Source organism: Cucumis sativus, chromosome 3 (genome assembly GCF_000004075.3).
Source record: "Cucumis sativus cultivar 9930 chromosome 3, Cucumber_9930_V3, whole genome shotgun sequence".
Lineage (NCBI taxonomy): Eukaryota > Viridiplantae > Streptophyta > Magnoliopsida > Cucurbitales > Cucurbitaceae > Cucumis > Cucumis sativus.
In genome coordinates this window covers 21,977,755-22,100,150 of record NC_026657.2, presented here as the reverse complement: position 1 = coordinate 22,100,150, position 122,396 = coordinate 21,977,755, and the positions used below count along the sequence as shown (strand labels likewise).

Here is a 122,396-nt window from a genome sequence, read left to right as displayed (position 1 = left end):
CAACCTATCTACTAACCCTAAAGCGGGTAGGAGTAAATTCCATCTTGTACCCTATGTTCCCAGCTATCCACCCGATCTTACCCCTGAAATGGGAGGCTTATTGGGCCAACGCTGATGAGCTGCCATCACCTATGCAGATCTAAGGATAATCTCGTGTGAGCAGGAGTTCATAGTTAACTCAGGATTAAGACTAAGCTACCTAGGTCATCAATAATTGAGATAGTTAGTTTTAAACATTAAACAGTGTTATAACGTAAAAAAGACTAATTCATGGTTCAGTCTTATGTAAACATTTTACATATGATGCCCCCACTTTCATGTCTCTACATGAACGATTAGGATCACCTCGTTTGTACTACAAAGTGGGCCGCATCCATAGTTTTCCTAAATAAGGCGCCCAACCTTTATTTCATATACTATAGACTATTTAGGCTATATACTCGAACTTGATCCACGTTTATGTTTACACATAAAGTTCAAGTTTATTCAAAAATAGCCTTGGAACTTGATTTATTGGATTTAAGATTATAATATTTAATTTCTCAATAACAACTTTATTGAACAGAATATGATTTACAAACTACGAGTTTTAGGACAAAAAATTCCAACACCCTTAACCCCGAACCCCGTACCTCAAACCCTGAACACGAAACCTGAAACCCCAAAACCACAAACCTCGAAACCTCGAAAAGTCTAAACCTCGAAACCTAAAACCCCTAACCCAACCCCCAAACCCAAAATCCCAAAAACCCCAAAACCCCGAAACCTAAAACTTGAAACCCCAAATGCTCTACCTAGAAACCCGAAATCACGAACCCCAAACTGATCCATGCACCCTAAACCCTGAAACCTAAAACACTAAACCTTAAACCCCTAAAAACCTAAAGTCGTAAACCATAAATCCTAAACTTTAACCCTTAAACCATAAACCCTAAAGTACCCCAAACCACGAACCTTGAACCCAAACCCAAATCCCCAATCTCGAAACCAGAACCCTAAAATCCTAAACACTAAACCCTAAAGTACCCTTAACCCGAACCTCGAACCTCGAACCCTGAACACGAAACCTGAAACCCCAAAACCACAACCCTCGAAACCCAACCCCCAAACCTCCAAACCTCCAAACCCCTAACCATCAACCCTAAAACCCCAAAACCCTGAAACTCGAAATCTGAAACCTGTAATCCTAACTTCAAACTTTGTTGGTGGAGATAACAATTTCTATTAGTTAGAGAATATCTATGCATGTTGTATTATGAATTGATTTGAAATTTTGAGTTTCATATTATGATTCGATTTACATGCATTTTGGGTATCAAACTTTGATTAATATTGGTCATCGTCTCGAAATCTAATAACACACAACCCTATAACTCTAACCTAACTTAGACTATGAAACCCCAAACGCTCCACCCCGAATCTTGAAATCACGAACTCTGAACCGATCCATTCACCCTAAACCCCTAAACCCCTAAAACCGTAAACCATAAATCCTAAACTTTAACCCCTAAACGGTAAACCCCAAAGTACCCCAACCCACAAACCCCAAACCCCAATCCCCAATCCTGAAATCCAAACCCAAAATCCTAAACACTAAACCTTAAAGTACCCTGAACCCTTAACCCCAAACCCTGAACTTTGAACCTCAAACCTCGAACCTCGAAACCTATAACCCCAAAACCACAAACCTCAAAACCTCGAAAAGTTTGAACCACGAAACCAAAACCCAAACCCCAAACCTTCCAACCTCCCATCCCCCAAACCCCAAACCCCCAACTCCCAAAACCCCAAAACGTTGAAACCTCGAAAAATCTAAACCTCGAAACCCAACCCCCAACTCCTCAAACCTTCCAACCCCTAACCCCTAAACCTCCAAAACCCCAACCCCCAACCCCAAAACCCCTAAACCCTGAAACTCGAAATTCGAAACACGTAATCCTAACTTCAAACTTTGCTGGTGGAGATAACAATTTCTATTATTTAAGGAATATCTATTTATTTTGTACTATGGATTGGTTTGAAAAATTGAGCTTCTTATTATGGGTATCGAACTTTGATTAATATTGGTCATTGTCTCAGAATCTAATAACACACAACCCTATAACTCTAACCTAAATCCTAAACCCTAAATCCTGAAATCCCAAACGCTACACCCCGAATCCTGAAATCACGAACCCCGAACCGATCCATGCATCTGAAACCTTAAACCTTAAGCCCTAAAAAAACCGTAAACCATAAATCCTAAACTTTAACCCCTAATCCATAAACCCCAAAGTACCCCAAACCACGAACTCCGAACCCCAAACCCAAAATCCTAAACACTAAACCCTAAAGTACCCTTAACTCCAAATCCCAAATCATGAACCTCGTACCTCGAACCTCGAACCCTGAACTCGAAATCGAAAACCCCAAAACCACAAACCTTGAAACCTCGAAACCCAAAACCCCTAAACCCAACTGCCAAACCTTCCAACCCCAACTCCCAAACCCCCCAACCCCAAACCCCAAAACCTTGAACGAAACCCAAAACCCCTAAACCCAACCCTCAAACCTTCCAACCTCCCAACCTCCAAACCTCTAAACTCCCAACCCCAAAACCCTAAAACCCCAAAACATGAAACTCGAAACCCCAATCTCAAAACCCGAACCCAAAATCCTAAACACTAAACCCTAAAGCACTCCTAACTTCGAACCTCAAACCCCAAATCTCGAACCTCGAACCTCAAACCACGAACCCAGAGCTCGAAACTTGAAACCCCAAAACCACAAACCTCGACACCTCGAAAAGTCTAAACCTTGTACAAGGAGGGGAAATTTTTTAAATAAGAGACCGTTGTACAAGGAGGGTAAAGAAAATTAATCAATTTTCTTTATTTAATAAAATATAAAAAAAATCTTGGAGAATTTTAAAAAATAACAAATTTTACAAAATATTTACAACCTATAGCAAATTCTATCACTGTAACATGTCAATGACTATCAGTGATAAAATCCAAAATTTTGTTATAACTTGTAAATATTTTAATTTATTTTGCTATTTTTAAAAATTCGCAAAAAATCTTCTCGAATAAGTTGGTTTTATTTATATATAAAAAAAATCTTTCTTCAAAATAATTTATTTAGTTAATACTTATTTTATTATAACAAAGAGATGTCAATTTAAATCTTAGTTTTCTTTCCTTTTTGTTTGAAATATAAGAAATTTAAATATTCAAACAAATACTTTTGTATTAATTTTAACCCTAAATTTTGGATTTGAATAATTTTAAAAAAAATTATTAGCTCTATGACTACCAACTCAAACAATTCATATGCTGTAAAAGAAGATCCATTGATGTAAGCGTCTTTTAAATATAAATAAACTGATTATATCATGAATTTTTAATAATCATATGTAATTTAAGCTTTATATTTTAAAAGATAAAATTGTAAGTAATAAATTTTTGGAAAAATGAATAAGGATCAGAAAATAATATTATTAAAACAATAATGAAAGATAAACTTGAAACCAAAATCCAAATCAGCGATATCAATGCAACATTAATTCATTTTTATTTAAAGAAGCGAACCAATTAGATGAATTACATATTAATTTGAATCATGTATCCTAAGGCCCACACTTTATATTAATTAATAAACCAACCAAATCAATGATTGATTAAGAGTCCATATTATATAAATATTACTATTATTGTGCCAAAGAAATCTCAACCGTGCCATGTTGTTTTGTCCCAAGATGAAAACAGATGGCTCAAAATGTTTTATTTATTTATTCAAATAGATAAGGTCAAGATATTATTATTTCATATCAATAGCCATAATTCATTTAACCATACCATAAAGTTTAAATCAAAATGCATAGTTTTATAATACATTTTTATGTTATGAAGTAAGTTTATCAATATTAAAAATAAAAATAAGTTGAATTAAAATTGGGAATTGTTTGGGTTTAATAAATGGAGAAATTTGGATAATCTGGGGATGATGATGGTGATGTTATAGCAGAAGAATGTTTACATTTTGATTGTGCGCATCTTATCTTTCCGTGGGAGTGTTCACACATAACATTTTCCGTCGAAGAATATACGTACATTTATACGAAACTGGCGTACACAATACATTAGTTATTCTCCTACAGATAGAGAGAGAAATTGTGGTATTTCAGAATGGCTCTGTGATGGTTTTTATTTGCCTTTCCTCTCATTTTGATACCTTCGAGAGCACCAAAAATGGCGGATTAAACCTTCTAACTATACCCTTTACTTCAACAACCAACCAGACTTTTCCCAGATTTTGCCTGCTCTTTCTTATCATTTTCATTTCTTGCATTTTTCCCTCCTCTTTCTTCTTATTCTTCTTCTTCTTCTTCTTCTTCTTCTTCTTCTTCCATGGTTTTCACCCAAAATCAGGTGCTCTTTTCTCTGCATTGCTGATCCATCCTTTATTTTTCGCATTCCTCTTCATCTTTTCTGTTTCTTTTCTAATTTTTTTAATACCCTTTTGCTTTAGAGTTCGATTTCTGTTTCCTTTTGTTTTTTTTTTTTTTTCTTTTTCTTTTTTCTGGGAACTGTTTCGATGAAGAAATGTTAATAGGTTTTTGTGTTTGGTTTCTAATTAGGATTGCGTTTTCCTAGCTTTGGAATTCTGTTGTTTATTTGGAGTTGGGAACTACGAATGTTGATTTGAAGCTTGGTTTTTGTGTGTACTATATGTGCTTTGAAATCTTGTGTTTATCTTCGATTATTGATCATTTTGGGAAAGTTTTTAATTATTTGTTTCTTTGCGAATAATTTGTGCGTTGTTTTTGGAAACCTAAAACCGTCCGGGTACTTAGGGATTTCTTCAGAAATTTGATTTTCATTGGAATTTAACAAAACTTTTTTGTGGAATGTATTTAATACTTCTTTTGAGTTTGATTGCAGTTCTTATTTAAACTTCTGTTCTGGTTAATCTTCATAAAAATCTATTTTTGTTAAATTCTTAGGCTTCTATTTCTGGATTTACTGCTACCAATTATATGATATTTGTGGTTTAAAATATAAGTTTTATGTGGTACTACATCAGATTTTTGTTGAATGTATGATTGGGATATGTTGGGCAAAGACGAAAATAAGATTTTTTTATGTGAAGTTGGAGTTTTATAAGTTGAAATGTTGGAAAATGTAAAATCAGATATGTATGAATGTTGAAGACCAAAATAAGATTCGAAAACTTACTTTTGAATTGTTTTGATTTTTAAAGACCAAAGTAAACTTCCCTTCGTTTTTGTTCTTGATATTTCTCATGTTAATCCTTGCTGCTCCAAGAAGATTGTAATTTCTAATTTTTTTGGCAGTTACTTGATGCAGTGAGCAAATCTTGGTTGTTGTTTTAGAGAGAAATAGTAATGGTTCTGGACAAGGCTTAGTAGTTCTTGTAGAAAAGAGAGAGTATTTGATGGTTGTTTGATGGCTCAGTCTGATTCAGACTCCTACTTACAATCTGGCTCATTGGGGAAACATATAAGCAGTTCGTTGTTCAGTATTCCTGGATTTTTTGCCGGGTTAGGGTCAAAAAAGTTCAGTAGACAGTGATTCGCTTAGAAGTCCTACTTCGCCTTTGGATTTCAGGCTATTTTCCAATCTAAGCAACCCTTTTGGTTTTAAATCCATATCATCTGCTGAAACTGAAAGTGGTCGTCAAAATAAGTTTGTTTCTAGTGAAGTCGGTCTTGGCATCATAAATTCTATTGTTGTTGATGACTGTGGAACTACCAGTGAACCTCGGGACTCAAACTGGAGGAAGAATGTAATTTTTGGACCACAAATTAAAACTAAGATCTCTAAATCCTCGAACCATTATATCAAATATTTGGGTTCTTCTTTGAAATCTTATTCTTTGCCTAGCAATTATACAATCTCGTCACTTTCCAAAGCCAAAATTCCAAGCTCCAATTCCGGAGCCATAGATAATATCTGTGGCAATGGAGAATTTTCTGCTTTAGAATCTGAACCACCCTTTGAAAATAATGCATCATTTTTGTCAAATGCTGCCAGCTTTTCCTCCTCTGGTATCGACTTGACTCAAAATTCTGATCCAAGTACTGAAAATTTTCCACTGGAAAGTAATAACACCATCTTTCCAATGATTAACAATAGCCCTCAAAGGGAAAATTCTTTGCCAATCAAATCCTGTTCCTTGCCTATAACTATTGGCTCAAGCAATGCTTATGTAGGCTCACTTACTGCTAGAGAAATAGAACTTTCCGAGGACTATACCTGCATAATTTCTCATGGTCCAAACCCAAAGACAACACACATTTTTGGTGACTGTATTTTGGAATGTCACACAGATGAAAACATTGGTTCCAGTACGATTGAAGAGCCTGGGATCGAATCATCTCCGTTGGGAAGTTGCCCTGAAGGGTTTGATCACGGAGTTGTGGATGCAAATTTGCAAATCTGTTACTCATGCAAGAAAGTTTTGAAAGAAGAGCATGATATTTATTTATGCAGGTTTGTTTGTTTGGCTGATTTGTAAGAATTTCTGTAACTTATGAACTCCAACTCCAAACTTTATCTTTTGCTTATGTGATTGTTCCTTTTACTATATCAGGGATGGAAAAGCTTTTTGTAGTTCACAGTGCAGCTCTGAGGAGATTTTTGGAGAACATAAATTGAACAAAACTTCCAAAGATGATAGTGAAAGCTCTGCAGGGTCGAGCTACCATGAGGAAGATCTCTTCATCATGGGACTCCCATTTGCTTTATGACAGTGAGTTATAGTTTCTTTTCAAACCCTCCCACTTGGCGTGTTTGGTGAGATGACACAACAAGAAGAGGAGAGCTTTTGGTTATAGTTTCTTTTCAAACCCTCCCACTTGGCCATGGATGATCGCGCGGAGTTTACAGTTTTTTTTTTCTTTTTCCGATTTTCTGCTTTCATGGTATTGGTGAGTGTTGGAGTATAAAGATGAGAGCTTTTGGTTTCCCCTCTTCTTTGGGCAGAATATAGATATGATATTATATCTGTTTTTGCTTGTTTATTGAAGATTTTGATCCATCTTTGTTAATGTTGGAGATCATTTTGATGTTGTATCTCAAAGGCTTTTGTTGACTTGAATAAAAAAAAAAAGAAAAAAAAAAGAAGAATTGTGCTTGAAGACTGCTTGTTATTAAACAAGTCCAGGAATTACATTATTATTGTATTATGGTATAGACTTTTGAGGTTTGAATGACTTGGGAAATTCAAAGATTTCAGTTTGAATGGTAAGTAGGAGATGTGTGTTGATTGGAAATATGTTGGAGGTCTCTCTGCTTTATTCTCTCAAATGCTATATTTGCTTTTAGATTGGGAATGAGATTCTACCTCATCTCCATTGCTTTACAAAATTAAATTAAAAATAAGTGCTTTTCTTTATTTCTTTCTTTTTTTTAAAAAACATAATTATATTAAATCCCATAATTTATAAAGCAAAAAATTAAATCGACCACAGTGGGAGTCGAACCCACGACCTTTTGATCCGAAGTCAAACGCGCTAATCCACTGCGCTATGCGGTCATGTTGTAGATGAGTAGAGATTTAAAATTATAATATAAAAATAGCACAATAGGCGCCCACGATACAACTTCAAAATTTGATATTGTTCCAACCAAATGTAACTTTCTGTTCTATTCTTCGAATCATTAGATACACTGAAAATATTCTCAATTAAAATGAGTTAGAATTGTGTAACCTTAAAAGATGCTTCCTAATTATTAATTGCAAGTATTTATTTGACACATTCAAAATAGGTGAGGAAGGGAACTAAGCATATCAATATATTGTATCCTTTATATATAGTCCAATTTCTACCGTTCCTCCCACACACATCCAAAAATCATACACAAAAATTTAGATGCAATTTTGCTATCTTAAAAATTACTAAAAGGGAAGAGAATCGCAAGTCCTTGATTAAGAAGTAGGAGCCGTTTAGGGAAAGGGCTGCGTTATGAAATAGTTAACTAGTGTTATCATGGTATGTCTTTGGAAAAATAATTGTGGTATGTAGTATTATGATAATATGGGTTGGAGGGAAATGTCATGTAGTTAGTGTTATTTTTTTTTATATTTTTTTAATTCGTATTCAAATCTAATACACAAATTTCTTATAATTAATTTACTAAATTATCTTATTTTCGTAAAACAACTTTCATAATTTTTTTAAAATGTGACGCTCATTTTCAACGTTTTCTTACGTAATTGTTATGTACGAATAAATTATTATTTTTCTTTCAAATTCATATTCTATCTCTAATACACAAATTTCGTATATTTAATTTACCAGTTTATCCTAGTTCTCGTAAAATAATTTTTCTTACTTTCTTTAAATACGATGTGAAATTTTCAACTTTTTTAAGTAATCGTTACAGTTGAATAAATTAATATTTTTCGTTTTAAATATATTCTCAATTTCCATTTAAAGTATTGTTCTTTCTTTTAAATATATTCTCAATTATTTACCTAATTGATTCTTACTATTATTTTAAACTAAAACAGTAATTATAATAACAATTTTTTTACTCACTATTTACTATATTATCGGTCATCACTTCAACTAGTATTCATAATCAACTTGAAATGATTTTAGAAAAAATTTAAATCAATTTAAGTTTATGTCAAACTCCGTCATCTCAAGGAAAATAACTTTGACAATTAGAAAAAAAAAGTGTAATTTTAACTATCTCAGAATGATCATTCCCAAGACACTTCATTTAGGTTCCTCCTAAATTGGAGTCAGAGAACTCTTTCTCAACTAATGATGAAATATTATGCTCCCCTCAACACCAAAGAACAATCTTCTCATGAACCTCATACTTCAACAACGATTAAAGTTACAATCTTCTCATAAACCTCATACTTCAACAACGATCACAAGTACAACTTTAAGACCAACAATATTAATGATTCTGAATTATATTCACCAATACACGTTCATTCACCTCAAAATGAAACTCTTCAAACAAAACACTAAAGCCAAAGTCTTCAATTGAAAAAATACACAGCAGAGAAGGTATATATATACTCCATTCATAGTCTTTAAAGCCAAAATCCCTAAAATATATCATAAACTCAAATTTCCTAAACCCTAAACATCTCATAAACCTAAACACATGAACGAGATTTTCAGGACCTTCTACCTTTTTCTCTTACTCTCTTTCAGCTTCAACTCTTAAATATTTTTTTCGATCTAATTTAAGTTAAAGATAAATCAGAACATAAATTGCAAACATAAGTACATCGAACTTTTATTTGATATATATCATCTAGGGGTGTTTGCCCCAGAAAAGCTCAGACGACAATTGCAAATTTCATACCTAGTTTCGCTCATGGAGTTGTGGAAAAGAGTAAGAGAGAACGTCACAGAGAGAGAGAAAGAAAGAAGGAACATAAGACTGAGGTGACGGGCACAGATTGAAGAGGTCGCGGCGGATTGGAGATGACAGTCATGGATTGAAGAGGTTGCAGCAGAGGAGATGTCGTGATCGTCTGGTAGAGGAGGTTGCAGCGGCACTGGAGTGAAGAGACAGGCACGAGGGAGCAGTGGTGGTGACGGGCACAGATTGATGGTCGGATTGGAGATGCCCTTCTTCGCGTGAGGGTTGGAAAAAATGTTGGCTTTAAACATTTTAGAATTGGGGAAAAATCTTTCATACACTTTTCATTTAAAATTAACTTTATTTTAATAAATTAAATAGATTATTTTATGTATACAACAAATAATTGTGGCAAAAGTGTTATCCAACAAAATTTTCTTTTCCTGTTACACGAATTTTAACCTTTTGTGACAATTCTTTTTTCCTCCCTTCAATTTTTAGGATGTAAGCAACTGACGTAGTAGATAGTTTTTTTTATAGTGAAACATTTTTTTCCTCTTAGCGGATAAGTTCCATAGGACAACAAAAATGATTAAAAAATTATAATGAATGAATGAAATTTATAAAAATAAGAAAGAAGAAAGAGAGAAAAAAAAAGTACATTTTGAAAAAGTACCTTACCATAGTTTGGTAAAAATTTTAGATTCAAAATTTAATTCAAATAAATCTTAAAACAAATCTCACTATTAAATTAATTTTTTTTATAAAAAATCTTATACCTTTAGAGTTTAAATAATTTTAAAAATATTTGTTATAACAAATATAAGAATTGAAAAGTTATTTAATTCGATATTAAATCGTGTAATCTGATTTTGTTTTGATATTTTTATAAATTTAATAAAATTCATTTTTTTAAAAATTCATTTAACCTAAATATATCAGAAATAGTTTAGATATAGATAAATTAGTTTTAAAATAAAATATTTGAAAATGTGAAAAATGAATAAAGAAAGAAAAACGACATGAAATAATAAGATTTTAAAAGAATTGTTAAATACAATAACTAAATGAGTAAACTAGTCATAATTAATATTTAATTAAAATTAAGTTTGTAAATAAAATAAATGAAATTTGATAATTAAAAATGTAAAATTTAATAAATAAATAAAATTATAAAATTATAAAAATAGTTGAAGAGGTGGGGATTATGAGAGAGTTGAAGAGGAATTGAGAAAGAAAAGAAAAGAAAAAAAAAGATTATGATAAGTCTAAAACAAGAGCTACGATAATTATTTCCCAAACAAGGGTTGGGTTACTATAGTGATAACCCTTGAATTAAACATCTTCGATATATTTTGGGGTACAGTAATCGTATACGACACAAATTGTAGCTATTTTATTTGATTTTTGGTTACGTATGTTTTTCTCTTTTTTGTTTTTTTCCTCTAACTAAATAAACATTTGTAAAGATGTCACTTTCTTTCCAACTTTGTAAATACAACTATTTTTTATAGTTGTCCTATATGGTTTCTATAATATATATATATATATATATATATATTTAATTTTAAATGTATTTATTGATATAATAGAAAACATTGTGATTCATTTGCTATTTTTAAAAATATATATTAAAAATGGATATTTTTAAATTGAAATCTTATTATCTTCCAAACCTTAAGTTTACTACGAGTTTCAATCCATGATGGCATGACAATTTACTTGAAAAATTAATTTTTTACGAGTTTGTTTGACACCAAATGTTGTAGCTAAGGTCAAACGAGTTGTTTTTTAGATTAGTTGAGGTGCGTGTAAATTTGTTCAGAGACTCATGCACACCAAAACACAAAACATTCAAAATATTATTCTTAGTCCTCAAATTTTTAATTTGTTATATTTTAATTAATTAATGTTTAAAATATCTATTTTAGTCTCTAATTGGTTGTCCTTGCTCTATGTTACTTCTTAATGGTAAAACTATTTTGCCCTTTGTTTCTAACTTATTTAGCATAAAATTATCATGTTTATTTTATGACATGTTTGAAAAGTGATTATGAAATGATTATAATCAATAATCACTTTTCTCATCATCAATTTAAGATATATTTTTAATAATTCTAAACTAATTTTGATTATAAAAGAAGATGATTTTTTTAAAATAATAAATAAAAAAAACAAACTATTGACCTTTAAAAAAGCTTACAAAATTTTATTACATTTCATTTTTGTAATTAAAAAAATGGATCTAAAATTGAACTCTAAATGATAAAGATGTTTATAGAGTTCTTTTTAATCTACAAAAGTTATTTCACATATTACAATATTAATATTCGTTAAATTTAAGATAGAATAAATATTTGTTAAAACAATGTTATATAAAATAAATATTTCTTAAATTATTTTATGGAATTTAAGAAATCACGTAATAAAAAAAATTTACATAAATTGAAGAAAATTGAAACTATTTATATCCCAGGCAAAAAAAAAAAAAGGAAAAATACCCCTGCATTGTTACTCAAATATTCGTGCTCCTTCATTTTTTATCGGCGACATATTCTTTCGACTTATTCTCCCATTATTTTTTATCTGATCTTTGTTTGTTTTTTTCAAATCGTCTTCATCGTCTTCTTCGAGTTAACTTGAAAAGTTTTCAAATCGTCTTCTGACTAACCTCTCTTTTCAAGTTAAGTCAACCTCCGTGTCTCTTTTCAAGTCAAACTTTGATACGTGTGATATATAAACTTTGATACAAATAGATATTAGTTTGTATCATTGATAAAACTGATAGAAAGATATAAATTTCTACGACTGATAGAAAGATATCAATTTCCATCACTGATAGAAATATATCAATTTCTATTCTTGATAAAATGATATCAATTTCCATTCCTGATAGAAAGATATTAATTTCCATCCTCGATAGAAAGATATCAATTGCCTTCAGAATTTACAAAATTATGTAGCATATTACAAAAACTGTCGTTATACAACAACACTCATATTCACTGCATACAATAATGTAACATAAACAAAATTTACAAGTATAAAAGCAAGTTTCAAAATGCATCATTCACAAAAATATGTAGTTCATTGTGAAGGATCGGCTTGAGATGAAGATGTCAGTATTAAGCTGAAGCTTGGAGCAAAGTCCATTAATGATGATGTTGTTTTTTTTTTTTTTTTTGAGTCTTACCTTGTTTGCATCTTTTTTTTGGAGAAGCCATCTTCATTGCTTTTGTTTGTTTATTTAATTTTCTTTTTGGAAAGGTCATCTTCATTGCTTTGTTTGCATCTTTTTTGGAGAGGCCATCGTGTTCTACCTGTTAAAAAGATGTATTAAAATATGTTAGCTAGTAAATAAATTGTTATATATTTTTTAAAATGATAGAAGACTATCATCACTGATGGAAAGACTATCATATATCATTATAGGCAATATTTCAATCAACATGCAAAATCTAAAACATGCCGCAAATACTAAATTATAGGCAGAAAGATAGCACAACATAACTAGTATTTCAATCCACATGCAAAATCTAAAATATAGGCCTAAAAATAGCATAACTACTCTATATTTCAATCAACGTCCAAAATCTAAAACATAGGCAGAAAGGTAGTATAACCACTCTATCACTGTCTATCAGTGATAAAATACAATAATTTAGGTCGTATTTCAATCTACATGTAAAATCTAAAACATGTTGCAAATGCTAAGTTATAGGCAGAAATGTAGCATAACTATTTTATTTAAAGGAAACAAAACCAAATTTTGTACCTCTTTTCCCTTTGATGTTTCTGTTTTTGTTTTAGTACTTGACATCTATTGAAAAGATAAATCTAATTAGTATGTATACAAACAAAAGAAGAAGAATGAGGAATGAAACATTACTTACTAGAATGCTAAAGATGAAGAATCGAAGTAGAAAAAGTTTAATGGAAGTAGAAAAAAAAAATCTTGAATTGCATGTAGAAAAAAGAAGAAGAATTGAAAAATTGGAAAGACGCCGGTCTCCTCATCCATTTAGTCACAACATGATTACGTTCTTAATACCAATGCAACATTTGTAGAAAATACACCCCCAATGCCCAACAAAGGGTATGTGAATCAGCACAGCCTATCCAGTTAGTGGTTCACACACAAGATTTAGACATCAAAGAAGGAAAAAATTACAAAGATCTCAACTTCAAAACTAAGTAAACCTGATGAAATTCAATCATTGGAGAATGAATTATCATTTAAAGGAATAGAAAAAAGAAAGAAGAACGTTAGAGTTTGTGAGACTATTTGAAAGAAAAAAATCGCATTTTGGATGCCGATTAAGAAAAAACGTCACATCGTTGATTTTATGAAAAAAAAAACTTCAATTTCGTAACCACATTCTTTATACTAAACGATCAGTCACATCTATCTAGATAGATAAAAATAGACCACTATCACTATATATCTTTGTCTATATATCCTAGGTAGATAAGCGATAGATCTAATATAATCATTTACTAAGATCATCTAAATGATCGTGTGTCTAAACGATCTTGGTACAATATCGTATACTAAGATAATTTAGATTTGGTACGGATCGTTTAGATGTGGATACACAATCGTTTCATTTACATTTGGTACAATATTATCATGTACCAAGATCGTTTTAGCAAGATCTGAACAATCGCGTGTAACAACATTTGAACAGCTTTTCGTGTGTGTGGCCAATTAATCACAGAGTATTTTTGTTATTTTACGTTGTGGGCCTATGAGATTTTTTCATTTTTAAAATTGTTCTATATTTTGTAAATATTTTTTTAGTTTTGGCTTATTTTTAAAAAATCCTTCTATAATATATATATATTTGAACTTAATAAAAAAAACAATAATTTAGTTTATAATATAAAATATTTTTTGATCGTGCATTTCAAAAGTTTCAAATTCAAAATATAGATACAATAAACTAAAAAATATAATATTTATTATCGTTATAATTGTTATTATTTTGAAAACAAAATAGTTTTTCAAAGAATATAACGTGTTTGGAAAATTTGGTAGTTGCAAATATATGCGTTTTGAAATCCTAATTCCATTCTAACAAGCAATGGATTAAAAGAATTTTTGTTTTATAAGTTTCCCACTTCTCTCATTCATATATTTTATCATTTATAATAAATGAAATTTAATCAAAACATTACAAATTTTGGTCATCATAGCACAATTTATAAGCCATTTCACACCCAAACACTAATACAAGTTACATTTAACCAAAATAAATGTTACTTATTAGTCACACAAACATGTTTTTTTAAAAAAATAAACCAATTTGTCAACAAAAGTTTAGTTCAATTGATGTCAACTAATACTGGTAAAATATTAAAGTTGCAGTTGACTAACACTGGAGAGGTTCAAAAAAATGATGAGCTTCACACACTATGTGAAACTCGCATTGTGAGAACAAGGGTTGCAAGGTAAGAGGATTCTAAAAACAAGGGTTGTGAGGTAAGAGGCTGTAGATATTAAGTTTAAAGTTTAAGTGTTTCGAAGAAAACAAGTTTATTATCTAAATGACACGAGGAAGGTGTAGTTGTGCATTCTGGCTAGGCTACTTGAGGAAAAGCTAAGTTTTGGGCTAAGCGAGGAAGAAAGTTAATTAAGAAAATTTAAGAGGATTCAATAAGTTGGACTAATCAGTAGGTTACGTAAGATTAAAGTTAAGCATGATTAGATGAAATATTAAACCTACACATGTAAGTCATAAAGAAGGAGCTGGCAAGTTAAGGACAATTTAAGGATGCCTAATCTGATTTAGATTAGTATAAATAGGCTTTGCAAGTTCAAGAAAAAAGTTACAAAGAAATGTTAAGCAAATCTCTGTCAAAAGAAAGACGAGGGGAGAAGATGAGACTCTAGTTAGGTATTAAGAGGGGAGTAGAAGGGAACGTGATTCTTCTAAAAGTAACAAAATTTTACAAGTATTTCTTTCAAAATCGTGTTATGTTATTATGTAAAATGTACTACTTGAAGTAATCTAATCTATGATTCATGTGGAAAGCATGATTGCTTGAAAGTAATTCTATGAGCCTAAAAGTATTCCTTATAATGCTTGTATATGAGTAAATCATTAGCTTAATTGCTATCAAGAGCTAGCTATTACGTGCACATAAGAGTAAATCATTAGCTTAATTGCTATCAAGAGCTAGGTATTATGTGCACATAAGAGTAGAGGTTGCCTTGTTTTGAGTGGTCCGCTTTGTAGAAGGATGGATGAACACGATGAGTGGTCCATGTTTAAGTCTACCTCTCTTCTTAAAGTTGAAGATATAATAAACTTGGAAAAATAAACTTAATTCAACCATAATTGACATGATTTTTTTTAATGGTGGAAAGTTTGATCACTCACCTTATAATTATTGTGCTAAAAAATAAAACATATAATTAAAGTAAACCGAAAGAGTTACCCAACAAAATTAAATTTTAAATTTACTTAAAATACTATTTTGGTGTTATATGTTAAATTTTAGTCCACATATCTTGAATAGCATTTTAATCACAAAACTTTCCATAAATGTTAAATGCAGTCCATTAAAATTAATTTACCAAAATGGATTAAATGATAATAATAACTTTCATGCAAAAAGATACAATACTTCAATATATTTTCATGTTTTTTAGTAAATTAAAATTAAAATATAGTAGAAAATACAGCTGTTGAAATTAGACAATTAAAAATATAAAAAATAAAACAAAACAAAAAGTTAAAAAATATTAAATTTACTGAAATTAAAATTCAAACAGCTCAAGTGAACATGTTACTCTTAATCCCAATTTCAAAAACACAAACATTTAGATAATAAAATTGTAATTTCAATTTTAAGACTAAATGAGAGAATTGATGGTTGAAATATGTTTGTTAAATTTGAGTACTTCACATGTATCTATAGTTTAAATCATAAATTAGATGGATTTGAAAAGTTATAAGAAAAGGTAAAATAGAAATGAGTAAAATATGAAAGGAGAAAATAGAGATGTAAAGAGAATCAAGCAGCAATGAATATAAACATAAATGATAAATACAGAGATAACTTGAGGAGGGGAGGAGATTGGGGGCGTGACGTGAAGTAACGGCGTTTGGATTTGGATTAGAATGAAAGATAAAAGGGAAGGGGTGGTGGGGGCCCCCCGCCTGCGTAATCATTTCTTCTTCGCCCGCTTATTTCCATACTTTTAATTATTATTTTTAGACCTTTTCTTTTCTTTTTTGTCACTTTTCTCAAACCTAAACCCAATTATTATTAAACTAAATTAATGTCCTCCACCTAACCTTTTCTACGTGGCTTTGTCAAGATAATATATATATATTAATATTAATATTTTAAACCTCTACTAAAACATAAAATTCTATCACACCTTCCAATTTTTCAAAATACAAAATTCAAACAATAATTATTAAAAATAATTATACTAATAAATTTATCCAATTATCGTATTAGCTAATAAACGAATACATTTTTTTATTTGACAATTAACTATATTATAATTAGACAATAATTATTTAGATAGATGTTTATTAGTCTTTTGTTAATAGTCAAATAAATCTAAAATTATGGTTGGTAAGAAAATAGTATGAAATTTAGATAAATAAGAGTATGTTAAGTATTTATTGAACTTTTTTTATATATAGTTTAGGGATATTTTTAAATAAAAAGATACTCTTTCTAAAGTTTAAGGATATTTTAAAAATAATTTCGTTTAAGTATACTTTTACCTAAACTACAAAGTTCATTGCTTCTTTTTTTTTTTTTTTTTTTTGTAATTTAACTTTATTATTATTATGTCTACATGGTATAAAACCATACAAAATAACTTCTAAAGTGTAGTAACATTCTAAGTAGATATTTTGCTCTCATTGTTAAAATTGAAATAGAAAATTTTCAATTTCAATTTTGTTTAAGAAATTACTATAGAAGTTTACTGAAGTATGATTTAGATAGTAGTTTTATTTGGTAGATTTTAAGCTTTGTTTCAACCTGGCTTTGTATTTTTCAATTTGACTCCCACCTACTTTTAAAAATTGATTATTTTATGTTTACAAAACTTCAACCTAAAATTTAGAAAGGAAAAAAGAGCTAAAAATGGAACCCAGAACCAAAATTGTCCATTTTTAAATCACAATCACATGAGCAAAAGTGGATATTTTGAGAGTAAGTACAAAAACTAAATTAAATAATTATTTAGTTGATAATCGAAACTAAAAAAAAATATAGCATTATTTAAAGCTATATATTCTTTTTCTCTTTAGAAACTAAGGAATAAACTCTTTTCTTCATGCGAGATTGGTAGGACAAAGGTCTCATGGTAGATGATTTTTTTTTGTCTTTAAAATAAAAAATAAACTAATAACTGTTTATATTTAAGATTTATTGAAAATACGATTACAATAACTTAAAAGAAAGGTATATAGAATGAAACTCAAAGAAAAGGGACCAAAACGATATCTTAACCAAAATTGTTGGGTGGGATCCACGGTCAATGTCGCTTGTTAACCCAAGATTAAGATTTGATGGAACCCTCCCAAGGCACTTAACCTTTATGAATGGTTGTAACCTCCATCTAGCTCGCTGCTAGCCATGGTTAAAAGAAACATGACCTCACTGATGGCATTACTAAAAAGAGAAAGCCTTTGTGCTGTTAAGATGTTTGTCGATGTTGATTATCGAATTGCTGATAAGAAGTACATGGGGTACTTCAAAATATTATGTTAATCTATAAACCTTAAGAGAAAGCTTAAGAGAAACTAGCATATGATCTTTACAATTAAGCAGTTGGACTGCAATCTTCATCAACTTTACCAACTGCTTCAAGGATTGACGAGTAAGTGATGGAATCGTACTCGAAACCTTTCAACTTCATCTCTCTCATTAACTTTGCAGCCATCTCAAACATACCAGCTCGACTGAGACAACTAAGTATGGTATTATACGAAACTGCATCTGGCATGATCTCTGATTCTTTCATCTTTGTAAACATTTCAATTGCTCGCTTCGGGCCACCAGTCTTAGCTAAGCCATTTAATATAATATTGTGCGATTTTATGTCTGGCGTGCAACCATTTTCTCTCATGTTCCTCATCAAGGAATGAGCCTCGTCAATCATTCCAGCCCTTATCATCCCTGACATGAGTGCATTATAAGTATAAACATCAGGGCTACATCCAAGTTTTTTCATTTCACAAAAAAGATCAACAGCATCACTTAGACGTCCACAGTTGCCAAAATGTTTTATCATCACAGCATATACCCGTGCACTAGAGCGTCCACAGTTCTCTTTTAGTTCTTGAAATAGCTCATTTGCAGCTTCATATCTTTTTGCCCGTCCAAGACTATCGATCAGGCTGCAATAAGCAGCTGGACATGGAGGAAACCCCTTTTCATCCATTTCTTCAAGAAGCAATAAAGCCTTCTCAACTCTATTTGTCTTGCAGAAACCATCAATAAGAATTGCATACGTGAACGAACTGGGAGCAATGCCGTTTGCCTTCATCTTTTCAAACCACAAAGCAGCCTCAGAAGCTGGAGCTTTTGATTCAAAGATAGCTTTTATTACAGTGTTGTATGTAACCACATTGGGTGCACACTGCAAAGAATCCATTTTACCAAAAAGCTTTAAAGCATCTTCCAAACGACCCGCCCTGCCCAATATATTGATCAAATTGTTTATAAGTACAACATCAGGCTTGCAACCGTCTTTCAACATATTAAAAAACAAACTATAAGCATCATCTACCCTTCCAACTTTCCCAAGCCCCTTTATTAATTCAGTGTAAGTAAAAACAGTTGGAGCACAACCCTTTCCTTTCATCTCCTCAACCAAACGCAAAGCTGCCTCAACCTTATTCAACTTAAAATACATTGCCAATATGGTAGTATAAATCTTTTCAGTCGGGTGTAAGCCATTCTCCTTCATCTCGTCAAATAGTCGAAATGCGAAATCATAACGTTCTAGTTTTCCAAACGCCGAGATAAGTGCACTGTAAGTGATTGTATCAGGGGAACAGTTACCCTCACTGCATATCTCATTGTAGAGCTCATGAATCTTTTCATGGTGACCTTCATGCATAAGCATCAAGATCAAAGTATTGTAAACTGTTGCTGTTGGGTTGCATTTACGACCTTTAATCTGATAAAACACAGACAATGCCTTGTTCACCATTTTTGCCTTTCCTAAGATTTTAAGAATTTCAGACCATTCAGCTGGACCAACAGAACATGGACTACGAATCATATCTTGGATTGTCCTCCACATTTCATCAACAAGTCCAGATTCCTCTAAACAACGAATTAAAGCCATATACGTAGTGGAATCATGCTGGAAATGCTGTCTCTTTCCAGCCCATTTGAAGAATTGAATTTTAGCCCTAATTTCTACATCAATGTCCAAAACTTGATGAACTAACCTGTGATCAACTTTGAGCTTCAGTACTTCAATCGCCTTCTCTGCATCAGAACCCCATTTGAAAATTTTCAAAATCCTTATGAATCTCTCGTCTAGAGTACGAACAGAAGGATCCCTCCGCAGCACCTTCCGATTGAAAGAGAAGTTGGAGGCTTCGGGACTTGGAGTGGACACTCGAAACATTTGAACAATTTCATTTTCTACAAAAAGAAGTAAAACATAAAGAGTTGATTAAGTGAAAATGGGGATTTGTTAATATGAAAAAGAGGAATTTTTGAAGATTATGTGAGCCGGCATTGAAGTTAGTGAAAATGAAGCTAACCTGTTTGCTTTATTCTGGTAGAGAGAGGGTGGAGAGACGAGATGGAACGCTTTGAAGCGAGTGATGTGAAATTCATTATTGTTAGAATGCCATTGGAGAAAATCGATGAACACTGAATCAAGTACTCATAAATTGGAGCGATTGAGGAAGAAGAAGAGATGGGAAGGGAAAACTGGCGAACTATTTTTCTCAATGTTTCGTTCAGGAATGCTCCAATTTGGCTGCCGGTTTCTTTATTGTAAACCGAACCAACTGGCTACCGATAGCTAATAATTCTTTTTTTCATGGCTTTTCTCGGAACAAATTCTTTCTTATTTCTAAACATTTTTAATTATTTTTTTTTGATGTGGGGATGATAAAGGAAAGCAACTAAGTAATAAATTTAATCCTAAAAAGTTAAAATATGTTTGATAGAAAATTTGGAAACAAAAAAAATTAAATTTCAATTTGAGTCATCATACATATAGAAGAATTAGAACCTTCCAACCTCCCACATCTAGGATGGAAGACTATTATCACGTGGTTAGAATTTGAAGCTAACCAATCGTGCAACATTTGGCTTGACTATGTCGTCTCCGTTAGCCAAGTAAGCCTCAACAAGAGGTTAGTGCACCAAGCACTATGAATAACCTCAACAATATGCAGCGGAAGATGATTAGTGCACCTAAGGCACTTAGAAATCACAATGGGTTGGCAAGAGAGTGAGTGAGAAGTTGAGAGAGCTTAAGAGAACACTTTCTCTTATTGGTTTACTTCTTGGTTTACAAATGAGGGCCCTTACAAGTATTGATAGCCTTGCCAAACTGACCTAGGGCCTCATAAGGTCGGCCAAGGGACTTTCTAGATGATACAAGATTGTTTAATACATTACAAGGAAGCCTAGAACATTCTAGAGAGGACTAGACCTTTCATGACACTTTCCGATGAGTAGCCTTCTAGCACGTTCTAGCCTTGTCCAGCACGTTCCAGCATGTTCCAGGGCCTTCTCGGGTGTGTCCAGACCATTCTGGCACATTCTGGCACTGTCTCGGGCATTCTAGAAGCTTCTGGGGTTGTCTAGGCCGAGCATGGGTGGGGCAGCACGCACATGGGCGTGTCTGAGGCCTTATGGAAGCATCTAGGGTTGTCTGGCGCGCGCGCGGGCCTTCCAGAGCCTTCCGCGCACGCGCGCGTTGGGCGCGCGCCGTGTGTCACGGACATATTTTTCCAAAGTGTATTTTGTTGGAATTTTTTGTCCTAAAACTCGTAGTTTGTAAATCATATTCTGTTCAATAAAGTTGTTATTGAGAAATTAAATATTATAATCTTAAATCCAATAAATCAAGTTCCAAGGCTATTTTTGAATAAACTTGAACTTTATGTGTAAACATAAACGTGGATCAAGTTCGAGAGTATATAGCCTAAATAGTCTATAGTATATGAAATAAAGGTTGGGCGCCTTATTTAGAGAAACTATGGATGCGGCCCACTTTAGTAGTACAAACGAAGTGATCCTAATCGTTCATGTAGAGACATGAAAGTGGGGGCATCCTATGTAAAATGTTTTACATAAGACTGAACCATGAATTAGTCTTTTTTACGTTATAACACCGTTTACTGTTTAAAACTGACTATTTCAATTATTGATGACCTAGGTAACTTAGTCTTAATCCTGAGTTAACTATGAACTCCTGTTCACACGAGATTATCCTTAGATCTGCATAGGTGAGGGCAGCTCATCAGCGTTGGCCAATAAGCCTCCCATTTCAGGGGTAACATCAGGTGGATAGCTGGGAACATAGGGTACAAGATGGAATTCACTCCTACCCGCTTTAGGGTTAGTAGATAGGTTGCTCTCTTAAGCACTGAATCCAAGTCTTGAACAAGGGGCCCCACCCTCTCATTGGCCCGAGAGGGATTAAGTTTATAGGTTGAACCTTAAACCAATTGTTCAATAGTGGATTAGTGGGACTTAAGGAGCAAGATGTAATCTTGGGGGTAAAACGGTATTTTGACCCAGCCAAGGTTACGAGCAACCTGTGAAGGATTAACTTACTGATTATGGTTTTATCAAATGGACACAAATATATCTATAGTGAGGGGAGTGCAACAACGGGACTTTAGTGGAATGACCCGTTAGTTAACGAATGTTGATTAACTCGGTTTAAAAGAGTTTAGCTAGTTAATCTTGAATCGTTGGAGCCCATGATCTATAGGTCCAATTAGGTTCCTCTGCTAGCTCATATGGATTAAACTTAGAACAGTGTGATGAAATAAGTCGAATTGTTCGAATAGGGAGAAGAAAGGAAAACCGACATATACAGTGATATAAATCGTCGGTCTTCTAATTAGAAATAGAGATTTATGTTTTACATACTATAAGTATGAATGCGGATTCATACTAAGAAGCTCGGAATTGGTCAAAAATAGTAAAAAGTCAAAATGTTGACTTTTGACTTTGAAAAGTCAAACTTTGACCGGCCTTATATTCAAATGTGATTTGAATTTTGGAAAAATGAATGCGGATTCATGCTCGGGAGGTTGGAATTAGTCAAGACGGACAAAATGGTAAAAAGTCAAAATATTGACTTTTGACTAAGAAAAGTCAAAGTTTGACTTTTGACTAGAAATATCTAATGACCATTTTACCCTTGGACTAAGTTAGTGGGAAAATCCAACATTTTGTGTGGATAATCCCACTAACTCTTAGTGGGATATGTGGCTATATGAGATATAGACACCTAGCCCACTAAGTTCCACTAATTGTTAGTGGAACATTAGGTGTTGAGATTTGGCAAATGAATTGCATGCATTTTTGCATGTAATTAGGCTATAAATAGAGGTGTTTTCAAAATGTTAAAAAACTTTTGCCTCTTTTATCATTTTCATCATCTCAACAAAAGAAAAAAAGAAAGCTTCCAATCTCATTTTATCTCCATTACTTTCTACACCAAAATTGGGTCCCACAACCCGGTTCTTTGTCTAGAGGATAGCAGTTGAGTACTAGTGGTGGTCTCGGTTAGAATTTGGTAAGAAGATATCAAACCTTTTGAAAGCTTCAAAGGTAATATTTCTTAAAACCCTAATTTGATTAGTTTATAGTTATATGTTAATTGTGGCAATTAGGGTAGAAATTCGATTCTTTTTCCGCTGTGCATGACTTAGTTCCATCATATTTACCTTTGGTTATATGCTCCAATTACCCCAAGTTTATCTCATCTTTAGTTTCCATAACTAGTTTAGGTGTTTGCTTTTCATTCTAGGTCATAAAGCTTGGGTGTGACGTTTCTGCATTTTCATATGCAAGCCTGCCAGAGAGGAAAATGTTCAAAATGTACTATAGGGGAGGCATACCAGTTGAATCCCCGCCCAAGCATTAGTTGTACTCTTTGCAAGCAACTCTTTTTCCTTGCAATTGATAGTCTTTAATGCTTATTGTAACTTCTATTTCAATGTATTTATTTCTTTCTCGCGTTCTATAAATAAAATTTCCCTAAAACGCAAAGGAAGGTTACGACATACGTCGACGTTACCCACAACTCTTGGGTTTTGATCGGCTGACTTGTTCACCGAGTTAGAACAAGTGCCGCACAATCGTCCTTCTCGAGGTTGAAACGCTACGATTGTGACAAGTGGTATCAGAGCCAAAGTTGGCTGAGTGACAGTTTGGGACAAAAATAAAATATCGACTGCAAAACGAGCGAGCAAGACCCATGAAGAACGGTTGGTGGGGATCGAAGAGCAGATACTCCACCTGATGGAAGTTCCTGATTCCATCTGATTGATGGAAGAACGTCTTGAGGAAGTTTCCGAGAGAACTGATGATGTTGACGTGGTGTCCGGTCGCCTAGACAGATTACCCATACAAGATTTGTTGGCTAGAGTTGACACGCTAGAGTCACAAATCCAAAGAATTGAAAATGTTCCCTACGAGCGTGGGGACAGTTCATCGGGTTGTGTTGCCCGGATGGAGGAGCGAGTTATGGAGCTAGATAACTCTCAGAAGGATATAATGGAAATGATAAATGGCATGTCCGAGGACTTTCGAGCCACCTTGGATGTCGTTAGAAACGAAATCGTAGAGGTGAACACGAAGGTGAACCTTACTATGCGAACGTTGGTCAATCAAGCTCCGACTGGAGGAGCGATTACAGTTGGCAAGATAAAGTTTCTGGAACCCATGCCCTTCTGTGGGGCAAGGGATGCGAAGGCATTGGAAAACTTTATCTTTGATATTGAGCAGTACTTTAAAGCCACAAACACCGTAACGGAGGAAGCCAAAGTGACGTTGGCGACCATGCATCTATCTGAGGATGCAAAGTTGTGGTGGAGGACCCGATATATTGACATTCAGGAAAGGCGTTGCGTAATAGACACGTGGGACAATTTGAAGAGAGAACTCCGTTCACAGTTTTTTCCAGAGAATGTCGAGATTCTAGCTCGACGGAAACTACGGGAGTTAAAGCATACTGGAACCATTCGAGAGTATGTGAAGCAGTTTGCGGGGCTGATGTTGGACATATCTGACATGACTGAAAAGGACAAGATCTTTAGTTTTGTTGAAGGACTGAAGCCGTGGGCAAGGACTAAGCTATAGGAGCAGAAGGTCAAAGACCTCGTATCAGCCTATGCGACAGCTAAACGCTTGTTTGATCTGTCTAGTGACATTCAAGAGACGAGACGCGTCAACAAAGCTCTTCACCTGGAAGAGATAGAAACAGTCGACCGAATTCTCCCGAAGTTGTCAGTTGAAATAGAAGTCCCGGTAGAGACCGCAAGCCTTTCCAGTCAAATACGGGGAACAATGGGCAGAGGCCCAATAATCAGAGGACATCCCACACTTCTATCAGTTGCTACATTTGTAACGAACCACATCGGGCAAGGGAATGTCTGGATAAAGCTACCTTCTATGTCTTTCAGGCCTCGTTAGCTACAGACTCAGATGACACGTCGGGTCAACCAGAGGAGGAAGTTGGGCAAGAAGAAAGAGTTCAAAATGTTAGAGTGGGTGCCATAAGACTCTTGTAGTCCTTTCAGAAGAAAGCGGGGGAGACAAGTGGCCGTACCAAAGGGGGCCTAATATATGTTGACACCTGGATCAACCGGAACCATGCAAGAAGCACTATGGTTGACTCTGGTACAATCCATAATTTCATAACGATGGCAGAAGCCAGACGACTAAACCTTCATTGGAAGAAGGATACGGGAAAAATGAAGGCCGTGAATTCTACAACTTTACCCGTCGTTTGAGTAGTAAAACGAGCGGTGATACAGTTGAGAGGATGGAGCGGTTTCGTTGACTTCGTGGTTGTAGGCATGGATGACTTTGATGTCGTACTCGAAATGGAATTCCTCCTCGAACATCAAGTAGTCATAATGCCTGCAGCTAAGTGTCTGGTGATCACGAGCTCTAAACCCACCCTTGTGCAGACGGTCCTTCGGCAACCTAAAGGATTGAGAGTAATCTCAGCATGCAACTAAGAGGGGACCGTATTCAGAAAGACACAAGGTGTGTCGTGGAGAGATGTGGTGATGGGAAACATGACAATTTGCCCATGTCAGAATCGCCTACGAAGAGTGATTGTCGTATGGCGCAGCCAGAGTCGTCTGGACTCCGGAGACAGTCAAGGAGATTGTCTGGTGCAGGATTCACTAGACCTGTAAAAGCTCCGTATGAAGCACAAGACTTTTTATGTGAAGAAGAGAAATGACGGTTGGGTGTCGACAACCGTGTCCTGAAGCAAGCCCCGAGGAGAGGGCCAACTCTTGGGTCCGTAAGCGTGACCCGACCTGTTGAAACTTACGCTGAGGCGTGTAGTCATGTGTTGAGTGGTGTACTACTGCAGAATAGACACCCTATCGCATCTGAGAGTCAGAAGAAGAGTGCCACGGAGGGCAATCATACAGTGTTTGACGAAGAAACGTTGGCCATAGCACACAGTCTGAGGGATGGGAGATTGGGTTCCCATAGATCAACGTTTGCAGAGAGATGAACAACGACGTTGCCCGCCATTTTGATACTCGGTCGAATCTGACTTTGAATCTAGCAAGGAGACGAAGAGTCGTGCTCAAACTTGATTTTGGGTCAGAACGCAAGAAAAGCAATCGTGGGGTTCCACATGTGTCGGCTCGTGCACCGGCCTGTCAAGCTGATGGCCCAATGCGAGACGCGTCAATAGAATCCATGAAGGGAAACTCTATCATGAGTTCGACGAAGGTCGGTAAGTTAGTGCAAAAGAACGGGGGTCGTTCTTTGGAGGCAACCCTACTTGGTGTTACAGCTATGAAGAAATCATCAACTGACGAAAGTCCAACAATGAGTGTTAGTGACGGACAACATGCAATGTCACGTCCTGTTGATTTTCCCTGCATGAAGGAGCCTCAGACTCGTAACATTGCAGAGAAGTGGAAGCGAAGATCAAACACTGTTCGAGCCAATCTAGAGAGAGTCTCGAAGCGGCCGAAAAGATGGGCAGATGGGAAGCATCGCCTCGTGGACCTTCATGTGGAAGGTCAGGATATCGTGACGCTGCGACCTGAACAGATGCAGTTTCTAAAGATGCAAAGATCTCCACCTCGTGAGAAGACACGAGGGACAAGCAGAAGTTGAAGAAGTCCTCGCTAAGGAAGTGAGGACAATTAGAAGACCCATGGGGAAGATACGCAAGTTCGTGGTGAAGCAGAAGAGCCTCCTCATGGAAGAAGCCTGTGGAAGACGTACCAAAGACTGTGAAGCGTGGAGGCAGAAGATCGAAGGATTCCAGCTTTGCCAGTCGACGGGGACGTCAACTGTTTAAGTGGGGGAGTGTGTCACGGACAAATTATTCCAAAGTGTGTTTACCTTTGGTTATATGCTCCGATTACCCCCAGTTTATCTCATCTTTAATTTCCATAACTAGTTTAGGTGTTTGCTTTTCATTCTAGGTGATAAAGCTAGGGTGTGACGTTTCGACATTTTCATATGCAAGTCTGCCAGAGAGGAAAATGTTCAAAATGTACTATAGGGGAGGCATACCAGTTGAATCCCTGCCCAAGCATTAGTTGTACTCTTTGCAAGCAACCCTTTTTCCTTGCAATTGACAGTCTTTAATGCTTATTGTAACGTCTATTTCAATGTATTTCTTTCTTTCCCGAATTTTATAAATAAAATTTCCCTAAAACGCAAAAGAAGGTTACGACATACGTCGACATTACCCACAACTCTTGGATTTTGATCGACAGACTTGTTCATCGAGTTAGAACAAATGTCTCACAATCATTCATCTCGAGGTTGAAACGCTACGATTGTGACACCGTGCGTGCCTTCCTGATTCTTCTAAAAGCTTCTCGGAGGTTCTGGGGTCGTCTAGACGTTGGGCGGCCACGGGCGCACGTGCTGGGGCCGCCCGCGCCTGTCGCGGCCGTTGGCTGCGCACACAATGCTGCGTGCAGCGTCAGCATGGGCGCGTGCACGCGGGGGCCGTGCGCGTCATGCATGGGTGAGCATGGGCGGCCGACTGGGGCGCGCGCGGGGCTGCGCGCACGGTTGCTTGGCTTGCTGCCTGGCCATGCGCATGTGCACATGCGCATGGGCCCAATGGTGGGCGCTGGTGCCGGGCGCCTATGGCCGTGTCAACGGGCATCTGGGCGTGCCATGGGGCTGTGTTGTGGGCTGACACTCGGGCTGTCGTGGGCACTTGTCGTGGCACGCGTGCGAGGCTTGTGAGTCGTCCTCGAGAGGTACCTGCCAATGTCATGGGCATATGTCGTGGTCACCCTTGGGCTATCTTGGGACCACGTTGGGCTACTCCTGGGCCTTGCTGAAGGAGTCGTGGCACGTATTGGCGCAATTTTGGGGGTGATTTTTGGGATCAAAATTTAACACGTGACACCCTCCCCCACTCAATCTTCGCAACGCCCTCGTTGTGACGCTGAAGAGTTAGCACGTTCCGGAGTGCTTCCCGTTAGTATGCGTAAGACGACGCGCATGCCGGTCCAAGATTATGCGCAAGGCGGTGCGCATTCTGAGCCTTGGTTGTTGCGCCATCATCATCGAGGAGTCTTTGTCGTTGGCACCATTTTTGCGTGGAGCTCGCCATCCACGGTTAACCTTGCATTTCGCAATCCAACTTCGATCGTCTCTTCTCGTCTTGACAACCTTATCACGTCACTTAGGTGTACCTAGGTCCTCACACCATTGCTCTGATACATCCTAAGGAGATTCAAGACTTAGGGCTCTTGATACCCAATTCCAGACTTCGGGCTCTGGATGCCCTCCTCCTTTCGGGAGCATCACACTCTTGTCGAAAGTTCCCATTGAAGCTGCACAGTCGAACGACTTCAATACCAACTCCGTTGGTGCCGCAGAATCGAACTGCTCTAATACCAAATCCGTTGGTGCCGCAGAATCGAACCGCTCTGATACCAAATGTCACGTGGTTAGAGTCTGAAGCTAACCATACGTGCGGCACTTGGCTAACTACAATGCCCACGTAGCCAAGTAAGCCTTTCCCGGAAGGGGTAGTGCACCAAGCACTACGTCAACGTGTTGCAGCGAAAGTACTTAGGTTGGTTGCAAGACACGAGAGAGGTTGAAATGATAAGGGAGTTTGGATGGATACGTCTTGGGAATGATACATTACATTCCAAGAATAGATGAATACATATTTGGGTACAAATATGTTGTCTCTTGCCATGAGGGTGCCATGGGCAAGGAGACTTAGTGTGGCAAGGTGACCTTGCTTGGCTAAGACATGCCAAGATGCAAGGTTGCAAGGCTTGATCCAAATGAGGCCCTCCCCAAGTATTTATAGACCATCCCCACCGACCTTGGGCCTTAGAAGGTCGGCCAAGGGAGTTTCTAGAGATTACAAGCTCATTTGGTACATAACAAGGAAGCCTAGAACATTCTAGACAGGACTAGACCTTTCATGACACTTTCTGACCGTCATTGTAGCCTTCTAGCAAGTTCTAGCCTTGTCCAACACGTTCCAGCATGTTCCAGGGCCTTCTCGAGTGTGTCCAGAGCATTCTGGCACATTCTGGCACTGTCTCGGGTGTTTTAGAAGCTTCTAGGGCTGTCTAGGCCGAGCATTTGCGGGGCAACACGCACATGGGCGTGTCTAGGGCCTTCTGGAAGCATCTGGGGTTGTCTGATGTCACGGACATATTTTTCCAAAGTGTGTTTACCTTTGGTTATATGCTCTGATTACCCCCAGTTTATCTCATCTTTAGTTTCCATAACTAGTTTAGGTGTTTGCTTTTCATTCTAGGTCATAAAGCTTGGGTGTGACGTTTCGGCATTTTCATATGCAAGCCTGCCAAAGAGGAAAATGTTCAAAATGTACTATAGGGGAGGCATACCAGTTGAATCCCCGCCCAAGCATTAGTTGTACTCTTTGCAAGCAACCCTTTTCCTTGCAATTGACAGTCTTTAATGCTTATTGTAACGTCTATTTCAATGTATTTCTTTCTTTCCCGCGTTTTATAAATAAATTTTCCCTAAAACGCAAACGAAGGTTACGACATACATCGACGTTACCCATAACTCTTGGATTTTGATCAGCTGACTTGTTCATCGAGTTAGAACAAGTGCCGCACAATCGTCCGTCTCGAGGTTGAAACGCTACGATTGTGACAAGTGGTATCAAAGCCAAAGTTGGCTGAGTGACAGTTTGGACAGAAAAATGTCGACTGCAAAACGAGCGGGTAAGACCAATGAGGAACGATTGGTGGGGATCGAAGAGCAGATGCTCCACCTGATGGAAGTTCCTAATTCCATCTGATTTATTGAGGAACGGCTTGTGGAAGTTGCCAAGAGAGCCGATGCTGTTGATGCGGTGTCCGCTCGTTTAGACGGATTACCCATACATGATTTGTTGGCTAGAGTTGACACGTTAGAGTCACAAATCAGGAGAACTGGAAATGTTACCTACGAGCGTGGGGACAGTTCGTCGGGCTCTGTTGCCCGGATGGAGGAGCGAGTTATGAAGCTAGATAACTCACATAAAGACATAATGGAAATGATAAATGGCATGTCAGAGGACTTTCGAGCCATCCTGGATGTCGTTAGAAACGAAATCGTAGAGGTAAACACGAAGGTGAACCTTACGATGCGAGCGTTGGCCAATCAAGCTCCAGCTGGAGGAGCAATTACAGTTGGCAAGATAAAGATTCCAGAACCCAAGCCTTTCTGTAGGGCAAGAGATGCAAAGGCACTGGAAAACTTTATCTTCGACATTGAGCAGTACTTCAAAGCCACGAGTACTAATATGGAAGAAGCCAAAGTGACACTAGCGACCATGCATCTATCTGAAGATGCCAAGTTGTGGTGGAGATCCCGGTATGTGGACATTCAGAAGGGGCGTTGCACAACAGATACGTGGGACAGTTTAAAGAGAGAACTTCGCTTGCCGTTTTTCCCCGAAAATGTCGACATTCTGGCTCGACGGAAGCTGCGAGAATTAAAACACACTGGAACCATTCGGGAGTATGTGAAGGAATTTGCGGGGCCGATGTTAGATGTATCCGACATGACCGAAAAGGATAAAATCTTCAGCTTTGTTGAAGGGTTGAAGCCGTGGGTAAGGACTAAGTTATACGAACAGAAAGTTCAGGACCTCGCATCAGCCTATGCAATAGCGGAGCGTTTGTTCGATCTATCTGATGACACTCAAGAGACGAGACGTCGTCAAAGCTCTTCACCTAGAAGAGACAGGAACGGCCGACTGAATTCCCCCAAGACTACTGGAGAAAATGGAAGTCCCAGTAGAGATCGCAAGCCTTCTCAATCCAATACGGGGGACACCTGAAGAAGACGTGATAATCCAAACACGTCGAATCGTCCTATCAGTTGCTACATATGTAATGGACCACATCAGGCAAGGGAATGTCCAGATAAAGCTGCCTTCTATGCCTTTCAGGCCTCGTTAGCTGCAGACTCAGATGACACATCGGGTCAACCAGATGAGGAAGTTGGGCAAGAAGAAAGAGTTCAGAATATTAGAGTGGGAGCCATAAGACTCTTGTCGTCCCTTCAAAAGAGAGCGAGGGAGACAGGTGGTCGTATTAAAGGGGGCCTAATATATGTTGACACATGGATCAACCGAAAACATGCAAAGAGCATTATAGTTGACTCCAGTGCCACTCATAATTTTATAACGGTGGCCGAAGCCAGATGACTAAACCTTCATTAAAGAAGGATACGGGAAAAATGAAGGTCGTGAATTCTACAGCTCTACCTGTCGTTGGGATGGTGAAACTGGCAGTGATACAGTTGGGAGGATAGAGCGGCTTCGTTGATTTCGTGGTTATAGGCATGGATGACTTTGATGTAGTTCTCGGAATGGAATTCTTTCTCGAACATCAAGTGATCATAATGCCTGCAGCCAAGTGTCTGGTGATCACGAGCTCTAAACCCACCGTTGTGTAGACGAACCTTAGGCAACCCAAAGGACTGAGAACGATCTCAGCCATGCAACTGAGAGAGGGCCGTATTCGAGAAGACACAAGGTGTGTCGTGGAGAAATATGGGGATGGGAAATGTGATAGTTTGCCCACGTCAGGGTCGCCTATGAAGAATAGTCATCATATGGCGCAGTCAAAGTCACCTGGACTCCGGAGACAGTAAAGGAGACTGTCAGGTGCAGGATTCACTAGACCTGCAAAAGACCCGTATCAAGAACAAGATTTCTTACGGAAGGAAGAGAATGGACGGTTGGGTGTCGACAACCGTGTCCTGAAGCAAGCCCCGAGGCGAGGGCCAACTCTTGGGTCCGCGAGCCTGACCCAACCTATTGAAGCTTACACTGAGGCGTGTAGTCATGCATTGAGTGGTGTCCTACTGCAAAATAGACACCTTATCGCATCTGAGAGTCAGAAGAAGAGTGCCACCGAGGGCAATCATACAGTGTTTGAAGAAGAAACGTTGGCCATAGCACACGGTCTGAGGGATGGGAGACAGGGTTCCCATAGATCAACGTTTGTCAGAGAGATGAACAACGACGTTGCCTGCCATTTCGGTACTCAGCTGAATCTGAGTTCGAATCAAGCAAGGAGACGAAGAGTCATGCTCAAACTTGATTTCGAGTCAGAACACAAGAAGAGTAATCGTGGGGTTCCACATGTGCCGGCTCGTACACAAGCCTGTCAAGCTGATGGCCCAATGCGAGACGCGTCAACAGAATCCATGAAGGAAAACTCTGTCGCTCACAATGGCATGAGTTGGACGAAGGCCGGCAAGTTAGTGCAAAAGAATGGGGGTCGTTCGTTGGAGGCAACACAACTGGGTCTTACAGCTATGAAGAAATCATCAACTTACGGAAGTCCAACAATGAGTATTGGTGATGGACAATATGTATTGTTGTGTCCTATTGATTTTTCCTGTATGAAGAAGGAACCTCAGACCCATAACCTTGCGAAGAAGTGGAAGCGTAGATCAGACACTGTTCGATCCAGTTTAGAGGAAGTCTCGAAGCGCCTGAAATGGTGGGCAGATGGGAAGCATCGCCCCTTGGACCTTCATGTGGAAGGTTAGGATATCGTGACGCCGCGACCCGAACAGATGCGGTTTCTAAAGACACGAAGATTTCCACCTCGTGAGAGCACACGAGGAATCAACGGAAGTTGAAGAAGAAGACCCATGAGAAGGATACACAAGTTTGTGGTGAAGCAGAAGAGCCTCCTCATGGAAGAAGCCTATGGAAGACGTACCAAGACCGTAAAGCGTGGAGGCAGAAGATTGAAGGATTCCAGCTTTGCCAGTCGGCAGGGACGTCAACTGTTTAAGTAGGGGAGTGTGTCACGGACATATTTTTCCAAAGTGTGTTTACCTTTGGTTATATGCTCCTATTACCCCAAGTTTATCTCATCTTTAGTTTCCGTAACTAGTTTAGGTGTTTGCTTTTCATTCTAGGTCATAAAGCTTGGGTGTGACGTTTCGGCATTTTCATATGCAAGTCTGCCAGAGAGGAAAATATTCAAAATGTACTATAGGAGAGGCATACCAGTTGAATCCCCACCCAAGCATTAGTTATACTATTTGCAAGCAACCCTTTTTCCTTGCAATTGACAGTCTTTAATGCTTATTGTAACGTCTATTTCAATATATTTCTTTCTCTCCCGCGTTTTATAAATAAAATTTTCCTAAAACGCAAACGAAGGTTACGACATACATCGACGTTACCCACAACTCTTGGATTTTGATCGGCTGACTTGTCCATCGAGTTAGAACAAGTGTCACACAATCGTCCGTCTCGAGGTTGAAACGCTACGATTGTGACATCTGGCGCGCGCGCGCATTGGGCGTGCACCGTGTGTCACAATCGTAACCCTTCAAACACGATGTGAACGATTGTGCAGCACTTATTCTAGCTCGACGAACAAGTCAGCCGATCAAAATCCGCAAATCGCGGACAACTTTAACACACGCTTCAACCCTCACGTTCTTGAAAAAATATTTTTAGAAAACGTAAAAGATGATTAAATTGATTGAAAACGTTGTTAAAACAAGCATTGAAGATTGTCAATTGCAATAAGAAAGCATAGATTGCAAAGAGTACGACAAGGCTTGGGCGGGGATTCAACAGGTATGCCTCCCCTATATTACATTTTTAACATTTTCATCTCTGGCAGGCTTGCATATGAAAATGTCGAAATGTCACACCCATGCATATTGACTTGAAATTGAACTAAACTACGTACAAGACATAAAGACGAGATAAATTGGGGCTAATCGGAGCATACGGCCATAGGTAAACACACCTTGGACAAGTATGTTCGTTACATTCTCCCCCACCTAAACAGTTGACGTCCCTGTCGACTAGTGAAGCTTGAACTCCTCGATCTTCTGCGCCTCGGCTTCTAGGTCTTCGACACGTTCCCAACTGGTTTCTTCCACATGAAGGTTCTTCCACTTTACCAAGTACTCGTGGATCCTTCTTGTGGGTCTTCGACCCTTCCTCACTCGTTAGGCCAGGATTTCTTCAACTTCTTTACTCTCCTTCTGGCTGAGGTCAATGGTCGGTCGGACTATGACATTACGTCGCATGTCATCAGGATCTTGGTAGTAGGGCTTCAAATTACTCACATGAATTACTAGGTGGATTTTCATCCATGTGGGCAACGCTACTTTATAAGATGTGTTCCCTACCTTCTTCAGCACTTCCACTGGTCCCTCGTACTTTCTTACGAGGCGTTGGTCTTTGCGTCCTCGAAACCGAATCTGTCCTGGTCGTAACTTAATGAGAACCTGATCTCCAACCCGAAACTCCAGGGGGCGGCGCTTCTTGTCTACCCACTTCTTCATTCGCTTCGAGGCTTTCTCTAAAGAGGCTCGAGCGATGTCTATCGTCTGCTTCCATTCCCTGGTAAAATTGTGAGCTTGAGGGTTCTTCCCCGCATAGGGGTGATAAACAAGGTGTGGCAGAACTGGTTGTCTTCCGCAAACAATTTCGAAAGGGCTCTTTCTAGTTGACGAGCTTGTCTGAGCGTTAAAACAAAACTGGGCGACATCCAACAACAAAGCCCAATTTCTTTGCCTTGCAGTAACAAAATGGCACAAGTATTCTTGAGCATACAGTTGAACCGCTCAGTCTGACCGTCCGTCTGGGGATGGTAACTTGAGGACACATTCAGGCTTGTCCCTAAGAAAGTGAATAACTCTGTCCAAAAGGTGCCAATGAACCGTCCATCTTGATCACTCACAATGCTTGTCGGTACACCCCACAACTTCACAATATGTCTAAAGAATAATTGAGTTGTTAACTCCGCCGAACACTGCTTCATAGTGGGAACGAAAGTGGCATATTTCGAGAATCGATCTATGATGACTAATATAGTCTCATAGTCACCTACTTTTGGAAGATGGGTGATGAAGTCCATAGAAACACTCTCCCACGGTCTCATTGGCACATGCAGAGGTTCGAGAAGCCCAGCAACCTTTGCCTTCTCGACTTTGTCCTGTTGACAGACAAGACACGTCTTCGTGTATTGCATGACGTCGTCTCTCATACGGGACCAAAAGTATCCCTTCTTCAGCAAGGCGTATGTCCTCTGCCATCCGGGGTGGTCGACCCACAGAGTGTCGTGACACTCGTGTAGCAACTTCTTCCTCAGGTCTCCTCCCCTAAGGACATACAACCGTCTCCCCTTCATCACTAACAGCCCATCTTCAACCCAAAACTGCCTTGTTTTACCTGGCTCAGCTAAACTCATGACACTCCTAGCCGTAGAATCCTTCTGCAAGAACTCCCTCAAGACATCGTGCATAGGACCATCAATCTTGCTTGCGTAGAGATGTGCTAACATGCACAAAGCAGCGTGGTCACCTCTTCGACTAAGCGCATCAGCGACCTGATTGCTCACCCTCTTCTTGTGTTCAAACTCAAAATCAAACTCAGCTAGGAATTCCCGCCATCTAGCTTGTTTTGAAGTCAACTTCGGTTGCGTAAAGAAGTGACAAGTAGCACTATTGTCTGTCTTCACAACAAAAGTTGACCTCAATAAGTACTGTCTTCAGGCCCTTAAGCAATGTACTACGGCAAGCATTTCTTTCTCGGACACGGTGTACCTCCTCTCTGCGACATTCAGCTTTCGACTCTCATAAGCGATGGGATGTCCATTCTACAGGAGTACACCACCCAACGCATAATCAGACGCATCTGTCTCTACTTCCGACTCTCATAAGCGATCCCCAGAACTGGCCCCTTGACCATAGCTTGCTTCAGTTCATCGAAGGCAGCCTGACATTTCGGTGTCCAATTCCACTTGTTGTCCTTCTTCAGCAAGTCAGTCAACGGGCTTGCTCTTTTAGAGAATCCTTCCACGAATCGCCTGTAATAATTGGCTAACCCGAGGAAGGAGCGCAAGTCAGTGACTGACCTTGGTACTTCCCAATCACGAATCACAACGATCTTCCCTTCCTCCATACTGATTCGACCACACTCAATCACATGACCTAGAAAATTGATCCGCTCTTGAGCAAAGGAACACTTTTCCCTCTTGACATACAGTTGGTTCTCCTTCAACTTCTGAAAAACCCTTTTGAGGTGGTCCTTGTGTTCTTCTAGCGTGGAGCTATAAATCACTATATCGTCCAGATAGACCACCCCAAACTTGTCAAGGTATTCATGGAAGACCTGGTTCATTAGCGTACATAACGTTGCAGGCGCATTGGTAAGACCAAATGGCATGACAAGGAACTCGAACGCCCCCATACCTCATAACGCAGGTGGTTTTGGGCTCATCCCCTTCGACAATTCTTACTTGATAATAGCCCGATCGCAGATCTAGCTTCGAGAAATACTTTGCTCCTTGAAGGCGATCAAACAGGTCATTGATTATTGGCCGCAGTGTTGGAATTTTTTGTCCTAAAACTCGTAGTTTGTAAATCATATTCTATTCAATAAAGTTGTTATTGAGAAATTAAATATTATAATCTTAAATCCAATAAATCAAAGTTCCAAGGCTATTTTTTGAATAAACTTGAACTTTATGTGTAAACATAAACGTGGATCAAGTTCGAGTATATAGCCTAAATAGTCTATAGTATATGAAATAAAGGTTGGGCGCCTTATTTTGAGAGACTATGGATGCGGCCCACTTTGTAGTACAAACGATGTGATCCTAATCGTTCATGTAGAGACATGAAAGTGGGGGCATCCTATGTAAAATGTTTACATAAGACTGAACCATGAATTAGTCATTTTTACGTTATAACACCGTTTACTGTTTAAAACTGACTATCTCAATTATTGATGACCTAGGTAACTTAGTCTTAATCCTGAGTTAACTATGAACTCCTGTTCATACGAGATTATCCTTAGATCTGCATAGGTGAGGGCAGCTCATCAGCGTTGGCCCAATAAGCCTCCCATTTCAGGGGTAAGATCGGGTGGATAGCTGGGAACATAGGGTACAAGATGGAATTCACTCCTACCCGCTTTAGGGTTAGTAGATAGGTTGCTCTCTTAAGCACTGAATCCAAGTCTTGAACAAGGGGCCCCACCCTCTCATTGGCCCGAGAGGGATTAAGTTTATAGGTTGAACCTTAAACCAATTGTTCAATAGTGGATTAGTGGGACTTAAGGAGCAAGATGTAATCTTGGGGGTAAAACGGTATTTTGACCCAGCCAAGGTTACGAGCAACCTGTGAAGGATTAACTTACTGATTATGGTTTTATCAAATGGACACAAATATATCTATAGTGAGGGGAGTGCAACTACGGGACTTTAGTGGAATGACCCGTTAGTTAACGAATGTTGATTAACTCGGTTTAAAAGAGTTTAGCTAGTTAATCTTGAATCGTTGGAGCCCATGATCTATAGGTCCATTAGGTTCCTCTGCTAGCTCATATGGATTAAACTTAGAACAGTGTGATGAAATAAGTCGAATTGTTCGAATAGGGAGAAGAAAGGAAAACCGACATATACAGTGATATAATCGTCGGTCTTCTAATTAGAAATAGAGCTTTATGTTTTACATACTATAAGTATGAATGCGGATTCATACTAAGAAGCTCGGAATTGGTCAAAAATAGTAAAAAGTCAAAATGTTGACTTTTGACTTTGAAAAGTCAAACTTTGACCGGCCTTATATTCAAATGTGATTTGAATTTTGGAAAAATGAATGCGGATTCATGCTCGGGAGGTTGGAATTAGTCAAGACGGACAAAATGGTAAAAAGTCAAAATATTGACTTTTGACTTAGAAAAGTCAAAGTTTGACTTTTGACTAGAAAAATCTAATGACCATTTTACCCTTGGACTAAGTTAGTGGGAAAATCCAACATTTTGTTGGATAATCCCACTAACTCTTAGTGGGATATGTGGCTATATGAGATATAGACACCTAGCCCACTAAGTTCCACTAATTGTTAGTGGAATATTAGGTGTTGAGATTTGGCAATTGAATTGCATGCATTTTTGCATGTAATTAGGCTATAAATAGAGATGTTTTCAAATGTTGAAGGACTTTTGCCTCTTTTATCATTTTCATAATCTCAACAAAAGAAAAAAGAAAGCTTCCAATCTCATTTTATCTCCATTACTTTCTACACCAAAATTGGGTCCCACAACCCGGTTCTTTGTCTAGAGGATAGCAGTTGAGTACTAGTGGTGGTCTCGGGTAGAATTGGTAAGAAGACATCAAACCTTTTGAAAGCTTCAAAGGTAATACTTCTTAAAACCCTAATTTGATTAGTTTATGGTTACATGTTAATTGTGGCAATTAGGGTAGAAATTCGATTCTTTTTCCGCTGTGCATGACTTAGTTCTATCATGTGGTATCAGAGCATGCTTCATTTTTACCCAATTGCATGTGGTGGGTTCATATTTATTAGATAAATTTTGGTTTGAACTAAAATGGATATATTATGATTTTGGCTCTAGATTAAGTGTTTTTGTTCTAATTATTGTAATTAGCCTTGTTAATGGCTTATTTTTATTGTTGCAAAGTGTTTGTAATTTTTTAAAAAAATAAAAAAAGTCATTAGAGTTGAAGCTAGGCTGTAATTGGTTCAACCGGGTGAGAGAATTGAAAAAAAATGAAGAAAAGAAGGTCACAGACCCGAAAACCCGGTTTTGACCCGCTTCGCGACCCGCACGCGCCCGCATGCCCGCGCGCCCTCCTGCGCCCGCACGCGCCCGCGCGCGCCGCACGCCCTCCTGCGCCCGCGCGCGCCCTCCTGCGCCCGCGCGCCTTCCTGCGGCCGCGCTCCTGCATGCGCCCGTGCGCCCGCCTGCGCGCGCCGCGCCCGCATGCGCCCGCGCGCCCGCATGCGCCCGCGCGCCCGCCTTCGCCCGCGCGCCTGCCTTCGCACGACCCGTGTGCGCCTGGGCCGGTTCAAGCCAATAAATTTGGTTTTTGGGCCGGTTCAAGCGGTTTCGGTTGGTTTTTTAGCCGGTTCGAAATTTTTGGGAGTGGTTCTGTACTACACCAAATTAATTATGTAATAATTTAGCACTTAGCTTAATTTAGGAGCCAAAAATCAGTCCATTTTAGGGTGTTTTTTTTTATTTATGCATGTGATGTATGATTAAATTACTTTAAATTTGTATGTGCATTTTGAATGTCATATAGATTTAAAATCCCACCATAGGTTAACATGTTCATGCATTAAAATGTATGATATAAAGGTTATATTGTATTGTATGCATGTTAATTGATTAATATGGAAATTAATTAATATGATTAATTAATTATTTAATTAATTAAGTTATTCTTGATTAAATATGATTTAATCAAATTAATTAATTATTGTTTGATTTAATTTAATTAAATATGATTTAATTAAAGTTAAATAAATTAAAATCCATATTAATTGATTGTTTTTATAAGATTATATATTGATAAAATGATTGATTAAGTCTAGAAGTTTTTTTTATAAGTGTTATAAAATAAATTAGACTTTTAAAATCAATAACAAAGATTAAATGCATGCTCACTTAGGTTAAACATATCTTCCATTTTTCATAGAAATAGGTCGATATCTTGTAAAACTGGTTACAAAAGGCTCACCTGGTTCAATCTTGTCAACAAGTCAGATAAGATGACTAAGGTTGGAGGTTCTTAAGTTGACGGTTTACGGAACACCTCCTACCTGGAGATCGTAATCAGTTCTTGAGCCTAGTTAACCTAGTTTTATGAGCATTCGTGAGAGGTGTGAGGTAATAAAAATGGTTTTTCACCTAGACATCATAGGTTAAAATCCTGTATAATGGTTATACTTGGATGTTTTATCTAGACTTAAGATTTGTTTAAGTTAGCCTAAATATAAATCTTGAAGTTTGGATTACCCTATTTTTTTCCTTTTAGAACACTTCAACTAGAGAAAAATAATGTATTTTAGCTCTAGTGTCCCTAAGAGTTCACACCGTGAGGTCCATGCAGGGCTTTGTGCCGTGCATAGGAGCGGCCTCCCTTCGGAGAGTGTTTGCATGGATCAAAATCAAGGTGAATAGGGGAAGTAGTTCATAGTAAGTGGGTGAGGGATTTGTGACAGCACATCCCACGGTCTCTTCCATTAGGCCGCACCGTGAGATTTCTATAATATGCCTGCTTGTCTGCCCTGGAGCGACGTTCCCTTCGGAGGGTTGTATTATAGGATTCGGAACACCGCGAACTCCAAAACTGGATAGGATTTCTTAGATTAGTTTTCATAAATGATTCTAATCTATAAAATCTGAAAATGGTGGGTAACACTTACAAGAATTACTAAGTTGTTAGTATATTCTTGACTAAAGTAGCGATAACTAAGTGCTATAAAGAATAAAGAGTTATTCTTGAGATAGCATCTAGTCAAGATTGTCTTGGTTCAAAGGAGGAATAATCAACTACCCTTCGGAGAAGGTTGTTCTAAACCTTTGAAATATTGTTGCAAAATACAAATAATGAAAGGGTACATTATTAGTAATTGCTAAATTAGATTGGATATTTTTTATGATTATAGTTTTTTCCTAAAAAGAATATGTTTGTTTTTCAGCATGAATAGCTCAATAGTTCAACTTTTAGCTTCCGAAAAACTTAATGGCGATAATTATGCGGCTTGGAAATCAAATCTTAACACAATACTAGTGGTTGACGATTTAAGATTTGTCTTAACTGAGGAATGTCCTCAAAACCCTGCCTCTAATGCTAACCGAACTAGTCGGGATGCATATGATCGATGGATAAAAGCTAATGAAAAAGCCCGTGTTTACATTCTTGCCAGCATGTCTGATGTATTGGCAAAGAAACATGAATCCTTAGCCACGGCTAAAGAGATTATGGATTCATTAAGGGGAATGTTTGGGCAACCAGAATGGTCCTTAAGACACGAGGCAGTCAAATACATTTACACTAAGCGTATGAAGGAAGGGACCTCTGTTAGAGAACATGTTCTGGACATGATGATGCACTTCAACATCGCTGAAGTGAATGGTGGTCCCATCGAAGAGGTTAATCAAGTTAGTTTTATCTTAGAGTCTCTTCCGAAGAGCTTCATTCCATTCCAAACGAATGCGTCTTTGAACAAGATAGAATTTAACTTGACAACCCTTCTGAATGAACTCCAGCGATTCCAAAACCTAACTATGGGTAAAGGAAAACAAGTGGAAGCAAATGTTGCTACCACAAAAAGAAAATTTATAAGAGGATCGTCCTCTAAAACCAAAGCTGGACCCTCAAAACCTAATGCTCAAATAAAAAAGAAGGGAAAGGGAAAGACTCCCAAACAGAACAAGGGTAAGAAAGCTGCAGAAAAAGGTAAGTGTTACCATTGTGGCCAAAACGGGCACTGGTTAAGAAACTGCCCAAAATACCTTGCAGAAAAAAAGGCAGAGAAGGAAACACAAGGTAAATATGATTTACTAGTTGTAGAAACATGTTTAGTGGAATATGAAAATTCTACCTGGATACTAGATTCAGGAGCCACTAACCATATTTGCTTCTCATTTCAGGAAAATAGTTCTTGGAAAAAGCTTTCAGAAGGCGAGATCACTCTCAAGGTTGGAACAGGAGAGATGGTCTCAGCTTCAGCAGTGGGAGATTTAAAGTTGTTTTTTAGAGATAGATATGTCATACTTAAGAATGTCTTATATGTACCTCAAATGAAAAGAAATTTAATATCTATCTCTTGTATTTTGGAACAAATGTATAGAATATCTTTTGAAATTAATGAAGCGTTCGTTTTCTATAAAGGTATTCTAGTTTGTTCTGCTATACTTGAAGACAACTTATATAAGTTAAGACCAACTAGAGCAAATTTTGTCTTAAATACTGAAATATTCAGAACAGCTGAAACTCAGAATAAAAGACAAAAAGTTTCTTCTAATGCCTATTTATGGCACTTAAGACTTGGTCACATAAATCTCAATAGGATTGGGAGATTGGTTAAAAGTGGGCTTCTAAGTCCGTTAGAAGATAACTCTTTACCTCCTTGTGAATCTTGTCTTGAAGGAAAAATGACCAAGAGATCTTTTACTGGAAAAGGTCTAAGAGCCAAAGGACCCTTAGAGCTCGTACATTCGGACCTTTGTGGACCAATGAATGTCAAAACTCGAGGTGGATATGAATATTTCATTAGCTTCATTGATGATTATTCAAGGTATGGTCATATTTACCTAATACATCATAAGTCTAATAGTCTTGAAAAGTTCAAAGAATATAAGGCTGAAGTAGAAAACGAATTAGGTAAAACAATAAAAATACTTCGATCAGATCGAGGTGGAGAGTATATGGACTTACGATTCCGAGACTATTTAATAGAAAATGGAATCCAGTCACAACTCTCTGCACCTAGTACACCTCAACAGAACGGTGTATCAGAAAGAAGAAACTGGACCTTGTTAGACATGGTTCGCTCTATGATGAGTTTTTCTCAGATGTCAGATTCTTTTTGGGGATATGCTTTAGAAACAGCTGCTTATATTTTGAATAATGTTCCCTCTAAAAGTGTTTCAGAAACACCTTATGAGCTATGGAAAGGGCGTAAAGGCAGTTTACGTCATTTTAAAATTTGGGGTTGTCCAGCACATGTGTTGGTACAAAATCCAAAGAAATTGGAACATCGTTCAAAATTATGCTTTTTTATAGGTTATCCAAAAGAATCAAGAGGTGGTTTGTTTTATGATCCTCAAGAAAATAAAATACCACATCAGGGATCATCAACCTCGTAGTAAACTAGTATTTAAAGAAATTTCCAAAAGTGCTATAGATAAAACCTAGTTCATCCACTAAAGTAGTTGATAAGACTAGGAAATCTGGTCAATCACATCCTTCTCAACAGTTGAGAGAGCCTCGACGTAGTGGGAGGGTTGTTCATCAGCCTGATCGCTATTTGGGTTTAATTGAAACTCAAGTCGTCATACCTGACGATGGCATAGAGGATCCATTAACCTATAAACAGGCAATGAAAGATGTAGATCGTGACCAATGGATCAAAGCCATGGACCTCGAAATGGAGTCTATGTACTTTAATTCTTTCTAGACTCTAGTAGATCAACCAAATGACGTAAAACCTATTGGTTGTAAATGGATCTACAAGAGAAAACGAGACCATGCCGGTAAAGTACAGACTTTTAAGGCTCGACTTGTGGCAAAGGGTTATACCTAGAGAGAGGGAGTAGACTAGAGGAAACTTTCTCTCCCGTTGCCATGTTAAAGTCAATTAGAATACTCTTATCCATCGCCACTTTTTATGATTATGAAATTTGGCAGATGGATGTCAAGACAGCTTTTTTGAACGGTAATCTTGAAGAGAGCATCTATATGTCTCAACCAGAGGGGTTTATAAAACAAGATCAAGAACAAAAGGTTTGTAAGCTTAAAAAATCCATTTATGGATTAAAACAAGCTTCTAGATCCTGGAATATAAGATTTGATATTGCGATCAAAATCTTATGGCTTTGAACAAAATGTTGACGAGCCTTGTGTTTACAAAAGGTCGTCAATTCCATTATAGCATTTTTTAGTCTTATATGTAGATGATATTCTACTTATTGGAAATGACTAGGATATCTTCCTGATATCAAGAAATGGCTAGCTATGCAATTTCAAATGAAAGATCTGGGAGATGCACAATACGTTCTCGGAATCCAAATTGTTCGAAACCGTAAGAACAAAACACTAGCCATGTCTCAAGCATCTTACATAGACAAAATGTTGTCTAGATATAAAATGCAGAATTCCAAAAAGGGTCTGCTGCCGTACAGATATGGAATTCATTTGTCAAAGGAACAATGTCCTAAGACACCTCAAGAAGTTGAGGATATGAGAAATATTCCCTATGCTTCCGCTGTTGGAAGTTTAATGTATGCAATGTTATGTACTAGACCTGACATTTGCTACTCAGTAGGGATGGTCAGTAGGTATCAATCCAATCATGGACGTGATCACTGGACAGCCGTTAAAAACATTCTACATGCTCATGTATCGTACAAAGGATCTGATCCTTACTGGATACACTGATTCAGATTTCCAAACTGATAAAGATGTTAGAAAGTCTACATCAGAATCAGTATTTACTCTAAATGGAGGAGCAGTAGTTTGGAGAAGCATAAAGCAAACTTGTATAGCTGATTCCACAATGGAAGCTGATCATTTTACAAAAGCCCTCATGGCTAAAGTGTTTGAGGGTCACCTACACAGTTTAGGTGTACGATGTTTGTAAACTAGGACAAGTGGGAGACTTATTGGCCATGTGCCCTAGTTTCATATATATTCTCTCACACCACATCTCTCATACCACTAGGAATTTTAGTCCAAGTGGGAGTTTGTTGGAATTTTTTGTCCTAAAACTCGTAGTTTGTAAATCATATTCTATTCAATAAAGTTGTTATTGAGAAATTAAATATTATAATCTTAAATCCAATAAATCAAAGTTCCAAGGCTATTTTTTGAATAAACTTGAACTTTATGTGTAAACATAAACGTGGATCAAGTTCGAGTATATAGCCTAAATAGTCTATAGTATATGAAATAAAGGTTGGGCGCCTTATTTTGAGAGACTATGGATGCGGCCCACTTTGTAGTACAAACGATGTGATCCTAATCGTTCATGTAGAGACATGAAAGTGGGGGCATCCTATGTAAAATGTTTACATAAGACTGAACCATGAATTAGTCATTTTTACGTTATAACACCGTTTACTGTTTAAAACTGACTATCTCAATTATTGATGACCTAGGTAACTTAGTCTTAATCCTGAGTTAACTATGAACTCCTGTTCATACGAGATTATCCTTAGATCTGCATAGGTGAGGGCAGCTCATCAGCGTTGGCCCAATAAGCCTCCCATTTCAGGGGTAAGATCGGGTGGATAGCTGGGAACATAGGGTACAAGATGGAATTCACTCCTACCCGCTTTAGGGTTAGTAGATAGGTTGCTCTCTTAAGCACTGAATCCAAGTCTTGAACAAGGGGCCCCACCCTCTCATTGGCCCGAGAGGGATTAAGTTTATAGGTTGAACCTTAAACCAATTGTTCAATAGTGGATTAGTGGGACTTAAGGAGCAAGATGTAATCTTGGGGGTAAAACGGTATTTTGACCCAGCCAAGGTTACGAGCAACCTGTGAAGGATTAACTTACTGATTATGGTTTTATCAAATGGACACAAATATATCTATAGTGAGGGGAGTGCAACTACGGGACTTTAGTGGAATGACCCGTTAGTTAACGAATGTTGATTAACTCGGTTTAAAAGAGTTTAGCTAGTTAATCTTGAATCGTTGGAGCCCATGATCTATAGGTCCATTAGGTTCCTCTGCTAGCTCATATGGATTAAACTTAGAACAGTGTGATGAAATAAGTCGAATTGTTCGAATAGGGAGAAGAAAGGAAAACCGACATATACAGTGATATAATCGTCGGTCTTCTAATTAGAAATAGAGCTTTATGTTTTACATACTATAAGTATGAATGCGGATTCATACTAAGAAGCTCGGAATTGGTCAAAAATAGTAAAAAGTCAAAATGTTGACTTTTGACTTTGAAAAGTCAAACTTTGACCGGCCTTATATTCAAATGTGATTTGAATTTTGGAAAAATGAATGCGGATTCATGCTCGGGAGGTTGGAATTAGTCAAGACGGACAAAATGGTAAAAAGTCAAAATATTGACTTTTGACTTAGAAAAGTCAAAGTTTGACTTTTGACTAGAAAAATCTAATGACCATTTTACCCTTGGACTAAGTTAGTGGGAAAATCCAACATTTTGTTGGATAATCCCACTAACTCTTAGTGGGATATGTGGCTATATGAGATATAGACACCTAGCCCACTAAGTTCCACTAATTGTTAGTGGAATATTAGGTGTTGAGATTTGGCAATTGAATTGCATGCATTTTTGCATGTAATTAGGCTATAAATAGAGATGTTTTCAAATGTTGAAGGACTTTTTGCCTCTTTTATCATTTTCATAATCTCAACAAAAGAAAAAAGAAAGCTTCCAATCTCATTTTATCTCCATTACTTTCTACACCAAAATTGGGTCCCACAACCCGGTTCTTTGTCTAGAGGATAGCAGTTGAGTACTAGTGGTGGTCTCGGGTAGAATTGGTAAGAAGACATCAAACCTTTTGAAAGCTTCAAAGGTAATACTTCTTAAAACCCTAATTTGATTAGTTTATGGTTAGATGTTAATTGTGGCAATTAGGGTAGAAATTCGATTCTTTTTCCGCTGTGCATGACTTAGTTCTATCACGCAGATATCTGTTGCGGACCGTGATCTTGTTTAGGGCGCGGTAGTCGATGCACAACCGCATACTTCCATCCTTCTTCTTCTGGAAAAGGACTGGAGCTCCATATGGAGCTTTTGCAGGTCTCATAAATCTTGCGTTCAGCAGTTCGTCCAGTTGTTTTCGAAGTTCAGCCAACTTTGGCGGCGCCATACGATAAGACTTCTTCGCAGGTCGTTTTGCCCCTGGCAGCAATTCGATCTCATGGTCGATCATTCTCCGCAGAGGCAATGATTTCGGCAGGCTGTCTGGCATCACATCCTTGTACTTCTCTAAGACACTCAGGATGTCATTGGGGACTGTTTCCCTTGAGCTTTCCAACGACTCCAGTGGGATAGCCATAAAGGTTGGTTCGTCACGAGCAAGACCTTTCTTCAACTGCATAGCCGAGATCATCTTTATCCCATCCGGCTGACGAATCTCTGTTTGAACAACAGTAGGCGTTGTTCCAGTAATCACTAGACATTTGGCTAGCGGCATTGGTATGACTTGATGCTCAAGTAGAAACTCCATACCCAGTACCACATCAAAGTCATCCATCTTTGCAACCACCAAATCTATTAGGCCGCTCCACTCTCCTATCCTTATGGTTGTTCGTTTTACCAACCCGACGATAGGTAGGGCAGCCAAGTTCACGGCCTTCATTTTTCCTGCGTCCTTCTTCCAACGGAGATTCAGCCGTCTGGCTTCTGCTTCTGCAATGAAGTTATGGGTGGCACCAGAATCCACCATAGTGCTCTTAGGTGGCTTCTGGTTGACCCAACAGTCTACGTACATGAGACCATTCTTCTCCTGTCCATTGGTCTCCCCCATCTTCATCTGGAGCGATGACAGAAACTTTAGGGCCCCCATCCGAGGATTCTCGCCCTCTTCTATATGTCCAACGTCTCCTTCAGTCTGACTCAATCTATCATCTGAGTCTGAGGCGAGGGTGGCTTGAAAAGAGTTGAAGGCGGTACGGTTGGGGCACTCTCTGGCAAGATGGGGCCCTTTACATATGAAACAACTGATGGAACGACCGGAGTTGTTCTGATTGTTTGGTCCTCGCCAGTTGTTTCCTGTATTCGCTTGGAAGGGCTTGCGATCTCCACCTTGTCGCTTGTCTCCCTCTGCAGTCTTCGGGGAATTTGGGCGGTTGTTTATGTTTCCTCCAGAGGAGGAAGCTTGATGCCGTCTTGCATCCTGAGATTCGCTAGATAAGTCAAACAACCGTTCAGCCACTACGTATGCTGACGTGAGGTCTTGGATTCGTTGCTCATACAACTTGGTCCTAGCCCACGACTTCAAGCCCTCGACAAAACAGAAAACTTTGTCTTTCTCGGTCTTGTCGCGTATGTCCAACATCATCCCCACAAATTGTTTCATGTAGTCCCGAATGTTCTCCGTGTGCTTCAATTCACGCAGCTTCCGTCGGGCCAGAATTTCGACATTCTTAGGGAAAAATTGCGAACGAAGTTCTCCTTTTAGGGCATCCCACGTGTCGATTGTGCAACACCCTTCTTGAATGTCCATGTATCGGGACCTCCACCATAACTTCGCATCTTCTGACAGATGCATGGTTGCCAACGTCACCTTGGCCTCTTCAGTAATTGCGTTCGTGACTTTGAAATACTGCTCGACATCAAAGATGAAGTTTTCTAATGCCTTGGCATCTCTCGCCCCACAGAAGGGCTTGGGCTCAGGAACCTTGATTCTGCCCACAGGAATGGCTCCTCCAGCTGGAGCCTGGTTTGCTAGTGCTCGCATAGTAAGGTTCACCCTCGTGTTTACCTCTGCGAGCTCATTCCTCACGACATTGAGGGTTGCTCGAAAATCCCCTGTCATGTCGTTGATCATCTCCAACATGTTCTTTTGCGAGTTATCAAGGTCCATAACTTGTTCTTCCATCTGGGCAACATAGCCCGATGAACTGTCCCCACGCTCGTAGGCGAAATTTCCCACTCTCATAACTCGGGACTCTAGAGTGTCGACTCTAGTTAGTAACTCTTGGATGGGTAGTCCGTCAAGACGATCGGACACGGCTTCAATGCCATCAGCTTTCTTGGCAATATCCTCAAGCTGCTGTTCCAAGAACTGGATGGAATCAGGAACTTCCACTAGGTAGAGCATCTGCTCTTCGATTACCACAAGTCGCTCATTATGGGTCTTGCTACATCTTTTTGTCACGCACTGTCAACTAGCCAACTTGGCTCTGATACCACTTGTCACAATCGTAATCCTTCAAACACGATGTGAACGATTGTGTGGCACTTGTTCTAGCTCGACGAACAAGTCAGCCGATCAAAATCCGCAAATCGCAGACAACTTTAACACATGCTTCAACTTCCCCTCACGTTCTTGGAAAATATTTTTAGAAAACGTGAAAGATGATTAAATTGATTGAAAACATTGTTAAAACAAGCATTGAAGACTGTCAATTGCAATAAGAAAGCATAGATTGCAAAGAGTACGACAAGGCTTGGGCGGGGATTCAACAGGTATGCCTCCCCTATAGTACATTTTTAACATTTTTCATCTCTGGCAGGCTTGCATATGAAAATGCCGAAACGTCACACCCAAGCATATCGATTTGAAATTGAAAGCAACTACCTAAACTACATACAAGACATAAAGACAAGATAAATTGGGGCTAATCGGAGCATACGACCATAGGTAAACACACCTTGGACAAGTATGTCTGTTACACCGGGCGCCTATGGCCGTGTCAACGGGCATCTGGGCGTGCCATGGGGCTGTGTCGTGGGCTGACACTCGGGTTGTTGTGGGCACTTGTCGTGGCACGCGTGCGGGGCTTGTGAGCCGTCCTCGAGAGGTGCCTGCCAATGTTGTGGGCATATGTCGTGGTCACCCTTGGGTTGTCTTGGGACCACGTTGGGCTACTCCTGGGCCTTGCTGAAGGAGTCGTGGCACATATTGGCGCAATTTTGGGGGCGATTTTTGGGATCAAAATTTCACACGTGACACTATGCTAACGTTTTTTAATCATATATACACATTACATTTTACTTTAAACTTTCATAAGACTCATGAAACAAAGTTATATACTTTCTATTAAGTTGCGAAAGACTCACCTACTAAATGTCACGTGTGTTTGTTTTATCGTGAAACAAATTATAAAGGAGTTTTTGCAAAAATAACAAAAATATTTATGATAATAGAATTCATGTCATAACATTATCTAAATTTGCAAAATGTGGTGACCATCTAGTAGGCGTATGATTATCATCTAGTCATCTGATAGCTCTATCGTTATCGTTTACTGTCTATATGATAGCTGTCTGATATCTCTAATTTTGTTATATTTGTAATATATAAAAAATTTGATGAATTGAACTATTTTCTCTAAATGTTTTTGTGATTTGATGCAAATTTTCAATTATATACTTAGATGCCACTAAACACTCCCTTACATACTATGAATTATGGCTAAAGTGATCATTGGAGATGACCAAAGTTGGCCAGTGGAGTTACTCATAGGGAATTGGGAATGAAGTCGTTAGAAGGGTTAAATAGTGAAGAAAAAAGAATTACGTGCCAATATTGTGTGTAGGAGACGACGACGGACCTCCATGGACGACGGAATCTCAGAAGAGTTGGTGATGAGTGAGGTTCACCTTGGCTGCCCACCTGGATTTTCTGGGTCCTACGTTTCCAATTTCACAATTTCCTTCCCTTCCGGTTCGTAATTCCATTATTTCTCTAATTATCTCTTCCAGTACTGTCAGTACGAAATTTCAAAGCTGTTCCATTAGCTATCAACTGCCTAATTCTTCATCAATGTGACTACCTATTCTTCTTCTAATTGAAATTAGTGGCGGATGATAATAATATAACTGACCTACATAATTATAGGTTCTGACGATTTAGATACTGAAACCAAAACGTATGTCAGTGATTCATCGTCGAATAAGCAACTCATTGGTTTCGACGAAGATGGAGATCTTGTTTTACCCAGGCGCATCAGTTAGTACCGAATCTCTTCTTCTTATTACTTTCACAGGCTTTTACAGCAACAACATAGAGTGCCCAAATTCCTCATGCTAGTTGCATTCTTGTATTAAGTAATTTATGATTGAATTTACATGGAGACTTAGAAACTAGTTTAACTTTTTAAATGCCCAAACTGACCAAGAAGCTACACAATCACAATTACTTGCTGTGTTGGTCTGTTTTTGAATGCAAATTTTACATCTACAGTTTCTTATTTGTGTTGTCATTCTGAGCACAGCTTAGGGAATAAAGACCATTTTACCAATCCAAATTTGATTCTTCAACCCCATCACACCATTGTTGAACTTAAAAGAAAAAGAAAAAGGAATTCTTATGCCATCTCTATGCTAAATACCTTTCATCTTTCCCGATTAAAAATTTTTAAAATGGAAATGTGGGTGTTAAAACACACAATATCCATAACTTACGTTATTTAATTGGAAGAGATGTTAAGACATTTCTATATGAAAAACAGATGTGGAAGAACCTTCATTTCGTAGTTTTAATGTGTCAATCCAACATGATGTTATGTCAACGATACCCAGTGTTGGTTTGCAGGTAATTGTCTTTTAAGAACTGTGATCTTTTTTCTATTATTCTTGTACATTCATTATAATGATTCAGTATTTTTTTCCTTTTCAGGTGTGGAAAGCAGAACTTGTATTATCTGATTTTGTCTTGCATACAATGCTTACTTCATCTGAATTCGATGGAATTGTTGCTTTAGAACTTGGGGCTGGAACAGGTGTTTGATCAACAGGCATTCTTGATATTTATTTTCACACATTTGTTTTTGTTCTGATTCCTACCCTTCTTTTTGTTATTGTACCCTTGGACAATGAAACATATATTTTTAAAAACCTTTGTTGACTATATTACTATTTCAATGACAGGGTCTTATCTTATTGCTCTTGCCAGGACTGGTTGGAATACTGCTTGCACGGGTTGCTAAGACAACATTTCTAACAGGTATAGCAATCATCATGAATTTTGATTTTCGTGATTTATTAAATTGTTATAAAAACAAACACGGTTAAATAGTCAGTATCAGTTAGTTTCATTTTTTGTTATTTCTGGTTACCAACCATCCTTGTATATATCACTATAAATACTGCTTCACCTTGATGAATAAAGATTGAGTGAAAGTATTCTACATATGCTTGTTTGATATGATTCCTTGTTTTCTCATTTTGGAAATGGAACCCATCAAGCACATGTGATTTGTGAATTTCTCTTGTTTGTTTGATCTGGTTCTGTTATGATAGGTTGATCAATGAACACATTATTTTTTCTCAAAATGTAAAGAAAAATAAATAACTCCCCGAATGGTTAAACAGTATCTGATTCTTGAGTGATTTGACAATTAAACATTCAAGCGCCTCTCATAGTTTACTTATGTTTTACTTGGATTAAGTGAGCAATAATTGGCTTAGAGACTTATCTGACTTGTCTTTCACTTATATCCTCATCGCAAACATCTCTAATGCAAAGGACATGTTGTTCTTAATGATTGACAGATAAAGGTGACCGTGTCCTTGACAACTGTGCCAAAAACATTAATCTTAATTCTGGTGGGTTCAGTGCTGGAGTTGCAGTTCATGTAAGGGAGCTTGATTGGACAGAACCTTGGCCTCCTAAGCGAACCCAAGGAGAATGTCCGCCAAATAACAGGTGACAAAAGCTTTGCAATTCACGTTTTCTGACAAGCATACATCTTCACGATGCTTATTTTTCTTTTTCCATAAATGTGTGGTTTGTATGTGACTTTTAAAGTGCTTATTGATGACTGCAAGCGTTTATTTTTTACATTGGTAATGGTAATATTTTGTTTAAACTTTAAGTAGTGGTAAAAATTATTTTGACCGATTAAAAGAACTAAAATTTTCTCAATAACATTGTGATTTGAGAAATTCTAAAAATATGTTACAGAAAGAACACTTCAAATGATTTTAAAACCTTGGATTAAACATTTACCTCATTTTGAAAAGTACTTCAGTGAAGAATATTGAAAAGAAGAAGACAAGATATATGTAGAAAATCCTAGCAGAGGGAGAAAACACCACAATATAAGCCTATCTTATTATTTTCTAATAATCAAAAGAGTTCAATAGGGGAGAATATATATAGCTACAATAAGCCCTAACAAAAAAGGAAATAAAACTAGGGTACAATAAATTACCCAAATACCCTTGGGGCTATAAACACTCTACAAGCCCCTAATTCCCAACGCTCCCCCTCAAGTTGTAGCATAGATGTCAATTAGGCCCAACTTGCTAACATAATAGTCAAAGCTCTGCGTGAGTAATCCTTTGGTGAGGACATCAACAATTCGTTGACTAGAAGGAATGCACGGGATACATATACTGCCATTGTCAAGTTTCTCCTTTATAAAATGTTGATCTATCTCCACATGTTTCGTTTTGTCATATTGAACTGGGTTATTGGCTATGTTTCTAGCAACTTTATTGTCATATAAAAGCTTCATAGGCAACTCATAGTCCTGGTCATCATACAGAACTTTCTACAACCAGATCTATTCACAAATTCCCAAACTCAGTACTCTGTATTCGGCTTCAGCACTACTCCTAGCGACAACACCCTGCTTCTTACTCATCCAAGTAACAGGATTACCCCACACAAAGGTACAATATCCTGAAGGGGACTGTTCGTCAGTAACTGATTCTGCTCAATCAAAGTTGGTATAAGCTCAGTACATTTTCTATAAGTTTTCCGAAACATCAAACCTTTACCTGGAGTAGTTTTCAAGTATCTCAGAGTGCAATTCACAGCTTCCATCTGTTCTTCGTAGGGTGCTTGCATAGATTGACTAACAATGCTAACTGCATAGGAGATATCTGGTCTCGTGTGAGATAGATAAATCAACTTTCCCACTAAACGCCGATACTTCTCTTTGTCAACGGGAACTTTATCACAAGGATTTCTCAGTTTTTCATTGTGTTCCATAGGGGGCACCATTTCCTTTCGAAGATTCTTCTTGTAGTAAGTTATCCAGGGGACTTGGTTGGTAGGTAAAATTGTGTCATGGAGGATGGGCTCGGGAGGCTCAGTAGGGGCCATATACGAAAGGAATGGGCCAGTTAGCCTCTTCACTACCACTCTTCCCTTGAATATGGCTAACAGGAAAGAAGGGTTTATCCTCAAGGAAGGTGACATCCATGGACACAAAATACTTGCGAGATGGAGGATGGTAATACTTGTAGCCATGCTGGTGCAAAGGATACCCCATAAAAAACACATGAGTTAGCACGGGGAGTAAATTTAGTGTGGTTGGGTCCATGACTGTGAACAAAGGCAGTGCATCAGAATATCGGAGAGGAACATCAGGAATAAGTTGTGTGGAAGGGTAGAACTCCTTGAGGCATTCATGAGGTGGAGGACCCGAGATGACATTCTATTGATAAGATGTGCCGCAGTAAGGACTGCATCCCTCTATAAGTAGGATGAAAAAGAAGTAGACAACATGAGAGAGCGAGCAACCTCAAAGAGATGACGGTTTTTTCGTTCACCCACACCGTTATGTTGTAGGGTATAAGCACAAGAACTTTGGTGGACAATTCCTTTAAAGAACAAAATGTCTCGAAGAGTATTACTCATGAAATCACGACCATTATCAGTACGCAAAATCACAATTTTAACGTTGAATTGTGTCTCAATGGTTGTGTAAAATTGTTGAAATATTGACGAGATCTCATATCAGTGAGGAGAACCCAAGTGAGATAGGTTTGATCATCAATAAAGTTTACAAACCAACGTTTCTCCGAAGTGGTAGTGACTAGTGAGGGCCCCCAACCATCACTATGAATGAGGGTAAATGGTTGGGTAGGTTTGTAGGGTTGAGACAGAAACGAGACTCTGTTCTGTTTTGCACGAATACACACATCACTAGACAAAGAGGAGATATCCACTTGAGAAAATAAGTGAAGAATAGATATTTCATATATTGAAAGTTTGGGTGGCCAAGACGAAAGTGCCACAACATACAATCTTTTTACGAAGTAGAAAAATAAGATGACAACAAACTAGTTCTACAACAATCCCTAAAGGAAGCATCATCATCAAGGAAATCGAGTCCCTTACTGTGTCAGTAGTGGCAATCATCTTCCCCGAGTTCAAGTCCCGAAAAGAAACAATATTGGGTGAGAAGAGAGCTTGACAATGTAGATCTTTGGTTATCTTATTGATAGATTACATTGTAAGATATCTTAGGCACATGTAACACATTCTGTAAAATGGGACCATCAAAAGGGAAAATATGACCTTGCCCGCAATAGAAGCAAAGGACCCATTTGCAATCCTAATTCTTTCATTGCAAGCATTATTTCTGTTAAAATGTTCAGTTAAATGGTATGTAGCACCTAAATCAAGTGTCCAGAGTTTCTTCCTATTGATATTGATAAGACTAAAGGATTGAGATGTACCTGATAGAACACTGATGTAGTGTTTCTATTTATTGATATTTGCAACAGAATTACAATCTCAAAGCAGTAAAAGAAAATATAAAGAACCCTAACCCCTTGCCCTTCCTCTCTTTCAAGGAATATTGCAGCCTTAATTCTTCACCCTTCTCCCTCCCAACAGACTCCTATTTATATTCCATACCCAACTCCTATTTATACTCTAACTAACTTTCTCTCTCCATAACAAACTCCTACTTATGCTCTATTATTTTATTATGGAGCATCTACTAACAATATTAAAACTAAGGCTATTCTCCTAGCACGTGCGGTTAACCTTCTTCTTTTTCCTTCTACTGTACTGGTGTATAATTGGGGTCTATCATTACATTCCCTTTCCAAATGCACCTTGTCCTCAAGGTGAAAATTCGGAAATTTCTTCTGAAAGTCTTCATACTCCTCAATAACTGGAATGGGAAACTTATCGGGTATAGTCACGCTGTTTAAGACTCTATAATCCACGCAGAATCTCCAGCTTCCATCCTTCTTCCGTACTAACAGAACCGGGCTGGAATATGGGCTATTACTTGGGCGAATAACTCCTGAATTCAGCATCTCTTCCACCAATCTCTCCATCTCCGCCTTTTGTTGGTATCCATAGCGATACGGCCTCACATTTACCGGGTCAGTTCCTTGTTTCAAATAGATATGATGCTCAATACTTCTTCGTGGAGGTAGAGTCTCCGGCCATGTAAAAACATCTTCGAATTTCTTCAGGACAACTGAAACTGCCTCATCCACTGTTAGTATTTCCTCAATTCCATTATCTTCTGAGGGCTCGTACATTGTCTCCATTGCTCGGCACTCAATTAAGAATCCTTGGTCAGAATCCTTCCATGACTTAATCATATTCTTGAGGCCAACCATGGCTTTGGTTAAGCTGGGGTCTCCTTTGATTTTCACTTTCTTCCCGTTGTGTAGAAAAGTCATGGTCAAGTTTTTCCAATCCACTTCCGTCACGCCCAATGAATACAACCACTGCATTCCTAGTACTCCATCTACTCCTCCCAACTCAAGTGGTAAGAAGTTCGCTTCCACTTTCCATCCCTCCAGTTCTAGCTCGATGCCTTCACAAATTCCTTTCCCCTTCACCGTTGCACCCGAGCCCAAAATCACTCCATAGTGTGAGGTAGTCTTCGTCGGTAAACTCAGTTCCTGCACCACCTTGTCCGAGATGAAGTTATGGGTTGCTCCACAATCTATTAGGATAATTACTTCTCTATCCTTAATCTTTCCTCTCACCTTCATCGTTTCGGGATTCGTCAGCCCCACCACTGAATTTATGGAAAGTTCAACGATAGCCTGATCTTCTGGATTTATCTCGACACAGTTCAATTCTGTCTCATCCCATTCCGCTTCCTCCACAATTTCATATTCCTCATCCTCCTTTACCACATACATTCTTAGTTCCCTTTGCTCCCTTCCTCTACATCGATGTCCATGAAAGTACTTTTCATTACAGCGAAAGCAAAGTCCCTTCTCTTTTCGGGCTTGAAATTCTGCATCGGGTAGTCTCTTCGTCGGGCCTTCTTTCTTAACTTCTCCAGCCGTTGTTCTTAATGTCACCGTCCTCATTGGAAATATGGTATTTCCCTGGTTCTCACTGTTATTCATCGCTGCACTACTCTTGATGATTGAAGAGTTTGGAGGGGGTATTTACCCGTGGCACAACCGTTTAGGTTCGCCTCCTTGCGAATGATCTCCCGGTTCTCCACGAGTTGAGCTGCATGCATCATCTCGGCCAAACCAACCGGTTTACAAAAAACTACCTCAGCTTTGATCCACGGAAACAGTCCATTCATAAACGTCTCCTCTACCACACGATCTTGCAAGTCGGCGAGTGGTGCCATCAACCTATCGAACTCATTGCGATATTCTTCCACTGTGGTCTGCTGTTTAATCCTTAAGAATTGCCCACAGATGGATCCTTTCTCTCGACGATCGAAACCGCACCAGCAATCTCTCCTTAGGATTGTGCCATCCTGTAAACTTATCGCGTTCTTCTTGTGCTCGGTACCAGTTTAACGCTGGGCCTTCAAAACTGATGGTCGCCACCAAAACCTTCTCTGCATCACTCAGTTTGTGAATTTGGAAGTACCGGTCGGCGCGGAACAACCACGAATCCGGATCCTCACCATTGAATACTGGCATTTCGACCTTCTTAAATTTGTCTCTCTCATTCGCACCCTCTTCGTCCTCAGTCCTCCTCTCCTTTGTTTCATTCTCACCTCACCTACTTGTCGAACTTTCTCCTTCATTACTTTTTCTGCATCCAGTTTCTTGTGCGCTGTAGTCTGCCAACTTCTCACTGGTTGTCGTCCGTTCTTTCGCAATGGAATCCATGAGTATCATCAGCATTTGATGCGTCTTTTCAGTTTGATGACTGATCGCTGTTAAGCTTTCTTCGATCGCTGGAATTTTACTCACTTCTTTCTTCATCAGCAACATTTCCTGATCGTAAGCTTCCATTCTCTCTTCCGATCGCGTGTTAACCATGGTTTTCTCCTTGCCCAGATTCGACAGGCTCTGATACCAATTTGATAGAACACTGATGTAGTGTTTCTATTTATTGATATTTGCAACAGAATTACAATCTCAAAGCAGTAAAAGAAAATATAAAGAACCCTAACCCCTTGCCCTTCCTCTCTTTCAAGGAATATTGCAGCCTTAATTCTTCACCCTTCTCCCTCCCAACAGACTCCTATTTATATTCCATACCCAACTCCTATTTATACTCTAACTAACTTTCTCTCTCCATAACAAACTCCTACTTATGCTCTATTATTTTATTATGGAGCATCTACTAACAATATTAAAACTAAGGCTATTCTCCTAGCACGTGCGGTTAACCTTCTTCTTTTTCCTTCTACTGTACTGGTGTATAATTGGGGGTTTATCAGTACCTCATTGTGCAATGGCTCCAAGAGGAGTACCAAGATCACCTCTATTCCCTATAAGGGTTGGGGGTTGTGAAGTTCCAGCTGATTCACTCATAAAAGCCCTACCAAAATTATGCTTGTCATTTGGTAGACGTTTCTTACCATTTGGTAGTTGACCATGTAACTTCCAACAACTGTCTTGCATATGTCAAGGTTTCTTACAATGTTCACACACCGGGATAGACTTCCCACTTTGAGGTTCCATATTGTTAATCAATGCAAACCGAAGAAGAGAATCCTTTCATTTCTAGATTTGTTCTTGAGGGTCTCCTGGTCTAGGTCTCGATACCTCACCTGTTGGGTACCCAAATTTGTGGACGCCCCTCAAGAGCCATCTTAATGGATTAAAACCACGAGAAATAGTTAGAGCCATCTTAATGGATTAAGACCACGAGAAATAGTTTCTGGTCATTCAATTTCTCCCCTCAAATTACTCCTATGGAGCCAAATAAATAATTTGTACCAATTAAGGTAGGGAAAGAGGTTACCGAGTTCTCCGAATGCATAGGTAAGACTGAAGGAGTGACAAAATTTGTGGAGTTTGTGATAGTTCCTAATGCTGCCCCAGAGCAGCAATTTATTGTTGAAAACTTGTCTGAAGATTAGCCAGCTGTTGTTGAACCATTGCTGGAGATAAACCAACCGACCTTGATGTTCATAACTAGGCAACACATGTTGAGGAAAACCCAGTTGTTGCAAGAAGCTTGTTGCCGCAGTAGGGAATTTACCTCTGTAGTAGGCGGACGACTCACTAATCTTGTTTTCATGATGTATGTTTCGGTTAGGGTTTCCATCAAAGGGGTTGTGGTGGCACTAGAGTTGGATGGATATGCAAGGACTAAAGATAACGATCAATGACAGTGGAAAAAATGGTGGCTCCGACAACTATTCCGGTGGTGGCTGAAGTTGGCGGCAACAGCTGTGGCTGAGGCAGGGCTGGTGCAAAACTAAGGTCGTCTTGCACCATTTGGTTTTTGCTAATGGCAGCTAGGGCTTCGTCACCATGCTCTAATACCGTATTGAAAAGAAGAAGACAAGATATACGTGAAAAACCCTAGTACAGGGAGAAAAGGCCACGATAGAAGCCGCTCTTATTATTTTCTAATAATCAAAAGAGTACAAGAGGGGAGAATATATATAGGGGATAATAAGCCCGGACAAAAAAAGGAAATAAAACTAGGGTACAATAAATTACACAAATACTCAGTTAATTAGGAATAGGATTATATTTTCTAATAATCATTTAATTAGAGAGAAGCTGAGGGTTTTGTGTACAAATGGGTAGAGTTTTAAGGGCGTGCCCATGAGAGGGGAGGGTATGTTTTTGGATTATGGTTTTGGAACACATATTTTGATTGTTCTTGGAGGCAAGGAAGTTCTCGAATCTCTCTTGAAGATTGCCATAATTCATTGATAAAAAAGTCATGTTTTACCAATTACTATTTTCAAAAGGCTGCCAAACACACACTAGGCAATTTGGGACTTGTGTTTGTGTGGTTGGACTCATAAAACATGAAGTAAGTGAAGTTTCTTTTCTGGTGCCTTTCATTGTCATACAGGTATTCCTGGGCCTTATCAGAGGTTGAAGAGGCACTGGGAGGCTCCTTGCTTGTTGCTGCTGATGTTATCTATAGCGACGACTTGACAGATGCATTTTTTAATATGTTGGAGAAGTTTATGTCTCAAGGTTCAGAAAAGGTATGCATTCTCATGTTGAGATTATTTTATTTTATTTCAGGTTTCCAATTGATGGGTTAGGTTGAAATAGATAATGAAACGTGCTTCACATATCATTTTATATGGAAAAGATGCTAATCATTGACCATATGTAAAAGGACACAAATGATAATGACTACTATCTGCTTGAAATAATGCATTATTAGGCAAGTGACATGACTTGTTTGTGGATATGAAATTGTGAGCCTTGTATTCTACCACATTTCCTCGATGGCCCTTGTTTGAGGAGATGGAGATGGTTGGGGTTGAAATGAAATTACTTATTGATCCTAGGAGCTAAGTGAGTTATAATCTACATACTGTATTCCTTATTATTGATCTTTGTTGAATGAGACCATTTACCTACGTTATCAACTTGAACATAGCTCACTCAATTAGGTTAATGGACAAACCTTTGACCTACGTTAAAAAGTCTCCAGTCCTCATGCTCCCACATGTTGAACTCAAAATGAGACTCTGTACATGTTATTTGTTGTATCGAGTAGCAACCTCCATGATGTTAGTATGTAACCCTTTTCTTTTATTCATGATCATAATTGACAAGTGGATCAAGAAGATAAGTGATTCTGCAAAGTGAAACAATAATTAGAAATTTACCAATTAAAATTCTCGAAAGATTTCTTGTTACTGAGATCAAAGTAAACAGATAAGAGGTTAGGATACAAATTGAGATAATTCATTGGAAAAAGTAGAAATGCAAGAGTGTGTAATGGTATTCTCACATATAGTTAATTGTGCATGAAATTTAATCTATAGTAAATTATGCCCATCTAGGCCAAAAGAATAAGTAGCTAACCAAGTTTTGTTATTTGGTCAAGAAATCAATCAGACCTTCTGTGAACTTGCTAAATGTTTTAGTTGAACTTCCAATGTATGTAATTTTCCCCTGACCAATCACCAAACCCTTCAGGTATTGTACTTAGCCCTGGAAAAGCGCTATAACTTCACACTGGATGACTTTGACATTGTAGCAAATGGCTATTCTCACTTCCTAAGTTACCTGAAGCACGAAGAGGGTAAGTTGACTGTAATACTCAGCACCAAGCTTGACATATCTATGTTGAGCTCATGTTTTACTTGGGTTTCTTGATAGATGATACCGAAAACAGTAAATTGGAGCACGAATCAAAGCCGCATTTCGTAGGCCACCGAATTGATCTTGCAAACATCCCACAATACGTCCTTAACTATGAAAGAGGAAAAGATGTCGAAATCTGGCAGATTAAGTATTGTAGGAAAGAGTGTTGAGATCATTAGAAGGTTGGGAACATCTGGTGTAGAAGTCACTGTAAATTAAGCCTGCCTTCGCATCTCTGGTGAGTTTTCCATTCAAACTACAGTGCGATGTTAAAACTCTACCAAGAAAATGTTTGGTATTAGTTATCACAACACAAGGATTAGGGATTTCTATTTTTGTAGCCAAATATCTAGAAACAATCCCAGTCTCAGTTTTGATTCTATATGTTTTATGAACCTTTTTTTCCTAATCATTTCAAAACTTCATATTCTGCACCATCTATAGAGATGTTTCTTCATATGGAAATAAAACTAGAGTATGGTAGATTTTGAAGGTGTTCTTATAAAGTTCTTAAGAATATAATGGATGTTCTTTTTAAAGATTGATTTCGCCATATTTAAATCGAATATTTACAGTTCTTATGGAAAAAAAGAAAATAAATTGAATATTTATAGATCTCAATCCATGAGTTGGAAGGTAGACTTGAGAAATCTCAAGGTAGATAGATATAAATAATGTTTTGTTTAGTTTAGTTTATTTATTTATTTTGAGTTTGGCTTGTGGAAAATCAAACTATTTGCTTGAAGTGACGTAATTATAAACAATGTTGTTAGATATAACATCATCAATAGTATTTGACATTTAAAATTGAATAAAATAAGTCTCATGCAGGCATGCACTTTTATTCTATATAGTTTTGAAATTTTCTAAATTTGACTTTAGACGTCAAATTATCATTATAAACTACAATCAAATTGATTAATTAATTTATTCTCATTTTAGATGATTGGATTGAAATTTTAAATTAGTGGTGTCTGAATTAGGTTGAAGGACTTTGAAGACCTAATTACTCCATTGTTCAAGTTGTAAATTTCTTATCTCAAATAACAAAACCTACCAAATAAACCCAACTCAACTATGAAATGTTTGGATTGAGTTGGTTTAGTTTACCTGGGTCATTCAACTAAATTTTCTTCTTAAAATTTTGATTTAATTATTTATATATATTGGATTGAGATTAAGAATAATAAAACTAATATAGATATATGTCAATATAATGAAAATTGTAAAAAAAGACAGAGAAAATTGATAAAATATTTATTGTTAGTATCAAATACAGTAGTTTTTCAGTCAGGTGTAAATAATCTGTCTTTTTTTAAAAAAATGTAAATATAATTGTATTATTGTAGATAAAAGAAATGCATTAAATCCATAAACCCATCAACCCAAGAAAGAGATTAGATTGGGTTGATGGGTTTTTGAAATGATAGATTTCTTTTTTAAAACAATCCATGATAGATTATTAATTTATAGGTTGATGTTTCCCTCTATCTTATAATTGCCAAAATATAAAAAATAGTAATTTGTTAAATATGTGTAATATGTTAAAATAAAATCCAAAGTAAGTAAGATGATCACACAACTCCTGCTTGCTGAAAAAGGGAATATGGGAATTCCCTTTTTCTTAAAAAAAAAAAAACACAAAAAGAAAAAAGAAAGAAGAAGAAAAAGGAAGAAAAATGGATGAAAGGCTTTGTATTTATTATTTTGGAAAAGTTGATTACTTGACTTGGAAACAAAGCATTAAAAGCTACATTGTCTACAAAATATATTATATTAGAAGAAACCATTATTTTAGGTTCCATTGATTTTTATCATTCATGTTATATTTTAAACTAATAGTTGGTAGTAATCCTAATGTTAATATTATAATTGAGTTATAAAAACTTAATTTAATTTGTGTTCCCGAAAGTATATGTTTTTGAAATAAATGAAGTTTTATTAGACAAAGAGAGTGTTTATTTTGAGTTAAAATTGTGAATAATTTTTTTTTAGAAACAAAAAAAGTGAATTAAAAGGGTTTGAAAGTCTTTAGGAATATTTGAATTGAAATTTCCTTTTTTATTTCTTTTATGAAAAAAGAAATAAACAATAAAAAAATATATATAAGGAAATCTCCTTTGAAAGTGAAAAACAGGCGGTGTTGTTGTAACGTTCGGTTCTCCCAGGAATGAGCACACAAATTCTCCCAAAAATCACTTCCAAAAAAGAATTTCCTTTTCAATTCTCTTCCCAAACCCAAACCCATATCCCTTTTCCCTTTCTTAATACAACAACTCTCTCTTGATTTTGCCGCCGATCACCATGGGTTGTTCCCAGTCCAAGATCGAGAATGAAGAAGCCATCGCCCGTTGTAAAGAACGCAAGATTCATATGAAGGATGCTGTCACTGCCAGGAATGCTTTCGCCGCCGCTCACTCTGCTTATTCTATGTCCCTCAAGAACACTGGTGCTGCTTTGAGCGATTATGCTCATGGTGAGGTTCAAAATCCCCAATTTGTTTCTGTATCTACTCAATCCAATCCTGCCGTTGCTTCCTCTGCTGCTGCTGCTGCTTCCGTCACCGCCCCTTTTGAATCCTTTCCCCCGCCTCCCCCGCCGTTGCCTCCTTCTAACTTTTCTACTCCTCTTCAAAGGGCTGCCACCATGCCTCAGATGAATGTGTACAATCCCGATCTCAAACCTGGGTCGCCTATTATGGAGGAGGAGGAAGAGATTGATAACGAAGGCTCTGTTGGCGCGTTGAGGAGGAGTAGGAATAAAAGTAAAGGGGATGACGGCAGTAGCCGAATCAGAAATTCGGAGCTTAATGAAGATTTGACCGGTGCGTCGCCGCCACCGTCTGAGAACCGGCATATTCCACCGCCACCGCAACAAAATTCGACATATGATTATTTCTTCTCTGTTGATAACATACCCGTTTCGACTTTGAGTGAAGTCGAGCAGGTACAGATAAACAAAGAGGAGATTGAGCGCAAGTCGTTTGATCAAAAGTCTAAGGGAGTGGAGAACGATGTTATTGAGGAGCGTAGAATAAGTGGAAAGGCTGAAAAGGTGGAGGCGGTGTTGGAGGAGCCAGTGGAGCCGCCTCCAGCGCCGCCAGAAGTGGCGGAACCTGTGGTGGTGGCGAAGAGCTCAAAGAAGATGAAACAGGCAGCATCTATGGGGTCCATAGAGGGCAAGAGGATGGTTAAGGCTAATTTTAATCTATTGCAGATATTTATAGATATCGATGATCATTTTCTCAAAGCTTCAGAAAGTGCCCATGAAGTGTCAAAGATGCTTGAGGCGACCAGATTACACTATCATTCAAACTTTGCAGATAATCGAGGTATGAGTTCCTCTCTGAAGTTAAGCTTTTGATTCTGGGTTCAACTATTACCTTGGCTGGCATGAAACCTAACTCCTTGCGGATATATATAATACGTGCTATAGTAAGAGCATCTTGATTAAGCTTGTTAATTGGTTTCCTCCTTGATATATTGTAATGCATTGCTTGTATTTATACCTTATTTTTTAAAAGAATTTGATGTACTTTCCTTCAGGTCACATCGACCACTCTGCCAGAGTGATGCGTGTTATTACATGGAACCGATCATTTAGGGGATTGGCTAATATGGACGATGGAAAAGACGATTTCTATGCAGAAGAGCAAGAAACTCATGCCACCGTATTAGATAAACTATTGGCGTGGGAAAAGAAGCTGTACGATGAAGTGAAGGTACATGGAAGATCTTCGTCGTACCTTAATATTTAAGCGTCTCTTCGTCCTATCTTAATGTTAAATTCACTTGTTAATATCTTTATATCATCTTCTACCTGATTAAATTTCAGTAATCGATGGCCAACTCCTTTTAAATGAGGATCTGTAGTAGGAATTAGCTACCTTGTTGGTGCCTGTCTAAAGAGTTTTTGCATATTTGATTTACATGGGGTTGGTTGTAATTTGCAACTTTCTCCTCAATCATACTACTTATCTCTCATCTCTAGACTCTGGATATTCCTTCTTTCCTTCCTGCCTCTCTCTCTCTCTTTCTGTCTGATATCCACAGATATATGGTTATGCCTCTTGTTATTAGCCGTGGCTGCTAGACACCAAATTTGTTGGTTGGGCAGGTCAGTGGATGGTAGAAAGCTTATTGGCTGATCTAAGATATAAGACTAAGACCATGTTTTTGGTTGTGTTTCTTGTAAAATACTGCTTCCTTAGGGTCTTCAACATTGTCATTCTGACCCTTGAAGCCTCGAGGTCATAATATATGCTTGTTCCTGTTTGTAACCTTGTTCTCTCTAAAGTAATAGGCTAGGCAGGCGCTATGCTTTTTTAGGGTTTCAATTGTTTTGATTGACATTTGGATCTTACTGAACTTAATTTGTATGTCTATGATGGAGCAGATTGCAATATGATGTGAAGGAGAAACGTTCTTTTAACTGAAATTTGTTTTGTGATAATTACGATTGACAGGCAGGTGAACTTATGAAATTTGAGTACCAAAAGAAGGTTGCTACATTGAATAGGCTGAAGAAACGAGATTCTAATGCAGAAGCATTGGAGAAAGCAAAAGCAGCAGTAAGTCATCTGCACACTAGATATATTGTTGACATGCAATCCTTGGATTCAACTGTCTCAGAGATTAGTCGTCTACGAGACGAACAGTTATACCCAAAACTTGTTCAGCTTGTTAATGGGTGAGTTGCATGAGATAGTAATATGCACATGGATATGGTTATTGTTTATCTTTATAGTCGCCTTTTCAATTGATAATAATGACTCATGGATATTAAGTTTAAAAATATTCTTCGTGATTAAGATTAGTTGATTGTGATGCTATTCTTCTGGTCTCTCACTTTTCTACAGGCGCATGTGTTGGCTTTCAAGTAAGAAAACTGGATGTCTCCTTTGAAATTTACCTAATCCAAATCCCAAGTCCTGCTTCCAAATCTCATGTTTGCTTTTTTTAAGTAAACCACCCTAAAACCGTGGGAGTGGTTGCTATCTAATTCTTTTTCTTTAAATATAACTAAAATTGTAGTGCGTGCATACGTGGTTTTATTTGTATGGTAGAGTATTGCTGACACTAATGTTGAACCATTTGTATAACTGAGGTCTAAATTAACAAAATAATACCAAGTTTCCGAAACATGAACATTGCTAAAAATTATGCCCGTACCTATCTGGGTCATTTTTTCTGTTAGCTTGGAACATATATCGATTCTCCATTCTTATGAGATCCTAGAACATTCACATATTATGCTCAATTTTTAAGGTTGTCACTTCTATGTTTTAAAATAACCAGAAATGTTGTCGGTTGTTCCGCAGGATGGCAATGATGTGGAATACAATGAGAGCCCACCATGAAGCACAATTGAAGATTGTAAGTGCTCTACGAGCAATGGACCTCTCTCAATCCCCAAAAGAAACGAGTACTCATCATTACGAGCGCACGGTTCAGCTCTGCGGCGTTGTTAGAGAGTGGCATTCGCAGTTCGAGAAGCTCGTGCGGTGTCAAAAGGAGTATATTAAATCCTTAAACAGTTGGTTGAAGCTAAATCTAATTCCTATAGAAAGTAGCTTGAAAGAGAAGGTTTCACTTTCATCTCCCCCAAGAGTTCAAAATCCGCCAATCCAGAAACTCCTCCTTGCTTGGCACGACCAACTTGAGAGACTCCCCGATGAGCATCTTAGAACTGCCATATTCACTTTTGGTGCTGTGATAAATACTATTATGCTGCAGCAGGATGAAGAGAGAAAACTGAAGTTAAAGTGGGAGGAAACGGAGAAAGAGCTGGAGCGCAAACAGCGGCATTTTGATGAGTGGCATTACAAATACCAGCAACGAAGGATGCCGGATGATGTGGACCCTGAAAGGTCGGAGGCAGGTATGCAGGATGCAGCCGTGACGGAGAAGTTGATCGCGGTAGAGTCGTTGAAAAAGAGACTAGAGGAGGAAAAGGAAACTCATGGGAAACAATGCCTTCATGTGAGGGAGAAATCTTTGGTTAGCCTTAAGAATCAGCTGCCGGAACTCTTCCGGGCTTTATCAGAATTCTCTTTCGCTAGTTCAGAGATGTACAAGAGCTTGAGCTCTATTTGTCAGGTTTAGATTTGAAAGCTACAAAAGTTCATTGTAAGTTATTGTATAATTTCCCTTTTTTCTTTTTAAATCTATTTTCATTTCAAACCAATTTCTATGGAATTTTTGTGTTTACCGTTGGAACTTATTTTCAGTGGTTAGTAGCGATTTTTCTTTCTTTTTTGCCTTTCTAGCCTGTTATTATTATTAGGTTAAAATATCTTTCTAGTCTATGAGCTTTCAATAAATTTTAATTATATTTTTTCATTACTATTTATTTTATTAACATTTTCACTCTAATTTTAATAATATGTTCACCTGTTATGTTTCTTCACGTAAAAATGAAAATTAACTCGAAAGTACAAGGACCTGAACAAATTTCAAAAGCATAGGGACTGAATAACAAACCTTACAATGTCATTACTTTGTTTTATCATTTTTCTATTTTTCTAACAAGGTAAACAAGACTGTTAGTGATAGAAAGTTTTTGATAGACTTTATTATATTTATAATTTTCTAACTTTGTTATATACTCAGTAGCAATTACAAATATTATTTTTAATAATTATTAATGGTTCCCTTTCCTTACGAGAACGTTTTTAATCCATTATTATTTGTTTCTTTTCCTTATTAATTAATAAGCTTTGAATATTTTATAAATCGATCGAATTCTTATTATTATTTTGAATTAAAATCACTCATTACCATATTTAAAAACCACCCAATTAAGAATGGTTTGATTTTATATGTATATATGTCCGTTGGGACAATTAAGACAGATAACATCACACACAAAGGCCAAAGAGAAAAACAGAAGATTTCTCTTTTTATTTTTTCTCTTCCTCCTCAAACTTTTCTCTCATATTTCTCCATCAATTGGTCAGACATTGGTAATAGTGAGTTTTTACTTATTTCCAAAATAGAGTTATGTTAGTTCTGTTCTACATTCATTTTTTATTCGTATATTATGTCGATTATTTGTTTTTTTTTTTTCTTTTGTAATTTAAACTTCTTAATTAATGTTTAGAACTTGGTTGGGTTAATTGTACACTTTGATTTGATATATATTATGCAAAAGTTTTTGTGTTCTTAGGGATATATCATTTTACTTTTTCAGAAGAATAAGCTTTCTATGATGGAGTACTCTCAAATTTTCGAGAGGTAATTTGTTTATTTTGTGATTTCTTGAGTGGGAAGTCGAACTTTTGGAAGTATAATATTTGATTGTGATAAGTTTCCTTAATAAAAGTTGAAGTTTAAAAAAAGAAAAAAAATGATAATTTAGTGATTTCTTGAGTGGAAAGTCAAAATTAATTTTCTTCTTTTTCCAAATATCATCAACTCGATCGTCTTAGTGACTTCTTACACAAAAAGAGCTTCAAACCCTTTTATCTTTTCATTTCCGAAAACTAGTTTTAGTGTAATGTCAGATCAGATCCATGTTTATCTTTGTCATTATCATCACATCACATGATGACACGTGTCTATCATAACATACGTAATTTCAAAAACTTGTGTCATCATCATCAATTCTTTAATCCTATATACTACTGTTACACATTAATGCTCTTGAATCTCATCTCAGAACATCCTGTGTTTAGAACTTTGATAATATGTGACACTGTTTTTAATATAATGTTTATAATTTTACCACTTCGACATTTCCTAAGTTATCAACCTTATTCCTCCCTTTGGTTTCTCAGTCCATACTTCTTCGCCCATTTTCTACAAACATTATTATATTACTTACCATTATTTCCCCTCATCTCATCAAACTTATCTTGTCCCCTCAGATCTTTTTTTTTTCCTCTGTTGGTTGCATGCAGACGTTTATGTTCCGATCAATGCTGCACCAACTTACGCTTATGGCGGCGCAACCGCTTGTCTACTTCACTTCTTTGCTGCATTATGGTGGCCTCCTCCCTCGAAGCTTGAACTTGCTGAGTTTAGTGCGACCTCAGTTTTTTGATCCCAGTAACCATCTCTTCCATTTTCTTGTTTTTTTCATTCGTTGTTTTTGTTAAATTTATTAACCATTTCAATTTTTGGTTACTTTCATCTGAATCAGAAAATCAAGAATTCTTTATGTTGGTTTAAATTACAATTTTTCTTCTTTTGATTCCAAACTTCATTGTTGGTATATATCTAACAATTAATTAATTTCATGTAATGGAATTAGTTCTCTTTTCATATACACATTTCATTCTTCTTTATTTTCTTTAGCTTTAAGAGCTTTTTTTTTTTTTTTTTCGTCGACGACCATCACCCACCTTCGTCCATCCTTACCGACGGTGATCACCGTCGACTTTACCCACTATCATTAGATAAAAGTCAGTGAAAAGAGTGGTTTTTAACTTATTTAGGAAAATATGGTGATTTTTTTGTCTTCAGAAAGTTTTCTTGGAAGAAATTGTTTTTATTTCTTTTCAAAAAAATATATAATATCAACTTTTTTTCTAATTATTTATCACATTATATCATACATTTTCTTCTAAAATTATAAATTATTAAACTTAATTAGACAATATTATTACTTATTTAAACATTCTGTTTGTAAAGTAATAAATTATTATATATATATATATATATATATATATATAGGAAGAAGATTGACTCTTTTTATATGGAAAAAAATAAAATAACCAACTTATATTTATATATATATATATGTAGTTTTGCTATACTTCAAAATATTTATAACAATTTTTTTTAGTTAAAATAATTTATCTAAAGACTAATATAAATATATCACATGCACTTTAGTTTTATCTTATTAAAGTATGCAATACTTAAAAAGAAAACTATTACTATAGTATAATATAATATAGCAGAATGGGTTTAGGAAACCTATAATAGAGTATGTTAAGAAAACTATAGTATAATATATATCGTAGAATAAGTTTGTTACATTGCAAAGTAAAATTTTATAATCTTGCAATATATAGCTATAAAAAAAAACCTTTTTAAGGGAGCCAAATCTTAATGGACAATTTAAACAATGTTCAACAAAGTTTCTACTTGTCAAAATGGTCAAAATATTACATTTATTTAAAAGTTTGAAAGTGTAATCACAACTATCAATAGGTGTAACTTTTGCAATTTGTCAACATTAGAAAAGTTAGAAATATTTTTACATAACTTTTTTAAAATGTAAAGACAATCACTATTTAATGAATTTCTATAAAAATACGATGTAAGATTGTTGATCACATCAAACTAGTATTTTATCTTAATATCTCAAGAAAATGAAATTATTTATAAAATATAGCAAAATTTTGAAGTGAACGATGAATTTTGTCATAATTTTAAAGTAGTTTTAATATTTTTGTTATTTTTTAAAATCGTGTCCAATTTTATCAATAAAATTAATGTTTGTATAGAGTTTTAACACGGGTGGTTCCATACATTTTTCTATTCTCAATTCAGTAGACTCAATATTTTTTAATAAGTGTAATTATTCACTGTCAATATTTTAAAAAGATTATAATTATTCACTAATTTTACTTAGAAGGATTGGTGATATACTCAAAAAAAAAAAAATGAGGACTTCTGAAATAGCAAACATTTTGCTATATATAAAAGGATCAATTTTCTTTGTTTAGTATAGTAAATTATTAGTTTACAAATAATTAAGTAATATTTTTAATTAAATTAAATATTGGTAAAAATATGAAAAGAAAATGTATGATATAATATGATAAATAATAATTAAAAAAACAGTAAGATTAATGGTTTTTCTAATAATGAAAACAATATTTACAACCATTCTTTTTCACTATTTTGTTTTTCCAAAACCACCTTCTCATTTTTCAATTAATAATATAGATTATAACGTTTGATTTTTATTGATCATACTTATTCTTAGTACTATACATGTGAATATTCTACTAGTTAAACTAAAAACCATATAGTATATAATTGATAAATCAGAATGTGGTATATATTTTCATTTGCAACTCCAATTATTTTTGGAAAGATGGTTCTAAATCTCATAGGATTAGTGCATAACACTACCCTATAGGGATAATAATATTTGTATACCAGTATATAAAATTATGTTAAATGATTTTCTTAAAATAAAAATTGAAAATATAAAAAAACATACTAAAATAATATAGAAAATTCCATAACTTTTAAACAATTATTCAGAACAAATTTCAAGCATGACACAATTGACAAACTACACATATGATTTAAAATTTACTGTAAGTAATGAATTTCTAAACTTTTCGTGGAAGGACTTTGTAGACTCTGGGTTTGATTGTTCTGCATGAATCTAACATTTGAATCCAATTAATCATATTTTGGAAGCTAGTTGGATAAGTGTAATTTAAACGTAACGAACAAAATTAATATAATTGTTACGACAAAAACACTCCATATACATTCATTTGGAACTTGTTATATATTGATTTTTAAACTTCAATGTTTATAATGTTGTGGAGAATGAGATTGGATGTCGATTTGTGATTAGTCCAAACTTTCGTATTTAACAAAAACGTACTGAAAATTAAATAAATATTTTTATAATCAAACAAAACTCAAAGTATATGAAGGCCACATTGGTGTTCAGTTCATTCTTGCCTTATAGGCATTGCTACAATTTCTTGTCTAAAGCTACAAATGTATGACTAATCCATTTGTTTGGTATCAATACACTATACAAATTGAATTAAAGTTTTAGTCTTATATTAATTGAAGAAAATTTTCTTGATTAACAACAAGGTAAGAGAACAACTAAATTCTAACTTTCTTTCCACTCAATTCACAAATTAATCCAATATATATTATTTATTATGGTGTGGATCACTTTTTGTTTACAAGGGGTATATTAAACTTTTGCTTTCTTTTGAGACTCCATATTTTACTATTTTTTGCAAAATTGAAAAGTTGTTGATCCTTTTTTGCAAATTTCAATTCATTTTTACTACTTTTCCAACCATTCTTTTCTCTCACTTTCTTTTTAGCTTTTATTTTTTCCTTCCAAAATGCAATATCTATTATTGTTGTATGATTCCAAAATTATTGTTAATAAAAAATATTAGTCAATTAAAAACAGCTTTGGTTTAGAAAATTGGAGTGTGGCTACAAATATTGGTTTCCTTTTTGTTGTTGTAAAATGTAAAATCACTCTCAAAATGCATTAAAGTCATGTACTATGACCTAAAGTATTTCTCTCTTAAAATTGTTATATTCGAGAGTAACATAAAAGTACTTCCACAAAAGTTGAAAGCATGTGTTTAGTTAAAGTGTATTTTTGTTAGTGTTTTCAAATATTAATTATTTCATTTGAAAAAAAAAGTTTGGGCACAACCCCCTCCCCTCTCCAGCCATGTGACAATTTTTCTAAACAAATTAATAGATTTTGTTTTAATGAATTTAGTTTTCCTATTTAACTTAGTTTTTCTTTTAAAAAAGAGGGAGGATTGTTCTTTTTTTGAAAAAATTATACCATCTAATCTAAGGTGTAAGTGGATTGGGTTGAGAGATATTCTCAACCAGACCCATATTTTTTGGATTGTCAATCTGAATTAAGCTTTCAATCTAACACAATCCGTAAAACATGGGTTGATTAGATTGTCGAGTTGTAATTAATTTTTTTAAAAAAATTCTAATGTTTGTAAAGTTCAACATTTGTTCCTTTTCTAAAGAAAAAATAAGTTAAAAATGAGATGAGAGGAATGCAATGTATGACTTGAAAGTGAGAAAGTTAACCCAATTATACATTATATAATATATATATATATATATATATATATATATATATATATATATATATATATATATATATATATATATATATATATATATTTTTTTTTTTTTTTTTCAACCTTCCAACCTGGATCCAAATCCAACTCTAAAAAATTTAAAATTTTCAACTCAACTCAACCCACATTTTAAACTAATCTAATTCAATTCATATAATATGGGTTGAGTTTTTTTAATTATCGGGTTACTCAAATTATTCTTACACCCTTAATCTAACTTACATTAAATAAAAAAATAGGTGCCATGTTAGCTACTTCTACCCAAAAACCAACAAACATGTAGGTGATGTTTATTGCTAAATTAAAAGGAAAAAAAAAAAAAAACCAATAAGGTAAGAGAACAAGGAAAAAACACACACAAAAAAAGACAATAATGCTAAACAATATATTAGAAAAATAATTGAATGCTAAAATAAATATATAAATAAAAAATTAGGGAGAAGGGAGTTAACCAAAAAAATAAATAAATAAAAGATTTAACTCAGATATTTATATTGCAAACTACTTTTGAAATCCTACTTTGACCTTATAAAACTAATTTAGATAGATATCATTATTTCAACATATTTTCTAAAATAATATTTTCATCTAATTAACCTGAATAAGAATGTATGGTAGAGAAATTTAAATAAATAGAAGAAAATGAGAATTATTTACCTCTTATATCAAACAAAAACTGATATAAACTTTATATAGTTTGTCGATCCTCCTATTTATAAAAATCTATCCGTAATGTAACGAGATTATATAAAGATTTAGTGTAACTTTCTTTTTTAACAAAAAAAAAAAAAAAGGGGACAGCGTGCTTTTTTTTACTTTTTGAATCTAGGATGGTAAGTTTTTAAATAACAAAAATTTCTTACATTTTTTATGGAAAATTTTCATAAATCTAACTAACATAAGAAAAGAGTTTGTCCGTATTTCCATTGGAAAAACTAAATTAGAAAGTATAGATTTATGTCCCTAAGATTCTTACTAGTTTTCTTCTTTCCATATATGGTATCTTCGGCAACAAACTAGGAGGAGGACAACGTGTAGAGTTGCTTCTTCTTCTTCTTCTTCTTCAAATAACACATGACAACTCATGACAATGAATAGAGAGATTTTTAGTGTAGAAAACAGAGCAAGAGAGTAAATAAAAAAAGTGAGGAAATTTCAATTTCATAAAAAAATTTAGAATAAATTCGTACAAGAATTGCAATAATTTAGAATCTCGAAGCAGGAGACGATGTTAAAAGTATAAGCTTTAATGGCGATGGAAGTGATGCCCACTAAACACCGCATCCATTCCAAAGAAAAAGAAAAGTCTATTAGTATACACATACACACGACGACAAGACAACAACCATATACGTTAATTTTAAATTTAGTTTAACACAAAAGAAAAACAATTTTACACCAAAAACTCCTTCGAAAAGCTGCATGGAACGTTGAAAATCGGGGCCACCAATGAACAATCGCGTCAAATTAGCCATATGTTATCACTATTCATTACACTCTCCCAAAACCCACTTTTATTCCACCGCAAAATCCTCTCTCCGCCATTTTTCCCGGCCACGAAGCATCTTCCCTTTTCCCCCTTTCACTAAATCCCCCATACCCCTTTTCCCTCCTCCTCTTTGCTTTCACTGTAATGTTCCTCCTGATGCTTGAGCGGCTTTGTTCTTTTAGATTCTTTCGATTTCTCTAGCTACAAGTTCTGGGTTTCATGTCCCGTTTCTGATTTATCGCCCTACCCCCGCTAGTTCTTGCTTTGGAGCTCAGATGGGTTGTTCCCAGTCGAAGATCGAGAATGAAGAAGCCATTGCTCGTTGTAAAGATCGGAAGATTCATATGAAGGATGCTGTGGCAGCGCGTAATGCTTTTGCAGCTGGTCATTCCGCTTATGTTATGTCTTTGAAGAATACTGGAGCTTCTTTGAGTGATTACGCCCATGGAGAAGTTCAGAATCCTCAATTGGATAATGGGTCTGCTCAATCGAACCCGAACATTGATTCTGTTGCATCGTCTTATGAACCTCTAGTGCCGCCACCGCCGCCCATTCTGGATTTCCCTTCTCCTCTTCATAGGGCTGCTAGCATGCCGGAGATGAACATTCTCAAGTCCGATCTGAAGCCGGTTGGTCCCATTATCGAGGAGGAGGATGAAAATGAATCTGACAATGAGGGCTCTATTGGTTCGTTGAGGAGGAGGAGAAGCAAAAAAGGTAGCGGTGGTGGTGGAAGTAGCCGAATTGGGAATAAGGAGCTTGATGATGAATTAGAGGGTCCACCGCCGCCAGTGCCGCCGCCACCGTCTAATACGCCACCGCCAAATGTGAACCGGCCACTGCCACGAGCACAGCAACAGGATTCAACTTATGATTACTTTTTTGGTCTAGACAATATGCCTGGTCCGAGTTTGAGTGAGGCTGAGGAGGAGATTGAACACAACCAGTTTGATAAAAGTCCTGAAAGGGAGGACAATGATGAAATGGAGAATCAAGGAGGAGGGAGCAAACAAGCTGAGGCAGTGGAGCCACCGCCGCCGCCTGCTGTGGCAGAATCATCAGCCATAACATCAAAGAGCTTGAAGAAGGTGGGGGGAGTGAGTTCCATGGACGGCAGAAGGATGAATGATGCTAAATTTAACCTGTTGCAGATATTTGTGAATCTTGATGATCACTTTCTCAAGGCTTCTGAGAGTGCCCATGAAGTATCCAAGATGCTTGAGGCTACTCGACTGCATTATCACTCAAATTTTGCTGACGGCCGAGGTACTAGAATCTCTTGTTTTTATCATTCAAGCATGTTGAAGGCCTCTAATAGAATAAATTTGCTACATGATGTTCATTGCATGAAAGCTATTTGGGTCCTTTTTTTTCTGTCTAAATATTTTGTGGTGCGAGATATTGCTTTCAATTCTAAGAATATATGATCCCTGCTTCACTTAATGTATGCTTGGAGGAAGGCAAGCGAAGCTTGTGGGGGTGAAAGTATGTAGCTAACTAAATTTTGGATTTAGTGTGATTTATTATAATATCCTATTATAATGTCTTGTGTTCAAACTTCTGTAACGTGGTTTTCCTACTAGTATAATTAAATTGACCGTAATCCATCACGTAAGCTTTTAAGTATAGTGGCAATTTAATAGGAGAGGGCAGTGTTTTTTGTGCTGTGGAGCTAGAAATGGAAAGATAGCCTCTCGAAGTGCTTGTGTAGTTTGTATTCTGTTTTAACAAGACCCATCATTCTCCGGCCTCATATAGGTTTCCTTTAAGATGTTGTGGGGCTTTACTTGTATTTATTGTTCAGATTACTGAATAACTGGGTGACTTTTGGCGCGTTCCTATCAGGGCACATCGATCATTCTGCTAGAGTCATGCGTGTTATTACATGGAATCGATCATTTAAAGGACTTTCTAGTATGGATAATGGAAGAGATGATTTTTATGCAGAAGATCAGGAAACTCATGCCACTGTGCTAGATAAACTACTGGCATGGGAAAAGAAGTTATATGACGAAGTGAAGGTACATTGAAGTGTTATCTTTCTTATTGTTATTCCTACTTTTATGGCGATTCTCTTTTAAAGAGATGGTGTAGTAGCCAATAGCCATGGATAATTGTGATTTTGCTCTCAATTAATTACGTTTAGTCAATGGATATTGCTTTCAATTGTGTCTACTGTCTATGATGGGAGCTCATCTTCATTGTGATGCTAAAAGGGAAATAACCTTTTTTATTAACTGACTTTTATTGTGATCATTATTTTTCAATAGGCAGGGGAGATTATGAAATTTGAGTACCAAAGAAAGGTCGCTTCATTGAACAGGCTAAAGAAACGAGGTTCTAATCCAGATGCATTGGAGAAAGCAAAAGCAGCCGTGAGTCACCTGCATACAAGATACATTGTGGATATGCAATCATTGGACTCAACTGTCTCGGAGATTAATCGTTTGCGAGACGAACAGTTATACCCAAAACTCGTACAGCTTGTTCATGGGTAAGTTGTATTTTCTTTGTATCTCTTCGTGGGTAAGTGTTATGAGGTTAGAGCTAGTAGCATGTCTAAATCCCCATACTTTCCTTGTAACATTTGCATTTTAACTTTTAGTAACAAAAATACCCTTTTTGTCCAAACCATGAGCTTTGGAGCAGGCGCAGAATTTATAAGAAAATCTTTCTATTGGTTCAGTTAATTTTTCTAATCTTTCTATGGGATGAAAAAATTGATCTCAATTTCACTTGCCTTCTTACTATTTTGTCAACAATTAAGCAAAAAATCTTTCTACTGGTTCAGTTAATTTTTATGTTGATGTAGATAGAGACACTATGAATATAGTTGCTTTGTGCTATATACTGTCTTTGTTGAATAGATGCAAGGACATCTTTATTCTGCAATGCATAAGTATATTAAGTTCTGACAAAATTCTGGCTTGAGGCAGTTCTCTGAAAAGTGAGTATGGAATTTGGCTTTATCTGTGAGACCCATGGCCGAAGCCTTGGCATGCCTGCTAAGCTTTGACTGGTACACCATTGGTCCATTGTTGCCTAAGAAATGGTGCCCGTCTCCTTTTTTTTGTAGAGTAGGTTCAGTTTGAGCTTATTGGAAAATTTTCTAGTACTGAATACTGATTATAAATGAATACATCATTTGATGATGTCTCAACTTATGAATGAGAGTAGTAGGTACCATTGTAGTATTAAAAATTTTTCTGAGCTTATTGGATATATCCATATGACTTTAAAAATGGTTGTAATATCAGTTGTGGTTGAATATTGGTGATAGTGATATTAGAGCATTGGTGAAAATTAAGGCTCATCTTAATGGAATACTTGACATGTTTTGGTGAACAATGTGGTAACCCTATGTTGTTTGTTGTAGTAGACGGACTTTATTCTCGAGGTGGGGCCTTAGTAGGTTTTGGTTAACTTGATATAACGGATATCCAATTTTATTGATTCCTAAATCTCATTACACTTGTTCTTACCTAAGCTACCACCATCTATCTACTATTGCAAAAGTTAATATGTTACCAACACAGATATTTTTCAATGTATTGCAGGATGATGTTGATGTGGGACACAATGCGAATGCACCATGAAGAGCAATTGAAAATTGTGAATGCATTGAGATATCTGGATCTCTCTCAATCGCCAAAAGAAACTAGTCTGCATCACCACGAGCGTACGGTGCAGCTTTGCAATGTTGTGAGAGAGTGGCATTCTCAGTTCGAGAAGCTAGCATACCGTCAAAAAGACTACATTAAAGCATTAAACAGTTGGTTGAAACTAAATCTAATTCCTATAGAGAGTAGCTTGAAAGAGAAGGTTTCTTCTCCACCAAGAGCTCAAAATCCACCCATTCAGAGACTCCTCACTGCTTGGCACGATCAACTCGAAAAACTCCCAGACGAGCATCTTAGAACAGCGATATCCAGTTTCAGTGCTGTGATAAGTACTATTATGCTGCAGCAGGAAGAAGAGATGAAACTGAAGTTAAGATGTGACGAGACCGAGAAAGAGCTCATGCGAAAGCAGAGACAATTTGATGACTGGCATTACAAATACCAGCAACGGAGAATGCCAGACGAGTTGGACCCCGAGAAGTCTGAAGAAAACTCACAGGACGCCGCAGTAACAGAGAGGTTAGTTGTGGTAGAGTCGTTGAAGAAGAGATTGGAGGAGGAAAAGGAAACTCATGCGAAGCAATGTCTTCATGTGAGGGAGAAATCACTGGTGAGTCTTAAGAATCAATTGCCAGAACTCTTCAGGGCATTGTCAGAATTTTCGTCCGCGGGTTCGGATATGTACAAGAACTTGAGGCTGATTTGTCAAGTGTAATGGATTGGAAGCAATGGCCCAGCAAGAGACTTTCCTTGTAAGTTTTGTATAATTTCCTCTGCTTTATTTATTTAACATTAAAACAAATCTTATGAAATCTTCAAAAAGCTTTGGAACTCTTCCATTAGCCTTGTTTGTTTTATCATGTTTTGGCTGACCATCACCCAGAAACTAATGAATAGCCACCTACTTTGTCCCGTTTCAATTCTTCGGGTTGAAATGGTGCGATGAAGTAATATATTCTTTCGTGTATAAGTTTGATCTACTAATTACTATGATTGAAACATCATGATTTAGCAGCATAGACAATCACACTATAATCTTTTTAATGTGCATTAAACTGATTATAATTTTACATGTTTGGCACTGTGTTGTGGGCTAGTTTCAATAACCAAAAAAGGAGCCCTGGATCATTTAGAATGTAGACTATAATTGAGTGGTTGTGTAGGTAGTTAACATTATGTGGTTATTTGAAAAAGAAGAATTAAAAAATAAATAAAGATTTAAATACTACCGTATGATCCAATACTTTTAGTTTTAGAATTTTCTTTCAGTACAACCGGGGATAGAGGTGGGAATGAAATAGGATTATTAGGAATAAGAGAATGTTCCAGCTCGTAAACACAAGAAGTTAATATTAGGCTCTTCTAATCCAATATGGATATCCTCCAAACACCTCCTAAATGATTACTTTTTTTTTTTTTTTTTGTAAATATAAGGACAAGAATGCAAATATTAAAAGTATTGAGGACCAAATTATAAATATATATATATATATATATATATATATATATATATATATATATACACGTATATCTACGTATATCTCTAAATTTTTAAAGTTGTATCAATTAAAACCTTAGGATTACTTTAGGTTTAAATTATTGCGATTGTTTCAAATTAAAAGTTACTTATCCTTATCTATCCTTAGGTATATATTCCATAAATTTCTTCCACTCGAAAGAATATACCGTACCACTCGTCCCAATTTACCACATGACGACTACAAAATGAGTTAGATTGAGACGGTGTCAAAGGCAATCTAAGTAATGTAAAGTCTAATTAGTTGTTGATCACTAAAACATACTATAATATTATATTTGAGTTGAGATATATAGTTGTTTCAAACAATTATTATTGAAAAGAATAGAATTTATGATATTTTGACTAAAGAAAAGACAAAGCAAATGCAACCCATTAAACATCTCTCCCATGTGAGTTAGAAAAAGAGAACCCTCTTTTTAGGGTTACCACAAAAACAGAAACCCCTTTTGTGAATATAAAATAGAATAATGAGTATTGACCTTTCTCACTTTTTTTCACATTGAACATTGTTATTAATACCCCCAACTCCAAACTCCCCTTCCTCCCTCCCCAACCCAAAACAATCAAACCCATAATGGATTTGAGTTGTATGCGGTGGTCCAGCAGCCGTGTGTATGTGGCAGCCGGCGTCTTGAGGTGCAGGGCGGCGCCGACGCCGGAGATGAAGAAGAAGATGATGATGGGGAGATGGAGAATGGTGTGGAGAAGGATTAAGAAGAGAATCATAATGTCATGGAGGTGCAGAGCACATGAGATGCGGGTGCAGGGGTACGATCGAGAGAGTTATCTACAGAATTTTGATGATGGGTTTACAATGATGATGATGATGGGAGCCACTGGTGAGGATTCTGACGTCATTTCTCGATCTTTCTCTGCTCGTTTCGCCATTTCTCGCCCTTTGTCCTCTTAGCAGCTTTCTCTTTTCCTCTTTTTTCTTCTTACCAACTCTGTTGTGTTAGCTGCTCGTGAGGGCTAAAGCCAAGATTGTAAATAACTTTTTTCTATTCTCGAGAGGATGAGTATATCTCAACTGTGCTCGTAATTAATTAAAAACTGAGAGGTTGCTCGTAACCAATAAAATTGTTGAAAATATTTTTACCAAATATAGTGAAATTTTAAATTATATTATATCTCTATTATATTTTATAATTATTTTGGTTAATTTTATTATATTTTAAAAATATTTATAGAGTTTTTATATTAACATTTGTGATTATTAAATTTAAAATAGATAAAGTGAACTCAGGTAAGTATAATTGGTAGGAACTTATTAAGTGATACCATTGATACACTGTAAAAAAATAGTATTAGGAGTGAACAACATTATAAATGTAAATGTATAGGATAGGATCCACATGGACAATACCTACAAATTTCAAAGTTTTGTGCATAAATAATAAACTAAATACAAATATTAAAGCACAGAATAACCCTAAGAGCTTAATTATAATTATTATTGATTTTTATTTTTCATTTATTATTATATTTAATTTAATGATAATGATAATTAAAAATATGTTCGAACAAATGAATAGGTAACATGATTTTAGCAAAATGTTATAGTATATCGATACATTATTATCTATACAAGTACAAATATTTGTAAATATTTTGGTTAAGTATTTCTCCATTTTTTTCATTTATTTAGAAAAGATTACGTGTTAATTTTTATTTACATTCTCATTGTGAATAATAATTTTATTATAGACATTTTGAGTTTATTTTAAATGAAATTGAGTTTATTTATCATTATTTAGATACAAATTAAAGAAGATACATGTTCATGTGTTATAATTTTGTGTGTAATGTATCATGAACATATTAAAAAGATGACGAGGAGGTGAAGAATACCTAAGTATTATGTTTTAAAAATTAAAATGCATGGTTATGAATGATAATCATAAAAAAAATTAGAGAAAATTTGAGTCTAACAATTTTGTGTACAATTTACTTACTACTATGGTTGAGTTTTATAAGTAATTATCTTTTAAGATAGAACGAAACATCTTTGGTAAGAAAGCAACACCTGATGAACTATCGGGTGGAAATAAAATCAACTTTTCACAACTTATAAAAAAGGAAAAAAATATAAAAAAATATACAAAAGAAAAGTGGTTATGAAAAAATTCTGAAATACAGATAGAGAGTATTTATGATAATTTGAATAGTGATGTATGGTTTTAAAGTTGATTAATTAAAAGGAAAAGAGAAATAAACAAACCCTATATGAATTCTCACGTAGACATTTGAATTAAATAACATGATAGATGAATCTTAAAATGAAAAAGAAAAAGATAGGAAGTAAAAGTGAAGTTGGATTGAATAAGGGCTTTGTTTGTCATAGAAAATAATTTGAAAAAGTAGTATTTTAATAATGTAAAAGATTACATGCTAACATAGTGTGATATTTATGTATGGGGGAAAACAAGCTGAAAATTCTTATTGTGGACTTTGAGAGTCTAAAAAGTCCATTTCATACACCTCATTTTGTCAATACATTCATGTCTATTATTATTTTAAAATTTTTTTATTCCATTAACCCCCCTTTTTTTTTTCTTTTGTTGATGTGTGGGATCAAGATTCAAGACTCAGTCTCATTCAGTGCCACAATTATTCATTTTAAATCCTCAATTTGTATTTAAAATTTTACAACCACCCAATTTGTTGGACTTAAGTTTTTTTAATCTTTACATTTAACTTTTTTTAGATTAAAGCTAGTGTTTTAAAGAAAAACAGTATGAATTAGGCTTCCTTTCAATTTGATAAGATATATTTCACATTTTGAATGAGTGAAAACATTTAATTAAAGATTTATTAGAAAAGATATAAGAATAGTAAAATGGTAGTCAGCAATGGCAGTTTTGAGTTTTGAGAAAGGAAGAATGCTTCCAAGTTGGAGGCTTATGGGCCATTCACCATTACTACTCCTCACTTTCAAAAGGACATTCTACACTAAAATACAAATGTTAGGTTTTAAATACAATCAAACAAATAGGACAAAACAATAAAACATCACTTTCAAATATTGTTACAAATTCCACAATAAAATATTAGATTAAGCCAAAAAAAAAAAAAAGAGTTGTACGGTTCACTAATTATGTATTAGTTGAAACAATAATTTTAACTATATATATTACCAAGTAAGACACTTTCTAATTTTTATATACGGCCCCTTTCTATACTACACGATAACAAATACGTATACAACTTAAAGTTCGAACATGGATGTTGAAATTATTTCAAAATTAATTATCACATCATTTCCAAAAAATCAAAATCTAATGAATGCAATATCCCAACCTCCAACCACAAAAAATAAGACAGCTGGGGAAAATTATTAAAGTTTGGGTCACATTTATACATTTAATTTCATTAAGCCATCCTCTAATTTGAGAACATTTTATTTTATAATTAAGTACTTGAGGACTGTGTATTGTGAAATTTATTTATAAAATTATATTGATTTTTTAAACATATTCATAAATTAATTATTAATAGTTTTTTTTTGTGTCGAGTAATATGTAAGGTAACTATCACTACTTTGTTGGTTTAATTATAATGTTAAAATTTTAAATATGTGATCAAATTTATAGATGAAAACATGAAATGCAACCGTGTGTGTACATAGAAACAAAAAGTTAATTAAGATTAGCTCAATTAATGTCCAATTGATTCTATGAAAGTCAAAAATAAGAAAAGAGAGATGAATAAAATAAAGAAAACTTGAGAACAATAACTATAAGATCACCAGATTGTGTTTGTTTTTATTAAGAAGAGGAAGCACAGTTTTTTGTTTTTATTAGTTTGTAAGTAGTGAGATAGAGCATGAACAATCACTTCTCTCTTCTTACCTCATTCAATAATACTATATTATATTTCCTTTTTTTCTATCTCACTTTCTACTTTTTTTTTATAAAAATAAATAAAATGTTTTAGAAAAATAAAATTAATTAGAATGTAATTCAATTTCCATTCTTGTTTGCACTTTAAAATTAAATTAAATACAGGTCTTTTAACTCGTTAAAATTAATTTAATAGCTAAACACAAAAAACAAAAAGTGGGCATCTAATCAAGAATTGAGGTAATGTAAAATGTAAACTAAAATTTGAAGTGTAAAATTGTGTATAGTTTTGTTTTTATAATTAGATTTATGAAAAAGTGAGGTAAGAATTTGGAATGTGATATATAGAATGAATTGCATAAGAGTGGATGTATGTGGGATATATAATTAATTAGTTTAGAATTAGATAACATATAACTTTCTTTAAATTAATTAAAACAATAATCATATAGTGTATTTGATGGGTGAATGTATAAGTGACTAATGAAACACAACCTTTCAATTAGACGAGGAGCCAATTGAAAAGCAAAAAAAAGGCTTATCACAAAGTAATTAAAGAGCTCTTTGTTAATGTGTGTAGCCAAATTCCGTGTCTACACACATAAATTCCAAATTACATTTCACTTTACATCATTATCCAACTCTCTCCATATATATATACAATAACATTTTTCTATATAAAATAAAAATTAATCAAAGAACAAAAAGTTACAAGTGTAGATCTTTTGTCAAGATATCACGTTTCTATATATATTAGGATAAATAATAGACATTGGACAAATATTATCAATAATGTTCCATTGGATAGATAAAGGAATGGGAAGATAGTAATAACTAATGGTATTTATGAAACATTTTGGGTGAAATCAAAAGCAAAACCACGAGATTTTTGCACAAAGTGGACAGTACAATATATTTTATATTCATTGTGAAAATATGTAGATAATTTTTGTTCTTTTAACTTTTTAATATTAATAAAAATCTCTGGTTAGGAAGAATAAACTATGCAACAACCATCAACTCTAACAAAACTTACATTAGTAATGGGCAAAGTTCATTAGCTACGGAAAAAAAAGTTAAAATAATAATAAATCTTGCGGGTATTTAACATGCTTAATTTAATTTGCTTTGAAATGCGTATGAAATGGGTAATAAATTTCATTGAAGTTATTTTAAACTGTACTTAGAATAGGACTCGAGTTTAAATTGGTGCGGCCCAAAGGCTTTAATTAAGATGATACTTTCTAGTTGGAGTGAGAAAACTGGAAAAATTTGTATAAAATAACAATGATCCTGATGATCATCGTTGTTGTGTCGCAAGTAGATTCTAAACTTCGCATAACTTTATAATGATTAGTTCATACAAATTCGAAGAAATTTTAATAATTTTATATTTTATACAATCAACGGTGTCAAACTATTAGCTACACTGTGATGACGGAAAATAACATTTTCTACTCATTTTATAGAATGCAATCAATGTGAATGATTTTGATTTTTAGTGAAGGTTTTTACTTTGAGATAAGTGTTTTCGTGAGTACTTAAAAGATGACCAAAACATCCTTACACTACAACTTCACTTATCGATAGTTGTCGCTCTCGAAAACTACCATTAGTGACCACTATTGTTGACCATAAATCACCATCACCTAACACCAGGTGGTGTTACACTATATTTTGAAAGTAAATTTGAAGTTATTAGTTGATGATCTCATTTATTAGTTGTCCATTTGATATTTTCGAAAACATTTCGAATGTATAGAGCAAATCAAACTAAGTAGTGTAATGTGTACAAAACACTTTGATATAACACGTGATCAAACCAAACATACTAGTGTTCCATTCCTAACAATTAACAACAAGCAATCTAAATAGATCCAAAGCTTTTAACATTTCAAACAATAATTAACAACTGAGATTGGGCATAGGCATAGGCAGGCACACCAAAATGGTGCCTTTTGAAATATGTATATATAGTTAAGCATAATCGAAACAAATTAAATAGATCATTCAAAATGGGCTTCATCATCCAAGCTCCAAAGAACTGAAGATGGTTCAATCACACGTACTATATCAAAACCAAAAGATGATAAATTAAAAGCTACAGCAAAGAGATGCCACAAATAACCACCACTGCATAAACACTAAAATCGATGAAAATCGCACGAAAAGCTTGATAAAAAACCAAACCTCTCTCCAACACTTTCACAGCTGAGTCCCAATTATGTCCATCTTCCTTCATTTTCTCGCTTTCTTCCTCTGCCTCTCTACTGTCTTTCTGTCTTGCAGCCAACATTCTAGCCACAACGATGGTTGCATCGGTAAGCAGTAGAATGTAGAGAGGTTTCGAGGCCACCACCCTTTCCGACCTCACCATCTTCCAAATCATGGAAAGCGGGTGATTGACGTGCGATAGAACGGCCAAAGATGCGATGATTAGGGAACAGAAAACTCGTGTGGTTTGAGAAGCTAAAATGGAGGCATTTAGTCGTTTTGAAGTGAAGAGTTTGGGCTTTGAAGGGTGTGCTTTTAAGAGTATCTCGTTATCAGTGGAGGTAACTTTTTGAACCATTGACGAGGCAGATGGAGTTGATACTGTTTCAGTGTGTATTTCTCCTATGGGGTCGAGTTTTTTATGGTTGATTTGGAATCCTATGGCAGCAATTTTTTCTTCTCGAGCTTCACTCATTGACAAACGCTTCAGTAAAGGAGTAGCTTTTGCATCTTTAGGCTTGGGAACACCTGCAAATAAATGAAACTAAAATTCAAACAGATTGTATGGTTTCAATATAATCTATTGTCCAAACAGCGCTTCTCCTTCGAAAAAAAAAAAAGGTAGTTTAAGTGATAAATTGTTCTCACATTCCCATTTAATACCAACATTCAACTCATTTCATAATCAATCCAACATAATTCTAACACATATCATTAGCCATCGATGCATAATCCCCGTTAGTATGTTATCACTTACGATATCAAAACAGATTTTCTCATCACAAAAATTAACCAACGTAAACCATCTTACCGATTTCATTGATAGAGAAAACGAACGATAAATCATAATCCAACACATTGTTAGAAAAGATTCAAACAAGAACCGATAGCCAAAGATAGAGCCATTACATAGTTATTGATTTGATCGAAGTGAAGAAACTAATGTTTCTAATACATTGTTTTTTTTTTTAAATTCCACAAATATTATCAAAAGATGTCTCTTGTCATTGTTCTTCTCAACTTTAAAGATGCTTGGATATACATACATACAATCAATAGCAAACCGAAACCTTATGAATATTAACACACACTTGCAATAAAATAACCTCTTGCCAACATGAGCTTAGCTTAACTGGCACCTGTATGTTCATGTGGATAAAAGGTCTCACGTTCAAATCCCAGCTCAGCATTTATTACAATACCTTTGCAAAAAAAAAAAAAAAAAAAAAAAAACTTCTTTCCAACTACATCGAGATCATACGAAACCTCTTCTTATGTCAAGAAAAGTAAACTGATTCAATATAGCAATTTATACGGGACATATCTTAATTGTATGATGGAGGATTATTATAATAATCATAGTTAGCATTTATTTGATGAAGCTCATGTAATGAAATCTGATGATTCCTCGATAATCATCAAATATACAACACGACTTGAATCCACATAAACAATAAAATGTAGACAGAAAGGATGAATCTTTAATGCATAAAAAAACGAAAAAGGAATCAATGAAATTAAACCTAGGTTGTAAATAATAATGATAAAAAAATAGAAGGAAGGGGGGAAAAGAAAACCTAAGAAAGGAATGAATGTGATGAGAATAAAGAAGAAGAAGAATGAATGAATGAACATACCTTGGGCGTTGGGAAGAGGAGGGGAATCAGGATTGGCGTGGATGTCCTTGGAGAAAAAGGAAGGGGAGATACCGGTGTGAGAATGGCCGCGTTGGTGAGTTTGATGGTAAAGAAAAGGGGAAGGGGAAGATGGAGAAGGGGGTGGGGAAGGAGGGAGATTACGTAAACGGCCGGTGATGAGAGCCATTCGATCAATTTCTCTGCTCATAATTCGTCTTCTTCGATCCGTTCTGTTTTCGATCTTGGTGGCCATTTCCATTGTTGTGATCAAATGTTTTGGTCAATCTCTCTTTTTGTTCTGTTTTCCTCTAATCGCTCTCTCTCTATGGGAACTGTTTTTGTCTGGTATTTCTGTTATATGAAACTTCGCCACACTTCTTTCTCTCCTTTTTTTCTTTTTTTTTTTCTTTGTTTTTCTATTATTAATTATTTAGCCTTTTTTATTTTTAAAAAATACTTTTAATTTTCGTCTCATGTCTTACATATTTAGACCCCATTCCTTAGTTTTTTTTGTTTGAAAATCCCTAATTTTCTTTCTTTCTCATCTACCGTTCTAACAATTATATACGTAAAAAATCCAAAAGCCTAACTTTTGAATTTTTTTGAAAACATTGTTTTTTATCATAAAATTTGGTTAAAAATTCAACTCTTTTATTTAGAAAAGATGAAAGTAAAAAAAAAAAAGAAAAAAATATGGTTAATTTTCAAAGACAAAATGGTTATCAACGGTCTTCCTTTTTTTTAAGTTTTTAGTTTTATTTCAATTTAGTAGGTAATTTTTTAAAAAAATAGAAAAATTATTATGGAAAGCAAAATATTAAAATTTATTACCAACTATAGCAATTTTTTTTAATAAGCTATAAAAAGTTTGATAACTTTTTGTTATATTTTATAACTAATTCCAATATTTTCTTTTTAAAATATTTTATACTTTTGTTCTTAAGATATAAGTTTTGTTTATTTATATTAATCCATGGGTTTTATAGTTGACAATTTTGACCTCCTTATTTTGCTAAATACTCGTCATTATTAATGTTTATTAATTAATTTTAAAGATTAAAATAGTTATAATCAATAAAATTAAATTTATTACTTTTCATTACTATAATCCATGGGTTGGGTTTTTTGGATTGGAGATGATACGGAGGAAAGGGGAAATAAAAGTAAGTTAAAAGGGGAAATTATATTTTAATGATTTTTAATAAAAATTATATTTTATTATTTATATTTAATAACATTTAAAAATTGTCGTAAAAACGGTCATAAATTCTACGATTTCGATTTTTTTTTTTGTCAAAAAACGCAAAATTTGATCTTTTGCCGTAATTTTTTATTTTCTCTTTTCAATTTGGATATATACAACTATGATAATAGATAGGTTTTGTTCCAGTACTTAAAGAATTATATTGAAATAAAATACAAATATGAAAGGACTGAGTTGATATTGTAGGTCCAAAACCTACTAATAATATATATATATGTATATATATATATTTTGTAGTTTTAACATGCAACAATGAACAAGTTATCAAAGACATTAAATTGGTTGAAAAACTCGAGCAAAACTTCATCATCTCTCCATTCTCCACTACAAAGGCAGAATTTAGATTAATAAAGTCCAACAAGAAGTAGTATTCTATTTGTTTTTAGAATTAAATATAATCTCTCTCTCTCTCTTTTCTATCTAAAATAAACTCAAAATGGATAATTAATTTAATTATGACAAATTCATCATTAAACAAAAACTAAAAACCTTTTAGTTACTTTGAACTAAAACTACGAGATTTTACGCACCATAATCTATCCCTTTCAATTTTTTCATTAAAAAACATTTTGCTCATTTTCTTTAAAAAGATCATTGTTAACAAAGAAAATTTCCATATAGAAAAATTTGTTTGGAGCATCGCTGTTTGGCTTCTGTGGGCAAGAAACTTCGAGATCACTCAGAATCGGACCACCCAGTGGTTAGATGTGAACTTTCGAGGCCTTCGACCCCGTTCTAAGTCCGGTCGTTCCTTTCTAGGTCATTGTGCCTTTCTTCGGCGTTTTGGGACGGAACCAGGAAACCGAGTCTGAAAAAAGAAAATAATGTATATGATAATAAAAAATATATGAAATTAAAAATATTATAAATGATCAAACTATTAAAAATATAACAAATTGCTAAAGTATTTACACGATATAGAACAATTTCGAAAACGAAAAAAGTTCACATGTCCACAATGAAAAAAAAATGCCCCTCATTTAATTGAAACCCATTGTGTATAATATATTTGGTAAACGATAATTTAGATTTGACTATTTTTACATAATCGTTGAAATTTGATAAGCAAAATCTCAACGATTTTTTTTACACAGATTTGGTTGTTTAAGTAACGATTTTTTAAGATTATTATTTGTAGATAATAGTGTAGATTTTTCTATCCAATATCTCAACGGTCTTTTTTCACGATATTTTATATTTGGAACAATCAAATAACCATTTGAAAAAAAAATATAAAAATGAATCTCGAACCAAAACCAAATAAAAGTAAAAAAGAAATAAGAAAGAATTGTTTCTTAAATAATAAAAAAAAAATGAATAAACTTGAACAATGGTTTTGAATGGTCGTGTGTTTATGTGAATTGGAATTATTTTCCTCCATCTCCCACTTAAATGAAAAAATATGGTTCAATTATTTTCTTATCATAAGTTATGTCTTAACATTTCTTTTAAAGGAAATCATAACACAAAGAAAAATCCTCTCATGAGGGCAGAAGGGGCACAAATTCACTATTAATTGCATCAACAGTTCAATCAGATCAAGAAAAAATTAAAATCCAACTTCTCCCTTATTATTGTAATATGATTCATTCATTTTATTACAAATAAAACTTGAGTAACTTCTCTTTCACTTTCACAATATGTCTCCTATTACGTTAGATATGTATATTGCATACTTATTGGTTTACTTTCTATCCTTGCCAACATGTTATATAAGATGCAAGCACAATACTTGATAGGCAACCGTATCTGCAAAATATTTTTTCTTAACGTAATTTGCAAATTTCATAACGTGCCTTCCATTTTTTCTGATGAAAACGGTAGATATGCGCAACGGATAAAGGAACAAATTTTACTCTAATTGCAACTAAACAAAATTTAGAAATCAACGTGCACAATAACCATAATATAAACCAAAGATGGGGTTAATAGAAAAAACTTACCTTTGAAGCTTTTCTTCTCTTGTATTCTCTTCACGAATTTGAAGTCAAGACTGCCACTAGAGTTGACCCGCTATTCTCCGGGCTTGAAACCGAGTTGTGAAACTCAAATGGTGGAGGAAATAATGGAGAGAGATGATACCTTTTTTTTAGAAACCTAACTATTAGATATTTTTGTTGTTGAGAGTAAAAGAGGTTCTTAGATTATTTTTATAATTCACAATTACAAAATTAACTCATACACTTTTCAAAACAAAGAGTCCTTTCATCTTTGCAATAAATCACTTTACAAGCAAACTAAATGTAAGAGCTTTTATATCTCACCACTTGGCATTCTTAGTGGGTAGGTGTCTTGCATGCAATAAGCTACTTGCACATCACATGCAAGTGATATGCAAGTGATAAGCTTGTCAAATCTCAACAAGTGTTATTATTTAAATTAGTCTAAGGGCAATATGGTAATTTAACATTTAAATCAAATTCAAAGTTTGACTTTTCAATTCTAAAGTCAACAACTTGACTTTTTACCATTTTGTTCGTCTTGACAATTTTGACCTTCCGAGCATGAATCCGTATTTATTTCTCCGAAATTCAAATCACTTTTGAATATAAAGTCGGTCAAAGTTTGACTTTTCAAAGCTAAAAGTCAACTTTTTGACTTTTTACAACTTTGACAACTTTTATCAATTCCGAGCTTTTGAATATGAATCCATATTCAAATTTTTAATATTTAAATCATATTCAAACATGAAGCTCTATCATAAGCTTATAAGCGACAATTATATCAAATATATTTGTCAGTTTCTCTCACTTTACCTAATTCGAACAATTCGAATTATTCCGTCATAATGTTCTAAGTTGATTCCTTGTGAGCTAGTGGGGGAACCTAATGGACCTATATATCATGGACTCCAAAAATTACAGATTAACTGGCTAAATTCTTTTAGACCAAGTTAATCAACCTTCGTTAACTAACGGGTTATTCCACTAAAGCCTCGTAGTTGCACTCCCCACACTATAGATATATTTGTGTCCATATGATATAAACATGATAAGTAAGTTAATCTTTCACAGGTTGTTCATAATCTCGATTGGGTCGAAGTATCATTTTAACCCCGAGATTACACCTTGCTCCTTAATTAAGTTCCATTGACCAATTATTGAACAATTGGTTTAAGGTCCAACCTTTGAACCGAAACCCTCTTAGGCCAATGAGAGGGTGAGGCCCCTTGTTCAAGACTTGCATTCAGTCCTCAAGGGAACAACCTATCTACTAAACCTAAAACGGCACTACTACAAAAACAGGCTTTCTTGATGTTTGCAGTTTTCCTTTCTTGACGTTTTTTTCGAAAAACGTCAAGAAAGATTTCATTTTTAATAAAAAACGTCAAGAAATTTTCTGAAACATCTTTCTTGACGTTTATTAAACGTCAAGTAAAATAAATTTTTCCTTAACGTTTTTAAAACATCAAGAAATATCTATTAATTTTTTTACGTTCTTAAAACGTCAAGAAGCATATGAATTCGACATGCTTGACGTTTCTTAAACGTCAAGAATTTAAAATTTTACTCGACGTTTTAAAAACGTCAAGAAATTTATAAAAAATTCCTTGACGTTTTTTAAAATGTCAAGAAATTTATAAAATATTCTTGACATTTTTAAAACGTCAAGACTATTGTAAAAATTTCTTGACGTTTTTAAAAACGTCAAGAAATTATTCGTAAAACGACGTCGTTCCATTTAAGTTCATTTTCTCTTTTCTAAAACCTAATTTGTCGCGCGTTCGAAGGGAAGCTTCTCCAGAATCTCAAGCTTTTGCATTCGTCGTTCGTTGTTCTCCCCTTTCACCATTCTCAAGCTTTCACCGTTCATCGTTCTCCCTTCGTTCATTCACCGTTCAGTTCATCATTCACCATTCGAAACTCGTAATCACCTTCTCTGTTCGAAAACGCGTAACACTTCACCTCTGTCTGAAAATGCGTGAATACATTCATCGGAAAACCTCCATTTGTCTCCAATTCCTGTGTAAAAGGGAAGCTCATGTTATTGCTTACACTAAGAAGGTATTGAATTTTAATTTTCGGCTCTAACATTTTTCCTAATCTACTTCTTTCTTCTTCTTTTCAATTTTACTTACTTGTAATCGAACTGTGTTACAGATAATCGAAGAAGGGAGTCTTCAATTGAGAAAATACGAATTTTATCTTTACCTTCTCAGATCTAGTTTCACACACATTTTATACCTTGCTTTCTTATGTATTTCTTTTGCTTTCAATTTGATTATCACTTGTTTTTCTATCTTACATGTTGAAGGAAATTGAAGTCTGTGGCGTTACCCTTGTGTACATTCTTTAGATGTTAACGGATATGAAACTAACATTTGGAATTAAGGATGATGAACATCTTGGTACTGAAAATGAAACTCCAAAGCAAATATGTAGACCACGAGGACCAACTATTATGTTCGATGTCACTCGCATTAGAAGTTTGGGAAAGAAGAAGGTGGTGATGTACAATGAAGACGGAGTACCCATTGGTGAGAATGGAGCAAAGTTGAAGTCTTTCATAGGATCTGCAACACATTATCATGTCCCGGTCACATATTCATCTTGGAAAAGTGTGCCTATAGAGCTGAAAGATAAAATATTCAGTACGGTTAAGGTATATATATAATTTCAATATGCTTATATTGATAATGTTCCTGATGTATACGTTATTAATCACTTTTAAATATTTAGGCCACATTCGTCATTGATCCAAGATCTAGGAAAAATATTATCCAAACTGCAGGCATTTCGTTTCGTCAGTTTAAGTGTTGGCTAACAACAAAATATATTATGCCACATAAGGATGAACCACAGCTTCTACAAGTTCCACCATAAAAGTATTCATTCATTAATCAACATCATTGGGCAGAATTTGTAAGGTCTAGATTGTGTGAAACTTTTCAGGTATGTTACTTTCTCACTAACAAATATATTTGTAAGGTTTAGAATTATGTGTTACTTTCTCACTAACAATATTTTTGGAAAATAGGAAAAAGGACTTCTGCAACAAGATAGACGATCTAAGAACAAGTATAACCATAGGATTTCGAGGAAGAGTTATGTCAATCTTATCGAGGAAATGGTAAGAACTAATTTATTAAGTTTATCAAACTTTATCAAAGGTTGTTCTAATCTTATTATGGAATTGGAATGTAAAAAAGGAAGGTTCAAATCAAGCGGATTTGGATCGAGCCATCATGTGGAAGAAGGCTCGAGTTAACAAAAAGGGGAGTATGAGAACGACGATGTTCAACAAGTTGCCCATAAAATTGTAAGACTTTTTGTATATTGCACATTTGAACTAGATTGGTTTTGTTTACACATTTCTTTAACTTAATTAGATTGGTTTTTGTTTTAGGATGAGATTTCAATGAATACGTCTTCATCGTCTCAAAAAGGACACTCTTCTAACGATGTGTTAATCCAAGCATTGGGTACAAAAGAGCATCACGGTCGTGTTCGTGGGGTCGGTGGGTATGTTACTCCTACCAATTACTTTCATTCTGTAAAAAAGACATCTAAATGTGAGGATGAGATTATACTTGAGAATAAAGAACTTCGAAGGCGTGTAAGCGAATTAGAAGCACATATCCACTCAAACTTGTCTAGACCATTATCTGGACATGGTAGCTGTTCGAAGCCAAATATCTTAGAAGAGAGTGACTTGATGAAAATAATCAAATGGAAGAGTAAGTTGATGGATAAAATCGAAGGGAAAGAGGTGGAGGAGATCAATGTAAATGACGACAAAGTAGAGTTGGACATCTTTAAGGTATGTGATCGATCCTCTAATAAACTCAAATTCTTAATATTCATATCGTATTGAAAGTGAATGTTTTTCTTGAATTAGGAGAGAGCCTTAATAAAAATGCCTAAGGAAAGAGAGGTTGTCTGTGAATCGACGTCAGTTTTGCCAATAGGAATGAAGTTGATTCTCAGATACGCTGAGAAGATAATGGAGAAAGATTCTAGTATCACTATTCCACTACCTGTTGGCATTTTTGGTATTAGTCGAAAGACTTCTCTGCTCCGAGAGGACATCATTGATCTTTGTAACATGAATGAGGTCAAAACATTTACATTGGTGGCCTATATGACGTAAGTCAATTTCATTTCTTTAGATCTAAATTTATGTATCTCGTTTACAAGTTTATAATATTTTGTAGGTACTTGTATTCATCTGTTCTTGGTTTGAAGGAAAATATACAGTACGTCTTTGTAGATCCGTTCCTCACCTTTGTCAGAAACTCGCAAGAATCTCGAGTTCGAAACTTATGCAGTAGATTGATGGTCTCAAAGATTAACGAAATAGTTCTTGCTACTTTTAATCTTGGGTAAGTCAAGTTATTTTGTTACTTGCATTGCAAAAAACTAGTACTAATATTTTTGTATAATTAGGGGTCATTGGGCACTGCTGGCCATAAATGCGTATGATGATACAGTATTCTACCTCGACTCACTAAGGACAACATCGAAGTCAACTATAAGATACGTCACCGACACGTAAGTTAATCTAGTATTTTATTTAGTGTTGATTCTTATATGCATGTACACAATATTTAAACTATTTGTTCAATCTTATCTTGTCAAAACAGAGCAATAGCGATGTTTCAGTCACAAAAGAACATTAAAAAAAGTAGAAAACAAACTTTATGGCGAACAGTAAAGGCAAGTATCAACTTTTAAAGTCATTATATTTTTGTAGACTACTAGCAATTAGGATTACTTTGTTATTCAAATTTGTTGCTTTTATATAGTGTCCACTACAAGTCGGGAGTACTGAGTGTGGATACTACGTGATGAGGTATATGAGAGAAATTGTGACTAGGGGAAGCATTGTCATATCCGATGCGGTATGTTATATATCAAACTATTGGTTTTGTGAGTTAATTGGTTTATTTGTATAGTCAGTTAATTCATTTAATTTATTTTGCATGTTTATAGATTGATACACGAAGATCATACTCACAGGCAGAACTAGACGAGGTGCGAGTTGAGTTAGCTGACTTTCTGGGTTCTTACATATGATTAAGACCAATATTTTGTGATTCTGAAGTAGGAAATTTTTTGTTGTGTCGCTTCTTTATGATCTGAAACTTTATGTATAGAAACTTTAGGCGATAATTCTTTTGAATTGTTCATATGAAGGAAGGGGGGAGGGGGGTTCATTCATATGCTTTTGATTATTGTTATAGCTAGCATGTTTTATGACTTTCTAAGTTGATTTGGATTAATGGCAATGTAATTGAATATGAAATCTAATGTAAAGTCTATTTCATTATGTATATGTAAAGTATTGGAATTGAATATATATGGTGAATGGTTTTATTTATATATGTTTGAGATTTGAAACTATATTTGATGAATATCAAATATCTATGAAACTGTTGTTGGACAATTACAAGACAGGACAATCAGAATATATTTCTTTCAATTACAGCATAATTCAATTACAATTTCTTTTTTTAAAAAAATTAAAATATGTTTGACGGTTTTAAAATGTCATAAACAATTGCATGCTTGACGGTTTTAAAATGTCATGGACAATTGCATTTTTTACGGTTTAAAAATGTCAAGAACAATTACATTCTTGACAGTTTTAAAATGTCATTAACATTAAAATTCTTGACGGGTTTAAAATGTCATAAACAATACCAGTCTTGAGGGTTCTAAAACGTCATGAAAATAAGTATATTTGACGTTTATAAAACGTCAACGTTCACTATTCTTGACGTTTAATCAACCGTCAAGAACTTTGTCTTTCTTGATGCTGGCTTCAACGACGTTTTTAAAACCGTCAAGAGAGCCGTCTCTTGACAGTTTAAAAACGTCAAGAGAGCCTGTTTTTGTAGTAGTGCGGGTATGAGTGAATTTCGTCTTACACCCTATGTCTCTAACTATCTACTTGGTCTTACCCCTGAAATAGGAGGCTTATTGGGTCAGTGTCATTGAGTTGCCCTCACCTATGCAGATCTAAGGATAATTATGTGTGAACAAAAGTTCATAGTTTGCTTAGGATTAAGATTAAGTTACATTGGATATCCATAAACTAAATAGCCAGTTTGATTAAAGTAAACGGTATTATAAGCATGTGACTATATTCATGGTTCTAGTCTTATGTAAACTTTTTACATAGAATGCCCCGACTTCCACGTCTCTACATGAACGATTCAAGGTTTAGGGTTAGGGTTTAAGATTTAGGGTTTAGGATCACATCGTTTGTACTAACTACAAAGCGGGCTGCATCCATAGTGTCTCTAAGAATAAGGTGTCCAACCGTATTTGTATACTATAGACTATTTAGGCTATATATTCGAATTTGATCCACGTTTATATATCTACATAAAGTTCAAGTTTATTCAATAATAGCCTCGAGTCCTTAATTAGTTAGGCTTTAAGATTATAGTATCAATAACAACTTTATGTAATAGAATATGATTACAAATCACGAGTTTAAGGACGTAAATTCCAACATTTTCTACCAAAGTTATTTCTTTCTTTCATGAAGCTGATCTTCATATGCCTTTTTTTTACATTTTTTTTTTGTAGTATACATATATTATGGTCTTTTTTAAGGGTTGGACCCTTTACTTTTGAAGTGTTAAGGTGTTAAAAAGGGTTTGAGAGTTTGTTGAAAGAAAAAGAATTACCTTCTAGACTAGATGTCTGTTTGAATTGAATTAAAAACAAAATGTTTTTCAAGAATACATTTCCTTTTAAACGTTTTCTTGAAAATGAGTTTAAATTTAAACACTTACATGTTTGGTTAGACTTTTTTATAAGTGTTTATATATGAATTTTATTTAGTTTTTCATATATCATAAAAGACTACTGAACAAGATGACCTAATTTCATAAAAAATACATATTTTTTAATTTTTTAAAAAAGAAATATGCTTTGAAATTAATGGCAATATATCTTGGAACTAATTGTTTTAAAATTTTGAAATTAGATTATTTTTTTTCCTATTAAATGTTTTAGATAGTTTTATTCCAGGGTAGAAGTATATTGATCTTTAAATTCATAATCAACATATTTATTTCTTTTTCTTTTTTTTTGAAAAAATAAATAAATAAGAAAAAAGAAAATGAATAATGCCACCAGAAATAAACACACAGGGCTTGATTTATTGAATTGTTTTAGTAATTATTCAAAATAAAAGAGAAAAAAAGTGATATTTTTCAATAGTAAATTATTTCTTTCAACAAAATAATATTAATAAGATTGGAGAGGGTAATATGGAAGGCAGTTTTGTAATTTTTACAAAGGAGAGAAAAAATTGTTAATTTTCTAGTCAATCATTCTAAACTTCATGTTCGTTTTTAATAATTTCTCTAAAATGAATTATTTTATAAATGAATTTATAAAAAATGGATTATTCTAATATTTCAAACGCTGAAATTTTTTTAAATAATTTTTTGAAAAAATTAAACCCTAGGCTAGAGCATGATCTTTGTATTTATGACAGAGTTCATCTCATACTGAAAGTGCCTATGTCCCATTGCGTTAAGAGGATCTCATTCATGAAGGTGAGAGCCCACACTGAAGGGGAGTCCATGTATATATGTTGTATTGAGGAGGTCTCATCATCTCATACAAGGTTTGAGAGAAGATTTATATTGTAAAAGCTACGTGGAGAACCTAAATTTGGGAAGATGTTGTAAGTGTTAACCTCATTGTGCACTGAAGTTTATCTCCCCATTGTTGGTTTGTTTGTCAAACACCCCGTTATCAATGTTGGATCATAAATTTTTATATCTTGTTCTATTTTAGTTCATGAAGTTTTAAATTTTTATATCTTGTTCTATTTTAGTTCATGAAGTTTTAAAATGTATGTTTTAGATTCTCAACTTTTAAATAGGGCATATTTTAGTTTTCATTGTTAAGATTGTCTTAACTCTCTATTAGAATGATGAGGTGACTTCTATATTTAGATGACTAAGCTAAAGACTAGATGGTAAATTAATGTTTTATTTTAAAAACTCAAAAAGTAACTATTTTCAACATTTTGATCGTCACTGTTACACATTGTCATTCTACTTCATTTTCTCAACCCATATCTTAAATACAATTCATCTACGTACAAAAATTTTAGTGCCTCAAGTTTATCGAATATTATGTGATTAGGTGTTTTTTTTCTCTATTCCTCCTCTCCTTTCTTCTTTTTTTTTTTTTTGTTGTGGGTGGGGGCGGGGGATTGTGATTCCTCACATGAATATTTGTATGCAATTTCGTAAAATATATTTTATACATTTGTTATACTTTTTTTTATTTTTATTTTACCTTGTCATAGATGTTAACAACCAATATGTGAGTTTTATATTATCTTTTTTATTCTACACAATATCGTTCTTTATTTGCTTGAAGATTTCAATTTGATAAAATAAATAAATAACTAAAGAGTGGAAAATAGATGTGAAAGATTTGCGTTTTGGAGAAATAAAAGAAAAACTTAGTTTTCAATTCGAACTTATTTGATTTAAGCATGTTGATTATGTTTCTATGTTGACATAAAATATTTACAGACTAAATCAACAAATTTTCTTGGTTATTTATCAATTTAATTAATATGATGAATAATGTAAAGTCTAATCATCCAAATATAGAAGTTACATCACCATTTTGTTAAAGTGTTAGCGGAATTCTAATAACATGGATCAAAGTAAGCGTTTTTTAAAAGTTTGAGTAAAAAAAAAAACCGTTTTCAAAAGTTTTGCAACCAAAATAGATAAAGATAGGAAGTTTAAAGGATTTTAACTTTTATTTTTTCACCCATAAATCATCCAAATTTGAAGAATAAAAAACAAAAATAATCTCAAGAACTAGAGGCATAGTCGGCAACATATTGCTCATTTGATACCATTTTTTTTTCCTGTTTATTGTTCCTTGTTTCTTATTTATTGAACACAACAAACGATATAACTATTTTCTTTTTTTGTTTCCTAAAAAAAAATACAGAACTTTATAATAATTTCTTCTTTCTTGTTCCTTATGCTATTTTTCATCTTCACTTTTTTGTTTAAATATAATTTAATTAGGTAAAAAAATAAAAAATATATAGAATTTATTAAAATATAAAAAAAAAATTAAAACATCAATATGACCGTATACACACAAATCTCGTTGCAAAATTAATAACTATAATATTAATTTTTATTATCGTATGTAGTTAATTTTAAATATTATTTATTTTTCATAAATGATGGCGATTCAAATATCACTAAACTATATTATTATTATATCGTGGTTGTAAAATCTTAAAAACAACGTAAATGATTATCTTAGAAAAAAATTATATAATATAAAGTTTTAATTAATTTTGATGGTACTAAAAATATTTAAACACATTCACAATTTTGGAAGATCAAAATAATATATAAATTTAAATATTGATTTGTTTAAAATGTAAAATTAAATTAAACATTTCAATATAAAATAAATATAGCTAAATAGATTATAAATTTTAAAATTAGATTAAAAAATTTGAAAATCAAATGATACATTAATCTAATATAGTGAAATTTTAAAATTCAAAATTAAATTAACAGATAATTATGAAAAATTAAGGACAGAAAAAAATAGAAACAAACTAAAAAATATTAAACATTTACATGAAAGATTAATAAAGAAAGGGAAGATATAAATTGAGAAATATTAAACACATAAATATGAAAAATTAATATAAAAAAGAAAACAATAAGACAAGTTAAGAAATTAAATTTTAATTTTATTAAAGTTGGAAATTGAACCCTACCTTTAAACCAAAAATGAAAATAATATGTCTCTCCACTTCTAGTTTTTATCCAATTTTTATAAACGTTTTTAAAATTTTGAAAAAAAAAATGAGAAGAATTGTGAAACATGTCTATTTGTTAAAAATAAAAATAGAAATAGAAACGTTATCAAACGGGTTCATAATGAACGATTTAATTTCACTAAAATATTTGAGAAGTCTAAAATTTGATGAGTATTAAAATGAAATAGACTTTGACCTACGTTTTTCCTTTCCTTATTTATTTATTTATTATTCTAAAAATAAAAATGATCAATTATACACATTTAAGATTGAGATGGAGGCTTTTGTAAAAATAGTAAAAAAAAAAAAAAAAAAAAAATTAACAAAATATTATGTACTTTTTTATATATAAAATATAAAATCCAAAACGTTTAAATTAGTAATCTAATTATCATAAAGTATGAAAAAGGAAATCCATGTCTCAATCTTAAAGATCCCTTATGATTTCAAAGTATGATTCTTTGTCCCACTCTGGGGTCCACTACAAATTTCCCCTTTTATGCATTTCTTTTTTTTTTTTATTTTCTACTTTAGTTTTTTTAAGTAATTACTTTGTCTTATGTTTTCAAATTATTTTACGTATGCCAATTCTACACTACCATTTGCTACCTCCTGCTTATAACTGTTACTGATTTCAAATAAATACTCATTCAAATTTCATTTATAACATAACATTAATGTGTCAAAAGTATATCCATAGTCATTCAATCATATCGGCAATGTATCATGCACTATTGGGGTTGATACAAAATGTAATTTCACACTAGTTTATCATATTCGATATTCATTTAAACTATAATATTATTATAATTTATCACAATATATTAGCAATTTCAAGTATAACATAAGAGTATTAACACTGTATCAACATTAATTCTAAATTCATTTCAAGTATATTAGTGTATCATCTACTTAAATTACACTTATTCAAGTATATCCTTAAAATTTCCAATATAGCATTACTGTATCAATAGTCCAACAACACTTATTTAGAATGTCTATCAAGAGAACAAATTGAATCTGTTGAGAATGTAGTAGAAAAACAATGTTATGAAACCATGGATACAATTTTAAATTGAATTTATGAATAAAAACAAATGAACAAGCACTTATTGATTGATAAATTTGGTATACAAATACTAAATATGGTATACAAATCATATAGAATAAATAGATTGATATATCAAATGTAAAGTACATTAAGTTGATGCAGTAAGATAGAATTAGGCAATTATTGAGCATTAGGCAAAAGATAGATGCAATGCAACCATCACAATTCAGAAGCAACCAAGTTGGTAAGAGGTGCACTTTTGCTAGTACTTGCTCTTTTTCTTTTTCTTTTTTATCTCTGAATTAAAAAAAAAATAGATATTAAATAGAAAATATCAAAAGGTTCTCAAAAGAAAGGAAGTGATATATTATTAAAAACAACTTTTTTGTTTACTTCCTGGGTTCAAAGTTTAAGAAAAATAAAATTATCAAAACTGACGCATATTATATAAATATATCTATATATAATACATAGTCTATTCCCACAACTACACTTGCTTGCCGTATATATTTAAAATAATCATATTTGACAGTAAGATAAAATTGAGTTTTAAAAGTTTTTTAAAAAAATCATTTTAAATTAATTTTTGAAGTATAAATAATTAAGTATTAGTTATACCAAAGTACAAAATGAAACTTAAACTAGTTTAGAAAGTAAAGTTGTACCAAAATAATATATGAAATAACATAACAGGTTAGGAATATACGTCCCTTGAAAGTTGAAAGCAGTCAGACTCTTGAGCTGTAAAAATTTGACTCTTTGTGGCCGCAGTTCTACGCAATTAACACATGCAAGGTTGCACCCATCGCTGTCTGTGCTGCTACTGTTATTAAAGTAGTATGCGGCCCACCAACAAGAAATATTGAGCATCATCATTTGGATTCATATATTCAATACAGCTACAGATTTTTGGTGAACTTCACTGTAGTATGGAAGAGAGAGAGATGCCATTCTCTTCAACCATGTTTCGATAGCCTATCTCTGTATCTTCTTTTGTCTTTTTCTTACCAAAACAATTCAATTTCCAAGACCTCCTTATCACAATTCTCCCTTTCTACTGCTGCTTAAAGTTACTTTTTAGCCTTGGGATAATTGAAACATCCCCTCTTATCAGAATCTTTCTTTCTCTCTCTCTCTCTGCTGCTTAATTTACTCCTCGGCTTTAAGATAGTTCATATGCCTCCTTATCAGAATCTCTGCCTTCCTCTCTGTCACTTTTCCTGAAAGTTACTCCTCAGCTGTGGGATGATTCAAATGGCTCCTTATCGACACAAGTTCTCTTATTAAAGATCGCATCCGAATGAATGGATAAAAATATGAAAGTATGTTTAATGACCGTGGTTAATGTATTCAATAGAATTAAAATTTACTACTTGTACAAACACGATGCTTTTTTTTTTTTTTGTTAATAAATCATAGAAGCATTATAGAAAAACGTTGTTTAATTTGGAATAGTTGTATATTCGGATATCTCACGTGAACGAGATAAAACATGTTGAAAAAATTCGAGTTAGTTTTAAGGGAATAATCTTAATTCTTAAAAGCATCAACACAGGTAAAAATAATATTTTTACAAGCAATGTTGAAGAATGTCATAGACATCGAGTGTTGAATTTGAATTATAAATCCTAGGCTTCAGGCATTATAAGCTCACACGATAACTTTTTGATTACATACAATTGTTCATACCCCCAACTCTCTCTATCTTCAATAATTCAATTTTCAAATGTGGCATCTTACCAGAATCTTCTCTAACTCCCTCACCTGCAATAATCCAAGAAGCATGTTACCAGAGTCTTCTCTCCATCAACAAAGGGTCTTAATCTGGTCCACAGCAACGAAGGGTCCCCTGCCCACACTTCCTTTTCTCTCACGTTGGATTCTTCATTATTGAATCCTTGCAATGGCCCCAGAGAGACTGGGTCATAGAAAACTTTTGAGTGAGATCCCAACTGGGTTTTCATCACATAGATAACTAAATGGAGATTTGTGCTTGTTTAGGTCTATGGAAGTCAAAAAAAGTTCCTTTGAAATTAGACTAGCCACAAATGATTGAACAGAAACACATCTCATTTCATTCCAAAAAGTTTGACAGTCTTACTAATACCTAGGCACTTTCTTCAAATGCTGATGAACTCCATAGATGTTCTTTCACTTGCTACTGCTTATGAGAGAATTATATACCAGTTTCAGCTCTACTGTTCCTGCAGTTTTGTTGAGATTCGATTTCGAGAGCTAAATTTAGATTTACCAAACAGGTAACAATAACAAGTTACAACAGAGATTCATCCATGTTCAAGTAATTAGCCAAAACATCTTATTCTGTACTGAACTTTTGCAATTAAATGATGAGCAAAAAACAAAAAGAAAAATTGACAACCATTTAGCTTGTATCAAAAGAAGTAATGAAATCAATATCACTTAAATGTAGCTAATTCTGATAATTGAATCATTATCAGCAGGTAAGCATGAAACATCGATGTACGGCAACAAATCTCGATGATTCAACAGAGAAATTACAGTGTTTAGTCTAATTATAGTGATATAGCAGATAGTGATAGCAATGACAAGAAGGAACAAAATAAATGTAAAAAATTAAAGAAAAAAGTGAGAGAGAGAATGGGCTTACAATTGGAAAATGAAGAGGAGAATGGCGAGTCGTCTTTTCCTCTTCAAGGAGCAATACGTGCAATTAAACTCTGGGAGCAGTGAATTGGAACGGTAGTTGGTGTTGTAGCGAAACAAAAACCGGTATACAGTGATGACGGCGATGGCGGAGACGCGGAGGCCGACGATGGAAAGGAAATAGAAAAGACAGAAATAACAGAGCCATGGAACGCCATTGTTAACATCTCAATTGTGAGGTGTGGTTGGGCGGAGGAGAAGAAGAAAGCAAATAGCCACGTCGGAAGCGTAGACGGATGAATGGAGGTGCCAAATGGGTTGGGATGAGGACAAACAAGAAATAGAATCCGACGGTGATAATTTAAAATGCAGATGGGATTGGATTCCTTGGACGATGACGATTCCCTTTGGGGCAGATCCAAAAAGGTGTGATGAGATTCCCTTTTTGTTGGAGTCGTTGGTTGGTGAGAAAATTTGAAAGGATAGTTTCATGTTTCTTATCAGTTATCACAATAAAAGTGTTTATTTGGTTGAATTTTTTAAAAATATTTGAAACTAAAAAATAGATTGGTTTTGTTTAGGGTTTAGCAAATGAAAAGATGCAAATTTGGGAAAGGTTGGGTTGGTGGAAAGAGAGAAAAGAGAGGACCCAGCGAGCAGCGTAGTGTTGTGAGGAGTTTTAAACAAGTGTAGGGAAAAGTGAGGTGTATGTATCCGTGACGTGGTGAACCATTTTAGGGTTGGGTAATGCCAATATCTAACCATTCACTACATTCCACGTGCCCCTTTGCGTTTCTTATTATTATCATTATTATTTTGTTGTTTCTTTTGGTTTTTTCCCCCCGTGCCTTTAATTACGTTGATGAAGTGATATTACAAAATGGCGTTTTCGTTTTTACGGTGATGCCATTCTACATTTTACGGCCACAGTGAGTGGGTGAGATTATCAAACACGCACCCGGTGGCTTTTTTTATTAACAATTTCTCTCTCTTTTTTTCTTTTTTAATACAAAAGAGATATAGACTCCAAGGCATTGAGTTTAACCGGCGGACATTGTCTCTGTGGCTTCAACTTTTCCCGGAAACAAAGAAAGAACGAAAAAGAAATAACTAAGAAAATTCCATCATTTTCTTTTTCCTTCTTTCTAAATTCCCGGAAAAGGATAACCACCCAACCTCCCATTTCAGCCCAAATCCAAATCAATTTCTTCCGTGCAAGCAACTAATTTCTCACACCCACTTACCTTAATCTCTCCTCACTTTCCAATATTTCGGATTCAGCTTCCCAAAAATGGATTTCTGGCCGGAATTTCTCGCCAGCAGTTGGGGCAAAGAGTTCGTCGCCGGTGGAATCGGCGGTGTCGCTGGCATCGTCTCCGGTTACCCACTCGACACTCTTCGTATCCGCCAACAGCACTCCACCTCCGGCTCCGCCATCACCCTCCTCCGTAACATCATGTCCAACGGTGGCCCCGCCGCTCTCTACAGAGGAATGGGAGCTCCTCTCGCTTCTGTCACTTTCCAGGTTCTAATTTCTTCATCCTTTTTTCAAATCTTCACTTAATTTATGAAAAGATTCTAGAATATTCATACACCCAAAAACAATTTCAAGAAACAAACCCCATTTGTTAATTAGTTCTTTCACGTGAATGTTACAGAACGCCATTGTTTTTCAAACCAACGCCGTACTCTGCAGAGCCTTCGATCCATCGGCCACGGACAACCGTCCACCGTCGTACAAGGCGGTAGCATTAGGCGGATTCGGCACCGGAGCACTACAGAGCTTAATTTTAACACCGGTTGAGCTGGTGAAAATCCGTCTTCAATTACAGGATTTGGGTTCATCAAATAACATAGATCTGAATTCATCTCGACGCGGGCCGATGCAGGTTGCGAAGAACATTTTCAAAACCGAAGGCTACAAAGGTCTATACAGAGGGTTAACAATCACAATGCTAAGAGACGCTCCATCCCATTGTTTTTACTTTTGGACATACGAATTCATGAGAGAAAAGCTTCACCCCGGTTGCCGGAAAACAGGGCAAGAGACATTGAGGACGATGTTAGTTGCCGGAGGACTGGCCGGCGTTGCGAGTTGGGTTTGTTGTTACCCATTAGATGTGGTCAAAACTAGACTTCAAGCTCAATCGAAATTCAAGTTTCAAAAGTACAGTGGGATTGTAGATTGTTTCTATAAGAGTGTGAAAGAAGAAGGGTATCGTGTTTTATGGCGTGGATTAGGAACCGCAGTAGCTAGAGCTTTTGTGGTGAATGGAGCTATTTTTTCAGCTTATGAACTTAGTTTGAGGTGTTTGAACAACAATGGAGGATTTCATGCTGAAAATACCATTTGAGATGAAAAGAGAAATGGGGGTTTTGGATTCCATCTACTCATTTACACTCAAATGAGTGGATGAAGAACTTGGTGAGAAAATTAAAATTGTTGGAATTTTTTCTCGACCTTGTTGGATTATGTATTCTGTAACTTGGTTGATTTGAGTTGCAGAAGAAAAAATGACGATGACGAAAAATGTTAGTGGGTTTATGAACAACATTACTGAATCAATGTATAGGATTTTAGTGTTTTGAGGTGGTGCAGGAAGAGAAATAGTGAAAATTGTCTCTGTTTGTTTGGTTTTTGTTGAATAAGTATGAATTTGCGTACAAGACATTACAAAATTTGACTCTTGAATAGAAGAGCTTTGCTTTCTTTTGTTTCGAACTATGAATACATTTCAATTGGTGAATTTGTTTTCTTAGTTTATTTACATTATTTTGATTTAATTTATGTTATTTATATATAATTTGGATTTCTACCTCAGTGTGGTCCAAATCACAAGGTTAGATCACAAGGTTGGGGCAGACAAAGATCGGTTCAAGTATCTATACAATAATATGTATATGTTATTCTTCATTTTAAATAAGATTTTGGTACTACTCCACCAATATGTGACTTTGATGGCATTTTTAATATTTTTAAAATTCATAAATTGGTACTCTAACCCCTTAAAAACCTTGCCTCCCATCATTATTATTACTACTTCTTGTGTAACCTTGAATCAGTTCAAATCTTTAACAAGCTAGTTGAAGGCACCCCCACTTAGTCTATATCAATGGTAGGACAGTCACAAATTGAATTCTTAACCCAAACTCTGGACATTTGCTTAATTTTGCATTACTTTTGTTGGGACTTATAATTGCTTTGATTTGACATGACAGAAGTTGGATTGGATAATTTTGAACTATGGTGTTTAAAAGTATACCAATTAAATATAAAATTGTGAACTGTTAGCCTAATTTGAATGCCATTACTTTTCTTTCTTCACATTTCTTCACTCACTCCTGATTTCATTTGATACTCACCAAATTTAGTGTTTTTCTTTATCAGTGAGTTTAAAATATTGAACTTCTATCTGCATATGAATACTTTCACACCTGAATGTTTATTTGTTAATTAAATTACTTTTGGTAGTTTTTAATATGTTTTATTTGAAACCTAACCATTATAATAAAACATATTTATCCATCCCACTATGTATGAAGTCATTTGTTATTATCTCAAAAGAAAAAATTATATTTTATTGAACTGATTTATTTAGTTACAATTTAAAATTAGAATGCTATCGTAAAAGTACATATTTAACTTAAAATGATAGACTAGAATGCATGAAATTAGGTCAACATTACATTACTTGCATAATACTTTATTATTTATTATTTACAAGAGTTCAAAAGAGGCTTCTTGCTCTCATAAAGTTTGTTGAAAAGAAATTAATATTTTATTAAAATACAATGTCTTCACGACTCACTGCCTCAACTTTCTAATAATTAATTTTTTTTAATATAAAATAACAAATCCATCCAAATATTTGCCATATATAACAAAATTTCATATTATTATATCATTCTATACAACAATGTCTATCATTGTTGTTCACACGAGATTTTGAAGAAATGTATTTCGTGGAATTGAACTTTGATATATTGATAAATATTGTTAATACAATCTCTAGTATTTACTCATTTGATGATTTCTCTCGAATACAAGTTTAAAACTTATAATTTCTTGATTGTTGGTCTTTAACATGCTGAAGTTGCAAGTCTATTTGAGCTTCCGTCTTCTGAAATTTGAGAAAAGTTTGATCTTTCTAATCTTCAATTTTTCAGAAGATGATGATCTCGAAGTTGATAAGAACTTGCACGTCTTGAGAGCTTTATAGATGTTTGAATCTTCAATTTTTTTTAGAGTTTTAGTACTTTAGACAAAGGTATCTATTTATAGAGAAGTTTTATGGACTTGGGCTTGAGTCCATTTGTTTGTTGGACTTGAACTTAGTCCATAAGCTTCTTGGACTTGGACTTGAGCCAATTTTTTTATTTGACATGAATTAGGTTGGGTTGAATAAACTTAATTATCAAAATTCAATAAAAATATAATTACCACAATCTTTGGTGTGATGACGTGGCTTTAAGTCATAGATTTGATTTTTTTTTCAATCATCTCCTAATTTGAAAAAAAAAATAGCTAAATTTGTGTTAATCCAAAATTAAATTACCCCCGACTAAAATTTGAAAAGTTTTGCAGATTTGAAATGAATTAATGATTTAAGATAAAATTTAGACTTTTTTTTAGAATAATCTTTTTTTTTATTCTTCAAAATGAATTCAACACCCACTTTATAATATGTTGGTTGTGAAATGGGGATAGCTTTGGTTGAAGATGAGATTTGAGGGGTGGTTTTGCTGCCCGGTCGTCGCTACTATGCTCTCCGTGAGATGCACTGTTGAAGCCGACGATAACAGAGACCAGCATTGCTATGAGGATTAAAGAAGACACACTAATGACGACGATATCTTCTTCTTCTTTTTATGCGCTTCTCCATTGACAAATCTGTTTGACATTTCAAAGAAAGGAAGAGAAAGAGTGAAGAATAAGAGAGAATAGACGAAGAGGAGAGAGAAGAAAAAGAAGGAAAAAAGAGTTGGGGACCGTTGCTGAAGAAAAGAAAAGAGAAAAAAGAAACATTTTTCTTTTAAATTTGAAAAAGTAATTTCTTTTTTCTATTTTTCTTTTTGAAAATGTTTAAAAATAATAGATTTTACAAAATATTTATAACCTATACCAAATTCTATATAATTATTACTATGCTATTGTGATAGTAGACTATCAGTGATATAATCCAAAATTTTGTTATAGTTTGTAAATATTTTAATTTATTTTACTATTTTTAAAAATGCACATTTTCTTTTTCCTTTTATTTCTATTTTTCTTTTTCCTTTTTTTTTCCTTTTTGTTTTTTTGTTTTTTTCTTTCTTTTTTCTTTTCAAGTGATTTTTTTCTTTTTTTCTTCTTTATATTTTTTTTCAATTTTTTTCTAATTACAACTTATCTTCGTTGTATTTATAGGAGTTAAGCTACTAAGGGTGATGGAGTGCTTAAACAAATCAAGCTTGATTGAAGATGGAGAAGTGAGACCACATATATATCAGCAACACCAGAAAGATGAAGATGACTTATCGGCTGGCGCAACACTAGGAAGATGAAGGTGGCTTATCGGCTGGCGTAACACCAAAAAGATGAAGGCGGCTTATCGGCTGGCACAACACCGGAAAGATGAAGGTGGCTTATCGGCTGGCGCAACACACGGGAGAAGATGAAGGTGGCTTATCGGCTGCAACACGTGGGAGAAGATGAAGGTGATGATCCTCTCGGCTGCAACACACGAAAGAAGATGAAGATGATGATCCTCTCGATTGCAACACACGAGAGAAGATGAAGATGACGATCCTCTCGGCTGCAACACACGGGAGAAGATGATCCTTTTAGCCGCAATACACATGAGAAGATAAAAACGATGATGATCCTCTCAGTTTTCTTCATGAAGTGATTTTACCTTCAAAGTTTTTATCTCTTCTTCATGATCGCTTGTTATCTTTAGTCAATAAAAAAACAAATGTTGAAGGTTGATCCTTCTTCGATGTGGAGATACTTAGCCTTTTGAAAGTTGAAGTTCAAGTGGAAGTAGACGTTGGACATTGATTTTTTCTTCTTTTGTGGTCATACTCAATCTTTGAAAGACTGAAGGTTGAGTAGTTGACGGCTTGATACGATCAAAGACAGAAGTCATTTGCTTAAATTCATTTGAATTGTCGATTTCTTCAGAAGATGTACAATTGTTGTTGACTTCTGTTATACTGACAGCATGACATGCAGTGACTTCTAATACTTCCTTAGGATGAACATCAAGGAAGCTTCTTAGGAGGAATTCTCTCAAAGTTATCGACCATCAAGGCTGAAAGAAGTCCTCGTCTTTTCCTTTGACAAGTTTAGGCTTCCACATCTTCTTGTTTCTTTTTTCCTTCTTTTTATGGGAGATGCTCCCTTTTGCATGCTTTTGACTGAATGACGACTTCTGTTGAATGAAATTTGGTTGTCTTCCTTTTCGGCAAGTCACAACTATCCATCATCCGTCATCATCTTCAACAGGCTCTTCTTTTTTTGTAGAGTATGTCGTCACGATCCTTTGATGGAATTGAACAACTATAGGTTCAAAAGTTCCAAACTGAATTAAGTTTTTCCTTTGATCATAAAGTTGTGTTGATGGTGGAACACTTAAAGTCATCTCGACTACAACATGATTCGTCTGAGCTACTTCATCGATATCCAACTCGATCTTCTTTTCACGAGCCAACTTTAGAATCAGCTCTTTCAACACGAAACACTTTCCAACAGGGTGACTAATGATCCAATGGTACTTATAATATTTAGGATCCTCTATTTTTTCATCTTGTTTCGGTCGTTTGTATTCTGGCAGTTGAATAAGTTGCTTGTCTAGCCTCTGGTCTAATATGTCTGCAACATCAGAGTCAGGAAATTGATAAACTTTTTCCTGTCTTTCTCTAAGAGTTGGGTGTCGCTTTTCGTCGCCATCATGCTTTGTTTCAATTTTTGTTTCTTTTCTTTCGGAGAAGGATTTCAAAGGAGTTGCATGAACAACCATACACTCATTTATGACACTATTTACGTTCTTTTTAGTGTCATCAATTTCATTTTTGTCACTCCTCATTTTTTAAGCCAATAAATGTTTTGATCATCTGCGTGCGATACTTAGTTCCATATCATGAGCACAAGTAGCCAACTCTTCAAACGTGCGTGGTTTTATCCTCTACAAAATATAGAAAAGTTCTTAATGCATGACTTGGGTGCACATCTCAACTGCAGACATTTCTGTGATCTTGTCTTTACAGTCTAGGCTTAGAGCTCTCCATCGGTTTATGTAGTCGATGACTGGCTCCCCCTTTTGCTGTGTGATATTTGTCAACTCCATCATGTTGATGATACGTCAGGTGCTGTAGAAGCGATCGAGAAAGTTTCTCTCAAGTTGCTCCCAACTATCAATGGATTCATGTTCCAAGTCGATGTACTAGTCAAAGGCGTTTTCTTTCAAAGTTCAAACGAACTGTTTTACCTGCAAATCTCCTTTCGTACCAGCAGTTTCACATGTTTCAATGAAGTGAACAACGTGCTATCTTGGGTTACCTTTTCCATTAAATTGTTGAAACTTGGATGGTTGGTATCCATTGGGCATTATGAGATTGTCGACACTCTTCGTATATGGTTTGGAATATAGAGTCCACCATATTGAGTTTTGATGGAGCTTACAATCATCTCCTGCAACTATTGAATAGACAGTGATGTAGTTGAGGTCGAATTTTGTGGTTGACTTTCTTGCATAATTGTCTTCCCTTTGTCAGTATTTTTGACAGTATGTGTATGACTTGATTCAACAGCATCACGACGTTCGATGTGATTCTTGAGAGATGCAATCTCATTATCCTTTTCTTCAACGGCCTTCATGAGCATGTTGATCTTCTTTTCAAGCTCAGTCATTCTGTCTTCACTTGTACCCACGCCAGTCACCATAACTAACATGATATTTGGATGAGGCATCTCCTCATTCGAGCGTTTACAAGAGGAAATTTGTTCATTAATCACAACATTTTCTTTGATTATAATTCCACATTTTGGTGGCTTAGACAGTTGTTCCCAATTGTTCTTTGCAACCTCAGAGGATGGCATTTCCTCATATGATTGAGTCTCCCTTGAGGGGCTGCGAGTATTTGGCTGCTTGTCGATGTCACTTGGTGCTTTGGAAGTGTTGCCATGGGATGTCATAATTTTTTTAGATGTTCTTCAAAAGAGAAAGAGATGAAAGGTAGAAATTATCTCACCACATGAGATTTCAAAGAAATATATTTCGTGGAATTGAACTTTGATATATTGATGAATACTGTGAATACAGTCTCTAGTATTTACTCTGTTGATGTTTTCTCTCGAATACAAGTTAAAAACTTAGAATTTATTGATCTTTGGTCTTTAGGATAATGTTCAAGTTGCAAGTCTATTTGACCTTCAATCTTCTGGAATTAAAAAAAAGTTTGATCTTCCAAGTATTAAATCTTTCAGAAGATGATGATCTTGAAGTTGATAAGAACTTGCACATTTTGAGAGCTTTATAGAAGTTTGAATCTTCAATTTTACTTAAGAGTTTCAATTCTTCCTTCAACGAAAGATCCATTCAAATGAGTGACAAAGGTATCTATTTATAGAAAAATTTTATGGGCTTAGACTTGGGCTCATTTGTTTCTTGAACTTGGATTTGAGCCTGTTTGTTTGTTGGACTTGGACTTGGACTTGGACTTGAGTCCATTTGTTTGTTGGGTTTGGACTTTGGCTCATATGCTTTTTGGACTTAAACTTGAGTCCATTTGTTTATTTGACATGAATTGGGTTGAGTTAAGTAAATTTAATTATCAAAATTCAATAAAAAAATATAATTACCACAGCATTTGGTGTGATGATGTGGCTGAATTTAATGGACTCAAATTTCAAGTTCTAGCAACTAGTTTTTTTTTTTTTTTAATTATTGGTGTTAAATAATACTGAGTGTTAAAAGCATGTTTTTTTTATAATGCACAAGGTCCCATTATTTTAAAGCATCATAATTGCTTTTTATGAACACCATATAATAATAACTCGTGGATAATCTATTATACTTAAAAGGAATGTTAAACAATCAAAATGTGGGTAGTCCATTGAAGTCATATAATTAGAAATTGTTATTGATTTCTAAAGAAATTATCTCAACTATTATTGGCATTGATGTATCTTTTTAGTTTATTCAATCTATATACTCTTTTATATATATACACAAATTAGTAAGATTAAATAGTAAATGGTGTAAATATTGTTATATGTTATAAACATACATAGTTACTAATTTTCATGTAACTCTTATTTGAATTTCATATTATAATCTATACAACAAATATGGTGGTGAACTTTTGAAAGACACATCACAATTAATTGTGTTTAATTGTTATTCTTTTACTTTCCCACTTCTTTACTTTTCTCTTTGTTTTGCTTCATTCTTTTTGTTCACATTGTTCTTTCTTTTATAATCATAAACATTTAGTTTTCCCTACTTTCTAAAATTTATATTTATTTTCCTATAATTTTTTATTTGTAATTTCCATATTTTTTTTCATACACATTTTTTATTTTTAGCCAAATTAACGTCGTTGAGTAGAAAATTTTGAAAGCAATCACAAATTGTCATATCATTTATTAAATTGACAGTGAAAAGTGTAAATAATTGAATTTGAAACTAATTAAAAAGTTGATGTGTTCCAAATTTAAATTGAAAACATAAATTGGTCAACTACGATAATGTCACATGTTTTTATCATGACCGTTTGATCAAATTAACTATTTTGGTTCGATTAAATATTATTTACTTGAATTAAGTTTAATTGAGCCCAAAAACAAACTTAATTGAGCATAAACGATAAATATGACTCAAATCAATGTGATTGAGCCCATAGCTCTGGTCTATGAATCAACTAAACTTAAGCCCATAAGCTTTCTTCCAAGACTTTAACTTCTATAAGTTTTCTTTCAAGACTTCAACTTCCTTCGAAGATTGAAACTTCTTTGAAGATACAAACTTTTTTCTAAGACTTCAACTTCAAGAACGTCGCGTGCTCCGTTTCCTCAAATCAAGCGTAAGTGGAATCGAGAGAGAATCAAATGATCAAATTCTAGAGATTGAACCACATCACATCAAATCAACAAAAAATAAAACATTTGTTCAAGTTCAACGCCACAAATATTTTGTTGTAGTTGATATATAAAATGATTTAGATAAAAGATTTAAATTAACTATAAAATTTCACAAATATTTTGAATTAAAATTTATTTTCTTCATTAGAATTTCGTATATTTTTTAGACAATTATAACTCTATTATTATTAATTATATATGATTTTCGAAATTAAATTTAAATTATTTTTTATTCACAAATACATTATATACAATTTATTATAAAAATGTATATATTTAATTAATGTCTAATTTTATTATCGAAAATAAATTAGAAATAGTTTTTTAATTAAGTATAAACCAAAATCTTTTTTAATTATCGGTATAACTTTATATCATATTATACATACTACGTTAATAATCTCAGTACTTTTATCCGTTGTCGACAACATGTTCATCCTTCAATTTTTTTCTATCTTTTCTTATGGCTGCAATGACTTCATATTATTCATATCACGTTAATAATCTGAGTGCTTCAATCATTTACTAGCAATGACTTCATCCTTCAATTTTTTCAGTCTTTTCTTTCGACAACGATTGCATATTCTAATCATGTTCTTCCTATTTTGTTTAATTTTATATTTTTCAGTTTATGTTTCTATCATGTTCGATATACCACTCTATACACAGATTATATATATGTTATGTAGTTTTTTTTAAAAAAATTTACACATATGCTAGTGAATAATACATTTATGTTTTGTGTTCTATTTCATATATACTACTGCATATATTCAATAATACATTCACAATTTTTTTTTAGTCATGTAATTTTTTCTTACTGAAATTATATACCACTGCATACACATATTATGTAACGGATCAATATTTTTTTTAAAATCATTATATATATACTATTGCATAATACATATATTTTATATATACCATTTATAAAGCATTTTAACAAATTGATAGCATAATCTTCCATTCATAAAATATATAATATACTGTTTCATATATACTATTTATAAACCAATTATTTATATTGTATTGTGATGGAGGCAATAAATTGATGGTCGTAGCTTGACTCCACCAAGCCCATATCCAAAAAGTTAGCTACTCTACAATGGTGGAAACATGTTGCCATTTTGCCAACCTTAACATCTACTTCAATTTACCACAACCATAGTTTATTTGTTTCTTTCTCTTTTTTTTTCTTTCTTTGTCAATCAATTGTTTAATATATTTATCAAAGTAGGAGATCACATGTTGATATAATACTAATATGATGTTATTTTCTCTCTATCAGTATCGACTTCCATTTGTTTGGATATCTCGATATACCACAACAAGTTCTTTTCATGGATTTTAGGAAGTCTACAAAATAAAGTTGATAACAAGAGTTCAGAAGATGAATGACGAAAATAGGAGGTTTAGTTTGAATAAATGATAAAATTATTTTAAAATTTATAAAATAGTAAAACATACAAATTTGAAGAAGAAAAAAAACTTGAACAATGTCTCCTACCTATGTGAAAAGCTTGAATCTTAAATACAATGGTTCAATAAACTTAGAATACTCTATAATTAAATAAAACATCCCACACACAATTAAAACCTATGAAAAATCTAATTTTTTTCCAAAAACTAAAAAATAACACATATCAACAACGAAGCTTCACCTAAACCCTGCATCCATTTCACATATCCTTCAAACCATGCGGGCATTGAAAGCTTATAAAATTTTGAAAGATCTTCTGACTGCATCTCCAATATCTTCCGTTACCTATCTTTCGCTTTTGTTCCACCAAAAATCTTCAAAATCAGCTTCAAAACCTTCCAATTCTTCAAGTGTGCCCTAACTTCATCCCTTGACTTTGTCTGTTTGAAAATCTTCAATCATTTGCAGGTAATGATTCGTCCCATTCAAAATATTTGTCGTACGTTTCACTCAAATCGGTTAGTTCTTCATACATTCAAGATTCATTTGAACTCTCAATAGGCCAAAATGTGAGCTTCTTCAATGGATTCTCTTCTATATATGCATTTCTTCTTTTGGTACTTTGCTCTCTGATTCTTAAGGGAAAATTTTTAAAAACATCATTATAGTTCTTCATTTTGGTATGTAGCAATTATAACTTGAAATCGTTCAATTTTTTAAAAGTTGTCATTGTTGTGATCTCTGCTATTTTGGAAAGCCTCAAAAGATAAACGTAATTTGTATAATAATTTTTTATTTTCTTCTTCACATTTCTTCTTTCCTTTTAATTTTTCTTCATTAGGTGTAGAGAAACGTAAATATGTCTTATGTATTATTTTAATAACCTTTTTTATAAATATTTTGGAATATAAGTCGTTCATTTTTAAATTATAACAATTTAATTTTAAATTTTAAATTCAAATTGTTATTAAGAATTTATGTTCGTTGTTAGTTTAGGGATATGAGGTAAGATTTGAATTCAAATTGATTTAAATCCTAAGAATTCGAAAATCTGGTAGAAATTAAATTATAGAAATACAACCATATTTTTTAGGGATGGTGGTGGAGTGCAATATTCTCCTAAAATAAAGTATCATATTTAATTAAGATTTACCAAAGCTGAATTTATCTCTGTGATATTTTTGTCTCATTCTTTGAATTATTTAAATACACTATAAGAAGTGAATTTTCGTATAATCGAGTATAAAAAAGTCAAGAAAAAAAGAAAATTTACAATTGACAGTTTTGCTATAAAAGTTTTAAAAGATTTGTTATTTTTTTTGTTTGTTAATTATACGAGTATATATGAGTCATGCGGGAGTAAAAAAAAATACACAAAATGACTCTCTATGCTGGCACTTGATTGACCACACAATCATCTTTTGTTTTACTCATAAGAAAGACAATAATGTAGAAGTAGATTAAGCATTCATTTGTTAATAAAAAAAAAAAAACAATGTGATAAGTTCCACAAATAATTTGAAATTGGTTTATGATATTGAAAGCTAAAGCTATGTAGTTTTGATAAGTATTTTATACTTTTGTAATGACTACATTAATTTGATAAGCAATGACAACAAAAAAAAGAAAGAAGGTAAAGTCAACTACAAAGACCTTAGATTTAATTAAAATAAATAAGATCAATATGAATATGGAGAGATTGAGATATTTTTTTAAAAAAAGGATGAAATAAAAATAAAATAAAAAAAAAAAGAAATAGAATAGTTCAAAATGCTTAAGGAAGAAGCCATAAACAAAGAGATGTGAAAGGGAAGAAAAGTAAAAAAGAAAGCAAAAGGCATCCGCTTTCCAGAAGATTGCATTATCAGTTGACTTAGACTTGCTGATGAAGAAGAAGAATCAAGAATGCATGCTCCTCTCTCACTCGCTTTCTTTCTATCTACAACTATAGCATCTACATGCTTGCGTGAGCTTTCACGTGTCAACCGAAGGAGAAGCACCCATACCATTTCTCATCCGCCGCCAATCACGAAAAGGCTAAACAAAGGAGAGCCTTGATACAACTCTTTTAACCCCAATCTATTTCCTCTTTATTCATACCCTTATTCACAAACAAAAAAAAACAATCTAACCATTTTTTATTCTTAAAAATACATTGTTACTTACCCATATGAGTAATAAATAATGGTGGATGAGACCAAAAATCTTAAACATCAACTAAACCTTTTTTTTTTCTTTATTACACATTTTGAATGAATGGAAAACACAAGGATTGACTGGTTTGAATGAACGGGTTAATTGGAAAGAAGCGAAGTAGGTGGGTTCCGATTCGATGAATTAAACAAACATAAATTTCAAAATTGGAAACTTCCTAGTCGTCTCCACCAAGCAACAACCTTCATAAATACCCACTCACCCTCACGCGGTTATGCTTATACTTACCCTTTCCCCCTCCTCCTCCCCCTCTTCTTCAGACTCTCAACAAACAAATTCCCAATTTTCATTTCCCTCCTCCCAAACCCTAAAATCCGTCGCCAACATCAACCTCATCCAACCCCACCAGATGGAAACGGACCTCCAAATCGAATCCTTGGCTTTCCACGACAAATTAAACCTCCACAACTCTGAACAACATCAACTGGATGAAGAAAATGAAGATGATGAAGATTTCTCCTTTGTGTGCGCCAATCCTGATGCTTCCTCCCCAATCAGCGCCGACGATGCCTTCTATAACGGCCAGATCCGTCCCGTTTACCCACTCTTCAATCGGGACCTCCTCTTTGTAGACGAAACGCTTCCACCGCCCTTGAGGAAGGTGTTCCTGGAAAAGCCTGATACTGATCTCGCACCCATATCGGAGTCGGAGGGAGCTATTGAGGGCACCTACTGCGAGTGGTCTCCGGCTACGGCAGAGCTCGGGAAGAAGAGCAACTCCACTGGCTTCTCCAAGCTTTGGAGATTCCGGGACTTTATGACGGTGCACCGAAGCAGCAGTGATGGCAAAAACGCCTTCGTTTTCTTGAACAATAATCATCCCTCCTCCTCTACCTCTAGTTCCAGTTCCCCCAATTCTTCCTCCAAAAACAACAGCCCCCACAAGCAGCTTCAACAACCTCAAACATCATCCTCTCCCCATCGGACTCACTACGTTAATGGCAGAGCCCAGAAGAAGCAAGTCCACAAACACAAGTCCTATCTCCCCTACCGCCAGGATTTGGTTGGCTTCTTCACCACCGTCAATGGATTCACCAAAAATGTTCATCCTTTCTAATTCAATATTCGTTCATTCTTCCCTTACTTTATAATTTCTTGTAAATATTTCTACCCCAACAACCCTGAATTTTGGCATTAACAATGCAATACAATGCGATGCGACAGAACTTTAAATTCTTTGCTTTGTATATTCATTCTCCATTCTCTATTCTGTTGACACATATTGTGAACTTGTCTTATAAATTAGAGTGAGTGATTCTATTGCATTATGCATTCTGAAAATTTGCATCAAATCTAAAGTTGGAATATTGAAATTTTGGTAGACATTAGAGCAGAGAACATCAAAGGCTGAGCAATAGTTTAGGGATATTTACTGAAAATTACTTTTACAAAGTGAACATCAAAAGATGTATGTAGAAAGGCCAAACACAAGTAAATGGTTTGCATCTTAGTATTGTCCACTTAAATGATAACTTTCACCCAATTAATTTTAAAATTATATTGGGACTTTCCTCTTGGTATTCTCACAAGCTCACAATTGAATGGTAAAATATGAAGTTGAGATGTTTATTATGTTTGTCAAATGGACACGAGGGAAAGGTAAGCTAAGTTTTTCTGGAAGATTTTTAATTAATTAATTTTTTATATTATTCTTTTAATAAAACTACAAAATCTCATTGACTTGGGCCAGAAGTTTCCATAACAACTCAAAAAAAAAAAAAAAATGTAGTTTGTGCAAGAAGTTTCCATAACTCCAAAAAATGTAGTTTCCCAAGTCTTTGGTTCTACTGCAACCCTCACTTTCCATATTTTGGCAAAAAAAAAAGAATCAAGGAAAATAAGGTAAATATAGGATATTAATTTTTGAAAAAATGTTTTTGTCGTTAATTTCGTGGTAATAGTGTCAATAATTTGAGGTCTCTGTTTTAACTTATAGTCTCATTGTCTCTGTTTTAACTTATAGTCTCATTGCCAAGTTATAATTACGGATCGGATTTCAATTTATTTGTTCTATCATCCAAGTATAATTGTCTAAGCTTTGGATCGTTATCCTATTTGAACTGAACATCATGTCTATGTCAAACTCATCCCGCTCCAAGAAGACCTTGTTAGTTGTTATCCAATAACTTAAAACTAATAACATCCTTATCATGTTGCACTTCCCTCAACAAAATAGAATGACACAAAGGCTCGTTAAACACTATTTTAATGTTTGAAAATGACAAAAAAAATTGTTTGCTTGAAAATATACAACAATCTAAGTGTTAACTTCTTCTTTATGTTGGTGACGGTTTTAGCAAAATGGTAACAACATGTCAAATCGGTCTATAGAAGTAAAAAATGTGGGTTTTGATAACCAGTCATCTACAAAACGTAAAACATACAAAAAGCACGTAGAATATCCATTATAACATAAAACAAAAGAAAAAAAAAACAAACACACACATTTGTGAAGAATTTGTTTACAATCTTGGGACAAACTAGAGGAAAACCATGTCGAGAATGAGACATTTTATTTTATTAAAGAACTCGGGACATTTACACCAATATGCCATTAGATTAGTGTTTTTAATGCATTATGTGCAACATGTAAGGGACATTCTTGGGATAAATATAGTTGGAGTTCTCACACATAATGCATTAAAATTGACTATTTCATCCAACCTCAGTTAAGATTCATGACCATAACAGGCACACAGTGGGATAAAGTTACTGATTCATTGAATGAAAACCAACCTACATAATATCAAAACACAAAATATAAAATTAAAATAATAATCAACAGCATAGACCAAATTTCTCAAATTTTGCAAACAAGAAAAAATCTAACCAACCATAACACAAATGCAAAGATATTCGTTAAAAGTTGAATACCTCTACAAACTGAAGCTTAAAGATGCACTATACTGTTTTGAGCACAGGAAAAACAGTGGACTTGAGTGATTTTGAGAACAAATAAATGAAAAAATTGGGCACAATCCGAAAATTGATTAGTAAAATCAAGGTTTGAAAGGGTTTTAATTCAAAGGTAATTTTGTAATTGCCCAATATAATCTAATTTGAATGGCAAACGTTTACTTTGTAATATCGAACTTGATCTCAACCAAGATGGACCAAAAGGAAGCAATATTCCCATGACTTTTCAAAAAGTGTTCTATTTCGATGGTGAAACTCAAATCCAATTATTTTGGATAATTTCATACATATAATCGTCCAACATATATGACATCCAAATGGACAAAGGGGTGTGTGTTACAAAAGTTTATTATTTTGTATCTTGTATTAGTTTGGTCCTAAAATTTTTAAAAACCTCTCTTTTAGATTTCGAACTAAAAAAATATTTTCATCAGTATGGTTAGAATTCAATTAAATCTTTAGGGTTCTTTTGTTTTTTTGAAAATGTAGACAACTGAAATCTTAGATGTTGAGAATCGTAGATATACAAAATCATACTTTACTATAAATATTTTTGTAAATATATGATAATATTTTGGTTATGATTTTGTTGGTAGGATTTCTACTAGAATTGTTTTCATTTACATAATGTTCCCAAAAATGTCTTACGATTGTTTATTAATTTATAATTAATTTGATATAATCTTAATTTATAATTAATTTGATATAATCTTAATTTATAATTAAATTGATATAATCTTAATTTATAATTAATTTGATATAATCTGAACTTATGTAACATATTTATTTTTCTAAATCAATTTGAAAATTTAAAATTAATACCATTTATATTATTTTTAATTTATATATTATTTTTCTCAACAAAATAATGTAGAGTAATTTAAGATTTATTATAAAACAAATATTAAGTTAAATTTAAATTTGATTATGTTGTTAAAAATAATAGGAATTGCGATATAACCTAAAAATGATATATATGGACGACTGCCTCTATTAATTATATAATGCAATATAATTTTAAGTATATAATGTCCTTTTATTTTATTTTTTTATATATATAACGAGTATGTCGTGAATATGAAAACTATCTTTAAAGAAGTATCTAAAGCTCTCTAAATATCCTTCATAAGAAAATCCTATAATTTTTTTAAAATCTTCAAATGTTAGAACGTCTTACAATACTACAAAACAATCATGTTACTCTATTTGTCCACTCTATGAAAATTTAGGATGCTCGTGAAATAAATAAACTCGTAATAGAATAATAATATGACTTTTATATTTATATAGATTCATTGTATTAATTAAATTGATAAATAACCAATAAGCTTTGCTAGTTTATTTTATAAATCTTTTATGAAGAACATGAACCTAATGAACACGGCTGAATCAAATAAATCCAAAAACTAAATTTGTTCTTTTTTTTTCCTCCAAAACTCTTATCTTTCACATTTTCTCCATACTTCATTTTTTATTTTTTATTTTCAAATTAGAATCTTGAAGCAATACAAGAAAACGTTGAGTAGAATAAAAAAGATAGAACTCGCATTGGTATTAACATTCACAACAACATAATAATAAATAAAATAAATAAGTACGAACTCATGTATAAAATAAACTCTATGAAACGGTAGATAAATTATATTTTCAGAGTCCATCACAAAACCTCCAAAGAGAAGAAGAAAGAATTGGAAATAAGAAAAAAACTTCTCAATAAATAACAAAATATTCCAAACGTGAGACACAAAAATATTGTATATGAATGAAAATTGCATATAACATGAGTTGAGAATGTGAAGTAAAATGCCGATATGTCAAAATAGTGATGATAAAAAAATTTTGAAGTCAAAGCCACCTTTTTATTTTTTCGACAAAACATCAATTTACCAACGGTCCTCTAATTAATAATTAAAATTTTAGATTTTAAAAGTAATTATTTTATTTATAAATCATCCAAATATAGAAATCACGTCAATATCGTAGCATTTAAGAGTTAACACAATCCTAAAATTAAAATATGCTATTTTTAAAACTTCAAAAATAAAAAGAGACATTTTTAAAGTATTAAAGATAAAAAATATAACTATACAAAATTTAGAAACCAAATAGAATTTAAACGAAAAAAATAAAATAAGAACAACTCATAAAGAAAATGAATTTTTTAAAATTGTTAGTAAATATTTTTGGAATGAATCAATTTAACTAATAGCATGAATCTAGAAAATGGTCATCCAAATATAAAAACATATTAAAAATAGTTAACAACCTCTATCAAACTAAGCTGAACTAAAACATAGGTTTTTAAGAGTTTAAGGACCAAAATAAGAATGGGTAA

At 34.6% G+C, this 122,396-nt stretch overlaps 8 protein-coding genes, 1 long non-coding RNA gene, 1 other non-coding gene and 1 pseudogene across 12 annotated transcripts; 6 read left to right on the top strand and 5 right to left on the bottom strand.

The window, feature by feature from the left end:
- The first annotated feature begins 4,148 nt into the window (after positions 1-4,148).
- On the top strand, positions 4,149-7,276 carry LOC101221258 (FCS-Like Zinc finger 8). Its single transcript, XM_031883287.1, has 3 exons — positions 4,149-4,409; positions 5,336-6,494; positions 6,595-7,276. Exons 2-3 carry the CDS (start codon positions 6,124-6,126, stop codon positions 6,749-6,751), a joined length of 528 nt encoding a protein of 175 aa, XP_031739147.1. The 5' UTR covers positions 4,149-4,409; positions 5,336-6,123; the 3' UTR covers positions 6,752-7,276.
- A 189-nt stretch (positions 7,277-7,465) lies between these two features.
- Positions 7,466-7,539, bottom strand: TRNAR-UCG. The gene has a single exon. It is a non-coding gene; the product is annotated as a tRNA-Arg (tRNA).
- Positions 7,540-17,655: 10,116 nt separating this feature from the next.
- LOC101206411 (pentatricopeptide repeat-containing protein At3g16010) lies at positions 17,656-20,345 on the bottom strand. The gene is made up of 2 exons (XM_004151491.3): positions 20,093-20,345; positions 17,656-19,970 (listed from the first exon to the last, which is right to left on the bottom strand). The coding sequence occupies exons 1-2, from the start codon at positions 20,166-20,168 to the stop codon at positions 18,133-18,135; spliced, it is 1,914 nt and encodes a 637-aa protein (XP_004151539.1). The 5' UTR covers positions 20,169-20,345; the 3' UTR covers positions 17,656-18,132.
- A 14,048-nt stretch (positions 20,346-34,393) lies between these two features.
- Positions 34,394-48,370, bottom strand: LOC116402442 (annotated as a pseudogene).
- A 1,346-nt stretch (positions 48,371-49,716) lies between these two features.
- On the top strand, positions 49,717-60,982 carry LOC101204403 (methyltransferase-like protein 22). 3 transcript variants are annotated; one of them, XM_031882309.1, is made up of 9 exons: positions 49,717-49,939; positions 50,129-50,224; positions 50,727-50,809; positions 50,894-50,996; positions 51,170-51,220; positions 51,769-51,922; positions 59,225-59,363; positions 60,313-60,418; positions 60,496-60,982. In XM_031882309.1, the coding sequence occupies exons 1-9, from the start codon at positions 49,831-49,833 to the stop codon at positions 60,648-60,650; spliced, it is 996 nt and encodes a 331-aa protein (XP_031738169.1). In that variant the 5' UTR covers positions 49,717-49,830; the 3' UTR covers positions 60,651-60,982. The 3 variants fall into 3 exon arrangements, with proteins under 3 accessions (XP_031738169.1, XP_011651494.1, XP_011651493.1); XM_011653191.2 differs by having other exon boundaries at positions 49,720-49,939; positions 50,114-50,224; XM_011653192.2 differs by lacking the exon at positions 50,129-50,224.
- A 1,618-nt stretch (positions 60,983-62,600) lies between these two features.
- Positions 62,601-66,741, top strand: LOC101204163 (protein ALTERED PHOSPHATE STARVATION RESPONSE 1). The gene is made up of 4 exons (XM_011653193.2): positions 62,601-63,811; positions 64,026-64,201; positions 64,946-65,169; positions 65,801-66,741. Exons 1-4 carry the CDS (start codon positions 62,785-62,787, stop codon positions 66,582-66,584), a joined length of 2,211 nt encoding a protein of 736 aa, XP_011651495.1. The 5' UTR covers positions 62,601-62,784; the 3' UTR covers positions 66,585-66,741.
- A 6,914-nt stretch (positions 66,742-73,655) lies between these two features.
- On the top strand, positions 73,656-78,448 carry LOC101203914 (protein ALTERED PHOSPHATE STARVATION RESPONSE 1). Its single transcript, XM_004150308.3, has 4 exons — positions 73,656-75,077; positions 75,657-75,832; positions 76,082-76,305; positions 77,369-78,448. The coding sequence occupies exons 1-4, from the start codon at positions 74,087-74,089 to the stop codon at positions 78,144-78,146; spliced, it is 2,169 nt and encodes a 722-aa protein (XP_004150356.1). The 5' UTR covers positions 73,656-74,086; the 3' UTR covers positions 78,147-78,448.
- Positions 78,449-84,749: 6,301 nt separating this feature from the next.
- Positions 84,750-87,092, bottom strand: LOC101203675. Its single transcript, XM_004150307.3, has 2 exons — positions 86,665-87,092; positions 84,750-85,555 (listed from the first exon to the last, which is right to left on the bottom strand). Exons 1-2 carry the CDS (start codon positions 86,921-86,923, stop codon positions 84,915-84,917), a joined length of 900 nt encoding a protein of 299 aa, XP_004150355.1. The 5' UTR covers positions 86,924-87,092; the 3' UTR covers positions 84,750-84,914.
- Positions 87,093-102,277: 15,185 nt separating this feature from the next.
- LOC116402751 lies at positions 102,278-104,165 on the bottom strand. Its single transcript, XR_004215361.1, has 2 exons — positions 103,393-104,165; positions 102,278-102,967 (listed from the first exon to the last, which is right to left on the bottom strand). It is a non-coding gene; the product is annotated as an uncharacterized LOC116402751 (long non-coding RNA).
- A 259-nt stretch (positions 104,166-104,424) lies between these two features.
- Positions 104,425-106,135, top strand: LOC101222749 (mitochondrial arginine transporter BAC2). Its single transcript, XM_004150302.3, has 2 exons — positions 104,425-104,913; positions 105,047-106,135. Exons 1-2 carry the CDS (start codon positions 104,680-104,682, stop codon positions 105,740-105,742), a joined length of 930 nt encoding a protein of 309 aa, XP_004150350.1. The 5' UTR covers positions 104,425-104,679; the 3' UTR covers positions 105,743-106,135.
- Positions 106,136-117,494: 11,359 nt separating this feature from the next.
- Positions 117,495-118,202, top strand: LOC105434905. The gene has a single exon (XM_011653194.2). The coding sequence runs from the start codon at positions 117,495-117,497 to the stop codon at positions 118,200-118,202; it is 708 nt and encodes a 235-aa protein (XP_011651496.1).
- The last annotated feature ends 4,194 nt before the right edge of the window (positions 118,203-122,396 follow it).

Coding starts and splice junctions, on each gene's coding strand:
- LOC101204163 (XM_011653193.2), top strand. CDS start 62,785: ATGGGTTGTTCCCAGTCCAAGATCGAGAATGAAGAAGCCATCGCCCGT. Junction 63,812..64,025: donor AAACTTTGCAGATAATCGAG/GTATGAGTTCCT, acceptor ACTTTCCTTCAG/GTCACATCGACCACTCTGCC. Junction 64,202..64,945: donor AGCTGTACGATGAAGTGAAG/GTACATGGAAGA, acceptor TACGATTGACAG/GCAGGTGAACTTATGAAATT.
- LOC101221258 (XM_031883287.1), top strand. CDS start 6,124: ATGATTAACAATAGCCCTCAAAGGGAAAATTCTTTGCCAATCAAATCC. Junction 6,495..6,594: donor CATGATATTTATTTATGCAG/GTTTGTTTGTTT, acceptor TTACTATATCAG/GGATGGAAAAGCTTTTTGTA.
- LOC101203914 (XM_004150308.3), top strand. CDS start 74,087: ATGGGTTGTTCCCAGTCGAAGATCGAGAATGAAGAAGCCATTGCTCGT. Junction 75,833..76,081: donor AGTTATATGACGAAGTGAAG/GTACATTGAAGT, acceptor ATTTTTCAATAG/GCAGGGGAGATTATGAAATT. Junction 76,306..77,368: donor CTCGTACAGCTTGTTCATGG/GTAAGTTGTATT, acceptor AATGTATTGCAG/GATGATGTTGATGTGGGACA.
- LOC101203675 (XM_004150307.3), bottom strand. CDS start 86,923: ATGGAAATGGCCACCAAGATCGAAAACAGAACGGATCGAAGAAGACGA. Junction 85,556..86,664: donor TCCTCTTCCCAACGCCCAAG/GTATGTTCATTC, acceptor ATTTATTTGCAG/GTGTTCCCAAGCCTAAAGAT.
- LOC105434905 (XM_011653194.2), top strand. CDS start 117,495: ATGGAAACGGACCTCCAAATCGAATCCTTGGCTTTCCACGACAAATTA.
- LOC101222749 (XM_004150302.3), top strand. CDS start 104,680: ATGGATTTCTGGCCGGAATTTCTCGCCAGCAGTTGGGGCAAAGAGTTC. Junction 104,914..105,046: donor TCGCTTCTGTCACTTTCCAG/GTTCTAATTTCT, acceptor TGAATGTTACAG/AACGCCATTGTTTTTCAAAC.
- LOC101204403 (XM_011653191.2), top strand. CDS start 49,831: ATGGACGACGGAATCTCAGAAGAGTTGGTGATGAGTGAGGTTCACCTT. Junction 50,225..50,726: donor TGTTTTACCCAGGCGCATCA/GTTAGTACCGAA, acceptor TATGAAAAACAG/ATGTGGAAGAACCTTCATTT. Junction 59,364..60,312: donor TGTCTCAAGGTTCAGAAAAG/GTATGCATTCTC, acceptor CAAACCCTTCAG/GTATTGTACTTAGCCCTGGA.
- LOC101206411 (XM_004151491.3), bottom strand. CDS start 20,168: ATGAATTTCACATCACTCGCTTCAAAGCGTTCCATCTCGTCTCTCCAC. Junction 19,971..20,092: donor TACCAGAATAAAGCAAACAG/GTTAGCTTCATT, acceptor TTCTTTTTGTAG/AAAATGAAATTGTTCAAATG.